Below are 141,949 nucleotides of genomic sequence, written 5' to 3' on the forward strand. Positions count from 1 at the left end.
AAACTCCAGTGAATACAGAGGAGTGAGGAAAGTAAGCGTGCAGGTACAGCAGGCAGTGAAGAAAGCCAATGGCATGTTGGCCTTCATAACGAGGGGATTTGAGTACAGGAGCAAAGAGGTCCTTTTGCAGTTGCACAGGGCCCTGGTGAGACCACATCTGGAGTATTGTGTGCAGTTTTGGTCTCCTAATTTGAGGAAGGACGTCCTTGGTATTGAGGCAGTGCAGCGTAGGTTCACCAGGTTAATCCCTGGAATGGCGGGACGGTTATATGAGGAAAGATTGGAAAGACTGGGCTTGTATTCACTGGAAACGATCGTCCAGTCTGCGTTTGGTCTCGTTGATGTATAAGAGTCCACATCTTGAACAACGGATACAGTAGATGAGGTTGGAGGAGGTGCAGGTGAACCTCTGCCTCACCTGAAAGGACTGTCGGGGTCCCTGGACAGAGACGAGGGGGGGAGGTAAACGGACAGGTGTTGCATCTTCTGCGGTTGAAGGGGAAGGTACCTGGGGAGGGGGTGGTTTGGGTGGGAAGGGGTGAGTTGACCAGGGAGTTGAGGAGGGAACGGTCTCTGCGGAAGGTGGAAATGGGTGGAGATGGGAAGATGTGACTAATGGTGGGATCCCGTTGGAGGTGGGGGACATTTTGGAGGATTATGTGTTGTTTACGACGGCTAATGGGGTGGAGGGTGTGGAGCAGGGGGACTCTATCTTTAGTTGTGTATATGTGGGGGGTGGGGGAAACCTTTAAAAATCTCTTCCTCAACGGAGATGCGACCCTTTCCGAGTCGTATCTCCGTTTGCGCTAAAAAAAAAAAAAATTTAAACGCGGGGCCTTCCATCGCCCGCGGGGCCTTCCATCGCCCGGTGCGGCTCGGCCGCTGGACTTAACAGTGCCCGGTGCGGCTCGGCCGCTGGGCCTTCCATCGCCTGGTGCGGCTCGGCCGCTGGACTTAACTGTGCCCGGTGCGGCTCGGCCGCGGGGCCTTCCATCGCCCGTGGGGCCTTCCATCGCCTGGTGCGGCTCGGCCGCTGGACTTAACAGTGCCCGGTGCGGCTCGGCCGCGGGGCCTTCCATCGCCCGGTACGGCCGCGGGACGGTTCAGCGCCAGGTCCGGCTCGGCCGCGGGGCCTTCCATCGCCCGGCGCGGCCGCGGGACTTTACATCACTGGTGCGGCTCGGCCGCGGGACCTTCCATCGCCCGGCGCGGCTCGGCCTCGGGACTTTACATCACTGGTGCGGCTCAGCCGCGGGACTTTACATCACTGGTGCGGCTCGGCCGCGGGACCTAACATCGCCCGGTGCGGCTCGGCCGCTGGACTTAACAGTGCCCGGTGCGGCTCGGCCGCGGGGCCTTCCATTGCCCGGTGCGGCTCGGCCGCGGGGCCTTCCATCGCCCGGCGAGGCAGAGAGGAAAGCTCTTCAGTGGGTAGTCCATAGAGGTCAGAGGACCATCGGAACACAGCTACCAGCCTTGGAGGGCATCTACAACACACGATGCCTCAGGAAAGCCACCAGCATTCACAAAGACTCTTCACACCCCTGCAACAGTCTGTTCGAACTTCTACCATCGGGCAGACGATACAAGGCCTTCTACGCCCGCACCTCCAGACTCAGGAACAGCTTCATCCCCAGGGCCATAGCTGCTATGAACCGGTCCTGCTGAGCCGGATGGCCACAACGCACAGTGAACCGGCACAGATCTACTTGCACTTTATTCTGTTTTAAAACTGTTTCTAATTTTGTTTCACTGGGTTGTATAAATTTATACTGATTAGCTAATTAATTTATTGCATCGTATGGGAGGCGCATTCCCAATCTCGATGTACAATGACAATAAAGATATATTGTATTGTATTGTATTGTTGTGACTAGGGGGAGGGGGAGCAAGGGGGGAGCAAGGGGTACCGAGGAGACACGAGTGAGGGCCTCATCTATGATGGTTTGGTCAGTTCCTCAATAGGAACCAAGAATCAGTCACTTCTCAATCTTAACCTACTTTTTAAATTTTGACCTAATGTAATTCAGATGAAATTTTCTCTGGAGAGCTTTTGGTTCAGGAAGAAAATACTTCATTGCCAAATCTAGAAGCTGCCACCGAAGGCAGTGGAGGCCAATTCACTGGATGCTTTCAATAGACAATAGACAATAGGTGCAGGAGGAGGCCATTCGGCCCTTCAAGCCAGCACCGCTATTCAACATGATCATGGCTGATCATCCACAATCAGTACCCCGTTCCTGCTTTCTCCCCATATCCCTTGATTCCGTTAGCCCAAAGAGATATATCTAACTTTCTCTTCGAAACGTATAAGATTATTAAGGGGTTGGACACGTTAGAGGCAGGAAACATGTTCCCAATGTTGGGGGAGTCCAGAACAAGGGGCCACAGTTTAATAATAAGGGGTAGGCCATTGAGAAGTGAGATGAGGAAAAACATTTTCAGTCAGAGAGTTGTGAATCTGTGGAATTCTCTGCCTCAGAAGGCAGTGGAGGCCAATTCTCTGAATGCATTCAAGAGAGAGCTAGATAGAGCTCTTAAGGATAGCGGAGTCAGGGGGTATGGGGAGAAGGCAGGAACGGGGTACTAATTGAGAATGATCAGCCATGATCACAATGAATGGTGGTGCTGGCACGAGGGGCCGAATGGCCTATTCCTGCACCTATTGTCTACGTTTCTTTTCTATTCCTTCCTTGCATTCTGGCACAGTTATGCTGTATCCTGGGCTTTGATACGTTACAGGCAGAAACATACCTCTGCAACATCAACTCCAAACAATGGGAGCTGAGGAGAAACGAGATACCTGAACACCTGCCCCCGGTAAACCTGATCCCCCCCTGCCTTCCAGAACCTTCTCTCAGCCGCGGAGGAAGGCCATCAATAATGTAGAAGGTGGTGCTGGAGAGGAAGCAGGAAGCGCGGTTACAACCGGGCAGTTGCTGGCTCCGGCAAAGGTAGGAATGGGAACGTGCAGCCTGCCTGATCTCCCCCTTGCTAAACACTTCAACTCCCCCTCCCACTCCCAGTCTGACCTTTCTGTCCTGGGCCTCCTCCATTGTCAGAGTGAGGCCCAGCGCAAATTGGAGGAACAGCACCTCATATTTCGCTTGGGTAGTTTACACCCCTGCGGTACGAACATTGGCTTCTCTAACTTCAGATAGTCCCTGCTTTCCCTCTCTCTCCATCCCGTCCCCTTCCCAGTTCTCCCACCAGTCTTCCTCTCTCTCCATCCCGTCCCCTTCCCAGTTCTCCCACCAGTCTTCCTGTCTCCGACTACATTCTATCTCTGTCCCGCCCCCTCCCCTGACATCAGTCTGAAGAAGGGTCTCAACCTGAAACGTCGCCCATTCCTTCTCTCCTGAGATGCTGCCTGACCCGCTGAGTTACTCCAGCACTTTGTGTCCACCTTCGGTATGAATATTGATTTCTCTCGCTTCAGGTAGCCCCGGCATTCCCTCTCTCTCCATCCACCCCCCCCCCCCCCCCACCCAAGTCGCACCAGCTTCTCGTTATCACCTAACAAACACCTGACAACGGCCTGTTTCCTTTATCATCGTTACTTGTTTGCATATCATTAATTCATTGTTGTTTAACTCTCCACATCACCGTCTATATCTCTCGTTTCCCTTTCCCCTGACTTTCAGTCTGAAGAAGGGTCTCGACCTGAAACGTCACCCATCCCTTCTCTCCAGAGATGCTGCCTGTCCCGCTGAGTTACTCCAGCTTTTTGTGTCTAAACCTGCATCTGCTGTTCCTCCCTACACATCCTTTACAAGTAGTCTGGGACATCCCGTATTTTGTGCTAAATTTCTCCTGTACGGGACCGCCTTTGTCCCATATTAGAAGGGTTAGACAATAGACAATAGACAATAGGTGCAGGAGGAGGCCATTCGGCCCTTCGAGCCAGCATCACCATTCAATGTGATCATGGCTGATCATTCTCATTCAGTACCCCGTTCCTGCCTTCTCCCCATACCCCCTGACTCCGCTATCCTTAAGAGCTCTATCTAGCTTTCTCTTGAATGCATTCAGAGAATTGGCCTCCACTGCCTTCTGAGGCAGAGAATTCCACAGGTTTACAACTCTCTGACTGAAAAAGTTTTTCTTCATCTCCGTTCTAAATACCCTACCCCTTATTCTTAAACTGTGGCCCCTGGTTCTGGACTCCCCCAACATTGGGAACATGTTTCCTGCCTCTAACGTGTCCAACCCCTTAATAATCTTATACGTTTCGATAAGATCTCCTCTCATCCTTCTAAATTCCAGTGTATACAAGCCTAGCCGCTCCAATCTTTCAACACATGACAGTCCTGACATTCCGGGAATTAACCTAGTAAACCTACGCTGCACGCCCTCAATAGCAAGAATATCCTTCCTCAAATTTGGAGACCAAAACTGCACACAGTACTCCAGGTGCGGTCTCACTAGGGCCCTGTACAACTGCAGAAGGACCTCTTTGCTCCTATACTCAACTCCCCTTGTTATGAAGGCCAACATGCCATTGGCTTTCTCACTGCCAACTTCCTCACTCCCATATATGGGACAAAGGGTGACGTCACCTCCCCGCGCCCCATGTGACCTCACCCAGCCATCGGCCACGTGCTCCCGCTCCACCAATGGTGGCTGCCCGGGCCGGGAGGCGGGTTGCTACGCAACCTCCGTTAGGCGGCGCCTGGGCCTCCGGGCCTAGACTGTCCGGAGCTAAAATGTCGGAAAACTAGAGTGTGAGGGCCTACAGCGTCCGCCCCCCCTCCCCCCCGACGCTGTAGGTCCCGACAGTTTAAGTCCCGACACTCTAGGTTTCCGACATTTTAGCTCCAGACAGTCTAGGCCCTGAGGCCCAGGCGCCGCCTAACGGAGGTTGCGTAGCAACCCGCCTCCAGGCCCGGGGCGGTGACATCGCCCTTTGTCCCGTGAGGAAGTTGGCACCCCCTACCTCCCGCCAATGCAATTCCACATCACTTTGCACAGTCAGCAAGTTGGTAAAATGTGGACACCAGGGAACTGCAGATGCTGCTTTACCAAACAATGACACAAAGTGCTGGAGTAACTCAGCGGGTCAGGCAGCCTTGCATTGCAGGGGAAAAAGAAAAGGTGACATTTTTGGTCGGGACCCTTCTTCAGACTGAGAGTCAAAGGGAGTCTAGAGATATGGACGGGTAAGGTGTGAAAATGCTGGGGCATCTCTGGAGAAAAGGAATAGGTGACGTTTCGGGTCGAGACGCCAGAGAGAGTTAGATATCGCTCTTGGGGTTATATTTGAATTATGAATTGTAATTCCACATGACTTTGCACAGTCAGCAAGACGCTAAAATGTGGACACAAGGAACTGCAGGTGCTGGTTTACAATTAAAAAAAGACACAAAGTGCTGGAGTAACTCAGCGCAGCATTGCTGGAGAAAATGAATAGGTGACACTTTTGGTCGTTGTGAATCTCTGGAATTCTCTGCCACAGAAGGCAGTGGAGGCCAATTCACTGGATGTTTTCAAGAGAGAGTTAGGTTCAGCTCTTAGGGCTAACGGAATCAAGGGATATGGGGAGAAAGCAGGAACGGGGTACTGATTGTGGATGATCAGCCATGATCCTAGACTCATAGAGTCATAGATTGATAGTGTGGAAACAGGCCCTTCAGCCCAACTCGCCCACACTGACCAACAATGTCCCAGCTACCCTAGTCCCACCTGCCTGCGCTTGGTCCATAACCCTCCAAACCTGACCTATCCATGTACCTGTTCAACTGTTTCTTAAACGATGGGATAGTCCCAGCCTCAACTACCTCCTCTGGCAGCTTGTTCCATACACCCACCACCCTCTGTGCGGATAAATTACCCCTCGGATTCCTATTAAATCTTTTTCCCTTCACCTTGAACCTATGTCCTCTGGTCCTCGATTCCCCTACTCTGGGCAAGAGAATCTGTGCATCTACCCGATCTATTCCTCTCATGATTTTGTACAAAAGGGACGGGTTGCATCTTAACAGCAGGGGGACAAACATTCTGGCAGGCAGGTTTGCTAGTGTGACACCTGTGGCTTTAAACTAAGTAGTGGGGGGGAGGGGTTAACAAATTGTGAATATGAAGATGAGGTAAAAGGGAATACAGGAGATATTGCAAAAGATTCTCGGAAGAATGGGAACAGAAGTTCTAGAGGGGAAAAGAAATTAAGGGCAGGGCCAATTGTGAACGATGTGAGAGGGGAGGTAAATACAGAAGTTAAAATGTTGTACTTAAATGCGCATAGTATAAAAAATAAAGTGGATGAACTTGAGGCTCAGTTAGTCATGGGCAAGTATGATGTTGTAAGGATCACTGAGACATGGCTACAAGAGGACCAGGGCTGGGAACTGAATATTCAGGGGTACACAACGTATAGAAAAGACAGACAGGTGGGCAGAGGGGGTGGGGTTGCTCTGATGGTAAGGAATGATATTCATTCCCTTGCAAGGGGTGACATAGAATCAGGAGATGTTGAATCAGTATGGATAGAAATGAGAAATTGTAAGGGTAAAAAGACCCTAATGGGAGTTATCTATAGGCCCCCAAACAGTAGCCTCGACATAGGGTGCAAGTTGAATCAGGAGATAAAATTGGCGTGTCAAAAATGTAATGCTACGGTGGTTATGGGAGATTTCAACATGCAGGTAGACTGGGAAAATCAGGTTGGAAATGGACCCCAGGAAAGAGAGTTTGTAGAGTGCCTTCGAGATGGATTCTTAGAACAGCTTGTACTGGAGCCTACCGGGGAGAAGGCAATTCTGGATTTAGTGTTGTGTAATGATCCTGATCTGATAAGGGGACTAGAGGTAAAAGAGCCATTAGGAGGCAGTGATCACAACATGATAAGTTTTACTCTGCAAATGGAAAGGCAGAAGGGAAAATCGGAAGTGTCGGTATTACAGTATAGCAAAGGGGATTACAGAGGCATGAGGCAGGAGCTGGCCAAAATTGACTGGAAGGAGGCCCTAGCAGGGAAGACGGTAGAACAGCAATGGCAGGTATTCCTGGGAATAATGCAGAGGTTGCAGGATCAATTTATTCCAAAGAGGTGGAAAGACTCTAAGGGGAGTAAGAGACACCTGTGGCTGACAAGGGAAGTCAGGGACAGCATAAAAATTAAGGAGAGGAAGTATAACATAGCAAAGAAGAGTGGGAAGACAGAGGATTGGGACTCTTTTAAAGAGCAACAAAAGTTAACTAAAATGGCAATACGGGGAGAAAAGATGAGGTACGAGGGTAAACTAGCCAATAATATAAAGGAGGATAGCAAAAGTTTTTTTAGGTACGTGAAGAGGAAAAAAATAGTCAAGGCAAATGTGGGTCCCTTGAAGACAGAAGCAGGGGAATTTATTATGGGGAACAAAGAAATGGCAGACGAGTTAAACCGTTACTTTGGATCTGTCTTCACTGAGGAAGATACACACAATCTCCCAAATGTTCTAGGGGCCGGAGAACCTAGGGTGATGGAGGAACTGAAGGAAATCCACATTAGGCAGGAAATGGTTTTGGGTAGACTGATGGGACTGAAGGCTGATAAATCCCCAGGGCCTGATGGTCTGCATCCCAGGGTACTTAAGGAGGTGGCTCTAGAAATAGTGGAAGCATTGGAGATCATTTTTCAATGTTCTATAGATTCAGGATCAGTTCCTGTGGATTGGAGGATAGCAAATGTTATCCCACTTTTTAAGAAAGGAGGGAGAGAGAAAACGGGTAATTATAGACCAGTTAGTCTGACATCAGTGGTGGGGAAGATGCTGGAGTCAATTATAAAAGACGAAATTGCTGAGCATTTGGATAGCAGTAACGGGATCATTCCGAGTCAGCATGGATTTACGAAGGGGAAATCATGCTTGACAAATCTACTGGAATTTGTTGAGGATGTAACTAGGAAAATTGACAAGGGAGAGTCGGTGGATGTGGTGTACCTCAACTTTCAGAAAGCCTTCGACAAGGTCCCACATAGGAGATTAGTGGGCAAAATTAGGGCACATGGTATTGGGGGTAGGGTACTGACATGGATAGAAAATTGGTTGTCAGACAGAAAGCAAAGAGTGGGGATAAATGGGTCCCTTTCGGAATGGCAGGCAGTGACCAGTGGGGTACCGCAAGGTTCGGTGCTGGGACCCCAGCTATTTACGATATACATTAATGACTTAGACGAAGGGATTAAAAGTACCATTAGCAAATTTGCAGATGATACTAAGTTGGGGGTTAGTGTGAATTGTGAGAAAGATGCAATAAGGCTGCAGGGTGACTTGGACAGGTTGTGTGAGTGGGCGGATACATGGCAGATGCAGTTTAATGTAGATAAGTGTGAGGTTATTCACTTTGGAAGTAAGAATAGAAAGGCAGATTATTATCTGAATGGTGTCAAGTTAGGAGGAGGGGGAGTTCAACGAGATCTGGGTGTCCTAGTGCATCAGTCAATGAAAGGAAGCATGCAGGTACAGCAGGCAGTGAAGAAAGCCAATGGAATGTTGGCCTTCGTAACAAGAGGAGTTGAGTATAGGAGCAAAGAGGTCCTTCTACAGTTGTACCGGGCCCCGGTGAGACCGCACCTGGAGTACTGTGTGCAGTTTTGGTCTCCAAATTTGAGGAAGGGTATTCTTGCTATGGAGGGCGTGCAGCGTAGGTTCACTAGGTTAATTCCCGGAATGGCGTATGTTGAAAGGCTGGAGCGATTGGGCTTGTATACACTGGAATTTAGAAGGATGAGGGGGGATCTTATTGAAACATAAAAGATAATTAGGGGATTGGACACATTAGAGGCAGATAACATGTTCCCAATGTTGGGGGAGTCCAGAACAAGGGGCCACAGTTTAAGAATAAGGGGTAGGCCATTTAGAACGGAGATGAGGAAGAACTTTTTCAGTCAGAGGGTGGTGAAGGTGTGGAATTCTCTGCCTCAGAAGGCAGTGGAGGCCAGTTCGTTGGATGCTTTCAAGAGAGAGCTGGATAGAGCTCTTAAGGATAGCGGAGTGAGGGGATATGGGGAGAAGGCAGGAACAGGGTACTGATTGAGAGTGATCAGCCATGATCGCATTGAATGGCGGTGCTGGCTCGAAGGGCTGAATAGCCTACTCCTGCACCTATTGTCTATTGTCTATTGTGAATAGCGGTGCTGGCTCGAAGGGCTGAAGGGCCGAATGGCCTCCTCCTGCACCTATTTTCTATGTGACCCTTCTTTGATTGTGGCTTGGCCTTAGGGTTACCAACTGTCCCATATTAGCCGGGACATCCTGTGTATTGGGCTAAATTGGTTTGTCCTGTACGGGACAGCCCTTGTCCCGTATTAGGCCCGGGGAGTGCTATAGGCCCAGACACTGTAGGTCTGGAGACTGTAGGTCCGGACACTGTAGTTCCGGACACTGTAGGCCCGGAGTGTGTAGGCCCGGACTGTGTAGGCCCGCACAGTGTAGGCCCGGACACTGTAGGCCCAGACAGTATAGGTGCGGACTGTGTAGGCCTGGACAGTGTAGGCCTGAACAGTGTAGGCCCGGACACTGTAGGCCCGGACAGTGTAGGCCCGGACAGTGTAGGCCCGGACAGTGTAGGTCTGGACAGTGTAAGACTGGACACTGTAGGCCCGGATAATGTAGGCCCAGACACTGTAGGCCCGGACAGTGTAGGTCCGGACAGTGTAAGACTGGACACTGTAGGCCCGGATAATGTAGGTCCGGACACTGTAGGTTCGGACAGTGTAGGTCTGGACAGTGTAAGACCGGACACTGTAGGCCCAGACAATGTAGGCCCGGACTGTGTAGGTTCGGACAGTGTAGGTCCGGAGGCATACGCACCGCATGACGGAGGTTGTGTAGCAACCCGCCTCCCGGCACAGGCGGCCGCCATTGGTGGAGCGGGAGCACGTGGCCGCTGGCTGGGTGAGGTCACTTGGGGCGCGGGGCGGTGACGTCACCTTGTCCCTTATTTGGGAGTGAGATAGTTGGCAACCCTTACTTGGCCCCTTGCTCTTCCCCCTCAGATGGTGTCCCCCGCCATTGCCTTGGCCTTCATCCCCTTCCTGATGACGCTCCTCATCCGCTACCGCTACTACTTCGTGCTGTTCTGGCGCGCCGTGGTCCTGCGCAAGTTCCACGACTACCTGACCGGCCTGTCGAGGGAGGAGCGGGCCTTCAAGTACGTGCTGGCCAACTGTATCCCCGGAGACACTGACAACATCCTTGCCACCTTCGACCAGTGGTGCTTGCACTCGGAGTACCTCAGCAGCCTGGGCCCCGAGAAAGGTAAACGTCGCAGAGCCAGAGGGCCGTAGTCATTGAGTCAAAGAGCCATAAGGCGATACAGCGTGGAAACAGGCCCTTCGGCCTAACTTGCCCGCGCCGGCCAACAACGTCCCAGCTACAACAGTCCCACCTGCCTGCATATAGTTTAGTTTAGTTTAGAGATACAGCATGGAAACAGGCCCTTCGGCCCACCGGGTCCGCGCCGACCAGCGATCCCCGCACACTAACACTATCCCACACACAATAGGGACAATTTTTACATTTACCAAGCCAATTAACCTACAAACCTGCACGTCTTTGGAGTGTGGGAGGAAACCGAAGATCTCGGAGAAAACCCACGCAGGTCACGGGGAGAACGTACAAACTCTGTACAGACAGCACCCATAATCTGGATGGAACATGAGTCTCCGGTGCTGCATTCGCCCTTTGAGGCGGCAACTCTACCGCTGCGCTTGGTCCATATCCCTCCAAACCTGTCCTATCCATGTACCTCTCTAACTGTTTTTAAACATTGGGATAGTCCCAGCCTCAACTACCTCCTCTGGCAGCTTGTTCCATACACCCACCACCCTCTGTGTGAAAAAGTTATCCCTCGGATTCCTTTTAAGTCATGGAGCCCTAATCATAGAATCAGTCATAGAATCAGAGATTCGTAGAGTCGTAGTGTCATAGAGTGATACAGTGTGGAAACAGGCCCTTCGGCCCAACTCGCCCACACCGACCAACATGTCCCAGCTACACTAATCCCACCTGCCTGCGCTTGGCCCATATCTCTCCAAACCTGTCCTATCCATGTACCTGTCCAAATGTTTCTTAAACGATGGGATAGTCCCAGCCTCAACTACCTCCTCTGGCAGCTCGTTCCACCCTCTGTGTGAAAGTGTTCCCCTCAGGTTCCTATTAAATCTTCCCCCTCTCACCTTAAACCCATGTCCTCCAGTTCTTGGTTCACTAAGAGGCAGCAGGGTGGCTCAGCGGTAAAGCTACTACCTCACATTGCCAGCGACCTGGATTCAATCCCGACTACGGGCGCCGTCTGTACGGAGTTTGTACGTTCTCTCCGTGACCTGCGTGGGTTTTCTCCGAGATCTTCGGTTTCCTCCCACACTCCAAAGACGTGCAGGTTTGTAGGTTAATTGGCTTGGTGTAAATGTAAAATTGTCCCTAGTGTGTGTAGGCTTGTGTTGATGTGCGGGGATCGCTGGTCGGTGCGGACTCGGTGGGCTGAAGGGCCTGTTTCCGTGCTGTATCTCTAAAACTAAAAACTAAAACTAAACCTACTCTGGGCAAAAGACTCTGTACATCTGCCCGATTGAAAAAAGACAACGTTTCAGATCGGATCCCTTCTCCAAACTCGAGTAGTCGAGTGCTTTTGATGTAGCACTTGCGTTTGGCTGACATGTATTCATGTTTTAGTTTTTAGTTTTAGTTTTGGAGATACAGCACAGAAACAGGCCCTTCGGCCCACCGACCAGCGGTCACCCCGTGCACTAGCACTGTCCCATACACGAGGAACAGTTTACAGAAGCCAATCAACCTACAAACTCGCCCACACCGGCCAACAATGTCCCAGCTACCCTAGTCCCACTCGCCTGCGCTTGGTCCATAACCCTCCAAACCCGTCCTATCCATGTACCTGTCCAACTGTTTCTTAAACTATGGGATAGTCCCAGCCTCAACTACCTCCTCTGGCAGCTTGTTCCGTACACCCACCACCCTCTGTGTGAAAAAGTTACCCGTTGGATTCCTATTAAATCTTTTCCCCTTCACCTTGAACCTATGTCCTCTGGTCCTCGATTCCCCTACTCTGGGTAAATGACTCTGTGCATCTACCCGATCTATTCCTCTCATGATTTTGTACACCTCTATAAGATCTCCCCTCATCCTCCTGCGCTCCATGGAATAGAGACCCAGCCTGCTCAACCTCTCCCTGTAGCTCACACCCTCTAGTCCTGGCAACATCCTCGTGAATCTTCTCTGAACCCTTTCAAGCTTGACAATATCTTTCCTATAACATGGTGCCCAGAACTGAACACAATAGTTTAAATGCGGTCCCACCAACGTCTTATACAACTGCACCATGACCTCCCAACTTCTATACTCAATACTCTGACTGATGAAGGCCAAAGTGCCAAAAGCCTTTTTGACCACTTTGTCTACCAACATGTTGGGCCGAAGGGCCTGTTTCTGTGCTGTATGACTCTGCGGCTCGAAATTGAAGATGGCGCATTTTAGGAGTACTAATGAGACTACGAAATACACCATGAACGGTGGAATCTTCTAGATCATCGAGGAATAGAGACACATTGGAGTACTTGTCCATCGATCCCTGAAGGTGGCAGCACAGGTCCTGATCCCAGGAATGAGTGGGTTAACCTATGATGGCCGTTTGTACTTGCCGGTACTCGGTGGAGTTTAGAAGGATGAGGGGGGACCTCATTGAAACGTACAGAATAATGAAAGGCCTGGATAGAGTGGATGTGGAGAGGATGTTTCCATTAGTGGGAGAGTCTAGGACCAGAGGGCACAGCCTCAGAATAAAAGGACGCTCCTTTAGAAAGGAGACGAGAAGGAATGTCTTAGCTCAGTTTATTGTTTCGTGCAGTGAAAAGCTTTTGTTGCGCGCCATCCAGTCAGCGGAAAGACAATACACAATTACAATCCAGCCATTTACAGTGTACAGGTGCATGATAAGGGAATAACGTTTAGTGCAAGGTAAAGCCAGCAAAAGTCCGATCAAGGATAGTCCGAGGGTCACCAATGAGGTAGATAGTAGTTCAGCACTGCTCTCTGGTTGTGGTGGGATGGTTCAGTTGCCTGATAACAGCTGGGAAGAAACTGTCCCTGAACCTGGAGGTGTGCGTTTTCACACTTACAGATTTATGGTGTTGAATCTGTGGAATTCATTGCCACAGACGGCTGTGGGGGCCAAGACAATGGATATTTTTAATAATAATAATAATAATGCATTACATTTATATAGCGCTTTTCATATACTCAAAGACGCTTTACAGGGATTTAGAGAACATAGGGAAATGAATAAATAGATAAATAAGTAAATAAGTAAACGAACAGAGAAAGGAGACAGAAGGTGAGGTGACCTTCAGTGGTTGAAGGCAGTGCTGAACAGGTGAGACTTCAGCGATGTTTTGAATGTGGTGAGTGTGGAGGAGTCTCTAACGGTTTGGGGTAGTGAGTTCCATAGGGTGGGAGCAGCGATGGAGAAAGCCCTGTCCCCCAGGACCTGAGTTTGGTCCGGATGTGGGGGGATAGGAGATTGGCAGCAGCAGAGCGGAGGGTGCAGGTGGGAGTGTGCCTGTGGAGGAGGTCGTTCAGGTAGGATGGGGCCAGGTTATGGAGGGCTTTGTAGGTTATGAGGAGGATTTTGTACTGGATTCTCTGGGGGATGGGGAGCCAGTAGAGTTTGTAAAGGACGGGGGTGATATGGTCACGGATCGGGGTGTGGGTGAGTAGACGGGCAGCGGAGTTTTGAATGTATTGAAGTTTACTGATGATTTTTGAGGGTGCGCCATAGAGGAGGCTGTTGCAGTAGTCCAGACGGGAGGTGATGAAGGCGTGGATGAGGGTTTCTGCAGCTGTGGAGGAGAGGGATGGACGGAGACGGGCAATGTTTTTGAGGTGGAAGAAGGCTGTCTTTGTGATGTGTTTGATGTGTTTGTCGAAGGAGAGGGTTTGATCAAAGATGATTCCAAGATTCCGGATGTGAGGTGAGGTGGATACTGGGAGACCATCAATGTTGAGGATGAAGTTTTGGGTGGATTTGGTGAGCGTTTTTGGACCAATGATGATGATTTCAGATTTGTTACAATTGAGTTTGAGGAAATTTGATTGAAGCCAAGATTTTATTTCAGTGATGCAGTTTGTCAGTGTAGAGTGTGTGGTGGGGGAAATTGACTTGGTGGAGATGAGGAGCTGGATATCATCGGCGAAGCCGTGGAAGTTGAGACCATGACGGCGGATTAATTGACCAAGGGGGAACAGGTAGAGGATGAAGAGGAGGGGGCCAAGGACTGAGCCTTGGGGGACACCTTGGGGGAGGGGAGCGGTGGGGGATTTACAGTTGTTAATGGAGATGAACTGGTGTCTGTCAGAGAGGTAAGATTTGAACCAGGATAGGGCTGTGCCGGTGATGTTAAAGGAGGTTTCAAGTCGGGTGAGGAGAATGGAGTGATTTATGGTGTCAAAGGCGGCGCTGAGGTCAAATAGGATGAGGATGTTGAGGTTGCCAGCGTCGGAGGAGAGGAGAATGTCGTTTGTGATTTTGAGGAGCGCAGTTTCAGCGCAGAGATTGATAGATTCTTGATTAGTACGGGTGTCAGGGGTTATGGGGAGAAGGTAGGAGAATGGGGTTAGGAGGGAGAGATAGATCAGCCATGATTGAATGGCGGTGCAGTCTAGATGGGCCGAATGGCCTAATTCTGCTCCTGGAACTTATGAAGTTGTGAAATTGTGAAGTTATAAAGTTATAAAGTTGTGAAGTTACAAAGTTATACAGTTATAAAGTTATGAAGTTATGAAGTTATAAAGTTATAAAGTTATAAAGTTATACAGTTATGAAGTTATAAAGTTATGAAGTTATAAAGTTATGAAGTTATGAAGTTATAAAGTTATAAAGTTATACAGTTATGAAGTTATAAAGTTATGAAGTTATAAAGTTATGAAGTTATAAAGTTATGAAGTTATAAAGTTATGAAGTTATAAAGTTGTGAAGTTATGAAGTTATGTTGTAAAGTTATGAAGTTATAAAGTTATGAAGTTATAAAGTTATAAAGTTATACAGTTATGAAGTTATAAAGTTATGAAGTTATAAAGTTATGAAGTTATAAAGTTATGAAGTTATGAAGTTATAAAGTTATAAAGTTATACAGTTATGAAGTTATACAGTTATGAAGTTATAAAGTTATAAAGTTATGAAGTTATAAAGTTGTGAAGTTATAAAGTTATAAAGTTATAAAGTTATGAAGTTATGAAGTTATAAAGTTATAAAGTTGTGAAGTTGTAAAGTTGTAAAGTTATGAAGTTATGTTGTAAAGTTATGAAGTTATGTTGTAAAGTTATGAAGTTATGTTGTGAAGTTATGAAGCTATGTTGTGAAGTTATGAAGTTGTGAAGTTATACAATTATAAAGCTATAAAGTTATAAAGTTATGAAGTTGTGAAGTTATAGTTGTGAAGTCATGGAGTTGTAACGTTGTGAGTTTGTGAGTTTGTGAGTTTGTGAAGTTGTGAGTTTGTGAGTTTGTGACGTCTCGCTGCCAGGCCGGATCCTGGAGCGGCTGCTGTACGAGACCGCTCCGCGCACGGTGCTGGAGTTGGGCACCTACTGCGGGTACGCAACCCTCCGCATCGCCCGCTCCCTCACAGACGGTGCCCGCCTCTACACCGTGGACATGGACGCCAGCAACGCCGCCATTGCCGAGAAGGTCATCCGCATAGCCGGCTTTGACGAGGACACGGTGAGCAGAGAGGGAGGGAGGGAGGGAGGGAGGGAGAGAGGGAGAGAGGGGGAGAGGGAGGGAGGGAGGGAGGGAGGGAGGGAGAGAGGAAGGGAGGGAGGGAGGGAGGGAGGGAGGGAGGGAGGGAGGGAGGAAGGGAGGGAGGGAGGGAGGGAGGGAGGGAGGGAGGGAGGGAGAGAGGAAGGGAGGGAGGGAGGGAGGGAGGGAGGGAGGGAGGGAGGGAGGGAGGGAGGGAGGGAGAGAGGAAGGGAGGGAGGGAGGGAGGGAGGGAGGGAGGGAGGGAGGGAGGGAGGGAGGGAGGGAGGGAGGGAGGGAGGGAGGGAGGGAGGGAGGGAGAGAGGGAGGGAGGGAGGGAGGGAGGGAGGGAGGGAGGGAGGGAGGGAGGGAGGGAGGGAGGGAGGGAGGGAGGGAGGGAGGGAGGGAGGGAGGGAGGGAGGGAGGGAGGGAGGGAGGGAGGAAGGGAGGGAGGCAGAGAAAGACAGAGAGAGAGGGAGAGAGAGAGAGAGAGAGAGAGAGAGAGAGAGAGAGAGAGAGAGAGAGAGAGAGAGAGAGAGAGAGAGAGAGAGAGAGAGAGAGAGAGAGAGACAGTGAAAGATAGATACAGATGGAAAGAGAGTCAGAGATGGATAGAGAGAGACAGAGACAAGACAGAGAGACGAGAGGGAGAGAGAGAAAGAGAGAGAGAGAGAGAGAGAGAGAGAGTGATATAGAAAGATAGAGACGGTGAGAGGGAGAGATCATGCAATACTCCTACAGATTCATCCCTGGCTGTGTCCGGGCTGCTGTGCTCTGTGCTCATTGCTGGTGCTTCCATCACCTGCGGTGTGTCACAGAGTCACAGAGTCATAGAGTGATACAGTGCGGAAACAGGCCCTTCGGCCCAACTCGCCCACAGCGGCCAACAATGTCCCAGCTATACTAGTCCCACTTGCCTGCGCTTGGTCCATAACCCTCCAAACCTGTCCTATCCATGTACCTGTCCAACTGTTTCTTAAACGACGGGATAGTCCCAGCCTCAACTACCTCCTCTGGCAGCTCATTCCATACACCCACCACCCTCTGTGTGAAAAAGTTACCCCTCGGATTCCTATTACAATACAATACAAAACAATACAATATATCTTTATTGTCATTGTACCCAGGGGTACAACGAGATTGGGAATGCGCCTCCCATACGATGCAATAATTTAGGTAATTTAGACAGCAGCAACCCAACGAAACGAACAGTTGTAACAGTTTTGGACAGGGTAAAGTGCAAGTTGATCTATGCGTTGTGGCCATCCGGCTCAGCAGGACCGGTTCATAGCAGCTATGGCCCTGGGGATGAAGCTGTTCCTGAGTCTGGAGGTGCGGGCATAGAAGGCCTTGTATCGTCTGCCCGATGGAAGGAGTTCGAACAGACTGTTGCAGGGGTGTGAAGAGTCTTTGTGGATGCTGGTGGCTTTTCTGAGGCATCGTGTGTTGTAGATGCCCTCCAAGGCTGGTAGCTGTGTTCCGATGGCCCTCTGAGCTCTATGGACTACCCGCTGTAGAGCTTTCCTTTCTGCCTCCGTGCAGCTGAGGTACCACACAGGGATTCCATGCGTTAGGATGCTCTCTATGGTGCAGCGGTAGAAGGTCGTCAGCAGCTGTTGGGGTAGACCAGACTTTTTCAGTGTTCTTAAGTAGAACAGTCTTTGTTGTGCCTTCTTGACCAGCGCAGCAGTGTTATTGGACCATGTTAGGTCCTCCGAAATGTGAGTGCCCAGAAACTTGAAGCTGGACACTCTCTCCACACTGACCCCATTGATAGAGATCGGGGCATATTCCCCGTTATGTGACCTACGGAAGTTGATGATCAGCTCCTTGGTCTTGGTGGTATTTAGGGACAGGTTGTTATCCGAGCACCAGTCCGCCAGGTTCTGCACCTCCGCTCTATAGTTTGTTTCATCCCCGTTGGTGATAAGCCCGATCACCGTTGTGTCGTCTGCAAACTTGACAATGGTGTTGGTGTCGAATGCAGGAACACAGTCGTGTGTGAAGAGGGAGTAGAGCATGGGGCTCAGAACACAGCCCTGTGGTGTGCCGGTACTCAGGGTGATAGTGGAGGACAGGTGCGGGCCCATTCTCACTGCCTGCGGTCGTTCCAGCAGGAAGTCCAGGATCCAGTCACATAATGACGAGCTAAGGCCTAGCTGGTGGAGTTTGGTGATGAGCTTGGTGGGGATGACCGTGTTGAAGGCGGAGCTATAGTCTATGAATAGCATCCTCACGTACGTGCCCTGTCTCTCTAGGTGAGTCAGGACAGTGTGAAGAGCCAGAGAGATGGCGTCCTCTGTGGATCTATTTGCCCTGTATGCAAATTGATGTGGGTCCAGTGAGTCAGGGATGCTGGATTTGATGTGTGAGAGGACCAGCCTCTCAAAGCACTTCATGACTATCGGCGTTAGGGCAACCGGGCGGTAGTCGTTCAGGTTGGAGATCTTTGCTTTTTTCGGCACCGGAACTATGATAGCCGACTTCAGGCACTTGGGGACCGTAGCCAGAGATAATGACAGGTTAAAGATCCTGGTGAATACCTCAGCCAGCTGTTCAGCACAGTCCTTCAGTACCCTTCCTTGAACACCATCCGGTCCTGCAGCCTTGCGTGGGTTGACCCTTTGCAGAGCGCGTTGTACCTCCTGTGTGCTCAGTTGCAAGACCTGTCCCACCGCCTCGGCTGGGGTTCTTTCACTCAAGGTGGTTTTGCCAGTTTCAAAGCGGGCAAAGAAGGTGTTAAGCTCGTTGGTCAATGCCATATCGCTGTGGGGGCAGGCAGGGCTGCTCTTGTAGCCAGTGATGTCCCTGACACCCTGCCACATGCTTCTGGTGTCCGTGGTGTTGAAGTGGTCTTCCACCCGTTGCCTATGGGTGTCTTTGGCCCTTTTAATACCTTTGCTTAGGTGTGATCTGGCAACACTGTATGCTGAAGTGTCACCAGATTTAAAGGCATTGTTGCGTGCCCTCAGCAGGTTCTGTACCTCCTTGTTCATCCAGGGTTTCCGGTTTGGGAACATCTTTATCACCTTGTCCTCCGTGACATTCTCCACACAGCAGTTGATGTAGGAGAGCACAGTGGATGCGTATTCCTCCAAGTCTACCTCTATCTCTGAACCGTAGGTGGCCTGTTGTGCAAACAGGTCCCAGTCGGTGCGATCAAAGCAGTCCTGGAGTTGTAGGGTGGCATTCTCGGGCCATATTTTGACCGTCTTTATTGTGGGTTTGGTCTTGCGGATGAGGGGTTTGTATGCGGGCAGTAGAAACAGTGAGAGGTGATCGGATTGTCCCAGGGGTGGGCAGGGGAGAGCTCTGTAGGCGTCCTTTACATTGGTGTACACCTTGTCCAGTGTGTTTGAGCCCCTGGTAGGGCACTGCACATGCTGATGGAATTTGTGGAGCGAGGCTCGTAGGTCGACCTGATTGAAGTCCCCTGCAACAATGAAGGCACCGTTGGGGTGGGCATCCTGCTGCTTACTGATGGCCGAGTGCAGCTGTGCTAATGCTAGGTTAGCATTAGCCTGTGGGGGAATGTATACGGCCATGATGATGACCACCGTAAACTCCCGCGGCAGATAGAATGGCCTACATTTGAGCAGTAAGTACTCCAGGTCTGGGGAGCAGTAGCTCTCTATTGCAGTGTGGTTGGTGCACCAGTCATTGTTAATGTAGATGCAGAGCCCACCGCCCTTGCTCTTACCGGAGTCCTTTGTTCTATCAGCAAGATGTAGTGAGCGGTTTGTTAGCTCCACAGCCCCGTCGGGGACCAGTGCGTTGAGCCACGTCTCCGTGAAGATCAGCGCGCAGCAGTTTTTCAGGGATCGCTGGGTGTTGATCCACAGCCTTACCTTATCCAGCTTGTTGGAGAGTGACCGGACATTGGCGAGAAAGATGCTTGGTAAGGATGGTCTTAAATCTTTCCCCTTCACCTTGAACCTATGTCCTCTGGTCCTCGATTCCCCTACTCTGGGCAAGAGACTCTGTGCATCTACCCGATCTATTCCTCTCATGATTTTGTACACCTCTATAAGATCTCCCCGCATCCTCCTGCGCTCCATGGAATAGAGACCCAGCCTGCTCAACCTCTCCCTGTAGCTCACACCCTCTAGTCCTGGCAACATCCTGTGCAAAGATACTAGAGGATCAAGATGGACCGCTCTGTTGAAATCGCCTATACTGAAGTGTAGCACACAAAGACGCCATTTTAGTAAGCAAAACCCACCGTTCGCTCTGCCTCTCGCTATGTAATCAGTGTTTTGGGGAACAGTATGTGTGATGATACCATTAAAATGCAGAATATACCTCATCTATCAATTCACAGCCTTTTGTTATTTTTTCTTTTTAAATATCTCTGCAAGTTTTTGCCTACTAAAATGGCACCGTAGACAATAGGCAATAGGTGCAGGAGGAGGCCATTCAGCCCTTCGAGCCAGCACAACCATTCAATGTGATCATGGCTGATCATTCTCAATCAGTACCCCGTTCCTGCCTTCTCCCCATACCCCCTGACTCCGCTATCCTTAAGAGCTCTATCTAGCTCTCTCTTGAAAGCATCCAGAGAATTGGCCTCCACTGCCTTCTGAGGCAGAGAATTCCACAGATTTACAACTCTCTGACTGAAAAAGTTTTTCCTCATCTACGTTCTAAATGGCCCTTATTCTTAAACTGTGGCCCCTGCCGTGACATACTACGGTTTTGAGGGTCGAGTGGTCCAACTTGCTCCTCTATTATCTTTGGTGTTTAGGGTCGAGTGGTCCATCTTGCTCCTCTAGTACCTTTGGTGTTTTGGGTCGAGTGGTCCATCTTGCTCCTCTAGTATCTTGGTGTTTAGGGTCGAGTGGTCTATCTTGCTCCTCTAGTATCTTTGATGCCGCGTGTGTGCCCTGGAGCGTGGGCTGCGGTCCGCTCTGCGACGCGCCGCGCCGTGACCTGCGTCCTTTCCCTCCCGCCAGGTGCAGCAGGTGGTGCTGCCGTCCGACGAGGTGATCCCCCAGCTGCGGGAGAAGTTTGCCGTGACGACGGTGGACTTTGTCTTCATGAACCACTGGAAGCGCAGCTACCTGCGTGACCTGCATCTGCTGGAGGAGCAGGGCTTGCTGCGCCCGGGCAGCGTGGTGCTGGCGGACAACATCATCTTTACCGGCGCCCCGCACTTCATGCAGTACGCCAAGGGCAGCGGCTCCTACACCTGGAAGCTGCACCGCACGCACCTGGACTACTTCCGTCACATCCGAGACGGCATGGCCGAACTCACCTACACCGGCCTCAAGTAGCCACCTGCACCTCAGCTGACAAACCCAAAGTCAGTCTGAAGAAGGGATTCCACCCGAAACGTCACCCATTCCCTCTCTCCTTAGAAGGACGAGAGGAGATCTTATCGAAACGTATCAGATTATTAAGGGGTTGGACATGTTAGAGGCAGGAAACATGTTCCCAATGTTGGGGGAGTCCAGAACCAGGGGCCACAGTTTAAGAATAAGGGGTCGGCCATTTAGAATGGAGATGAGGAAAATCTTTTTCAGTCAGAGAGTTGTGAATCTGTGGAATTCTCTGCCTCAGAAGGCAGTGGAGGCCAATTCTCTGAATGCATTCAAGAGAGAGCTAGATAGAGCTCTTAAGGATAGCGGAGTCAGGGGGTATGGGGAGAAGGCAGGAACGGGGTACTGATTGAGAATGATCAGCCATGATCACATTGAATGGCGGTGCTGGCTCGAAGGGCCGAATAGCCTCCTCCTGCACCTATTGTCTATTGTCTATTGTCCTAGATGCTGCCTGACCTGCTGAGTTACTCCAGCATTTCGTGATACCTTCAGCTCAGGTGAGCTGAGTTGAGTTTAGGAAAAAACACTGCATATGCTGGAGAAAATCGAAGGTAACATAGAAACATAGAAAATAGGTGCAGGAGGAGGCCATTTGGCCCTTCGAGCCAGCACCGCCATTAATTGTGATCATGGCTGATCGTCCACAATCAGTAGCCCGTGCCTGCCTTCTCCCCATATCCCTTGATTCCACTAGCCCCTAGAGCTATCTAACTCTCTCTTAAATCCATCCAGTGATTTGGCCTCCACTGCCCTCTGTGGCAGAGAATTCCACAAATTCACAACTCTCTGGGTGAAAAAGTTCCTTCTCACCTCAGTTTTAAATGGCCTCCCCTTTATTCTGGACTCGCCCAACATTGGGAACCTATATCCCTCCTTTGTCCCGCCCCCCCTGACATCAGTCTGAAGAAGGGTCTCGACCCGAAACGTCACCCGTTCCTTCTCTCCCGAGATGCTACCTGACCTGCTGAGTTACTCCAGCATTTTGTGAATATATTGGGAACATTTTTCCTGCATCTAGCTTGTCCAGTCCTTTTATAATTTTACACGTCTCTATAAGATCCCCTCTCATCCTTCTAAACTCCAGTGAATACAAGCCTCCAGTGAAGTAGCCACCTTCAGCTGGGCTGAGATGAGTTGAGTTTAGGAAAAAACTGCAGATGCTGGTGAAAATCGAAGGTAGACACAAAATGCAGGATTAACTCAGCAGGCCAAGCAGCATCTCGAAGGAGAAGGAATGGGTGACGTTTCGGGTCAAGACCCTTCTTTAGGCTCAACGATCGTTTCGCTCAACACCTCCGCTCAGTCCATCTCAACCTACCTGATCTCCCAGTGGCTCAGCACTTCAACTCCCCCTCCCATTCCCAATCTGACCTTTCTGTCCTGGGCCTCCTTCATTGTCAGAGTGAGGCCCAGCGCAAATTGGAGGAACAGCACCTCATATTTCGTTTGGGTAGTTTACACCCCAGCGATATGAACATTGACTTCTCTAACTTCAGATAGTCCCTGCTTTCCCTCTCTATCCCCTCCCCCTCCCCTTCCCAGTTCTTCCACCAGTCTTCCTGTCTCCGACTACATCCTTTCTTTGTCCCGCCCCCTCCCCTGACATCAGTCTGAAGAAGGGTCTCGACCCGAAACATCACCCATTCCTTCTCGCCAGAGTTGCTGCATTTTGAGTTTACTTTAGTTGAGATTACTTTTGTGGCGTTTTCTTTAGTTGAGTTGAGTTTAGTTCAGTTTACTTTAGTTCAGTTGAGTTGAGTCTGAGTCTGTTGAAGAAGGGTCTTGACCCAAAATGTCACCCATTCCTCCTCTCCACAGATGCTGCCTGTCCCGCTGAGTTACTCCAGCACTCTGTGAAACGTCACCTATCCATGTTCTCCAGAGATGCTGCCTGTCCCGCTGAGTTACTCCAGCACTCTGTGAAACGTCACCTATCCATGTTCTCCAGAGATGCTGCCTGACCCCCTGAGTTACTCCAGCACTCCGTACAGACAGCACCCGTAGTCAGGATCGAACCCGGGTCTCCGGCGCTGCATTCGCTGTAAGGCAACAACTCTACCGCTGCACCACCGTGACCGCCCTTGACTGGCATGTCTATGTATTTCTGATTTGATTGCAGTGTCTAACCTTATTAATAGTTTGATTTTTTACTGTATTTCGGTATATGGGACAACATGCTAAGGAACTGTCCGATTCACCTCTACCCCAGTGTGGACATTGGACTTTGTCTGTGGAACTGATGCGCTACAATGCTGAGATCTATATTCTGCACTCTGTATCTTCCCCTTTGCTCTGCCTGTTGTACTTGAGTTTGACTTGATTGTATCCATGCATAGTATTATCTGATCTGTTTGGATAGTATGCAGAACAAAGCTTTTTACTGTACATCGGTGCACGTGACAATAAATCTAACTTAAACCATCGTGTCTGGAGAATTACTGCCATACTGCCACTTTATCACACAAAGGGTGGTGGGTGTATGGAACAAGCTGCTGGAGGAGGTAGTTGAAGCTCGGACTATCACAACATTTAAAAGACACTTGGGACAGGTACATGGTTTAGTGGGATATGGGCCAAACTTGGGCAGGTGAATGGGGTTGAGAGCGAAAGATAGATCAGCCATGATCGAATGGTGGAGTAGCCTAATTCTGCTCCTATGGTGTGAATGTGTGAGTTGGGACGTGTGCAGATGGGGTATCTCGGTCGGCATGGACAAGTTGGGCTGAAGGGACCTTTTCTATGCTCCATGAACTCAGAGATTGACAGGTTCTTGATTAGTACGGGTGTCAGGGGTTATAGGGAGAAGGGGTTGAGAGAATGGGGTTGAGAGGGAGAGATAGTTCAGCCACGATTGAATGGCAGAGTAAACTTGATGGGCTGAATCTCCAAGTTTGCGGATGACACAAAGCTGGGGGGGAGGGGGAGGGGCAGGGGGAGGGGGAGGGGCAGGGCAGGGGGAGGGGCAGGGCAGTGGCAGGGGAGGGGAGGGGGGAGGGGGGAGGGGGAGGGGCAGGGGAGGGGAGGGGAAGGGGGAGGGGCAGGGGAGGGGGAGGGGAGGGACAAGGGAGGGGGAGGGGAGGGACAAGGGAGGGGGAGGGGGGAGGGGGAGGGGCAGGGGAGGGGCTGGGGCAGGGGAGGGGCAGAGGCAGGGGGAAGGGAAGGGAAGGGGAGGGGGAGAGGGATAGGGGGGGCGGAACCTTGGTGAAGCACCTACGGCGGCGGGGACCGGCGGGCAGCGGACCCACTTCCTGCGCGGGCGACAGGGCGGCTCCGTCCCCTCCAAAGAGGACGCGAGAGAGAGAAACGGTGAGAGAAAAACGGTGAGAGAGAGAGAGAGAAACGGTGAGAGAGGGGGGAGAGAGAGAGAGAGGGGGGAGAGGGAGAGAGAGGGGGGGAGAGGGAGAGAGAGGGGGGGGAGAGAGAGAGAGAAAGAGGGGGGGGAGAGAGGGGGGGAGAGAGGGGGAGAGGGAGAGAAAAAAAGAAGAGAGAGAGCAGGGGGAGAGAGTGTGAGTGTGAGTGAGAGAGAGAGAGAGACAGACAGGGAGTGGGAGAGAGAGAGAGAGGTTCACCAAGGTCCCCCCCTCCCCTCCCTCCCTCCCTCCTCTCCTGGGGACCACAGTCTGTTTATTCACCTTCCTCCCCGTGTTGTCCCCTCTCCCCATCCCGTCTTCTCTCTCTCCCCTCATCCCTCTCCCAGTCCCCTCCCTACACACCCCCCCCCCCCCCCCCATCCCCTCTCTCTTCGTCTCCCCCGTCCCCAACCTTCCCACCGCCCTCCGATTCCCCTCCACTTTCCGCCCCTGGGTTACTGATTGAGAATGATCAGCCATGATCACATTGAATGGTGGTGTGGGCTCAAAGGGCCGAATGGCCTCCTCCTGCACCTGTTGTCTTTGCCCCCCCCCCCCCCCCCCCCCCCCATCAACACTTGATTAGTGCGGGTGTCAGGGGTTATGGGGAGAAGGCAGGAGAATGGGGAGAGATAGATTATCTACGATTGAATGGCGGAGTAGACTTGATGGGCAGAATGGCCTAATTCTACTCCTAGAACTTCTGAACTCTCCCCATGCCCCCCCCCCCCATCCCTCTCCCCATCCCGGTGGAAACCCACACGATCGTAGAGAGAGAACGTACAAACTCCACACAGACAGCGCCCGTGGTCAGGATCGTCCCAGGGGTCTGGCGCTGTCAGGCAGCAGCTCTACCGGCTGCGCCGCCGTGCCGTGCCGCCCATGGTTGGAACGGATCTCGCTGCCGGTGAGGAGGGTGGAAGCAGAGGCTCCCGTTCAATAAGCTCTAGACGGGTCCCCGTTGTGACAGCAGTGAAAGGGGAGAGGGAGCCACCCACCCCAGCCCCGGGCGGCCATCGGGGCGGCCAGCAGTAGGGGAGCGGCCGCAAGGCGCTGATCCACGCTCGTCCTGCCGGCGGCCATCTTCTTTGACCCTCTGTCTGCCGCCGCGCTGCACCACGGGAGGAAGGTCAGGCGCGGGGCACGCTGGGACGGGCGCCGGTCCTCCCGGTGCTGCTGTGCCGATGCCGGGCCCGGCAACCCTCCCCTGTTGTGATGCCATATTAGAGCTCTTAAGGATAGCTAGATAGAGCTCTTAAGGATAGTGGAGTCATGGGGTATGGGGAGAAGACAGGAACGGGGTACTGATTGAGAATGATCAGCCATGATTACATTGAATGGCGGTGCTGGCTCGTAGGGCCGAATGGCCTCCTCCTGCACCTATTGTTTATTAGATCAAAATGGCGATCTCATACATGACCCGTTGGGTTCCCATTGTGACGCCGAACACGGAAGTATTGGATCAAAATAGCGATCTCATCTTGTATATATATATATATATATATATATATATATATATTATATGTGTATATATGTATGTTCTCGAAATACAGACAAAAATGTACACGATAGCGCAACAACGTGAACAAAACTTTATACTGCACACCGTAGGCGAATGGTGAGTAAGGTGGGCCTAATATTGCTGCTCTATCGTGTACCGTTTTGGCTGTATTTCGGGAACGTACATACAAGATGGGAGTTTTAGTAATATATACGAGACCAAGTGTACCCATTGGGCCCGTTCCTCGTAGAGGGGTGACAGGGAAGGGGAGAGGGGGGCACTCACTTCAGCCCCGTGGCGCCAGCGCTGCGGCCAGAGCGAGCCGTCGACCCAAGGCCTGTAGTGATGTAGGACCCTCAACCCCCCTCCACTCTATACACCTTATCCGCCCCCCTCCTCCCCCCCCACTCATCCACTCCATCTCCCCCTACCCCACCTCCAATTCCACCGCCCCTCAGACAATGCCTTGACACTCGTTGGCACGGAGAAATACTGGAAAATGGGATGTTTCGATGGGCCGAAGGGTTTGTTTCCCTATAAAAAGTACACAAATTCCCTTTTTAACTCAGCGGGTCAGGCAGCATCTGTGGAGAACATGGACAGGTGACGTTTCGCGGAGTGCTGGAGTAACTCAGCGGGTCAGGCAGCATCTGTGGAAAACATGGATAGGTAACGTTTCACAGTGCTGGAGTAACTCAGCGGATCAGGCAGCATCTCGAGAACATGGATAGGTGACGTTTCACAGAGTGCTGGAGTAACTCAGCCGGTCAGGCAGCATCTCGAGAACATGGATAGGTGACGTTTCACAGAGTGCTGGAGTAACTCAGCGGGTCAGGCAGCATCTCCGGAGAACATGGATAGGTGACGTTTCACAGAGTGCTGGAGTAACTCTGTTAATGCAGCATTTGTACTTTCAGAGAGTTGAGTTTATTGTCCCGTGTACCGAGGTGCAGTGAAAAGCTTTTGTTGCGTGCTAACCAGTCAGCAGAAAGACTAGACATGATTACAATCGAACCATTCACAGTGTACAGATACATGGTAAGGGAATAATGGTTGGTGCAAGGTAAAGTCCGATTAAAGATAGTTTGAGAGTCTCCAAATGCCAAATGAGATTGATTGTAGTTCAGCACTGCTTTCTGGTCGGTGATAGATGGTTCAGTTGACTGATAACAGCTGGGAACGAACTGTTAAAAGAGATGGGCTTGGAGAGAGCGGATGTGGAGAGGATGTTTCCACTAGTGGGAGAGTCTAGGACCAGAGGTCACAGCCTCAGAATTAAAGGACGTTCCTTTAGGAAGGAGATGAGGAGGAATTTCTTTAGTCAGAGGGTGGTAAATCTGTGGAATTCGTTGCCACAGACGGCTGTTGAGGCCACAAGTCAGTGGATATTTTAAAGGCAGAGATAGATAGATTCTTGATTAGTGCGGGTGTCAGGGGTTATGGGGAGAAGGCAGGAGAATGGGGTTGGGAGGCAGAGATAGATCAGCCGCGATCGAATGGCGGAGTAGACTCGATGGGCTGAATGGACTAATTCTGCTCCTGTCGCTCGTGAGCACAAATCTGGGCTCTCGGCAGGTTTGTGGGTGGTGTTCAATATTTTGTCTTGTGTCCAGGATGTCGATGCTGTTTCCCTCCCTCTTCCCCCGAGTGACGGAATCGCTATGGTTTAACCTGGACCGGCCATGCGTGGATGAAAGTGACCTTCAGCAGCAGGAAAATCAGCACCAGGCCTGGGTCAGTGCCTCCGTCCGCTGGGCAATGGGCAATGGACAATGGGCAATGGACAACGGGCAATGGGCAATGGACAACAGACAATGGGCAATGGACAATAGACGATGGACAATAGGTGCAGGAGTAGGGAATCAAGGGATATGGGGAGGAAAGGTTGAAAGGGACCCGAGGGACATTTTTCCACATAGGGTGGTGGAGTATGTGGAACGAGCTGCCGAGAAAGTGGTACTTTTGGTACTTGGTACTTTATTTGGATGCTTTCAAGAGAGCTAGATAGAGCTCTTAAAGATAGCGGAGTCAGGGGGTATGGGGAGAAGGCAGGAACGGGGTACTGATTGTGGATGATCAGCCATGATCACATTGAATGGTGGTGCTGGCTCAAAGGGCCGAATGGCCTACTCCTGCACTATTGTCTACTGTCTATTTGCCAAATGTAACGAGGTACAGTGAAATTCATGTTTGTACACAGTTCAGTACAAGTATCACTACATAAACAATTAGATACCTCTTAGATTAGCATCTCAGGTACCGTACTGATTAGCAGTAGTACACTGAGACAGCATACACAGTCAGACACGAGAAGCTGGAGTAACTCAGCGGGACAGGCGGCATCTCTGGAGAGAAGGAATGGGTGGTGTTTTGGGTCGAGACCCGACTCGTCATGGGAAAGAGAAACGAGAGATAGAGACGGTGATGTGGAGAGATAAAGAACAATGAATGAAAGATATGCAAAAAAGTAACGATGATAAAGGCAGGCCGTTGTCGGCTGTTTTGTTGGGTGAGAACGAGAAGCTGGTGCGACTTGGGTGGGGGAGGGTGGAGAGAGAGGGAATGCCGGGGCTACCTGAAGTGAGAAATATCAATATTCATACCACTGGGGTGTCCTTCCTACAGTGTACAGAGTCGCCAGTTTGGTGCCATTTTCAAGTCTCAGTTGTTGTAACTGCAGGGATCTTGATCTGACCATGAAGGCTATGAGAGAGACAGGTACAAATACGTATGAAATACATTACATTGTTTGATGGACAAGAAAGGTTCAGCAGCATCTGTGGAGAACATGGATAGGTCACGTTTCACAGAATGCTGGAGTAACTCAGCGGGTCAGGCTGCATCTGTGGAGAACATGGATAGGTGACGTTTCACAAAGTGCTGGAGTAACTCAGCGGGTCAGGCAGCATCTCTGGAGAACATGGATAGGTGACGTTTTGGGTAAAGATTCTTCTTCAGACCAGCCACCAACATCTGCAGATTGAAAGTTCAGAGGGAAATGGGCCAAATGCAGGCAAATGGGATCAGCTTCGATGGGACATTTTAGTCAGCGTGGACAGGTTGGGCTGAAGGGCCTGTTTTCATGGTGAGACCGCACCTGGAGTACTGTGTGCAGTTTTGGTCTCCTCATTTGAGGAAGGACATTATTGCTATTGAGGGAGTGCAGTGTAGGTTCACCAGGTTAATTCCCGGGATGGTGGGACTGACATATGATGAAAGACGTATAGAAAAGACAGACAGGTGGGCAGAGGGGGTGGGGTTGCTCTGCTGGTAATGAATGATATTCATTCCCTTGCAAGGGGTGACATAGAATCAGGAGATGTTGAATCAGTATGGATAGAAATGAGGAATTGTAAGGGTAAAAAGACCCTAATGGGAGTTATCTATAGGCCCCCAAACAGTAGCCTCGACATAGGGTGCAAGTTGAATCAGGAGATAAAATTGGCGTGTCACAAATGTAATGCTACGGTGGTTATGGGAGATTTCAACATGCAGGTAGACTGGGAAAATCAGGTTGGAAATGGACCCCAGGAAAGAGAGTTTGTAGAGTGCCTTCGAGATGGATTCTTAGAACAGCTTGTACTGGAGCCTACCAGGGAGAAGGCAATTCTGGATTTAGTGTTGTGTAATGATCCTGATCTGATAAGGGGACTAGAGGTAAAAGAGCCATTAGGAGGCAGTGATCACAACATGATAAGTTTTACTCTGCAAATGGAAAGGCAGAAGGGAAAATCGGAAGTGTCGGTATTACAGTATAGCAAAGGGGATTACAGAGGCATGAGGCGGGAGCTGGCCAAAATTGACTGGAAGGAGGCCCTAGCAGGGAAGACGGTAGAACAGCAATGGCAGGTATTCCTGGGAATAATGCAGAGGTTGCAGGATCAATTTATCCCAAAGAGGCGGAAAGACTCTAAGGGGAATAAGAGACACCTGTGGCTGACAAGGGAAGTCAAGGACAGCATAAAAATTAAGGAGAGGAAGTATAACATAGCAAAGAAGAGTGGGAAGACAGAGGATTGGGACTCTTTTAAAGAGCAACAAAAGTTAACTAAAAAGGCAATACGGGGAGAAAAGATGAGGTACGAGGGTAAACTAGCCAATAATATAAAGGAGGATAGCAAAAGTTTTTTTAGGTACGTGAAGAGGAAAAAAATAGTCAAGGCAAATGTGGGTCCCTTGAAGACAGAAGCAGGGGAATTTATTATGGGGAACAAAGAAATGGCAGACGAGTTAAACCGTTACTTTGGATCTGTGTTTACTGAGGAGGATACACACAATCTCCCAAATGTTCTAGGGGCCGGAGAACCTAGGGTGATGGAGGAACTGAAGGAAATCCACATTAGGCAGGAAATGGTTTTGGGTAGACTGATGGGACTGAAGGCTGATAAATCCCCAGGGCCTGATGGTCTCCATCCCAGGGTACTTAAGGAGGTGGCTCTAGAAATAGTGGAAGCATTGGAGATCATTTTTCAATGTTCTATAGATTCAGGATCAGTTCCTGTGGATTGGAGGATAGCAAATGTTATCCCACTTTTTAAGAAAGGAGGGAGAGAGAAAACGGGTAATTATAGACCAGTTAGTCTGACATCAGTGGTGGGGAAGATGCTGGAGTCAATTATAAAAGACGAAATTGCTGAGCATTTGGATAGCAGTAACAGGATCATTCCGAGTCAGCATGGATTTACGAAGGGGAAATCATGCTTGACAAATCTACTGGAATTTTTTGAGGATGTAACTAGGAAAATTGACAGGGGAGAGTCAGTGGATGTGGTGTACCTCGACTTTCAGAAAGCCTTCGACAAGGTCCTACATAGGAGATTAGTGGGCAAAATTAGAGCACATTGTATTGGGGGTAGGGTACTGACATGGATAGAAAATTGGTTGACAGACAGAAAGCAAAGAGTGGTTATAAATGGGTCCCTTTCGGAATGGCAGGCAGTGACCAGTGGGGTACCGCAAGGTTCGGTGCTGGGACCCCAGCTATTTACGATATACATTAATGACTTAGATGAAGGGATTAAAAGTACCATTAGCAAATTTGCAGATGATACTAAGCTGGGGGGTAATGTGAATTGTGAGGAAGATGCAATAAGGCTGCAGGGTGACTTGGACAGGTTGTGTGAGTGGGCGGATACATGGCAGATGCAGTTTAATGTAGATAAGTGTGAGGTTATTCACTTTGGAAGTAAGAATAGAAAGGCAGATTATTATCTGAATGGTGTCAAGTTAGGAAGAGGGGATGTTCAACGAGATCTGGGTGTCCTAGTGCATCAGTCACTGAAAGGAAGCATGCAGGTACAGCAGGCAATGAAGAAAGCCAATGGAATGTTGGCCTTCGTAACAAGAGGAGTTGAGTATAGGAGCAAAGAGGTCCTTCTACAGTTGTACCGGGCCCTGGTGAGACCGCACCTGGAGTACTGTGTGCAGTTTTGGTCTCCAAATTTGAGGAAGGATATTCTTGCTATTGAGGGCGTGCAGCGTAGGTTCACTAAGTTGATTCCCGGAATGGCGGGACTGTCGTATGTTGAAAGGCTGGAGCAATTAGGCTTGTATACACTGGAATTTAGAAGGATGAGGAGGGATCTTATTGAAACGTATAAGATAATTAGGGGATTGGACACATTAGAGGCAGGAAACATGTTCCCAATGTTGGGGGAGACCAGAACAAGGGGCCACAGTTTAAGAATAAGGGGTAGGCCATTTAGAACGGAGATGAGGAAGAACTTTTTCAGTCAGAGAGTGGTGAAGGTGTGGAATTCTCTGCCTCAGAAGGCAGTGGAGGCCAGTTCGTTGGATGCTTTCAAGAGAGATCTGGATAGAGCTCTTAAGGATAGCGGAGTGAGGGGGTATGGGGAGAAGGCAGGAACGGGGTACTGATTGAGAGTGATCAGCCATGATCGCATTGAATGGCGGTGCTGGCTCGAAGGGCTGAATGGCCTACTCCTGCACCTATTGTCTATTGTCTATTGACTGGGTCGACTGGGCTTGTATTCACTGGAATTTAGAAAAATGAGAGGGGATCTTATAGAAACATATAAAATTCTTAAAGGATTGGACAGGCTAGATGCAGGAAAAAATGTTCCCCATGTTGGGAGAGTCCAGAACCAGGGGTCACAGTTTAAGAATAAGGGGTAGGCCATTTAGGACTGAGGTGAGGAAAAATTTCTTCACCCAGAGAGTTGTGAATCTGTGGAATTCTCTGCCACAGAAGGCAGTGGAGGCCAATTTACTGGATGTTTTCAACAGAGAGTTAGGTTTAGCTCTTAGGGCTAACTGAATCAAGGGATATGGGGAGAAAGCAGGAAAGGGGTACTGATTTTAGATGATCAGCCATGATCATATTGATTGGCGGTGCTGGCTCGAAGGGCCGAATGGGCTATTCCTGCACCTAGTTTTCTCTGTATGCAGTATGACTCCATGACTCAGCCTCCTGAATTTTTCTTTCTCTCTACCGTTGCCTTCCAGTTGCAGAGTATTGCTGAAAAGAACACCTCCTTGGTGCCCATTGGGAAGCCGGCGTCTGAGGTGAGTGAGTGTCTGACTGGATCCTTCCACTACACTTCCACTGGGGTTGCCAACTTCCTCACTCCCAAATACGGGACAAGGTGACGTCACTGCCCCGCGTGACCTCATCTAGCCAGTGGCCACGTGCTTCCGGGCCCACACTGTCCGGGCCCACACTGTCCGGGCCCACACTGTCCGGGCCCACACTGTCCGGGCCCACACTGTCCGGGCCCACACTGTCCGGGCCCACACTGTCCGGGCCCACACTGTCCAGGCCCACAGTGTCCGGGCCCACAGGTCTAATACAGGACAAGGGCGGTCCTGTACGGGACAAATCAATTTAGCCCAAACCACGGGATGTCCCGGCTAATACGGGACAGTTGGCAACCCCAACTTCCACCCATTTCCCTCCCTCCGGCTTTATATTTCACTCCTCTCCTTATTTGAAAACAACCCAAGTCTGTCCAACCTCTTCCTGTAGCTAACACCCTGTAATCCAGGCAGCGTTCTGGTTAACCTCCTCTGCCCCCTTTACAAAGCCTCCACACCCTTCCTGTAATGGGGGCGACCAGAACTGAACGCAATGCTCCTAATGCTGCCCGACCAAAGGCTTTAGGTTTAGAGATACAGAGATACAGCGCGGAAACAGGCCCTTCGGCCCACCGGGTCCACGCCGACCAGCGATCCCCGCACATTAACACTATCCTGCACCCACTAGGGACAATTTTTAAAAAACATTTACCTAGTCAATTAACCTACAAACCTGCACGTCTTTGGAGTGTGGGAGGAAACCGAAGATCTCGGAGAAAACCCACGCAGGTCACGGGGAGAACGTGCAAACTCCATGCAGACAGCACCCGTAGTCGGGATTGAACCCCGGGTCTCCGGCGTTGCATTCACTGTAAGGCGGCAACTCTACCGCTGCACCACCGTGATTTTCTCTGTACCTTTCCAAAGCCTCCACATCCTGTGATGGGGGCGACCAGAACTGCACGCAATACTCCAAATGCTGCCTGACCAAAGTCCTATAAAGCTACATCATGACTCCCTGACGCTTCCACAAGGCCCCGGTGAATGAAGAAGGCAAGTGTATCCTATGCCTTCTTGACCACTCTATCTACTTGTGCTGCCATTTTCACAGAGATATAGACTTGCCCCTGTACATTAAGAGTGATAAAGGTCATAGAGTGATATTTCAAAGAAACAGGCCCTTTGGCCCAGCTTATCCATGCTGACCAAGACGTCCCTTTTGCCCACGTTTGGCCCATATCCCTCCAAACCTGTCCTATCCATGTATCTAAGTTTCTTAAACGATCAGATAGTCCCAGCCTCAACTACCTCCTCTGGAAGCTCGTTCCATTCACCCACCTCCCTCTGTGTGAAAAAATTACTCCTCTGATTCCTATTAAATCTTTTCCCCTTCACCTTGAACCTACGTCCTCTGGTCCTCGATTCCCCTACTCTGGGTAAGAGACTCTGTGCGTCTACCCGATCTATTCCTCTCTTGATTTTGTACATCTCTATAAGATCTCCCCTCATCCTCCTACGCTCCATGGAATAGAGACCCAGCCTGCTCAACCTCTCCCTGTAGCTCACACCCTCTAGTCCTGGCAACATCCTTGTCAATCTTTCCTGAACCCTTTCAAGCTTGACAATATCTTTCCTGCAACACGGAGCCCAGAACTGAACACAATACAGATGCTCCTCGGCTTACGATGCTTTGACTTACGATATTTCGGCTTTACGTAGTTGCAAAAGCGATGCACGTTCAGTAGAAACCGCACTTCGAAGTTTGAATGTTGATCTATTGCCGGGCTTTTCCCGGACTCGCACACCTGTCCGCTGCTCAGAATGTCCGCGTCTCACGCGGTACGATACTCTCCCGTGATGCTGGGCAACAGCAGCCAGCCACAGCTCCCAGGCAGCCACGATTTTGGGAACTGCCAAGGCTGTGATGTTGGGTAGGTTAGGTGGCTGTGATGTTGGGTAGTTTAGGTGGCTATGATGTTGGGTAGGTTAGGTGTATTAAATGCATTTTTGACTTACGACATTTTCGATTTACGATGGGTTTATTGGGACGTAACCCCATCGTAAGTTGAGGAACATCTGTATTCTAATTGTTTTCTGGTCACGGTGGCGCGGCGGTAGAGTTGCTGCCTTACAGCGAATGCAGCGCCGGAGACCCGGGTTCCATCCCGACTATGGGCGCTGTCTGTACGAAGTTTGCACGTTCTCTCCGTGACCTGTGTGTGTTTTCTCCGAGATCTTCAGTTTCCTCCCACACTCCAAAGACGTGCAGGTTTGTAGGTTAATTGGCTTGGTAAATGTAAAACATTGTCCCTAGTGGGTGTAGGATAGTGTTAGTGTGCGGGGATCGCTGGGCGGCGCGGACCCGGTGGGCTGAAAGGGCCTGTTTCCGCGCTGTATCTCTAAACTAAAACTAAACTAGACCGCTCCTCTGCGCTGCGGTCTAACGGTGTGTCGGTCTTGCCCACAGCAGAATTACGACGACGAGGAGGAGGAGGATGATGAGGACGATGAAGACAGTGAGGAGGACTCAGAGGAGGATGAGGACATGCAGGACATGGACGAGATGAACGACTACAACGAGTCCCCGGACGATGGAGAGATAAACGAGGTGGGTGGAGGAACGAGGCCCACACTGGGTCGGTGGAGACCCGCACCACCTGCCCCCCCCACGCTGGCAATCTAGATACTCTCGTTTGTTTGTTTGTTTGTTTGTTCCTGAACTACAGCCAAAACGGTGCACGATAGCGCGACAATGTCAGGCCCACCTTACTCACCGTCGTCCCTTTGGTGCCAATGGAAGAAGTTTCATTGAAATCGGTGTTATATTTTTTAAGTTATTCACATTTTAAAGTTTAAATGTATCTCCTGGGGAGGGAGGGGGGAGGAGGGAGGATAAGGGGAGTTGAGGAGGGGGGAGGGGAGGGGGTGGAGGGAGGGGGAGGGAGGAGTGGAAGAGGGGAAGAGGGGAGGGGGGAGATGAGGGGAGGGGGAGAGGCGAAGGGGAGGGGGAGAGGCGAAGGGGAGGGGGGAAAGAAGAGGGGGAGGGGGAGGGGGGTGGGGAGGGTATTGCGCCAATGCAGGAGAGATTTGGGCCCCTATGGGTCCACTTGGTCTAGTCTCATATAAGAGTCAATAGACAATAGGTGCAGGAGGAGGCCATTCGGCCCTTCGAGCCAGCACCGCCATTCACTGTGATCATTGGCTGATCATTCTCAATCAGTAACCCATTCCTGCCTTCTCCCCATACCCCCTGACTCCGCTATCTTTAAGAGCCCTTTCTAACTCTCTCGAAAGCATCCATAGAATTGGCCTCCACTGCCTTCTGTGGCAGAGAATTCCACAGATTCACGACTCTCTGTGTGAGAAGGTTTTTCCTCATCTCCGTTCTAAATGGTCTTATTCTTAAACTGTGGCCCCTGGTTCTGGACTCCCCCAACATCGGGAACATGTTTCCTGCCTCTAGGTGTCCAATCCATTAATAATCTTATATGTTTCAATAAGATCCCCTCTCACCCATCTAACTTCCAGTGTATACAAGCCCAGTGTTTTATTGTCATATGTCCCGGATAGAACAATGAAATTCTTACTTGCTGCAGAACAACAGAATATGTAAACATAGTACACTGTAAATAATAATAATAATAATAATAACAGTCTATTGTAGTTCAGAGTTTATTTGAGGTTGTGGTGTTTAACAGCCTGATGGCTGTGGGGAAGAAGCTGTTCCTGAACCTGGACGATACAGTTTTCAAGCTCCTGTACCTTCTTCCCGATGGCAGGGTGGTGCGGGTCTCTGATGATGCCGGCTTCCTTTTTGAGGCACCGACTCCCTACGATGGTGGGGAGGTCAGAGCCGGTGATGGACCGGGCTGTGTTCAGAACTTTCTGCGGTCTTTTCCGCTCCTGGACGTTCAAGTTGCTGAACCAGGCCATGATGCTACCAGTCAATATGCTCTCAATGTGCCCTCTACTGTTCACCTGCCGAAGTTCAAGAGAATCCTCTTTGACGTACCGAATCTCTGTAATATTCTCAGGGAGTGGAGGCATTGATGGGCTTTGTTTATAATTGCATCAGTGCTCCCAAACTGCTGGGAAAAGGGCGGCACAGTGGAGCAGCGGTCGAGCTAGCGCCTTGCAGCCCCAGAGACTGCTTGTTTACAAGAATGATTCCAGGAATGAATGTAGGAGAATAACGGCAGATGCTGGTACAAATCGAAGGTATCACAAAATGCTGGAGTAACTCAGCGGGTCAGGCGGCATCTAGGAGAGAGGGATTGGGTGACGTTTCGGGTCGAGATCCTTCTTCAGACTGATGCTAGGATAGAGGGAGTTGGGGGAGTCCAAAATCAGGGGCCACAGTTTAAGAATAAGGGGTAGGCCATTTAGAACAGAGATGAGAAAAAACTTTTTCAGTCAGAGAGTTGTGAATCTGTGGAATTCTCTGCCTCAGAAGAACATTTCGGGTCGAGCCCCTTCTTCAGACTGATGAACAATAGACAATAGGTGCAGGAGGAGGCCATTCGGCCCTTCGAGCCAGCACCACCATTCAATGTGATCATGGCTGATCATTCTCAATCAGTACCCCATTCCTGCCTTCTCCCCATACACCCTGACTCCGCTATCCTTAAGAGCTCTATCTATCTCTCTCTTGAATGCATTCAGAGAATTGGCCTCCACTGCCTTCTGAGGCAGAGAATTCCACAGATTCACAACTCTCTGACTGAAAAAGGTTTTCCTCATCTCCATTCTAAATGGCCTGCCCCTTATTCTTAAACTGTGGCTCCGGTTCTGGACTCCCCCAACTCCCTCTATCCTAGCATCAGTCTGAAGAAGGGTCTCGACCCGAAACGTCACCCATTCCCTCTCTCCTAGATGCTGCCTGACCTGCTGTTACTCCAGCATTTTGTGATACCAGGAATAAGTGGCTTAGCAGATCATGGGCATTTGTCAGCACTGGGCCTGTACTCGCTGGAGTTTAGAAGGTTGAGGGGGAACCTCATTGAAACGTACAGAATAATGACCAGAGGACATAGGCTCAAGGTGAAGGGGAAAAGATTTAATAGGGAATCCGAGGGGTAATTTTTCCACACAGAGGGTGGTGGGTGTATGGAACGAGCTGCCAGAGGAGGTAGTTGAGGCTGGGACTATCCCATCGTTTAAGAAACAGTTGGACAGGTACATGGATAGGACAGGTTTGGAGGGTTATGGACCAAGCGCAGGCAAGTGGGACTAGTGTAGCTAGGACATTGTTGGCCGGTGTGGGCGAGTTGGGCCGAAGGGCCTGTTTCCACACTGTATCACTCTATGACACTAATGAAAGGCCTGGATAGATTGGATGTGGAGAGGATGTTTCCACTAGTGGGAGAGTCTAGGACCAGAGGTCACAGCCTCAGAATTAAAGGGCGCTCTTTTAGAAATGAGGTGAGGAGGAACGTCTTTAGTCAGAAGGTGGTGAATCTGTGGAACTCATTGCCACAGAGTGCTGTGGAGGCCAAGTCAGTGGATATTTTTAAGGCAGAGATAGACAAATTCTTGATTAGATAGACAAATTATTTTCTTTTTATCTTTAAAAAAATATATATATATGTTCTGTTTTAACCTTTTATCTATAATTACGTCGAGACTGGGAGGTCTATACCCTATATGTATTTTGAAACTGGATTTATATTAAGGCCACATTTGTTGTTAATGTAATCCTGATCCCTATGTATCAATATCACTGTTATGCTTATCATTTTTTGAAATTTAATTAAAAGATTTGAAAAGAAAGAAAGAACAATTAAGAATAAAGCATAAAACATTAAAACATTAAGAATACAGCATTACAGTTTAAACATGGAGGGACTGTCATATGAGGAAAGATTGGAAAGACTGGGCTTGTATTCACTGGAGTTTAGAAGGATGAGAGGGGATCTTGTAGAGACGTATAAAATTGTAAATGTACTAGACAAGCTAGATGCAGGACAAATGTTCCCAATGTTGGGGGAGTCCAGAACCAGGGGCCACAGTCTTAAGAATAAAGGGGAGGCCATTTAAAACTGAGGTGAGAAGAAAAATTTTCACCCAGAGAGTTGTGAATTTGTGGAATTCTAGAAACATAGAAAATAGGTGCAGGAGGAGGCCATTCGGCCCTTCGAGCCAGCACCACCATTCATTGTGATCATGGCTGATCATCTACAATCAGTAACCCGTGCCTGCCTTCTCCCCATATCCCTGCCATATCCCAGAATTCTCTGCCACAGAGGGCAGTGGAGGCCAATTCAGTGGATGAATTTAAAAGAGAGTTAGATAGAGCTCTAGTGGCTAGTGGAATCAAGGGATATGGGGAGAAGGCAGGCACGGGTTAGTGATTGTGGATGATCAGCCATGATCACAATGAATGGCGGTGCTTGCTCGAAGGGCAGAATGGCCTCCTCCTGCACCTATTTTCTATGTTTCTATGTGAGCAAAATAAACCAGAGCAAAAAGAGGCTACGGACTTTTGGTTGTTGAGTAGAGCTACTACTCGTGGAAAAAAAGTAGTTTTTATGTGCGGCTGTGGCAGCTTTGGGTCGAGACCCTTCCCTGCGTGTCTACCATTGACCCATTGTTGTATAAGAAAATAAACTGCAGATGCTGGTACAAATCGAAGGTATTTATTCACAAAATGCTGGAGTAACTCAGCAGGTCAGGCAGCATCTCGGGAGAGAAGGAATGGGTGACGTTTCGGGTCGAGACCCTTCTTCAGACTGATGTCAGGGGGGGCGGGACAAAGGAAGGATATAGGTGGAGACAGGAAGATAGAGGGAGATCTGGGAAGGAGGAGGGGAAGAGAGGGACAGAGGAACTATCTAAAGTTGGAGAAGTCGATGTTCACACCACTGGGCTGCAAGCTGCCCAGGCGAAATATGAGGTGCTGTTCCTCCAATTTGCGGTGGGCCTCACTATGGCACTGGAGGAGGCCCATGACAGAAAGGTCAGACTGGGAATGGGAGGTTGAGTTGAAGTGCTCGGCCACCGGGAGATCAGGTTGGCCAACGCGGACCGAGCGCAGGTGTTGAGCGAAGCGATCGCCGAGCCTGCTTTTGGTTTCGCCGATGTAAATAAGTTGACATCTGGAGCAGCGGATGCAATAGATGAGGTTGGAGGTGGTGCAGGTGAACCTCTGTCTCACCTGGAAAGACTGTTCACCTGTTGACCCATTGGTGCTCGCAGATCGACATGGAGGGTGCGGAACAAGACCAGGACCAGTGGATGATCTGACCGACCCCTAGATCGTGGCGGCGGCAGCTGCAAGCAACGTGAAGGACCCCGATCTCAGCGCGGGCTCTCCCCCCCTCCCTCCCCCCCCCCCCACCTCGGATAACGGTGAGGACGTCCGCGCGTCGGGTTCAACGCTCCCCCCCCTTCTCCAACGCCGCTCTTCGTCGAGGCGACCGAACGCTGAGCGCGTTCACCCGACGACATTCCTTGTCACGGGACGGTGGAGGGGGGGTGGCTCGGCCCCTCACCAGCATTGCCGCGGGCAGGAACAGACCCCCTCTGGCCCAGAGCACCCGTTCCAATAAAGAATCTTTCAACTTCACTTGTGGTCTTGTTGAATCGACGTTAAAGGTCCGTCCGCGCGTTCAAGGCCACAACCCGCATTAGCCGCCTTCAGAATGAAACAATATCTTGTCACTCACCCAGGCGGGACTGGGGGAGCAACCCTGAGTGTGGCCATATGCTCGCTGTCCCTCGTGGCCCCACACAAAGGTCCGATCCAAAGCCCTGCTTATTTATACTGGGGGTGGTGGTGGTGGTGGTGGGTGGGGGTGGGGTCACATACCACTTTCATCATCAGCACCCTGGAAACAAAGCCCCTGATGTCAGGACATGCTCGGACCACCCCTACGTGCCCCACTGCATTTACGCTCTTAAATCTTTCAGCGCTGAAATTCTTTGCATATCTTTCATTCATTGTTCTTTATCTCTCCACATCACCGTCATTTCCCTCATCCCTAACCATGGGCGGTCACGGTGGTGCAGCGGTAGAGTTGCCGCCTTACAGTTTTCGCTGCAGTGCCGGAGACCCAGGTTCCATCCCGACCATGGGCGCTGTCTGTACGGAGTTTGTACGTTCTCCCCGTGACCTGCGTGGGTTTTCTCCGAGATCTTCGGTTTCCTCCACACTCCAAAGACGTGCAGGTTTGTAGGTTAATTGGCCTGGGTTTGTATACTCGGTATAAGTGTAAAATGTCCCTAGTGTGTGTAGGATAGTGTTAGTGTGCGGGGATTGCTGGTCGGCGCGGACTCGGTGGGTCGAAAGGCCTGTTTCCGCGTTGTATCTCTAAACAAAACTAAACAGTCTGAAGAAGGGTCTCAACCTGATACATTACCCATTCCTTCTCTCCAGAGATGCTGCCCGTCCCGCTTAGTTACTCAAGGTTTTTGTGTCTACCTTAGATAGAGTAGTAAACTCGGTATACGATATGCCTGCCTTCACCCGTCTGGTCACTATGCAGTCAAAAGAGAGAGCTTAGAGAGTTTTAATGTCGTATAGAAAAACAGAAACATAGAAAATATGTGCAGGAGGAGGCCATTCGGCCCTTCGAGCCAGCACCGCCATTCATTGTGATCATGGCTGATCATTCACAATCAGTAACCCGTGCCTGCCTTCTCCCCATATCCCTTGATTCCACTAGCCCCTAGAGCTCTATCTAACTCTCTTTTAAATTCATCCAGTGAATTGGCCTCCACTGCCTTCTGTGGCAGAGAATTCCACAAATTTACAACTCTCCGGTTGAAAAAGTTTTTTCTCACCTCAGTTTTAAATGACCTTCCCTTTATTCTTAGACTGTGTGTGGCTCCTGGTTCTGGACTCCCCCAACATTGGGAACATTTTTCCTGCATCTAGCTTGTCCAGTCCTTTCATAATTTTATACGTCTCTATAAGATCCCCTCTCATCCTTCTAAACTCCAGTGAATGCAAGCCCAGACTTTCCAATCTCTCCTCATATGACAGTCCCGCCATCCCGGGGATTAACCTGGTAAACCTACGCTGCACTGCCTCAATAGCAAGGATGCCCTTCCTCAAATTAGGAGACCAAAACTGCACACAATACTCCAAGATGTGGTCTCATCAGGGCCCTGTACAACTGCATGTACCGAAATGTACATTGTTGAGACGGGAAGTCACACTGCAGCTTTACAGGACTTTGGTCGGGCACCATTTGGAGCATTGCGTGCAGTTCTGGTCGCCCCCATTACAGGAAGGATGTGGAGAAGGTGCAGAGGAGGTTTGCCAGAACGATGTGCAGATCAGAGAGTCGTAGCTACAATGAGAGGTTGACATAAAGCTACGTTTAAAGCTACAATGAGAGGTTGACATAAAGTTCATGAAATTAGGGGAGGCATAGAGAAGGATATGATGGTGAAAACCTTTTCTCCAGGGTGTCAATGTCAAAGACTACATCATCGTCTGGACTCCCCCAACATTGGGAACATTTTTTCTGGACAAGCTAGATGCAGGACAAATGTTCCCAATGTTGGGCGAGTCCAGAACCAGGGGCCACAGTCTACGAAAAAAGGGGAGGCCATTTAAAACTGAGGTGAGAAAAAACTTTTTCACCCAGAGAGTTGTGAATTTGTGGAATTCTCTGCCACAGAGGGCAGTGGAGGCCGATACACATGATGGATTTAAAAGAGAGTTAGATAGAACTCTTGAAGCTAGTGGAATCAAGGGATTTGGGGAGAAGGCAGGCACAGGTTACTGATTGTGGATGATCAGCCATGATCACAATAAATGGCGGTGCTGGCTCGAAGGGCCAAATAGCCTCATCCTGCACCTATTTTCTTTGTCTATGTCAAAGACTAGAGGGCACAGCTTTAAGGTGAGAGGGGCAAAGTTTAAAGGAGATGTGAGGGGCAAGTGTTTCACACAGAGCGGGGTGGGGGCCTGGAACGCGCTGCTAGGGGTGGGGGTGGAGGCAGATACGATTGTGGTGTTTAAGAGGCTTTTGGACAGGGGCGTGGATACGCAGGGAACAGAGGGATATGGGTCACGTGCAGGGCACAGTTGATTACAGCAGGGGTCACTGTTTAACAATAAGGGGTAGGCCATTTAGGACTGGGATGAGGAAAAACATTTTTACCCAGTGTTGTGAATCTGTGGAATTCTCTGCCACAGAAGGCAGTGGAGGCCAATTCACTGGATGTTTTCTGCTTCCTAATCACATTTTCCTGCCTTCTCCCTATAACCCTTGACACCCGTTCTAATTGAGAATTTGTCTCTCTCTGCCTTAAAAATATCCACTGACTTGGCCTCCACAGCCCTCTGTGGCAATGATTTCCACACATTAACTACCCTCTGACTAAACAAATTCCTCCTCACCTCCTCTCTAAAAGAGTGCCCTTTAATTCTGAGGCTGTGCCCTCTGGTTCTACACTCTCCCACCAGTGGAAACATCCTCTCCGCATCCACTCTATCCAGGCCTTTCACTATTCTGTACGTTTCAATGAGGTCCCCCCTCATCCTTCTAAACTCCAGCGAGTACAAGCCCGGTGCAGTTTACGGATACGGCGTAGACACAGGCCCTCAGGCCCACCGAGTCCGCATTGACCGGCGATCCCTAAACATTAACACCATCCTACACACACTGGGGACAATTTTTAAATGAATACCAGGCCAATTAACCTACAAAGCTGTACGTCTTTGGAGTGCGGGAGGAAACCGAAGTTGTCTGAGAAAACTTGTGCAGGTCACTGAAAGAACGTACAAACTCTGCACAGACAGCGCCTGTAGCCAAGATCGAACCTGGGTCTCTGGCGCTGTAAGGCAGCAGTTCTACCACCGTGCCACCGAATTCCTCCAGTACTTTGTGTTTTGGCTAAGATTCCAGCACCTCCAGTTCCTGGTGGTAGAGTTGCTCCCATTGCAGAATCAAGGGATATGGAACGGGGTACTGATTTGGGATGATCAGCCATGATCGTATTGAACGGCGGTGCTGGCTCGAAGGGCTGAATAGCCTCCTCCTGCAACTATTTTCTATGTTTCTATTAGTCGGGGTCCTCTGTTTCAAGTCAGTAAGAACGTTTAGGGAAAGTCCAGAATACATCCCATCCAAAATAATCAACATTTAGTTCCACATTGGGTGGAAACTGAGTCAGATATTGGGCAATGTTGGCGCCCAGTTGGGTCACTGCACTTTCTAAAGTGAACAGATTTCCTCAGACAAGCCGTGCAATCAGAGCAGAGACAGGAAGTCAGACTGAATCACAAGATCATAAGAGATAGGAGCAGAATTAGGCCATTCGGCCCATCGAGTCCACTCCGCCATTCAATCATGGCTGATCTATCTCTCCCTCCTAACCCCATTCTCCTGCCTTCTCCCCATAACCTCTGTCACCCGCACTAATGAAGAATCTATCTATCTCTGCCTTAAATATATCCACTTGAGAATCTATGCTATTAGCTGGTATAGTCAATTAGAGATATTATATTTTGTTGTAGTAAAGATGGTTTCTTTTGTTGTTTTAGCTAATATAAAATGGATGCTTATTTTAGTGGAAAGCAGTAAGATGGATGCTTGTGGCAGAAATGTTATCCTTGGGAACAGAATGTGTTTGTCCCTTTACGAGTGATAAGGAGTGTACAGAAGAGATGGGCTATTGTCCTCTCCCACTCTGTCTGACTGCGAGTACTGTGTATTGAAACAGTAAAGCAAGGTCATGCAGCTGCGAGATTGCTCATCTATAGAGATAAGAAAGTTTCTTTCTTAGTAGCAACTCCTTATTTGGGTGCGTGTGAAAGTAGGAAAAGTTTGAATCCACGCTAGGTAAATTGATGCGTTTCTCTAAAAACATGTGACTGATGTATGTAGGTTAAACAGGTATGTAGGTTAATTGGCTGGGTAAATGTAAAAATGTAAAAATTGTCCCTAGTGGGTGTAGGATAGTGTTAATGTACGGGGATCGTTGGGTGGCACGGACTTGGTGGGCCGAAAAGGCCTGTTTCCGGCTGTATATATATGATATGATATGATATGATTATATTAATGGTTTGGTTTTTGAGCATGTGACCTGTATCAATGATTTTGTCTTCTCTGTAACCATGGGAATTGTATTAGATGTGTAATTGGTCCTTGTATTAGATGTGTAATTGGTCCTTGTATTAGATGTGTAATTGGTCCTTGATTTCTTTTTGTCACACCTCTCTTTTTCTGTATAAAAAAGTAAACAATGGTGGAGAAGTTGTTCTTCCCCTCTCCTGACTTGAGCTCTCTTCAGACACTAGTGTTGTGTCTGGAGATCTTCTCGGGAAGAACCCCATGGTGGAATAAATCTGATGTGCTAATCCAGTATCACGTGTGATTATTCAGACTGAAGGTAAAGAATTTGATTTAACACACTGACTTGGCCTGCACAGCCACCTGTGGCAAAGAATTCCACAGATTCACCACCCTCTGACTGAAGAAATTCCTCCTCATCTCCTTCCTAAATGAGGCTAGGCTTGTATACACTGGAATTTAGAAGGATGAGAGGAGATCTTATCGAAACGTATAAGATTATTAATAAGATTATTATGAAGAAGGGTCTCGACCCGAAATGTCATCAGTCTGAAGAAGGGTCTCGACCCAAAACGTCACCCATTCCTTCTCTCCCGAGATGCTGCCCGACCTGCTGAGTTACTCCAGCATTTTGTGAATAAATACCTTTGATTTGTACCAGCATCTGCAGTTATTTTCTTATAGATTCTTAAGGGGTTGGACACGTTAGAGGCAGGAAACATGTTCCCAATGTTGGGGGAAGTCCAGAACAAGGGGCCACAGTTTAAGAATAAGGGGTCGGCCATTTAGGACTGAGATGAGGAAAAGCTTTTTCACCCAGAGAGTTGTGAATCTGAGGAATTCTCTGCCACAGATGGCAGTGGAGGCCAATTCACTGGATGTATTCAAGAGAGTTAGATTTAGCTCTTAAGGCTAATGTATATGGGAGAAAGCAGGAACGGGGGTACTGATTTTGGATGATCAGCCATGATCATATTGAATGGCGGTGCTGGCTCGAAGGGCCGAATGGCCCACTACTGCACCTATTTTTCTATGTTTATATGGAAACGCCCTGCAGAGAGTAGTGCGTTCGGCAGAACGCACCATGGGAACTACACTCGTCCCCCTGCAGGACCTATACATCAGGAGGTGCAGATCCAGAGCAAGCAAGATCATGAGGGACCCCTGCCACCCCAGTAACGGACTGTTCCAGATGCTACGGTCAGGCAAACGCCTCCGCTGTCACGCTGTGAAAACGGAGAGGATGAGACGGAGCTTCTTCCCACAGGCCATCAGGACTGTCAACTTTGATAACCCCAGAGACTAAATTTTTGTCGACACTTTTTGTGCTATGTTTAGTAACTTATTAACTTTATTTATATGCTGTAACTGTAATTATTTTTGTGCACAACCCGCAGGCATTGCCACTTTCATTTCACTGCACATCGAGTATGTGTATGTGACAAATAAATTTGACTTGACTTGACTTGAGGAGGAGGCTATTTGGCCCTTTGAGCCAGCACCGCCATTCATTGTGATCATGGCTGATCATCCAAAATCAGTAGTGTAAGAAAATAACTGCAGACGCTGGTACAAATCGAAGGTATTTATTTCACAAAATGCTGGAGTAACTCAGCGGGTCAGGCAGCATCTCGGGAGAGAAGGAATGGGCGACGTTTCGGGTCGAGACCCTTCTTCAGACTGAGACTGAAATCCAAAATCAGTACCTCGTTCCTGCTTTCTCCCCATATCCCTTAATTCCGTTAGCCCTGAGCTAAATCTAACTCTCTCTTAAATTCATCCAGTGAACATACGTTTCCATGTTTTTCTCCAGCGATGCTACCTGACCCGCTGAGTTTTGTGCCTATCCAGCATTTTGTGCCTATCTTCTGGTATCTTTCAAATGTCTTTGGTCGGTAGCAGCCTCAAGTAGTCTGCTCTGGCAATGATGGGCATGGCATGGGATGTGATCTGGTCTGGTCCCCTGCCCCATCCCCCCTTCCCCATCCCCCCTTCCCCCCTTCCCCCTTCCCCTTCCCCATCCCCCCTTCCCCTTCCCCATCCCCCCTTCCCCTCTCTTCTTCCCCTCCACCCCTTCCCCTCTTCCCCATCTCCCCCTCTTCTTCCCCTCCACCCTTCCCCTTCCGCAGAGGCTACCCGACCCAGTGGGCGGCTCCGCACATGGTTGACCTGTAGCAACTGGGCGCGCCTGCGCACTGCGCCCGCACTGTAGCGAGTGGGAGCCGGCGCGCAGGCGCAGTGCGGAGCGGCGGAACACGTGGAGCCGGCAGCGGCGTAAGTTCAGACGTAAGTGAGAAGGGGGCGGCGGGGGGAACGGCGTAAGTGGGCAGCGGGGGGGGCGGCGGCGTACCTGGGCGCACCTGGGCGCAGGTGAGGAGCGGGGGCTGGGCCGGTGGCAGCGCCAGGTGTGTGGGTCGGGGGTGCCGGCGTGTGAAGTGTCTCCGGGGGCGGGGGGAGTGGGGCGTCAGTACTTGTGACCCTGGGGGTGAGGGCACCCCGGGGTGCGTGTCTGACTGACTGTGTGTTTGAACTGATTGTGTGTGAGACTCTGACTGTGTGTGAGACTGTGTGAGACTGTGTGTGAGACTGTGTAAGACTGTGTGAGACTGTGTAAGACTGTGTGTGTGTGACTGTGTGTGTGTGAGACTGTGTGTGTGACTGTGTGTGTGTGACTGTGTGTGTGTGAGACTGTGTGTGTGTGTGTGAGACTGTGTGTGTGTGTGACTGTGTGTGTGTGACTGTGTGTGTGTGAGACTGTGTGTGTGTGTGACTGTGTGTGAGACTGTGTGTGTGTGTGAGACTGTGTGTGTGAGACTGTGTGTGAGACTGTGTGTGAGACTGTGAGACTGTGTGTGTGTGTGACTGTGTGTGACTGTGTGTGAGACTGTGTGTGTGTGTGAGACTGCGTGTGAGTGAGACTCTGCCTGTGTGTGTGAGACTCTGACTGTGTGTGTGAGTGACATTGTGTGTGACTGCACGTGTATGTGTGAGACTGCCTGTGTGTGTGCGTGACACTATGTGTGTGTGTGTGTGTCTGTTACTGGTAAATTGATGAGATTTAGTCAGAGGGTAGTGAATCTGTGGAATTCTTTGCTGCAGGAGGTTGTGGAGGCAAACTCAGTGGATACAGTATATTTAAGGCAGAGAGAGATAGATTGTTGATTAGTGTGGGTGTCAGGGGTTATGGGGAGAAGGCAGGAGAATGGGGTTAGGAGGGAGAGATAGATCAGCCATGATTGAATGGTGGAGTAGACTCGATGGGCCGAAAGGCCTAATTCTGCTCCTATCTGTTATGATCTTGTGATTCAGTCTGACTTCCCATCTCTGCTCTGATTGCACGGCTTGTCTGAGGAAATCTGTCCACTTTAGAAAGTGCAGTGACCATTATTATCTGAATGGTGTCAAGTTAGGAGGAGGGGGAGTTCAACGAGATCTGGGTGTCCTAGTGCATCAGTCAATGAAAGGAAGCATGCAGGTACAGCAGGCAGTGAAGAAAGCCAATGGAATGCTGGCCTTCATAACAAGAGGAGTTGAGTATAGGAGCAAAGAGGTCCTTCTACAGTTGTACCGGGCCCTGGTGAGACCGCACCTGGAGTACTGCGTGCAGTTTTGGTCTCCAAATTTGAGGAAGGATATTCTTGCTATGGAGGGCGTGCAGCGTAGGTTCACTAGGTTAATTCCCGGAATGGCGGGACTGTCGTATGTTGAAAGGCTGGAGCGATTGGGCTTGTATACACTGGAATTTAAAAGGATGAGGGGGGATCTTATTGAAACATATAAGATAATTAGGGGATTGGACACATTAGAGGCAGGAAACATGTTCCCAATGTTGGGGGAGTCCAGAACAAGGGGCCACAGTTTAAGAATAAGGGGTAGGCCATTTAGAACGGAGATGAGGAAGAACTTTTTCAGTCAGAGAGTGGTGAAGGTGTGGAATTCTCTGCCTCAGAAGGCAGTGGAGGCCAGTTCGTTGGATGCTTTCAAGAGAGAGCTGGATAGAGCTCTTAAGGATAGCGGAGTGAGGGGGTATGGGGAGAAGGCAGGAACGGGGTACTGATTGAGAGTGATCAGCCATGATCGCATTGAATGGCGGTGCTGGCTCGAAGGGCTGAATGGCCTACTCCTGTGTCTATTGTCTATTGACCCAACTGGGCGCCAACATTGCCCAATATCTGACTCAGTTTCCACCCAATGTGATACTAAATGTTGATTATTTTGGATGGGATGAATTCTGAAATTCCCCTAAACGTTCTTACTGACTTGAAACAGAGGACCCCGACTAATAGAAACATAGAAAATAGTTGCAGGAGGAGGCCATTCAGCCCCTCGAGCCAGCACCGCCGTTCAATACGATCATGGCTGATCATCCCAAATCAGTACCCTGTTCCTGCTCCCCCCCCATGTCCTTTGATTCCGTAATGGGAGACACCAGGAACTGAAGGTGCCGGAATCTTAGGCAAAACATAAAGTGCTGGAGAAATTAGGTGGCACGGTGGCGCAGCGGTAGAGTTGCTGCCTCACGGCGCCAGAGACCCGGGTTCCATCCCGACTACGGGCGCTGTCTGTACGGAGTTTGTACGTTCTCCTCGTGACCTGCGTGGGTTTTCTCCGAGATCTTCGGTTTCCTCCCACACTCCAAAATCATACAGGTTTGTAGGTTAATTGCCTTGGTAAATGTAAAAAAAATTGTCCCTAGTGTGTGTGTTGGATAGTGTTAATGTGCGGGGATCGCTGGTCGGCGCAGACCCGGTGGGCCGAAGGGCCTGTTTCCACACTGTATCTCTAAACCACACTGGGCCTGCACTCACTGGAGTTTAGAAGATTGAGGGGGAACCTCTGAAACTTATAGAGTAATGAAAGGCATGGATAGAGTGGATGTGGAGAGGATGTTTCCACTGGTGGGAGAGTCTAGGACCAGAGGGCACAGCCTCAGAATTAAAGGACGCTCTTTTAGAAAGGAGGTGAGGAGGAACTTCTTTAGTCAGAGGGTGGTGAATCTGTGGAACTCATTGCCACAGAGGGCTGTGGAGGCCAAGCCAGTGGATATTTTTAAGGCAGAGGTAGACAGATTTTTGATTAGTGCGGGTGTCAGGGGTTATGGGGAGAAGGCAGGAAAATGGGATTAGGAGGGAGAGATAGATCAGCCGTGATTGAATGGCGGAGTGGACTCGATGGGCCGAATTATCTAATTCTACTCCTTTCACTTGTGAACCAAAACTAACCTAAACTTAGCAGGTCAGGCAGCATCTGGGGAGAGTCTAGGCCCAAACTGTCACCTATTCAGGAATCTGAAGATGGGTCCCGAATTGAAAGGTTTCCGGTCCAATTCCTCTGTATAGTTTTCTCCACAATTTGGGCCTAGACCCTTCACAGATGCCGCCTGACCTGTTAAGTTCCTCCAGCACTTCACATTTTGCTGAAGATTCCGCTACATGCAATGAACTAGGGGCCACAGTTTAAGAATAAAGAGGAGGCCATTTAGAACGGAGACGAGGAAAAACTTTTTCAGAGTTGTGAATCTGTGGAATTCTCTGCCTCAGAAGGCGGCGGAATTCAATTCTCTGGATGCTTTCAAGAGAGAGCTAGATAGAGCTCTTAAAGATAGCGGAGTCAGGGGGTATGGGGGGAAGGCAGGAACGGGGTACTGATTGTGGATGATCAGCCATGATCACAGTGAATGGCGGCGCTGGCTCGTAGGGCCGAATGGCCTCCTCCTGCACCTATCGTCTAATGTTGTTTCGGATCAGGACCCGAGAATATGGGCGGCGCGGCGGTAGAGTTGCTGCCTCACAGTGCCAGAAACCCGGGTTCGATCCTGACTTATTCTGTAAGAATAAGGGGTAAGGCCATTTAGGACTGCGATGTGGAAAAACTTCTTCACCCAGAGAGTTGTGAATCTGTGGAATTCTCTGCCACAGAAGGCAGTGGAGGCCGATTCACCGGATGTTTTCAAGAGAGAGTTAGATTTAGCTCTTAGGGGTAAAGGAATCAAGGGATTTGAGGATAAATTTCCCCGGTGTGGGACGAATAAAGGAATATATTATTATTATTAGAGCAGGAACGGGGTACTGATTCTGGAAGGTAGACACAAAATGCTGGAGTAACTCAGCGGGACAGGCAGCATCTCGGGAGAGATGGAATGGGTGACGTTTCAGGTCAGTGTCTACCTTCCAAAAACTTACAAAATTCATAAGGGGTTGGACAGGCTAGATGCAGGAAGATTGTTCCCGATGTTGGGGAAGTCCAGAACAAGGGGTCACAGTTTAAGGATAAGGGGGAAGTCTTTTAGGACCGAGATGAGAACGTTTTTTTTCACACAGAGAGTGGTGAATCTGTGGAATTCTCTGCCACAGAAGGTAGTTGAGGCCAGTTCATTGGCTATATTTAAGAGGGAGTTAGATGTGGCCCTTGTGGCTAAAGGGATCAGGGGGTATGGAGAGAAGGCAGGTACAGGATACTGAGTTAGATGATCAGCCATGATCATATTGAATGGCGGTGCAGGCTCGAAGGGCCGAATGGCCTACTCCTGCACCTATTTTCTATGTTTCTATGCCTGAGCTCTGAGTTACTCCAGCATTTTGTGTCTAACTACGATTTTAACTAGCATCTGCAGTTTTTTTCCCACTGATTCTGGATAATCAGCCATGATCATATTGAATGGAGGTGCTGGCTCGAAGGGCCGAATGGCCTACTCCTGCACCTATTTTCTATGTACGGAGTTTGTACATTCTCGTGACCGCGTGGGTTTTCTCCGGGTGCTCCGGTTTCCTCCCACACTCCAAAGACGTGCAGGTTTCTAGGTCAATGGGCTTCGGTAAAATTGTAAACTGTCGAGACAGAGAGTGCGTTATCCTTGCTCAATGAGGCAATGGCACCTGTTCCCAGTATTCCAGGGCAGTCTCCCATCCAAGTACTGACATGGCCTGAGCCTCCTGACCTTCCGGGATCAGGAATTTTCAGGCTAGTGAGATACTGAAGTTGATGAAAGTGATTGTCTGATGTTTTGATGCAGAGTCTCTTGTCCAGAGTGTGGAATCGAGGACCAGAGGACATAGGTTCAAGGTGAAGGGGAAAAGATTTAATAGGAATCCGAGGGGGTTACTTTTTCACACAGAGGGTGGTGGGTGTATGGAACGAGCTGCCAGATGAGGTAGTTGAGGCTGGGACTATCCCATCGCTTAAGAAACAGTTGGACAGGTACATGGATAGGACAGGTTTGGAGGGTTATGGACCAAGTGAAGACAGGTGGGACTAGTGTAGCTGGGACATTGTAGGCCGGTGTGGGCGAGTTGGGCCGAAGGGCCTATTTCCACACTGTATCACTGTGACTCAGCTGCCAAACAACAGAGGGATTGTTGGATTAATTGGTCGTTTCCTTCCTCTCCCGCTGCATGCACCCGACCAATCGCCCCGCTGATCTCTCCCTCTCACCCCCCCCCCAGCTCCTGCCTCGCCCGGCCCTCGTCACGAGAGGGCAGCCTGCTTGGGGGCGAGAGGGGGGTAAACCAGTGACACGATCTATTTTTAGTTTCGTTTATTGTCACGTGTACCGAGGATTGTCGCGCGCTAACCAGTCAGCGGAAAGACAATACGTGACTACAATCGAGCCGTCCACAGTGTACAGATACAGGATAAGAGAATAACGTTTAGTGCAAGGTAAAGCCGGCAAAGTCCGATCAAGGATAGTCCGAGGGTCTCCAATGAGGTAGATAGTAGTTCAGCACTGCTTTCTGGTTGTGGTAGGATGGTTCAGTTGCCTGATAACAGCCGGGGCCTTTTGGGGTTTTTCTAACCTACGATGAGCGTTTGTCAGCACTGGGCCCGTACTTCCTGGAGTTTAGAAGGATGAGGGGGGACCTCATTGAAACTTACAGAATAGTGAAAGGCCCGGATAGAGTGGATGTAGAGAGTGTAAGAAAATAACTGCAGATGCTGGTACAAATCAAAGGTATTTATTTCACAAAATGCTGGAGTAACTCAGCAGGTCAGGCAGCATCTCGGGAGAGAAGGAATGGGTGACGTTTCGGGTCGAGGCCCTTCTTCAGACTGATGTCAGGGGGGCAGGGCAAGGGAAGGATATAGGTGGAGACAGGAAGATAGAGGGAGATCTGGGAAGGGGGCACTGGAGGAGGCCCATGACAGAAAGGTCAGACTGGGAGCGGGAGGGGGAGTTCAAGTGCTCAGCCACCGGGAGCTCAGGTTGGTTAAGGCGGACTGAGCGAAAGTGTTGAGGTATTACGCAGGCTCGGCGATCATTTCGCTCAACACCTTCGCTCAGTCCGCCTTAACCAACCTGATGCTGCCTGACATGCTGAGTTACTCCAGCATTTTGTGGATGCAGAGAGGATGTTTCCACCAGTGGGAGAGTCTAGGACCAGAGGGCACAGCCTCAGAATTAAAGGACGTTCCTTTAGGAAGGAGATGAGGAGGAATCAGAGGGTGGTGAATCTGTGGAATTCATTGCCACAGACGGCTGTGGAGGCCACAAATCAGTGGATATTTTTAAGGCAGAGATAGATAGATTCTTGATTAGTGCGGGTGTCGGGGGATACGGGGAGAAGGCAGGAGAATGGGGTTAGGAGGGAGAGATAGATCAGCCGTAATTGAATGGCGGAGTAGACTTGATGGGCCAAATGGCCTAATTCTGCACCTCGTGCACACTCCCCCAGCTCAGCTGCTGCCCCAGAGTCACTGAGAGAGGCTGCACAGAATCTGGCCCTTCAGCCCATTGCGTCCATGCTGGCCATTAAGCACCCAGCCTGAAGAAGGGTCTCAACCCGAAAACATCGCCTATTCCCCCTCTCCACAGATGCTGCCTGTCCCGCTGAGTTACTCCAGCATTTTGTATTTATCTTCGGCGTAAACCAGCATCTGCAGTTCTTTCCCCCACTATCACTCCTCGTCTCATAGAAACATAGAAAATAGGTGCAGGAGGAGGCCATTCGGCCCTCCGAGCCAGCACCGCCATTCAATGTAATCACGGCTGATCATCCACAATCAGTAACCCGTGCCTGCCTTCTCCCCATATCCCTTGATTCCACTAGCCCCTAGAACTCTATCTAACTCTTTTCATCCAGTGAATTAGCCTCCACTGCCCTCTGTGGCAGAGAATTCCACAAATTCACAACTCTCTGGGTGAAAAAGTTTCTTCTCACCTCAGTTTTAAATGGCCCCCCCTTTATTCTTTGACTGTGGCCCCTGGTTCTGGACTCCCCCAACATTGGGAATATTTTTCCTGCATCGAGCTTGTCCGGTCCTTTTATAATTTTATACGTCTCTGTAAGATCCCCTCTCATCCTTCTAAACTCCAGTGAATACAAGCCCCAGTCTTTCCATTCTTTCCTCATACGACAGTCCCGCCATCCCGGGGATTAACCTGGTGAACCTACGCTGCACTGCCTCAATAGCAAGAATGTCCTTCCTCAAATTAGGAGACCAAATTTCCAAATTATGGCAGTCTCCTCGTCCCCAATCCCCGAACCCATTTAAACTTATCCTTGCGCTTATTCTTTTGACGTCCATTAAATTCCCCAAATTCTACCCGTCACGCCCACACCGGGAGCATTTTACAGATATCCATTAACCCACACACCTTGCACGTCTTTGGGATGTGGGAGGAAACCGGAGCACCAGGAGGAAACCCACGCGGTCACATGGAGAACGGGCAAACTCCACACAGACAGCGCCCGAGGTCAGGATCGAACCCGGGCCTCCGGTGGTGTGTGCTTTATCCCTGGATGGTGTAGGATAGTGTCTGTGTGCGGGGATCGCTGGTCGGCGTGGAGGGCAGGTTTCTGCGCTGTATCTCGAAACTATACTAAACCCGGAGGTAGACACAAGATGCTGGAATAACTCAGCGGGTCAGGCAGCATCTCTGGAGAGAAGGAATGGGTGACGTTTCGGGTCGAGACCGTTCTTTAGGCTCTTCTGCCCTGACCTCGGGTGCTGTCCGTGCCCACACCGACCAACGTGCCCCATCTACATCTATGGGCGGTCACGGTGGCGCAGCGGTAGAGTTGCTGCCTTGCAGCGCCGGAGACCCGGGGTCCATCCCGACTACGGGCGCTGTCTGTAGGGAGTTTGTACGTTCTCCCCGGGACCTGCGTGGGTTTTCTTCGAGATCTTCGGTTTCCTCCCACACTCCAAAGACGTGCAGGTTTGTAGGTTAATTGGCTTGGTGTAAATGTAAACATTGTCCCTAGTGGGTGTAGGATAGTGTTAGTGTGCGAGGATCGCTGGGCGGCGCGGACCCGGAGGGGTGAAAGGGCCTGTTTCCGCGCTGTATCTCTGAACTATCTACACTACACTAGTCCCACCTGCCTGCGTTTGGCCCATTTCCCTCTAAACCTGTGGTTTCTATTTAGCTGCCCTGGTGTGGGAGGGTGGGACAGGCTGGACGGGCTGAATGGCCTGCCGGCTCTGGTTTTGACTTAGACTGTGTGTGCCTGTGTTCAGGAAGATGCTGGGCCTGCTGCTGCTGATGACCCTGCCCATCGTACGGGCCGCGGAGAGGGACGTTCTCAACATCTGCATGGATGCCAAACACCACAAGACCAAGCCCGGAGCTGAGGGCCGCCTGTACAAGCAGGTAAACGCCACACCGCGGGGCCACCACGCCATTCATCAGTCCGAAGATCAGAATTAGGCCATTCGGCCCATCGGGTCTACTCCGCCATTCAATCACGGCTGATCTATCTCTCCCTCCTAACCCCATTCTCCTGCCTTCTCCCCATAACCCCTGACACCCGCACTAATCAAGATTCTGTCTATCTCGGCCTTAACAGTATCCACTGACTTGTGGCCTCCACAGCCCTCTGTGGCAACGAGTTCCACAGATTCACCACCCTCTGACTAAAGAAGTTCCCCCTCACCTCCTTTCTAAAAGAGTGCCCTTTAATTCTCAGTTTCTCACCAGAAACTGAGGTGTCTCTGGTCCTAGACTCTCCCACTAGTGGAAACATCCTCTCCACATCCACTCTATCCAGCCCGCTCACTATTCTGTACGTTTCAATGAGGTCTTCCCTCAACCTTCTAAACTCCAGCGAGTTCATAAGTTCATGGGAACATTCGGCCCATCAATCCTCTCCGCCATTCAAACACGGCTGATCTATCTCTCCCTCTCAACCCCATTCTCCCGCCTTCTCCCCGTTACCCCTGACACCCGTACTAATCAAGAATCTATCTATCTCTGGCTTAAAAATATCCACTGCTTTGCCTCCACAGGCAAAGAATTCCACAAATTCCGTACAGACAGCACCCGTAGTCAGAATCCAGCCGGGGTCTCTGGCGCTGTGAGGCAGCAACTCTACTGCTACGCCACCTAATATATACACTGGACACTTAAAAAAATATTTTATTTACAGTGTTTAAATATTCTGTTGTACTGCAGCAAGTAAGAATTTTATTGCTCATAAATTCATAGGAGCAGTATTAGGCCATTCGGCCCATCAAGTCTAATCCGCCATTCAATCGTGGCTGATCTATCTCTCCCTCCTAACCCCATTCTCCCGCCTTCTCCCCATTACCCCTGACACCCGCACTAATCAAGAATCAGTCAATCTCTGCCTCAGAAATATCGATTGACTTGGCCTCCAATTCCACAGATTCACTGTGGCACAGCGGTAGAGTTGCCGCCTTACAGCGAATGCAGCGCCGGAGACCCGGGTTCCATCCCGACTACGGGCGCCGTCTGTACGGAGTTTGCACGTTCTCCCCGTGACCTGCGCGGGTTTTCTCCGAGATCTTCAGTTTCCTCCCACACTCCAAAGACGTGCAGGTTTGTAGGTTAATTGGCTTGGTGTAAATGTAAAAATTGTCCCTAATGTGTGTAGGATAGTGTTAGTGTGCGGGGATAGCTGGTCGGCGCGGACCCGGTGGGCCGAAGGGCCTGTTTCTGCGCTGTATCTCTAAACTAAACTAAACTAAACCTCCCTCTGGGGTAAAGAGTGTTTTATTGTCATATGTCCTAAAACAGAACAATAAAATTCTTTCTTACAGCAGCACAACCGATATATAAATGGTACTCAGTGGTGGCGCAGCGGGTAGAGCTGCTGCCTCACAGCACCAGGGACCCTGGTTCAATCCCGACTACGGGTGCTGCCTGTACCAAGTTTGTACGTTCTCCCCGTGACCTGCGTGGGTTTCCTCTGGGTGCTCCGGTTTCCTCCCACGTCCCAAAGACAAAGCTTTTCACTGTACCTCGGTACACGTGACCACAACCCAAAACTAAACTCAACGTGCGGGTTTGTAGGCCAAGTGGGCCTCTGTAAATTGCCGCTAGTCTGTAGAGAGTGGATGAGAATGTGGGGTAACATTAGAACTAGACTGAAGACGTGATCGCTGGTTGGTACGGACTCGGTGGGCTGAAGGGCCTGTTTCCACGCTGTATCTCGAAATGATTGGAAAGCCTGGGCTTGTATTCACTGGAGTTTAGAAGGATGAGAGGGGATCTTATAGAGACGTATAAAACTATAAAAGGACTGGATAAGCTAGATGCAGGAAAATTGTTCCCAATGTTGGGGGAGTCCAGAACCAGGGGCCACACAGTCTAAGAATAAAGGGGAGGCCATTTAAAACTGAGGTGAGAAAAAACTTTTTCACCGAGAGAGTTGTACATTTGTGGAATTCTCTGCCACAGAGGGCAGTGGAGGCCAATTCACTGGATGGATTTAAGAGAGAGTTAGATAGAGCTCTAGGGGCTGGTGGAATCAAGGGATATGGGGAGAAGGCAGGCACGGGTTACTGATTGTGGATGATCAGCCAAGATCACAATGAATGCCGGTGCTGGCTCGAAGGGCCGAATGGCCTCCTCCTGCACCTATTGTCTATGTTTCTCTGAACCTGAAGGTCACAGTTTTCAGGCTCCTTGTACATCTTCCTGAGGGTTGTGACTTATTTAATGCGCCGTTTTTTCCCCCCGTTAAATTCTTTGGAAGAATTAACGTTAAATTTGCATACAGTTTGTTTTCTGTGTGTTATTTGGTTTAGTTCAGAGACACAGCATGGAAACAGGCCCTGCGGCCCACCGAGTCCACACCGGCCAGCCATTACCCCGTACACACACTTTGTCATTTCCCGCACACTAGGAGACAATTTACAGAAGCCAATTAACCTACAACGGGGTGGAAGCAATTAATTCCCTGTATAATCCATGTGCCGAACTCAAAGCCTCTTAAACCCCACTATCGTATCTGCCTCTACCATCGGGTTGCCAACTGTCCCGTATTAGCCGGGACATCCCGTATTTTGGGCTAAATTGGTTTGTCCCGTACGGGACCGCCCTTGTCCCGTATTAGGCCCGGGGGGGCGGGGGCTGTGTAGGCCCGGAGGCCCTGGCGCCGCCTAATGGAGGTTGCGTAGCAACCCGCCTCCCGGCCCGGGCGGCCGCCATTGGTGGAGCAGGAGCACGTGGCCGCTGGCTGGGTGAGGTCACGTGGGGCGCGGGGCAATGACGTCACCTTGTCCCTTATTTGGGAGTGAGATAGTTGGCACCCCTAGGGGAGAGGGACATGTATATTTGTCCTCCTGCTCCTCTCTTCCGGCTTTCTCCCCCCCCCCCCCTTTCTTACTACAGTCAGGCAAAAGAAGAGCCATAAAGCTAATACTAAATAAACCTAAACCTCTGTACGTCACTGTGCATGAACCTTGTGCTCATGGCCACTCCTCCCTCACCCCCCCTGCCCCACTCTATTGTCTATTGAAGGCAGGAACGGGGTACTGATTGAGAATGATCAGCCATGATCACATTGAATGGCAGTGCTGGCTCGAAGGGCCGAATGGCCTCCTCCTGCACCTATTGTCAATTGTCACACCCCCCCCACTTTATTGTAAACTTGGCCCCCGCCTCCTGCAACAAAACTACTGATTAGATATCTGCCGATACTTCATTGCTTGACGTCACGTTTAATCTCGGAGACCTTGAAATCCCGAGTTCCTGCCAAGTCAGCGTGTTTCTCCTTTACGAAGGGAGACACAAAAAGCTGGAGTATCTCAGCGGGTCGGACACAGCATCTCTGGAGAGAAGGAATGGGTGCCATCGTGGCTCGAGACCCATGGGCTCTTCAGACGTGTTTAGTTTATTGTCATGTGTACCGAGGTACAGTGAAAAGCCTTTGTTGCGTGCTAACCAGTCAGCGGAAAGACAATACATGATTACAATTGAGCCATTTACACTGTACAGATACATAGAAACAGAAAATAGGTGCAGGAGGAGGCCATTTGGCCCTTCGAGCCAGCACCGCCATTCATTGTGATCATGGCTGATCATGCACAATCAGTAACCCGTGTCTGCCTTCTCCCCATATCCCTTGATTCCGCTAGCCCCTAAAGCTCTATCTAACTCTCTTTTAAATCCATCCAAGAATCGGCAAAGCAACCAACGTCATCAGAGACCACTCACACCCTGGTCATTCCCTCTTATCCCCTCTTCACAGCAGGCAGTGAAGAAAGCAAATGGCATGTTGGCCTTCATTGCGAGGGGATTTGAGTATAGGAGCAAGGAGGTCCTACTGCAGTTGTACAGGACCCTGGTGAGACCGCACCTTGAGTACTGTGTGCAGTTTTGGTCTCCTAATTCGAGGAAGGCCATTCTTGCTATTGAGGGAGTGCAGCGTAGGTTCACCAGGTTAATTCCCGGGATGGTGGGACTGACATATGATGAAAGAATGGGTCGTCTGGGCTTGTGTTCACTGGAATTTAGAAGGATGAGAGGGGATTTTATAGAAACTTATAAAATTCTAAGGATTAGGCAGGCTAGATGCAGGAAAAATGTTCCCGATGCTGGTGGAGTCCAGAACCAGGGGTCACAGTTTAAGGGATCGGCCGTTTAGGACTGAGAGGAAAAACATTTTCACCCAAAAAGTGGCCAATCTGTGGAATTCTCTGCCACAGAAGGCAGTGGAGGCCAATTCACTGGATGTTTTCAAGAGAGAGTTAGAGTTAGCTCTTCGGGCTAACAGAATCAAGGGATACGGGGAGAAAGCAGGAACGGGGTACTGATTCTGGATGATCAGCCGTGATCATATTGAATAACGTTGCTGGCTTGAAGGGCTGAATGGTCGACCCTGCACCTATTTTTCTATGTTTCTATGTTTTCTATGTCTTTTATTTCGGAGTTGAAACATGGAACTGCAGATGCTCGTTTACCAAAAAAAAAGCACAAAACACTGGAGTAACTCAGCGGGTCAGGCAGCATTCCCTGGAGAACACGAATAGGTGATGTTTTGGGTTAAGCCCTTTCTTCAGACTGCGTGTCATCCTGATCTTCCAACCTACCTCATTGTGGACCTTGCACTTTTTCCCCTGCACTTCCTCTGTAACACTAACACTGTAAGATTATATTCTGCATTCTGGTATTTTTCCCTTTGCACTACCTTTAGCTTAGTTTGAGAGACACAGCGCGGAAACAGGCCCTTTTGGCCCACCGGGTCCGCGCCGACCAGCGATCCCCACACACTAACACTATCCTACACCCACTAGGGACAATTTTTATATTTACCAAGCCAATTAACCTACAAACCTGCACGTCTTTGGAGTGTGGGAGTAAAACTGAAGATCTCGGAGAAAACCCACGCAGGTCACGGGGAGAACGTACAGACGGCGCCCGTGGTCGGGATTGAACCCGGGTCTTCGGCGCTGCACTCGCTGTAAGGCGGCAACTCTACCACTGCGCCACCGTGCCGCCCTGTTGCACTTGTGCATGGCTTGATATTTCTTGTGTATGGCATGATTTGACTAGACAGCACGCAAAACAAAGTATTGTGGTACACGTGAGAATGATAAACAGACCAATATCCAGTGCCCTCTCTCTCTCTCTCTCTCTGTGCAGTGTGAGCCGTGGAGAGACAATGCTTGCTGTACGGCCAACACCAGCGTGCAAGTACACTATGACCAGTCGCACCTCTACAACTTCAACTGGAATCACTGCGGCATCATGACGGAGAGATGTAAGAGGCACTTCATCCAGGACAATTGTTTCTACGAGTGTTCCCCCAACCTGGGCCCCTGGATTCAACAGGTGAGCTCAGCACCTGTGTGACGGGACGGGTCAAGGGAGCTTCACTCCGTCAAAAGCTTTCCACTGTACCTCGGTACATGTGACAATAAACCACACTGAGCTGTGTGTCTGACCCTGGGAGTGTGTGTGTGTGTCTGTATGTGTCGGTGTGCGTGTGTGTCTGTTGGTGTGTGTGTGTGTATATCTGCTGGTGTGTGTGTCTGTGTGTGTATGTGTGCATGCATGTGTATCTGTGCGTGCGACGGTGCGTCTCCCTCTAGTGTCCCCCATGGGACAGTGTGCGTCTCTCTCCAGTTTCCCCCATGGGACGGTGCGTCTCCCTCTGGTGTCCCCCATGGGACAGTGTGCGTCTCTCTAGTTCCCCCCATGGGACGGTGCGTCTCTCTAGTTCCCCCCATGGGACGGTGCGTCTCTCTAGTCTCCCCCCATGGGACAGTGTGCGTCTCTCTAGTTCCCCCCATGGGACGGTGCGTCTCTCTAGTTCCCCCCATGGGACGGTGCGTCTCTCTAGTCTCCCCCCATGGGACGGTGCGTCTCTCTAGTTCCCCCCAGGGACGGTGCGTGTCACTCTCGGTCTCTGCCGCAGGTGGACCAGTCGTGGCGTAAGGAGCGTATCATCAACGTGCCGATCTGCAAGACGGACTGTGACGAGTGGTGGGAGGATTGTCGGCACGACCACACCTGCAAATCCAACTGGGCCAAGGGCTGGAACTGGACCTCTGGTGAGTGTCTCTGCTCAGATCGCCAACTGTCCCGTATTGGCCGGGACTTCCCGAAGTTTGGGGGAAATTGGTTTGTCCCGTATGTGACCACCCTTGTCCCGTGTTAGGCCCGGAGGGCGCTGTAGGCCCGGACACTGTAGGCCCGGACGCTGTAGGCCTGGGGGGGCGTTGTAGGCCCGGACAGTCTAGGCCCCGGACAGTGTAGGCCCGGACGCTGTAGGCTCGGGGGTCGTTGTAGGCCCGGACAATGTAGGCCCCGGACAGTGTAGGCCCGGGGGGAGTTGTAGGCTCCGGACAGTGTAGGCCCGGGGGGAGTTGTAGGCTCCGGACAGTGTAGCCCCCGGACAGTGTAGCCCCCAGACAGTGTAGGCTCGGGGGGAGTTGTAGGCTCCGGACAATGTAGCCCCCGGACAGTGTAGGCCCCGGACAGTGTAGGCCCGGGGGGAGTTGTAGGCTCCGGACAGTGTAGGCCCCAGACAGTGTAGGCCCGGGGGGAGTTGTAGGCTCCGGACAGTGTAGCCCCCGGACAGTATAGCCCCCGGACAGTGTAGCCCCCGGACATTGTAGCCCCCGGACAATGTAGCCCCCGGACAGTGTAGGCCCGGGGGGAGTTGTAGGCTCCCGGACAGTGTAGCCCCCGGACAGTGTAGGCCCCGGACAGTGTAGGCCCCGGACGCTGTAGGCCCCGGACGCTGTAGGCCCCGGACGCTGTAGGCCCCGGACGCTGTAGGCCCCGGACGCTGTAGGCCCCGGACGCTGTAGGCCCCGGAAGCTGTAGGCCCCGGACAGTGTAGGCCCGGGGGGCGTTGTAGGCCCTGGACAGTGTAGGCCTGGACGCCGCCTAACGGTGGTTGCGTAGCAATCCGACTCCCACCCCAGAATGGTTGGCATTGGCAAGATGTGCCGAAGGGCCTGTTTTGCTGCTGTACAGAAATGTGACCCCGTTACTGCTTTAATAATAATAATAATAATACATTTTATTTATATAGCGCTTTTCATATACTCAAAGACGCTTTACAGAGATTTTGAGAACATAGGGAAATGAATAAATAGATAAATAAGTAAATAAATAAATGAACAGAGAAAGGAGACAGAAGGTGAGGTGACCTTCAGTGGTTGAAGGCAGTGCTGAACAGGTGAGACTTCAGCGATGTTTTGAATGTGGTGAGTGTGGGGGAGTCTAACGGTTTGGGGTAGTGAGTTCCATAGGGTGGGAGCAGCGATGGAGAAAGCCCTGTCCCCCCAGGATCTGAGTTGTGGGGGGATAGGAGATTGGCAGCGGCAGAGCGGAGGGTGCAGGTGGGAGTGTGCCTGTGGAGGAGGTCGGTCAGGTAGGATGGGGCCAGGTTATGGAGGGCTTTGTAGGTTATGAGGAGGATTTTGTACTGGATTCTCTGGGGGATGGGGAGCCAGTGGAGTTTATAAAGGACGGGGGTGATATGGTCACGGATCGAGATGTGTGTGAGTAGACGGGCAGCGGAGTTTTGAATGTATTGAAGTTTATTGATGATTTTTGAGGGTGCGCCATAGAGGAGGCTGTTGCAGTAGTCCAGACGGGAGGTGATGAAGGCGTGGATGAGGGTTTCTGCAGCTGTGGAGGAGAGGGATGGACGGAGACGGGCAATGTTTTTGAGGTGGAAGAAGGCTGTCTTTGTGATGTGTTTGATGTGTTTGTCGAAGGAGAGGGTTTGATCAAGGATGATTCCAAGATTCCGGATGTGAGGTGAGGTGGATACTGGGAGACAATCAATGTTGAGGATGAAGTTTTGGGTGGATTTGGTGAGCATTTTTGGACCAATGATGATGATTTCAGATTTGTTGCAATTGAGTTTGAGGAAGTTTGATTGAAGCCAAGATTTTATTTCAGTAATGCAGTTTGTCAGTGTAGAGTGTGTGGTGGGGGAGATTGACTTGGTGGAGATGAGGAGCTGGATATCATCGGCGAAGCAGTGGAAGTTGAGACCATGACGGCGGATTAATTGACCAAGGGGGAACAGGTAGAGGATGAAGAGGAGGGGGCCAAGGACTGAGCCTTGAGGGACACCTTGGGGGAGGGGAGCGGTGGGGGATTTACAGTTGTTAATGGAGATGAACTGGTGTCTGTCAGAGAGGTAAGATTTGAACCAGGATAGGGCTGTGCCGGTGATGTTAAGGGAGGTTTCAAGTCGGGTGAGGAGAATGGAGTGATTTATGGTGTCAAAGTCGGCGCTGAGGTCAAGTAGGATAAGGATGTTGAGGTTGCCAGCGTCGGAGGAGAGGAGAATGTCGTTTGTGACTTTACATTGGGTTCTAATGGATGGGTGACATTTCTGGTCAGAACCCTTCTTCAAACTGAAGAAAGCTTTTGATCTGAAACGTCTGTGTGTGTGTGTGTGTGTGTCTGTGTCTGTCTGTATCTGTCTCTGTGTGTGTGCGTGTGTCTATGTCTCTTTGTCTGTGCCTGTATGTATCTGTGTGTGTGTGTGTGTGTGTCTGTCTGTGTCTGTCTGTGCCTGTATGTATCTCTGTGTGTGTGTGTGTGTGTCTGTCTGTGTCTGTCTGTGCCTGTATGTATCTCTGTGTGTGTGTGTGTGTGTGTGTGTGTGTGTGTCTGTCTGTGCCTGTATGTATCTGTGTGTGTGTGTGTGTGCCTGCCTGTCTCTCCTTGTGTCTCTCTTTGTGTCTGTGTCTCAGTTTGTGTCTCTCTGCCTCTTTGTGTTCTGTGTCTTTCTGTCTATCTCTCTTTGTGTGTGTGTCTCTGTCTCTGTGTGCGTCTCTCTCTGTGTCTGTTTCTATGTGTGTGTGTGCATGCCTCTCTCTGTCTCTGTGTCTCTATCTCTGTCTCCCCCTGACGTGTCTCCCCTGTGCTTCTCTCCCCAGGCACCAACCGCTGTCCATGGGACAAGAAGTGCCAGCTGTTTGGCGACGTGTTCCCCACCGCTGCCGACCTGTGCGAGAAAGTGTGGAGCCACTCGTTCATCTCCACACCTCACCCGCGGGGCAGTGGTCTCTGTATGGAGCTCTGGTTCAAGGCCGGCCTCACACCCAACCCCAACCAGGCCGTGGCACACCACTACGCCCTGCAGAAGGGGCTCATCTCCTGCAGCAGCCCTGCCTGGCCCAGCCCCCTGCTGCTAGGCCTGAGCCTGCTGCTAGGCCTGAGCCTGCTCCTCTCCCCCTCCCTCTCCCTCTCCCCCTCCCTCTCCTAGCCCACACTCCCCCCTCTCCCTTCCTCTCTCCCTCTCCAAGCCCACACCCTCCCCTCTCCTCCCCCTCCCCCTTCCTCCCCCTCTCCTCGCTCCCCCTCTCTTTCCCCCTCCCTCTCCTAGCCCCTACTGCAGCCTGAGGGGAGGGGGTGGGGGGGAGGGAGGGAGGGGGTCTCTGGCCCAGCCCCCCCTCCCCCCCCACCCTCACTGCTGCCATAGACTCTTCCTCTCGGTGTACCCGATGAGCGCACACTCCACCTGCCGCGGTGGGCGGTGAAACGGCAGAGCTGCTAATGACACAAATCTATATTTTTGGGGGTCATGGGTTTTGTACAGGAATGGGGTGGAAACGCCCCTCCCCTCCCTGTCACACGGGACGTCCCGGGACTCTTGGACGAGCGGTCACGGGGAAACGCAACGCCCCCGCCTCTGCATCCCAGGAACGGACGCGACCACAATGTGTGGGGGGGGGAGAGAGGCGTACAGCACGGAAGCAGGCCCTTCGGCCCATCCCCACCATGCCAACCCGTCTGAAGAACGGTCTCGTCGATCTCCGCCACATAATTACTCACTGACTCGGCCTCCACCGCCGTCTGCGGCAACGAATCCCGCAGATTCACCACCCTCCGGCTCAAGGAATTCCTCCTGGTCTCCTTCCAGAAGCAACGACCTTTAATTCTGAGGCCGTGCCCTCTGGTCCTAGACTCTCCCACTAGTGGAAGCATCCACTCTATCCAGGCGGCTCACTATTCGTCTCAATGGAGTCGCCCACTCGTCCTTCTAACCTCCAGCGCGTACAGGCCCAGTGCTCATCATACGTTAGTTAACCCACTCATATGTTCTCTCTCTGTCCAAGAGCGTTTAATTGGCACATGTAATGGAGACGGAACAATGAAACGCTTACTTGCTGCAAGACTGCTGGATCGTTGATCACCGTGATCGCGATGAATGGCGGTGCTGGCTTGAAGGGCCAAATGGCCTCCTCCTGCACCTATTTTCTATGTTGTCGCAGAAATCGCAACCAATAAGTATACAATCATCTGTAATTATAACAAACCAATAATCAGTAATAGCCGCAAGACGCTGGGGTAACTCAGCGGGTCAGGCAGCCTCCTTGGAGGAGAAGGAGCGGGTGACGATTCGGGTCGAGACCCTTCTTCAGACTGAGATTCAGGGGAGGGGGGAGGCACGGAGATAAGGAAGTGCAAGGTGTGAAAATAGGACAAAGGGAATGGAGAACAGGAAAAGGCGCACAGCGAGAGAGGGTATGGCCTGGTCTCATATCATATCATATCATATCATATACATACAGCCGGAAACAGGCCTTTTCGGCCCTCCAAGTCCGTGCCGCCCAGTGATCCCCGTACATTAACACTATCCTACACCCACTAGGGACAATATTTACATTTACCCAGCCAATTAACCTACATACCTGCACGTCTTTGGAGTGTGGGAGGAAACCGAAGATCTCGGAGAAAACCCACGCAGGTCACGGGGAGAACGTGCAAACTCCTTACAGTGCAGCACCCGTAGTCAGGATCGAACCTGAGTCTCGTCAGAGAGGGGAGGGGAACCTCTTCAAAGTAGACACACCTAGAGGAGATTTCGCAGTGGACCGGACAAAACGTGTGGGAGGGAACTTGTGGAGGGTCTCGACCCGAAACGCCACCCGTTCCTTCTCTCCAAGAGACGCTGCCTGTCCCGCTGAGTTACTCCAGCACTCTGTCTCCATCTTCTGTATAAGTAATCAGTAACGCTGGGTAACCAGACCATAACAATGCAATGAAAAGGACATGTGTATCGGCGCCCAAAGAAAGTGTAAGGTGAAGCCTCAGTGTCCACAGCCCTTTGGGACTGGCGCCCACTGTGATGGAGACACGAGGAACTGCAGGTGCTGGAATCGAGAAAAGCTCAGAGTGCTGGAGTAACTCAGCAGATTAGGCCGAGACCCACCCGGGTTCGATCCTGACTCTGGGTGCTGTCTGTACGGAGTTTATATTCCCTCTAAACCCTTCCTATCCGTACATCTATCCAAATGTCTTCTGAAAAGATAGAGTTGCTGTCTCCCGGCACCTCCAGCGCCAGAGACCCGTGTTCGATCCCGACTACGGGCGCTGTCTGTACAGAGTTTCCCGTACGTTCTCCCCGTGACCTGCGTGGGTTTTCCCCCGAGATCTCCGGTTTCCTCCCACACTCCAAAGATGTACAGGTTTGTCGCTTAATTGCCTCGATATAAATGTAAATTGTCCCTACCGTGTGTGCAGGGCAGTGATAATGTGCGGGGATCGCTGGTCGGTCTAGACTTGGTGGGCCGAAGGGCCTGCTTCCGCGCTGCATCTCAACTGAAGAAGGTTTCGAGTCAGGACCCTTCTGAGACCCGAAACGTCACCTATCCACGTCTTGCAGACATGTTGCCTGACCCACTGAGTTACGCCAGCACCTTGTGTTTTTGAAGTATTTTGGGAGGTTTGTTACAGCCAATGCTTATAATGTAATGCTACGTACGGCACACTGCTTCTCTACAGAGTTTAACTACGAGTGCGATGTGCGGCTAGGGGTTGCCAACTTTCTCACTCCCAAATAAGGGACAAGAGGTGATGTCACCGCCCCACGTGACCTCACCCAGCCAGCAGCCACGTGCTCCCGCTCCACCAATGGCGGCCGCTCGGGCCGGGGGGGGGGTTGCTACGCAACCTCTGCTAGGCATCGCCCGGGCCTACACAGTCCGGGCCTACTGCGGCCCCCAGGCCTACACTGTCTGGGCCTACTGCGGCCCCTGGGCCTACAGTGTCTGGGCCTTCAACGGCCACCAGGCCTACAGTGTCCGGGTCTACTGCGGCCCCCAGGCCTACAGTGTCTGGGCCTACTGCGGCTCCCAGGCCTACACTGTCTGGGCCTACTGCAGCCCCTGGGCCTACAGTGTCCGGGCCTACTGCGGCCCCCAGGCCTACACTGCCTGAGCCTACTGCGGCCACCAGGCCTACAGTGCCGGGCCTACTGCGGCCCCCAGGCCTACACTGTCTGGGCGTATTGCGGCCCCCGGGCCTACTGCGGCCCCCGGGCCTACAGTGTCCAGGCCTACTGCGTCCGCTGGGCCTAATACGGGACAAACCAATTTAGCTCAAAATACGGGATGTCCCGGCAAATACGAGACAGTTGGCAACCCTATGTGCAGCAGGCAATAGCCGAACGTGAACTGTTACAGGCTACCAGCATAATTTTAACTACAAAAAAACCCACTGATTATAATGCATATCGACTCCTGTTTGAATTCAGTTTATTGTCACGTGTACTGAGGTACAGCGAAAAGGTTTTTGTTACGTGCTATCCAGTTAGCGGAAAGACAATACATGATTACAATCGAGTCGTACATTGTACACTGATAATGGGGAAAAAGCAAATATCATTTAGTGCAAGATAAAGCCAGTAAGGTTCGCTTAATGATAGTCCGAGAATATCCAATGAGGTAGTTGGGAGGTCAGGAGTTCAGTTGAGTTTAGCTTATTGTCACGTGTAAAGAGGTACAGTGAAAAGCTTTTGTTGTGTGTTATCCAGTCAGTGGAAAGTCTATACATGATTACAATTGAGCCATTCACAGTATAGATCCATGATACATATAAAGTTATTAAGGGATTGGACAAGCTAGATGTAGGAAACATGTTCCCAATGTTGGGGGAGTCCAGAACCAGGGGCCACACAGTCTAAGAATAAAGGGGAGGCCATTTAAAACTGAGGTGAGAAGAAACCTTTTCACCCAGAGAGTTGTGAATTTGTGGAATTCTCTGCCACAGAAGGCAGTGGAGGCCGATTCACTGGATGAATTTAAAAGAGAGTTAGATAGAGCTCTAGGGGCTAGTGGAATCAAGGGATACGGGGAGAAGGCAGGCACGGGTTACTGATTGTGGATGATCACAATGAATGGCGGTGCTGGCTCGAAGGGCCGAATGGCCTCCTCCTGCACCCATTTTCTATGTTTCTCCCTGCATGCATTTCACGCGTGGGAAACCAGCGAGGATTTAACTCTGGGCGCGCGAGCGGGAGGAGGGAGAGTGCGGAAGAAGGGTGAGTTAGGGGTCAGGGAGCCTGAAGTCAGGGGTCGGTGGTCCTGGGTGCAGGGGTCAGGAAGCCCAGGCACTGAGGTCAAGGGTCAGTGGTCCTGGGTACAGAGGGCAGGGAACCTGGGTGCTGAAGTCTTAGATTTAGCTCTTGGGGCTATTGGAATCAAGGGATATGGGGGGGGGGGGGGGGGAGAAGCAGGAATGGGGTACTGATTTAGATGATCAGTCATGATCATGAGTAACATAGAAAAATAGGTGCAGGAGGCGGCCAAGAGTTGGAGTTGCCCTCGGTGACCAGCCCTGGTACTTTGGCACTTTCCCCTCATCGGTTTAATAAGGGGTCGGCCATTTAGGACTGAGATGAGGAAAAACGTTTTCACCCAGAAAGTTGTGAATCTGTGGAATTCTCTGCCACAGAAGGCAGTGGAGGCCAATTCACTGGATGTATTCAAAGAGAGAGCTAGATTTACCTCTTCGGGCTAACGGAATCAAGGGATATGGGGAGAAAGCAGGAACGGGGTACTGATTGTGGATGATCAGCCATGATCATATTGAATGGCGGTGCTGGCTCTAAGGGCCGAATGGCCTACTACTGCACCTATTTTTCTATGTTATTCATGTACAGAATGATTTTGAATTCCATTAGAATATAAGATGTAGAAGCTTGAAAGCGAGCACCACCAGATTCAGGAACAGCTTTCCCGCTGTTATCAGTCTACTGAATCCTGTCCCACAAGCTAAGCGTTAGTCTCAATCTTCCAACCTACCACAATGTGTACCCTGCACTTTTTCACTGAGACTGTATAATCTGCACTCTGGTATTTTTCTCTCTGCATGACCTGTTGTGCCTGTGTGTGGCTGAATTGTTCTCATGTTAGGTGTGATCCCAGTGATAGAGTGATTGAATCTGAAGAAGGGTCTCGACCCGAAATGGCACCTTATTCCTTCTCTCCAGAGATACTGCCTGACCCGCTGAGTTACTCCAGCGTTTTGTATCTTATCTTTGGTGTATCTGCAGTTCCTTCCTTGTGGGCGGTCACAGTGGCGCGGCGGTAGAGTTGCCGCCTTACAGCGAATGCAGCACCGGAGACCCGGGATCCATGCCGACTGCGGGCGCTGTAGTGCTGTATCTCTAAACTAAACTAAAATAATTGAGGTACAGGTGAAATAGTTAGTGTGGTGTCCACTCAAATCAGATGTGAAAAGTTCAGTTTAGTTTAAAGATACAGTGCGGCAACAGGCTCTTCGGCCCACCGGGTTGGCGCCGACCAGCGATCCCCGCACACTAACACTGTCCTACACCCACTAGGGACATTTTTTACATTTACACCAAGCCAATTAACCCTCAAACCTGCACGTCTTTGGAGTGTGGGAGGAAACCGAAGATCTCGGAGAAAACCCACGCAGGTCACGGGGAGAACGTGCAAACTCCGTACAGACAGCGCCCGTAGTCGTGATCGAACCCGGGTCTCCGGCGCTGTGAGGCAGCAACTCTACCGCTGCGCCACCGTGCCGCCCCTGACACTAACTTGACAATGATGCACCAATACCATTAGCATCCTTCGACATGATTCACTTGTAGTTCTGATCTTCCAACTTTCTCCATTGCAGCTCCTGCACATTTCTATCAACACTTTCTCTGCAGGTGTAACACTATAAATTGCACGCTGGTGTTTCAGTCAATGCACCAGGTGTGGAATTCATTGCCATGGACGCCGGTGGAGGCCAAGCCAGTGGGTATTTTAGAAATGGACATGTTCTTGGTTAGTGCGGGTGTCGGGGGTTATGGGGGGAAGGCAGGAGAATGGGGGTAGGACGGAGAGATAGATCAACCATGATTGAATGGCGGAGTAGACTTGATGGGCCGAATGGCCTAATTCTGCTCATGCCTTCTCCCCATATCCCTTGACTCCACTATCTTTAAGAGCTCTATCTGACTCTCTAGAAAGCGTCCAGAGAATTGGCCTCCACTGCCTTCTGAGGCAGAGAATTCCACAGATTCCCAACTCTGAGTGAAAAGGTTTTTCCTCATCTCCGTTCTAAATGGCCGACCCCTTATTAGACCGATTTGGGGAAGATGCCAAAGCAACAGGGCTGGTCATTGAAGGCAACTCTAACTCTAACTCTCTCACCTCCCCAGTGTTGACTGGGACCCAGTTGAAAGGCTTAGACGTAGCCGAGATTGAGGTGCAACTCTGCTTGTATTCACCAGTTTATAAGGATGAGAGGGGATCTTATAGAAACGTATAAAATTCTTCAGGGATTGGACAGGCTAGATACAGGAAAAATGTTCCCCGTGTTGGGGGAGTCCAGAACCAGGGGGTCACAGACACAAACCATACACATGTCAGAGTTTGGCCCAGCGCTAATTGGTGGAACAGCACCTCATATTTCACCCATGGGCAGCTTACACCCCAGCGGTATGAACATTGACTTCTCTAAAACTTCAAATAGCCCTTGCGTCCCCTCTCTCTCCCTCCTTCACCCAAGTTGTTGTACAGGTTTCAAAGTGGTCCTGTTGAGTCTCATTGTAACTCGTTTTCACCTAGCCCACAGCTGACAATGGCCTGTTCCCTTTATCATCATTACATTTTTGCATATCTTCATTTCCCTCTGTAACTCCCCGATCCACTCATCCCGTCCCACCCAAACCAGCCCCTCCCCAGGTACTTTCCCCTGCAACCACAGGAGATGCAACACCTGTCCCTTTACCTCCCCCCTCGACTCCATCCAAGGACCCAAACAGTCTTTCCAGGTGAGGCAGAGGTTCACCTGCACCTCCTCCAACCTCATCCGCTGCTCCAGGTGTCAACTTCTCTATATCGGCGATCGTTTCGCTCAACACCTTCGCTCAGTCCGTCTTAACCAACCTGATCTCCCGGTGGCTCAGCATTTCAACTCCCTTTCTGTCCTGGGCCTCCTCCATTGTCAGAGTGAGGCCCAGCGCAAATTGCAGGAACAGCACCTCATATTTCACTTGGGCAGCTCACACCCCAGCAGTATGAACATTGACTTCTCTAACTTCAGATAGTCCCAGCTTTCCCTCTCTATCCCCTCCCCCTTCCCAGTTCTCCCACTAGTCTTCCTGTCTCCGACTACATCCTATCTCTGTCCCGCCCCCCTCCCCTGACATCAGTCTGAAGAAGGGTCTCGACCCAAAACGTCACCCATTCCTTCTCTCCCGAGATGCTGCCTGACCCGCTGAGTTACTCCAGCATTTTGTGTCCACCTTTCATTTGCCTCCCCCCCTGAGTGAAAAATAGTAGAGAAATCAAAATTCAAACCGCTGGGCTGTAAGCTGCCCAAGGAAATATGAGGTGCTGTCCTCTAATTTGGGAATGTGAGGGGCCATTAAAGTGTTTGGCAACCGGGAGATCAGGTAGGTCCAGGCAGACTGAGCGAAGGTGTTCAGCGAAACGACCGCCCAGTCTACCTTTGGTCTTGCAGATGTTTAGTTTAGAGATACAGCGCAGAAACAGGCCCTTCGGCCCACCGGGTCCGCGCCGACCAGCGATCCCCGCACACTAACACTATCTTACACACACTAGGGACAAATTTTACATTTACCAAGCCAATTAACTTACAGACCTGTACGTCTGGAGTGTGGGAGGAAACCGAAGATGTCGGAGAAAACCCACACAGGTCACGGCGAGAACGTACAAACTCCGTACAGACAGCGCCCATGGATGGAACCCGTGTCTCCGGCGCTGCATTCGCTGTAAGGCAGTAACTCTACCGCTGCGCCACCGTGATTGATGTATAAGTGTCCACGCCTTGAACATTGGATACAGTAGATGAGGTTGGAGAAGGTGCAGGCGAACTTCTGCCTCACCTGGAAAGGCTCGGTCCTTAGACAATAGACAATAGGGTGTAGGAGGAGGCCATTTGGCCCTTCGAGCCAGCACCGCCATTCAATGTGATCATGGCTGATCATTCTCAATCAGTACCCCGTTCCTGCCTTCTCCCCATACCCCCTGACTCCGCTATCCTTAAGAGCTCTATCTAGCTCTCTCTTGAATGTATTCAGAGAATTGGCCTCCACTGCCCTCTGAGGCAGAGAATTCCACAGATTCACAACTCTGACTAAAAAAGTTTTTCCTCATCTCCGTTCTAAATGGCCTACCCCTTATTCTTAAACTGTGGCCCCTGGTTGTGGACTCCCACAACATTGGGAACATGTTTCCTGCCTCTAGCGTGTCCAATTCCTTAATACGTTTCCATGAGATCATCCGTCTAAATTCCAGAGTATACAAGGGGTACTTGAAGTTGGAGAAGTCGATGTTCATACCGCTGTGGATTCGGGTTTGACAATGAAGGGGTTAATGAATGTGAGTGAGCCTGTGCTGTGTCTTGCCCTTTGGATTAGAGCGAGCCGTTGGAGAGACTTTGAGGTGGATCGCTGCCAAGAAGCACTGATGCGCGGGGAGGGAGAGAGGGGGGGGGGGGGGATGAGCTGGAGGAGGAGCAGAGGTGAACTTCGTTCCTAGGAGTTCAGCATTCCCATCGCACCGTCGCTGCCGGCTGCACGAGGACTGGAGACTCAGACAGGTCTGTTCATTCCATCTCTCACCTTCTAGTCCCATCGAGAGCGCGCAAGCAGGCCCTTCAGCCCACACTGCCCTGCATGCCCCATCTACACTCGCCACAGCTGCCTGCGTTTGGCCCATATCCGTCCAAACCCGTCCTATCCATGTACCTGTCCAAATGTTTTCTTGATGTGTCGGAAGGGAACTGCAGATGCTGGGAGACTCAAAGTACTGGAGTAACTCAGCGGGTCAGGCAGCATCTGTGGAGAGAGGGAATGGGTGACGTTTCACAGAGTGGTGGAGTAACTCAGCGGGTCGGGCGGCATCTCTGGAGAGAGGGAATGGGTGACGTTTCGGGTCATTTCAGACTGAAGAAGGGTCTCGACCCGAAACGTCACCCATTCCTTCTCTCCACAGATGCTGCCTGACCCGCTGAGTTACTCCAGCATTTTGTGTGTGTCTTGTATCCAGCTCGTGGTCTCGCTGCCTGCCCTGTGAGACTGTCTGTACAGTGTGGAGATGGTTTCATCCACGCTCTGCTGTACTTTGGACTGAAGATTGTACTTTCCATTCACTGATAACAGCCACCTTGAACACACTTATCCCACTGGGACAAACGTGTGGGAGAGGCAGCGTAGGAGAACACCGAGATATCGGCGAGGCCAAGCGCAGACTCGCCCATCGTTTCGTCTCAAGACCTCCGCTCAGTCCGCCTAAACCGACCCGATCTCCCGCTGGCTCAGCACTTCAACTCCCCCTCCCACTCCCACACTGACCTCTCTGTCCTGGGCCTCCTCCACTGTCAGAGTGAGGCCCAGCGCAAATTGATAATAGACAATAGGTGCAGGAGGAGGCCATTCAGCCCTTCAAGCCAGCACCACCATTCAATGTGATCATGGCTGATCGTCCACGATCAGTACCCCGTTCCTGCCTTCTCCCCATACCCCCTGACTCTGCTGTCATTAAGAGCTCTGTCTAGCTCTATCTTGAAAGCATCCAGAGAATTGGCCTCCACGGCCTTCGGAAGCAGAGAATTCCACAGATTCTGAATGAAAAAGTGAACAAATTGGAGGAACAGCACCTTATATTTCGCTTGGGCGGCTTACAACTGATTGATTTGTCTAACTTCAAGTATCCCTTGCAACCCCTCTCCCTCCGTCCCTCCCCCACCCTCGTCCTCTTGCTAATGTCACCGTTTGTATCCCCTCGTTGTTACCTCGTCCCCAGCCAACAATGGACCATTGTGGGCTCCACCTTTCCTGAGTCTTTGGTGCCGGCTCTGCTTTGTTCTGCACCTCTTCACACCACGAGCATCCCTCTCTCCTGACTCTCAGTCTGAAGAAGGGTCTCCCGTCACCCGTCCATGTTCTCAATAGACAACAGGTGCAGGAAGAGGCCATTCGGCCCCTTGAGCCAGCACCGCCATTCAATGTGATCATGGCTGAACATTCTCAATCAGTACCCCGTTCCTGCCTTCTCCCCATACCCCCTGACTCCGCTATCCTTAAGAGCTCTATCCAGCTCTCTCTTGAATGCATTCAGAGAATTGGCCTCCACTGCCTTCTGAAGCAGAGAATTCCACAGATTCACAACTCTCTGACTGAAAACGTTTTTCCTCATCTCCGTTCTAAATGGCCTACCCCTTATTCTTAAACTGTGGCCCCTTGTTCTGGACTCCCCCAACATTGGGAACATGTTTCCTGCCTCTAACGTGTCCAACCCCTTAATAATCTTATATGTTTCGATAAGATCTCCTCTCATCCTTCTAAATTCCAGACCCGGGAGACCCGGGATTGATCCCGACTACGGGTGCTGTCTGTACAGAGTTTGTACGTTCTCCACAGATGCTGCCTGACCAGTTGCACCACCGTGCCGCTCCAATCAGCCTGCGTTTGGCCCATGGCTCTCTAAGCCTGGCTCTGCTGCCCTGGTGTGGGAGGGTGGGGCAGGTTGGATAGAGTCACAGAGTGATGCAGTGTGGAAACAGACCCTTCGGCCCAACTCGTCCACACCGGCCAACAATGTCCCAGCTACCCTAGTCTCACCTGCCTGCGCTTGGTCCATATCCCTCCAAACCTGTCCTATCCATGTACCAACTGTTCCAGCCTCAACTATCTCCTCTGGCAGCTCGTTCCATACACCCACCACCCTCTGTGTGGAAAAGTTACCCCTCAGATTCCTATTAAATCTTTTCCCCTTCACCTTGAACCTATGGTCCTCGATTCCCCTCCTCTGGGCAAGAGACTGTGCATCTACCCGATCTATTCCTCTCGTGATTTTATGTACTGATGGTCTAAATGGCGAGCCGGCTCTGGTGCTGACTTACACTGTGTGTGTGTGTGTGTGTGTGTGCGTGTGTGCGTGCCTGTGTGTGTGTGTACGTGCGTATCTGTGTGTGTGTCTGTGTCTGTCTGCTTGTGTGTGTGTGTGTCTGTGTGTGTGTCTGCTTATGTGTGCGTGTCTGTGTGTGTGTCTGTGTCTGCCTGCTTTGTGTGTGTGTGTGTGCGCGTCTGTCTGCTTGTGTGTGTGTGTGTGTGTGTGTGTGTGTGTGTGTGTGTGTGTGCGTGTACGTGTGTTCAGGAAGATGCTGGGCCTGCTGCTGATGACCCTGCCCCTCGCTCTGGCTGTGGAGAAGGAAGTTCTCAACATCTGCATGGATGCCAAACACCACAAGACCAAGCCCGGTCCCGAGGACCTGCTCTACAAGCAGGTAAACGCCTACACCACGGGGGTCACCACGGGGGTCATGGCCCACCAGTGTTTTTAGTTTAGAGACACAGTGCGGAAACAGGCCCTTTCAGCTAGGGGTTGCCAACTATCTCACTCCCAAATACGGGACAAGGTGACGTCACCGCCCCGGGAGGTGGGTTGCTATGCAACCTCTGTTAGGCGAATGCACTCGGCCCTGCTCCCCGAACACACTCCGTCAGCCTACAGTGTCCGGGCCTACGCTGTCCCGGCCGACAGCGACCCCCGGGCCTAATACGGGACAAGGGCAGTCCCGTACGGGACAAACCAATTTAGCCCAAAATACGGGATGATGGCAACCCTACTTTCGGCCCACCGTGTCCGCGCCGACCAGCGATCCCCGCACACTAACACTATCTGACACACACTAGGGACAAATTTTACATTTGCCAAGCCAATTAACTTACAAACCTGCACGTCTTTGGAGTGTGGGAGGAAACCGGAGTACCCGGAGAAAACGCACGCAGGTCACGGGGAGAACGTGCAAACTCCACACAGACAGCACCCGTGGTCAGGATTGGAACCCGGGCATTTGCTGTAAGGCGGCAACTCTACCTCTGCGCCACCGTGCTGCACTTTATTGCGTGGAACCCGCTGCCAGGGATGCTGGTGGAGGCAGACATCATTGTGGCCTCGAAGAGCTGTTTAGATGGGATCATGGACATAGAGGAATATGGATCACATACAGTGGAATATGGATACAGTGTGGAAACAGGCCCTTCGGCCCAACCTGCCCACACCGGTCAACAATGTCCCAGCTATACTAGTCCCATTTGCCTGCGTTTGGTCCATATCCTTCCAAAGCTGTCCTTTCATAGAAACATAGAAACTAGGTGCAGGAGTAGGCCATTCGGCCCTTCGAGCCAGCACCGCCATTGAATGTGATCATGGTTGATCATCCACAATCAGTAACCTGTACCTGCCTTCTCTCCATACCCCCTGATCCCTTTAGCCACAAGGGCCACATCTAACTCCCTCTTAAATATAGCCAATGAACTGGCCTCAACTACCTTCTGTGGCAGAGAATTCCACAGATTCACCACTCTCTGTGTGAAAAAAAACTTTCTCATCTCGGTCCTAAAAGACTTCCCCCTTATCCTTAAACTGTGACCCCTGGTCCATGTACTTGGAGAACATGGATAGGTGACGTTTCACAGAGTGCTGGAGTAACTCAGCGGGACAGGCAGCATCTCTGGAGAGAAGGAATGGGTGACGTTTCGGGTCGAGACCCTTCTTCGGACTGATGTCAGGGGAGGGGGCGTTACGTAGTTAAGGAGGCGTAAGGTGTAAAAACAGGCCAAAGGGCATGGAGATCAAGGAAAATGTAGAATAGATCGTTATTAGCTGGCGGAAGGTAACAACAAAGCAAAGAGAGATTAAATGTAGTCGGATAAAAGACTGGTGGGAGAACTGGGAAGGTGGAGGGGATGGAGAGAGAGGGAAAGCAGGGGGGTTACTGGAGCAGTCAATGTTCATGCCGCTGGGGTATAAACTGCTCAAGCGAAATATGAGGCTATCTGGGAGCACCTTATTGTGATGTATTAAGGGCGGTCACGGTGGCGCGGCGGTAAAGTTGCCGCCTCACAGCGAATGCAGCGCCGGAGTCCAGGGTTCGATCCCGACTACGGGTGCTGTCTGTACAGAGTTTGTACGTTCTTTCCGTGACCTGCGTGGGTTTTCTCCGAGATAGAGCTCTTAAGGATAGCGGAGTCAGGGGGTATGGGGAGAAGGCAGGAACGGGGTACTGATTGAGAATGATCGGCCATGAACACACTGAATGGTGGTGTTGGCTCGAAGGGCTGAATGACCTCCTCCTGCACCTATTATCTATTGTCTATCTTCGGTTTCCTCCCACACTCCAAAGACGTGCAGGTTTGTAGGTTGATTGGCTTGGTATAAATGTAAACGTCGTCCCTAGTGTGTGTGTAGGATAGTGTTAGTGTGCGGGGATCGCTGGTCGGCGCGGACCCGGTGGGCCGAAGGGCCTGTTTCCGCGCTGTATCTCTAAATGATTGCTTTAAGAATTGGTAAAAACCGCGTTCTTACCGAGTCAGCATGTTTCTCCTTAATGGCGGGTTAATGTTAAACTTGAAGAGGTCACAGTTTCTGTCCCTCTAATATCTTTATTACCTCCAGGTGCTTCTAAGAACCTCGACCGTGTCAAGTATCAAGTATCAAGGACGTTCCTTTAGGAAGGAGATAAGGAGGAATTTCGTTAGTCAGAGGGCGGTGAATCTGCAAAACATATTGTCACAGACGGCTGTGGAGGCCAAGTCAGTGGATATTTGTGAGGCAGAGAGAGATAGATTATTGTGTAGGAAGGAACTGCAGGTGCCGGTTTAATCCGAAGATAGACACAAAAATGCTGGAGTAACTCACCGGGTCAGGCAGCATCTCTGGAGAGAAACATAGAAAAATAGGTGCAGGAGGAGGCCATTCGACCTTCGAGCCAGCACCGCCACTCAATGTGATCATGGCTGATCATCCACAATCAGTACCCCGTTCCTGCCTTCTCCCCATCAGTCTACTCCGCCATTCAATCACGGCTGATCTATCTCTCCCTCCTAACCCCATTCTCCTGCCTTCTCCCCGTAACCCCTGACACCCGCACTAATCAAGAATCTATCTATCTCTGCCGTAAAAATATCCACTGACTTGTGGCCTCCACAGCCGTCTGTGCAAAGAATTCCACAGATTCACCACCCTCTGTCTAAAGAAATTCCTCCTCATCTCCTTCCTAAAGGAACGTCCTTTAATTCTGAGGCTGTGCCCTCTGGTCCTAGACTCTCCCACTAGTGGAAACATCCTCTCCACACATCCACTCTATCCAGGCTGCTCACTGTTCTGCAAGTTTCAATGAGGTCCCCCCTCATCTTCTAAACTCCAGTGAGTACAGGCCCAGTGCTGACAAACGCTCATCGTACGTTAACCCACTCATTCTGGATCGTTCTTGTAAACCTCCTCTGGACCCTCTCCAGAGCCAGCACATCCTTCCTCAGATATGGACCCAAACTTGCTCTCAGTGCTGCCTGACCAGCACCTCGTAGAGCCTCAGCATTACATCCCTGTTTTTGTATACAAGCCCTCTTGAAATAAATGCGTTTGCTTTCCTTACTACCGATTCGACTTGCAGATGAACTCTTTGGGAATTCTGCACTAGCACTCCCAAGTCCCTCTGCATCCTGTCATCCTGTTCTATGACACCTAATCCATATGTCAACTGAGAAACATAGACAATAGGTGCAGGAGGAGGCCATTCTGCCCTTCGTGCCAGCACCGCCCACTCAATGTGATCATGGCTGATCATCCACAATCAGTACCCGTTCCTGCTTTCTCCCCATATCTCTTGATTCCGTTAGCCCTAAGAGCTCTATCTAACTCTCTCTTGAAAACATCCAGTGAATTGGCCTCCACTGCCTTCTGAGGCAGAGAATCCCACAGATTCACAACTCTCTGGGTGAAGTAGTTTTTCCTCATCTCAGTTTTAAATTTTAAATGGCCGACCCCTTATTCTTAAACTGTGGCCCCTGGTTCTGGGCTCTCCCAACATCGGGAACATTTTTTCTGTGTCTAGCCTGTCTAATCCTTTAAGAAGTTTATATGTTTCTATAAGATCCCCTCTGATCCTTCTAAACCTCTCTCTCTCTCTCTCTCTCTCTCTCTCTCTCTCTCTCTCTCTCTCTCTCTCTCTCTCTCTCTCTCTCTCTCTCTGTCTCTCTGTCTCTCTGTCTCTCTGTCTCTCTGTCTCTCTCTCTCTCTCTCTCTCTCTGTGCAGTGTGAGCCGTGGAGAGACAATGCTTGCTGTACGACCAACACCAGCCTGCACGCACACGATGACCAGTCGTACCTCTACAACTTCAACTGGAATCACTGCGGCATCATGACGGAGAGATGTAAGAGGCACTTCATCCAGGACACCTGTTTCTACGAGTGTTCCCCCAACCTGGGCCCCTGGATTCAACAGGTGAGCTCAGCACCTGTGTGACGGGACGGGACGGGACGGGGTTGAGCTTTCCACTGTACCTCGGTACATGTGACAATAAACCACACTGAGCTGTGCGTCTGACCCTGGGCGTGAGTGATGGGAGTGTGTGTGTGTCTGTATGTGTTTGTGTGTGTCTGTTGGTGTGTGTGTGTGTTTGTGTGTGTCTGTTGGTGTGTGTGTGTGTGTGTGTGTCTATATGTGTGTGTGCGCGTGTCTGTGTGTGCATATGTTTCTGCGTGTGTATGTGCATGTGTGCGTGTCTGTGCACGTGTCTGTGTGCACGAGTGGCTGTATGTGTGTGTCTGTGTGTCTGTGTCTGTGTGTCTGTGTGTGTGTGTGTCTGTGTGTGTGTCTGTGTGTCTGTGTCTGTGTGTGTGTCTGTGTGTGTGTCTGTGTGTGTGTCAGTATGTGTGTCTATATAATAATAATAATAATAATAATAATAATAATAATAATATATTTATTTTATATAGCGCCTTAACACATGCACAAAGCGCTTTACAAATACAATTAACATAGAAACAAACAGACAAACAGACAAACTATCCTGACGGAAAAGCGGCGAATACACAACGCCAGCGTCCTCTCACGTCAGGGTCCGGCAGTAGACATTAAAGAACACAAGACACACAGATACAATTTTTTACACAAAACAGCCATCACAGTGATTGCTCTAGGCATACCCTCACTGTGATGGAAGGCAAAGTCTTATCTCCTCCTCATTCTTCTCCCGTGGTGCCACGAGGCGATCGAGGCTCCCAACCCCTTGAAGCCCCCACCGGGCGATGTAAAGTGCTGCGGCCGAGCCACGCAGGCCGATGAAAGTCCTGAGCCCCCACCGGGCGATGTAAAGTGCTGCGGCCGAGCCACGCAGGGCGATGAGGGGCCTGCGAGCGGGTCGATCGTACCTCGCGCTTCGGGGCGGTCGAAGCTGCTACGGCTGGAGCTCCCAAAAACCGGTCGCCAGCCAGGGACCTGCGAACTCCCGATGTTGCGGTCTGCAGGGCCCACGGCCGAAGCCTCCGAGATGGTAAGTCCAGGCCCTGCGACCGGAGTCTTCGAGGTCGATCCCAGCTGGAGGCCGCCGACACCACGATGTTAGGCCGTTGCGCAAACGGAGATACGACACGGTAAAGGTCGCATCTCCGTTGAGGAGGAGATTTAAAAAAAGGTTTCCCCCAACCCCCCCACCACCCCCCTACATACACACAATTAAAAATAAAACAAAACGTACATTTAACAACGACAATGACAAAAAAACACAAAAAAAACGGAGAGACTGCCGGTGAGCCGCAGCTGCAGAACACAGCCACGCCCCTTATCTGTGTGTGTCTGTGTGTGTGTCTGTATGTGCGTGTGTGTCTGTATGTGCGTGTCTGTGTGTGTCTGTGTGTGTGTCTGTATGTGCTTGTGTGTGTGTGTGTCTATATGTGTGTGTCTGTCTGTATGTGTGTGTCTGTCTGCATGTGTGTGTGTTTGTGCGTGTGCGCGCGTGTGTATGCGCATGTGTGTGTGTGTTTGTGCGTGTGCATGCATGCGCGTGCGTGTGTGTGCATGCATGTGTGTGTGTAAGTGTGTGTCTGCATGTGTGTGTGTTTGTGCATCTGTGTGTGTGTGTGATACTTTATTGTCAGTGACGGTCACGGTGATTGATCTTGTTTTGTCCACCCAGGGTTTGCATGTGAAAGGCCGACGAAGTCACAGACTTCTCCATTTTACACAAACCATTTTTAGCCCCTTGCATTTGTGGCCGTCCTTCGTTCTCTCTCTCTCTCTCTCTTGGTGTGTCACTGTGTACCTGCACAGGTGTATCTGTGGTGATGAGTGTGCAGCTCTGTGTACCTGCACAGGTGTACCTGTGGTGAAGGTGTGCCGTTCTGTGTACCTGCACACGTGTACCTGTGGTGAAGGTGTGCCGTTCTGTGTACCTGCACAGGTGTGCCTGTGGTGAAGGTGTGCCGTTCTGTGTACCTGCACAGGTGTACCTGTGGTGAAGGTGTGCCGCTCTGTGTACCTGCACAGGTGTACCTGTGGTGACAGTGTGTGCCGCTCTGTGTACCTGCACAGGTGTACCTGTGGTGAAGGTGTGCCGTTCTGTGTACCTGCACAGCTGTACCTGTGGTGAAGGTGTGCCGTTCTGTGTACCTGCACAGGTGCACCTGTGGTGACAGTGTGTGCCACTCTGTGTACCTGCACAGGTGCACCTGTGGTGAAGGTGTGTCGCTCTGTGTACCTGCACAGGTGCACCTGTGGTGAAGGTGTGTCGCTCTGTGTACCTGCACAGGTGTATCTGTGGTGAAGGTGTGTCGCTCTGTGTACCTGCACAGGTGCACCTGTGGTGACAGTGTGTGCCATTCTGTTTATCTGCACAGGTGAGCCAGTCATGGCGTAAGGAGCGTATCCTGGAAGTGCCGATCTGTAAGACGGACTGTGACAACTGGTGGCGCGATTGTCAACAAGACTACACCTGTAAATCTGACTGGCACAAGGGCTGGGACTGGAGCACAGGTGAGTGTCCGCCCATCAATGCTGACCCCTCCCCACCGACACAGCCCAGACCAAAGATACTAGAGGAGCAAGATGGACCACTACGTTGAAATCGCCTATACTGAAGTGTAGTACGCAAAGGAGCGTAAAGGCCACCATGTTAGTAAGCAAAACCAACCGTTCGCTCTGCCTCTCGCAGTGTAATCAGTGTTTTGGAGGAACAGTATGTGTGGTGACACCATTAAAATGCAGAATATATCTCATCTATCAACTCACATATTTGTGTTATTTTTCTTTTTAAATGTTTCTGCAAGTTTCTGCCTACTAAAATGGCCGCCGTGACGTCCTACATTTTTTTGGGGTCGAGTGGTCTATCTTGTTCCTCTAGTATCTTTGGCCCAGACCATCGCACAAACCAGCCTCCCTTCCACTGACAGACACGGGCGGCACGGTGGCGCAGCGGTTGAGTTGCTGCCTTACAGCGAATACAGCGCCGGAGACTCGGGTTCGATCCTGACTACGGGCGCCGTCTGTACGGAGTTTGTACGCTCTCCCCGTGACCTGCGTGGGTTTTCTCCGAGAACTTCGGTTTCCTCCCACACTCCAAAGACGTACAGGTATGTAGGTTAATTGGCTGGGTAAATATAAAAATTGTCCCATTGGGAACATTTTTCGTGCATCTAGCTTGTCCAGTCCTTTTATACGTCTCTATAAGATCCCCTCTCATCCTTCTAAACTCCAGTGAATACAAGCCCAGTCTTTCCAATCTTTCCTCATATGACAGTCCCACCATCCTGGGGATTAACCTGGTGAACCTACGCTGCACTGCCTCAATAGCAAGGACGTCCTTCCTCAAATTAAAGTCAGGCAGCATCTCTGGAGAGAAGGAATGGGTGACTTTTCGGGGCAAAACCCTTCTTCAGACTGATCGGGGAGAGGGAAATGAGAGATATGGACTGATGTATAGAGATATATATCTATATATATCTCGAGAGTCGTCAAGTCAAGTCAAGTCAAATTTATTTGTCACATACACATACACGATGTGCAGTGAAATGAAAGTGGCAATGCCTGCGGATTGTGCACAAAAAGAATTACAGTTACAGCATATAAATAAAGTTAATAAGTTACTATTAGTGTCGACAAAAATTTAGTCTCTGGGGTTATAAAAGTTGAGAGTCCTGATGGCCTGTGGGAAGAAACTCCGTCTCATCCTCTCCGTTTTCACAGCGTGACAGCGGAGGCGTTTGCCTGATCGTAGCATCTGGAACAGTCCGTTGCTGGGGTGGCAGGGGTCCCTCATGATCTTGCTTGCTCTGGATCTGCACCTCCTGATGTATAGGTCCTGCAGGGGGACGAGTGTAGTTCCCATGGTGCGTTCTGCCGAACGCACTACTCTCTGCAGGGCCATCCTGTCCTGGGCAGAGCTGTTCCCAAACCAGACTGTAATGTTGCCGGACAGGATGCTCTCTACAGCCCCAGAGTAGAAGCAATGAAGGATCCTCAGAGACACTCTGAATTTCCTCAATTGTCTAAGGTGGTAAAGGCGCTGCTTAGCCTTACCCACCAGTGCGGCAATGTGCGTTGCCCACGTCAGATCCTCTGTGATGCGGACTCCCAAGTATTTAAAACTGCTCACCCTATCCACAGTAGACCCATCTATCTCCAGTGGCGTGTACGTCCCTGGATGTTTAGCCCTTCTGAAGTCCACAATCAGCTCCTTTGTTTTAGTGACATTCAAGAGGAGGCTATTGTCCTGACACCAGAGTGCCAGATCAGCCACCTCCTCCCGGTAGGCCTTCTCATCGTTGTTGGAGATCCGGCCCACCACCACAGTGTCATCAGCAAACTTGATGATGGAGTTTGAGCTGAACCTGGCCCCACAGTCATGTGTGTACAGGGAGTACAGTAGGGGGCTAAGGACGCAGCCCTGGGGGGATCCTATGTTCAGGGTGAGGGAGCTAGATGTGTGTTCCCCCATCCTGACCACTTGGGACCTGGCGGTGAGAAAGTCCAGGACCCAGGCACACAGAGGGGTGCTAATCCCCAGTTCCAGCAGCTTCTCAACCAGTCTGCTGGGGACTATTGTGTTGAATGCTGAACTAAAGTCAATTAACAGCATCCTCACATAGCCCCCCTGGCTGTCCAGATGAGAGAGAGCGGTGTGTAGAACCTGGGAGACCGCATCATCGGTGGACCTGTTCGGACGGTATGCGAACTGTAGTGGGTCCATGTCGCGAGGAAGGAGGGCACAGATGTGCTTCTTGATTAGTCTCTCGAAGCATTTCATGACAACCGAGGTGAGGGCCACCAGTCGGTAGTCATTTAAACACGCTGGAGAGGCATTCTTTGGCGCCGGTACAATGATGGATCTTTTGAAGCATGCAGGGACGTGGGAGCCATACCGGCATTAGCCAGCTGAGAAAGTGGTGGATTCTTGGCTGCAGTCTCAGTGTGGACAGTCCAGAACACAACGTTGGCGATATTTACTAGGAATTTTGATGTTTCTTTTGTGTGTGTGTGTGTGTGTGTGTGTGTGTCTGTGTGTGAGTGCGTATGTGTGTCTGTGTGTGTGTCTATGTGTGTGTGTCTGTGTGTGTGTGTGTCTGTGTGTGTGTCTATGTGTGTGTGTGTCTGTGTGTGTCTGTCTGTCTGTGTGTGTGAGTCTGTCTGTCTGTTTGCCTGTCTGTCTGTGTGTCGGTGTGTCTGTCTGTATGTGTGTCCATGTGTGTCTGTTTGTCTGTGTGTGTGTCTCTGTATGTGTGACCATATGAATCTGTTTGTGTGTGTTTCTCTATTTGTGTGTGTCTGTTAGGGTTGCCAACTATCTCACTCCCAAATAAGGGACAAGGTGACGTCACGCCCCACGTGACCTCACCCAGCCAGCGGCCACGTGCTCCCGCTCCACCAATGGCGGCCACTCGGGCCGGGAGGCGGGTTGCTACACAGTCTCTGTTAGGCGGCGCCCGGGCCTCCGGGCCTACACTGTCCGGGCCTACACTGTCCGGGCCTACACTGTCTGGGCCTACACTGTCCGGGCCTACAGCAGCCCCCGGTCCTACGGCGGCTCTGGCCTACAGTGTCCGGGCCTACAGTGTCCGGGCCAACACTCTCCGGGCCTACACTGTCTGGGCCTACTCTGTCCGGGCCTACACTGTCCGGGCCTACACTGTCCGGGCCTACACTGTCCGGGCCTACAGCAGCCCCCGGTCCTACGGCGGCTCTGGCCTACAGTGTCCGGGCCTACAGTGTCCGGGCCAACACTCTCCGGGCCTACACTGTCTGGGCCTACTCTGTCCGGGCCTACACTGTCCGGGCCTACACTGTCCGGGCCTACACTGTCCGGGCCTACAGCAGCCCCCGGTCCTACGGCGGCTCTGGCCTACAGTGTCCGGGCCTACAGTGTCCGGGCCAACACTCTCCGGGCCGACACTGTCTGGGCCTACAGCGGCCCCCGGGCCTACAGCGTCCGGGCCTACAGCGTCCGGGCCGACACTGGCCTACAGCGACCCCCGGGCCTACTGTCCGGGCCTACAGCGCCCCCTGGGCCTAATACGGGACAACGGCGGTCCCGTATGGTCAAACCAATTTAGCCCAAAATACGGGATGTCCCGGCTAATAAGGGACAGTTGGCAACCCTAGTGTGTGTGCATGTCTCTCTCTGTCTCTGTGTGTGTCTCTATCTCTGTCTCCCCCTGACGTGCCTCCCCTGTGCTTCTCTCCTCAGGCACCAACCTCTGCCCACGGGACACCAAGTGCCAGCCGTTTGGCGACGTGTTCCCCACCGCTGGGGACTTGTGCGAGAAAGTGTGGAGCCACTCGTACCTCTCCACACCTCACCTGCGGGGCAGTGGTCTCTGCATGGAGCTCTGGTTCGAGGCCGGCCTCACACCCAACCCCAACCAGGCCGTGGCACGCCACTACGCCCTGCAGAAGGGGCTCATCTCCTGCAGCAGCCCAGCCCGGCCCAGCCCCCTGCTGCTAGGCCTAAGCCTGCTGCTAGGCCTGAGCCTGCTCCTCTCCCCCTCCCCCTCCCTCTCCTAGCCCACACCCTCCCCCTCTCTCTCTTTCCCTCTCTCCCCCCCTCCTGCAATCAATCTGCCCACATTGTACAGATACAGAATAAAGTGAATCAGCTCAATTCAATTCAGTTTCAGTTTAGTTTATTGTCACCTGTACCGAGGGTTTCCAACTGTCCTGTATTAGCCGGGACATTCCCGTGTTTGTGGCTAAATTGGTTTGTCCCGTATGGGACCGCCCTTGTCCCGTATTAGGCCCGGACACTGTAGGCCCGGACACTGTAGGCCCGGACACTGTAGCCCGGGGTGCGCTGTAGGCCCGGACACTGTAGGCCTGGACAGTGTAGGCACGGACAGTGTAGGCCCGGACACTGTAGCCCGGGGTGCGCTGTAGGCCCGGACACTGTAGGCCTGGACAGTGTAGGCACGGACAGTGTAGGCCCGGACACTGTAGCCCGGGGTGCGCTGTAGGCCCGGACACTGTAGGCCTGGACAGTGTAGGCACGGACAGTGTAGGCCCGGGGGCCCGGACGCCGCCTGACGGAGGTTGCGTAGCAACCCGCCTCCCGGCCCGGGCGGCTGCCATTGGTGGAGCGGGAGCACGTGACCACTGGCTGGGTGAGGTCACGTGGGGCGCGGGGCGGTGACGACACCCTTTGTTCCTTATTTGGGAGTGAGGAATTTGGCGCTGCTCTGAATACCGAGGTGCAGTGAAAAGCTTTTGTTGCATGCTATCCGGTCAGCAGAAAGACAATACCTGATTACAATCGAACCGTATAGACAATAGGTGCAGGAGTAGTCTATTTGGGCCTTCGAGCCAGCGCCACCATTCAATGTGATCATGGCCGATTCAAGATAGACCGAGGGTCACCAATGAGGTGGATAGTAGTTCAGCACTGCTCTCTGGTTGTGGTAGGATGGTTCAGTTGCCTGATAACAGCCGGGAAGAAACTGTCCCTGAATCTGGAGGTGTTCGTTTTCACACTTCTGTACCTCTTGCCCTGATGGGAGAGGGGAGAAGAGGGAGTGACCGGGGTGAGACTGGTCCTTGATGATGCTGCTGGCCTTGCCGAGGCAGCGTGAGGTGTAGATGGAGTCAGTGGAAGGGAGGTTGGTTTGTGTGATGGTCTGGGCTGCGTTCACAACTCTCTGCGGTTTTTTCAATTGAGTTTCCTCCCACATCCCAAAGATGTGTGGGTTTGTAGGTGAAGTGGCTTCTGTAAATTGTTTCTACAATTGCCCCCCTGGAGGTAGAATCTGGGGGAGTGGCGGGGAGAGTGAGTTGCAGTGAAACCAAGTGGAGGATTAGTTTAGTTTAGAGATAGTGTGGGAAAAGGCCCTTCGGCCCACCGAGTCCACGCCAACCAGCTAACACTAATACTAATTAGCAGCTCAGGTAAATGTTAACTTATTTCTGAGAAATGCAGGCTGTGAACTGGCATAGACTCAATGGGTAGAATGGGCGGATGCATGGCAGATGCAGTTTAATGTGGATAAGTGTGAGGTTATCCACTTTGGTGGTAAGAATAAGAATGGTGTCAAGTTAGGAAAAGGGGACGTACAACGAGATCTGGGTGTCCTAGTGCATCAGTGTTGAAAGACTGGAGCGACTAGGCTTGTATACACTGGAATTTAGAAGGATGAGAGGGAATCTTATCGAAACATATAAGATTATTAAGGATTTATTCACAAAATGTTGGAGTAACTCAGCAGGTCAGGCAGCATCTCGGGAGAGAAGGAATGGGTGACGTTTCGGGTCGAGACCCTTCTTCAGATTATTAAGGGGTTTGGACACGTTAGAGGCAGGAAACATGTTCCCAATGTTGGGGGAGTCCAGAACCAGGGGCCACAGTTTAAGAATAAGGGGTAGGCCATTTAGAACGGAGATGAGGAAAAACTTTTTCAGTCAGAGAGTTGTAAATCTGTGGAATTCTCTGCCTCAGAAGGCAGTGGAGGCCAATTCTCTGAATGCATTCAAGAGAGAGCTGGATAGAGCTCTTAAGGATAGCGGAGTTAGGGGGTATCGGGAGAAGGCAGGAACGGGGTACTGATTGAGAATGATCAGCCATGATCACATTGAATGGCGGTGCGGGCTCGAAGGGCCGAATGGCCTCCTCCTGCACCTATTGTCTAATGGCCTCCTTCTACATCATAATCATAATAATACTTTATCAGCCAAGTGTGTTTTGCAACATACGAGGAATTTCATTTGCCGTACAGTCACAACAATAAATAGCAACAGGACACACACAATACATTTCAACATGAACACCCCCCACCGTGACTCCTCCACATTCCTCACTGTGATGGAAGGTGAATAGAAAGGCAGATTATTATCTGAATGGTGTCAAGTTAGGAGGAGGGGGAGTTCAACGAGATCTGGGTGTCCTAGTGCATCAGTCAATGAAAGGAAGCATGCAGGTACAGCAGGCAGTGAAGAAAGCCAATGGAATGTTGGCCTTCGTAACAAGAGGAGTTGAGTATAGGAGCAAAGAGGTCCTTCTACAGTTGTACCGGGCCCTGGTGAGACCGCACCTGGAGTACTGTGTGCAGTTTTGGTCTCCAAATTTGAGGAAGGATATTCTTGCTATGGAGGGCGTGCAGCGTAGGTTCACTAGGTTAATTCCCGGAATGGCGGGACTGTCGTATGTTGAAAGGCTGGAGCGATTGGGCTTGTATACACTGGAATTTAGAAGGATGAGGGGGGATCTTATTGAAACATAAGATAATTAGGGGATTGGACACATTAGAGGCAGGAAACATGTTCCCAATGTTGGGGGAGTCCAGAACCAGGGGCCACAGTTTAAGAATAAGGGGTAGGCCATTTAGAACGGAGATGAGGAAGAACTTTTTCAGTCAGAGAGTGGTGAAGGTGTGGAATTCTCTGCCTCAGAAGGCAGTGGAGGCCAGTTCGTTGGATGCTTTCAAGAGAGAGCTGGATAGAGCTCTTAAGGATAGCGGAGTGAGGGGGTATGGGGAGAAGGCAGGAACGGGGTACTGATTGAGAGTGATCAGCCATGATCGCATTGAATGGCTGTGCTGGCTCGAAGGGCTGAATGGCCTACTCCTGCACCTATTGTCTATTGTCTATTGTCTATTGTGAAAAAAAGTTCAATCTCTCCCCTTCTTTGTCCTCCAGCGGTCGGGGGCCTCGAACCTTCCGTTGACGGGACGATCTTGACTCCCGTAGCCGGCGGTCTGGCCTTCCTCGTCGGGGCGATCAAGCTCCTGCATCGGGGGAGGGGGGATCTCAGCTCCCCCACGCCGGGCGATCTACCCCGGGTCGGGGCTTGTCGAACCTTGTGCGGCATTTTGGAGCTTCCCGACGTGAGTCTCAACCCGAGACTGCGAGCTCCTCGATGGTGAAGTCCACAGGCCGCGGTTGGAGCGTCGATCCCAGGCGAGGGGTCGCAGGCTCCGACGGTAAGTCCACGCCCCGCGGTGGGGCTCAAAGTCACTCTCGAGCAAGGCCGCCAGCTCCACGATGTTAGGCCGCAGAGCGACCGGAGATACGATCCGGAAAACAATCGCATCTCTTGCAAGGATTGCAAGGATATTCGAGGGCCTGAGTAACATGGAGCTACAGGTCCTCGATCATGTTGGGAATAGCTGGGAAGAAACTGTCCCTGAATCTGGAGATTTCCTCTTATTCCCTGAACACTAGACTTCCGGAGGCAGTACGCAGCGTGTTGCCAACATGTCTCCTTCAAGTTTCAAAGTTATTCAGAGTACACAGGCTCATCTTGGCCGTAAAGGCCCGTTGCCATGGTGACGGCACCAGGCCGGAGTTGTAGTGGTTCAATGGTGCTTTAATACACATTTATACCAAGCCAAACAACCTACAAACCTGCACGTCTTTGGAGTGTGCGAGGAAACCAAAGATCTCGGAGAAAACCCACGCAGGTCACGGGGAGAACGTACAAACGCCGTACGGACTGCACCCGTAGTTGGGATCGTCCCGGGTCTCTGGCGCTGTGAGGCAGCAACTCTACCGCTGTGCCACCGTGGCCGCTCAATAAATGATTTTGTTTTATTAGCCAAGTTTGTATACAAGGAATTTGCCTCGGTGCTTTGTTCGCAAGGATAAAAACACGATATACAATAGACACATGCGGGCACAGCCATGTTTTGGCGCCATTAATCGATGTCGGGTCGGCACGCACATTTGATGTACTGGAGCAGTTCCCGTGAACCCATGTCTGTCTCCCTCCCCTCCCCTCCCCTCTCCTCCCCTCCCCTCCCCTCCTGTCCCCTCCCCTCCTCGCCTGGCCATCTTTGTGTCTTGGGGGCGCCTCTGTTAAAGTTCGGGGTAGGCCATTTAGAACAGAGATGAGGAAAAACTTTTTTAGTCAGAGAGTTGTGAATCTGTGGAATTCTCTGCCTCAGAAGGCAGTGGAGGACAATTCTCTGAATGCATTCAAAAGAGAGCTGGATAGAGCTCTTAAGGATAGTGGAGTCAGGGGGTATGGGGAGAAGGCAGGAACGGGGTACTGATTGAGAATGATCAGCCATGATCACACTGAATGGCGGTGCTGGCTCGAAGGGCCGAATGGCCTCCTCCTGCACCTATTGTCTATTGTCTAAAACAGACAACACAAACAGTTAAAGGCAATAGACAATAGACAATAGACAATAGACAATAGGTGCAGGAGTAGGCCAATCAGCCCTTCGAGCCAGCACCGCCATTCAATGCGATCATGGCTGATCACTCTCAATCAGTACCCCGTTCCTGCCTTCTCCCCATACCCCCTCACTCCGCTATCCTTAAGAGCTCTATCCAGCTCTCTCTTGAAAGCATCCAACGAACTGGCCTCCACTGCCTTCTGAGGCAGAGAATTCCACACCTTCACCACTCTCTGACTGAAAAAGTTCTTCCTCATCTCCGTTCTAAATGGCCTACCCCTTATTCTTAAACTGTGGCCCCTTGTTCTGGACTCCCCCAACATTGGGAACAGGTTTCCTGCCTCTAATGTGTCCAATCCCCTAATTATCTTATATGTTTCAATAAGATCCCCCCTCATCCTTCTAAATTCCAGTGTATACAAGCCCAATCGCTCCAGCCTTTCAACATACGACAGTCCCGCCATTCCGGGAATTAACCTAGTGAACCTACGCTGCACGCCCTCCATAGCAAGAATATCCTTCCTCAAATTTGGAGACCAAAACTGCACACAGTACTCCAGGTGCGGTCTCACCAGGGCCCGGTACAACTGTAGAAGGACCTCTTTGCTCCAATACTCAACTCCTCTTGTTACGAAGGCCAACATTCCATTGGCTTTCTTCACTGCCTGCTGTACCTGCATGCTTCCTTTCATTGACTGATGCACTAGGACACCCAGATCTCGTTGAACTCCCCCTCCTCCTAACTTGACACCATTCAGATAATAATCTGCCTTTCTATTCTTACTTCCAAAGTGAATAACCTCACACTTATCTACATTAAACTGCATCTGCCATGTATCCGCCCACTCACACAACCTGTCCAAGTCACCCTGCAGCCTTATTGCATCTTCCTCACAATTCACACTACCCCCCAGCTTAGTATCATCTGCAAATTTGCTAATGGTACTTTTAATCCCTTCGTCTAAGTCATTAATGTATATCGTAACTAGCTGGAGTCCCAGCACCGAACCTTGCGGTACCCCACTAGTCACTGCCTGCCATTCCGAAAGGGACCCATTTATCCCCACTCTTTGCTTTCTGTCTGTCAACCAATTTTCTATCCATGTCAGTACCCTACCCCCAATACCATGTGCCCTAATTTTGCCCACTAATCTCCTATGTGGGACCTTGTCGAAGGCTTTCTGAAAGTCGAGGTACACCACATCCACTGACTCTCCCCTGTCAATTTTCCTAGTTACATCCTCAAAAAATTCCAGTAGATTTGTCAAGCATGATTTCCCCTTCGTAAATCCATGCTGACTCGGAATGATCCTGTTACTGCTATCCAAATGCTCAGCAATTTCGTCTTTTATAATTGACTCCAGCATCTTCCCCACCACTGATGTCAGACTAACTGGTCTATAATTACCCGTTTTCTCTCTCCCTCCTTTCTTAAAAAGTGGGATAACATTTGCTATCCTCCAATCCACAGGAACTGATCCTGAATCTGTAGAACATTGAAAAATGATCTCCAATGCTTCCACTATTTCTAGAGCCACCTCCTTAAGTACCCTGGGATGCAGACCATCAGGCCCTGGGGATTTATCAGCCTTCAGTCCCATCAGTCTACCCAAAACCATTTCCTGCCTAATGTGGATTTCCTTCAGTTCCTCCATCACCCTAGGTTCTCCGGCCCCTAGAACATTTGGGAGATTGTGTGTATCTTCCTCAGTGAAGACAGATCCAAAGTAACGGTTTAACTCGTCTGCCATTTCTTTGTTCCCCATAATAAATTCCCCTGCTTCTGTCTTCAAGGGACCCACATTTGCCTTGACTATTTTTTTCCTCTTCACGTACCTAAAAAAACTTTTGCTATCCTCCTTTATATTATTGGCTAGTTTACCCTCGTACCTCATCTTTTCTCCCCGTATTGCCTTTTTAGTTAACTTTTGTTGCTCTTTAAAAGAGTCCCAATCCTCTGTCTTCCCACTCTTCTTTGCTATGTTATACTTCCTCTCCTTAATTTTTATGCTGTCCCTGACTTCCCTTGTCAGCCACAGGTGTCTCTTACTCCCCTTAGAGTCTTTCCACCTCTTTGGAATAAATTGATCCTGCAACCTCTGCATTATTCCCAGGAATACCTGCCATTGCTGTTCTACCGTCTTCCCTGCTAGGGCCTCCTTCCAGTCAATTTTGGCCAGCTCCTGCCTCATGCCTCTGTAATCCCCTTTGCTATACTGTAATACCGACACTTCCGATTTTCCCTTCTGCCTTTCCATTTGCAGAGTAAAACTTATCATGTTGTGATCACTGCCTCCTAATGGCTCTTTTACCTCTAGTCCCCTTATCAGATCAGGATCATTACACAACACTAAATCCAGAATTGCCTTCTCCCTGGTAGGCTCCAGTACAAGCTGTTCTAAGAATCCATCTCGAAGGCACTCTACAAACTCTCTTCAGATGGGAGTGGGGGGTCCAGTGCTAAGGGTGTGTGACCACACTCACCACTCCCTGTGCTTCCACTCAAAGATACAGCATTTACGCAGCATTTTTATACAGAACTTGCAGCAAGAATGTTTAACACAACATTTCCTTCAAATCAATCACAAACTGTATCGAACACAATATACTTGACACGCTTCAGTCATAAAATATTGCACACAAGAAGTCATTAGTCGAAGGTCAGGACCCCTATCATCCCACAGAAGGTCTTGTTTACACACTCCCACAAGCAGTCAACAGTTAACCACATCCTAATCTTAGCGAGAGCATTGTCCATCGTCTTTCCCAGACGTTCTTCCCAGGGATATCAGGATATACTGTCGAACAAGCTTTCGGAATCACATGGTCATATCGTGCCTGGTGCAATTTTGCAAACATCAGCTATTCAGGACCCAAAGTTCAGGCTCATCCTGTTCATTCATTCGACCATTTTATTATTTCTGTGGTTTCCAGGGATTGTAAGTTTCAGCTACCAGACAGATCCTTATGAGCAATTAACATTCCTCCGCATTCAACAATATAGAAGCTCCGCAAACATACAAACAGGTTTGCAGACAATGGCCAAGTATCCCATCATGCAAAGTCAATAGCCATTAACTCTTTCACCTCGTGCGGCCGACCTTAAAGCCTGCAGCTGGAGGCATTACCCCGGTACACCCTCCTACCGACCCTTGCTCCTCACGTCCCACACCTCCAGCTGCCCCCCCCCCCCCGTTTACATCGACCGACCGACGAGCCTTCGAGCGGATTGCCGGTCCCACCGTCAAAGCCTCGGAATTAAAGGGCGCTCTTTCAGGAAGGAGGTGAGGAGGAATTTCTTTAGTCAGAGGGTGGTGAATCTGTGGAACTCGTTGCCACAGACGGCTGTGGAGGCCACAAGTCAGTGGATATTGTTAAGGCAGAGATAGACAGATTCTTGATTAGAACGGGTGTCAGGGGTTACGGGGAGAAGGCAGGAGAATGGGGTTAGGAGGGAGAGATAGATCAGCCGTGATTGAATGGCGGAGTGGACTCGATGGGCTGAATGGCCTAATTCTACTCCTATAACTTATGAACTTGTGAACTGACCGACACACCTTTGGGCTGGCAGTGTGGCTGTGGCACCTGGGCCTGGCTAGGCGATGTCGGTGTCCGATCCACACGCTCGGCCTCTTGTAGCGGCCCCCCCGATCTACTCAAGCCCCAGGCTGCAGCAGGGCCTAACTAATTGTTTTGATAACAGACAATGGACAATGGATGCAGGAGTAGGCCATTCGGCCCTTCGAGCCAACACCACCATTCAATGTGATCATGGCTGATCATTCTCAATCAGTACCCCGTTCCTGCCTTCTCCCCATACCCCCTGACTCCGCTATCCTTAAGAGCTCTATCTAACTCTCTCTTGAAAGCATCCAGAGAATTGGCCTCCACTGCCTTCTGAGGCAGAGAATTCCACAGATTCACAACTCTCTGACTGAAAAAGTTTTTCCTCATCTCCGTTCTAAATGGCCTACCCCTTATTCTTAAACTGTGGCCCCTGGTTCTGGACTCCCCCAACATTGGGAACATGTTTCCTGCCTCTAACGTGTCCAACCCCTTAATAATCTTATATGACACAGGTGGCGCGGCGGTAGAGTTGCTGCCTCACAGCGAATGCAGCGCCGGAGACCCGGGTTCCATCCCGACTACGGGCGCTGTCTGTACGGAGTTTGTATGTTCTTTCCGTGACCTGCGTGGGTTTTCTCCGGGCGCTCCGGTTTCCTCCCACACTCCAAAGACGTGCAGATTTGCAGGTTAATTGGCTCGGTAAATGTTTAAAAAAAATCCCCAGGTGGGTGTAGGACAGTGTTAATGCTGGTCGTTGTGGACTTGGTGTGCTAAAGGGCCTGTTTCTGTGCTGTATCTCTAAACTAAACTAAACTACTCGAGCCCCAGGCTGTTGCAGGGCCTGACTAATTGTTTTACATTTGCTTTAAGTGATACAGAAGGCAGTGGAGGCCAATTCACTGGATGTTTCCAAGAGAGAGTTAGATTTAGCTCTTAGGGCTAACGGAATCAAGGGGTACGGGGAGAAAGCAGGAACATGGTACTGATTGTGGATGATCAGCCATGATCACATTGAATGGTGGTGCTGGCTCGAAGGGCCGAATGGCCTATTCCTGCACCTATTGTCTATGTTTCTGTTTCTAAGTGAAAGTCCTTTAGATTTGTTCCTTGTCCATTGGTTACCTGCCTCTTTCCCGCTTGATGTCTTGTCATTTGTCAGCATGTTCCACATAGGTTTAATGGAACATGGAACAGCACAGCACAGGAACAGGCCCTTCGGCCCACAATGACCGTGCCGTGCAAGATGCCAAGTTAAACAACTCTCCTCTGCCAGCACGTGATCCATATCCCTCCGTTCCCTGTCCAAAAGCCTCTTAAACACCACTATTGTATCTGCCTCCACCCCCACCCCTGGCAGTGCGTTCCAGGCCCCCACCCCCCTCTGTGTAAAACACTTGCTCCCCACATCTCCTTTAAACTTTGCCCCACTCACCTTAAAGCTGTGCCCTCTAGTCTGTGAAGGTTGAGAAAGATTAAGTTCAATAATGTTCCTGTTTATCAGTTAATTGGTGCCCTGACCTTCACAGTCTGAAAGTGTAAATGTTTTTACTCTCATTCAGCACTTTCCTAAGTAACCTTGTTCTTTAAACCTTATACTGTGTCATTCTCCCCCCCCCCCCCTCCCCTCCCCTCCCCTCCTCTCCCCTCCCTCCCTCCCTCCCTCCCTAGTGTTTGTGTCTGGATGTTGCTAGCAAAAAGGTCAGGGTTTTATTGTGTAGGAAGGAACTGCAGATACTGGTTTACACCGAAGATAGACACAAAATGCTGGAGTAACTCAGCGGGTCAGGCAGCATCTGTGGAGAGAAGGAATGGGTTACGTTTCACAGAGTGCTGGAGTAACTCAGTGGGACAGGCAGCATCTCTGGAGAGAAGGAATGGGTTACGTTTCACAGAGTGCTGGAGTAACTCAGTGGGCATCTCTGGAGAGAAGGAATGGGTTACGTTTCACAGAGTGCTGGAGTAACTCAGCAGGTCAGGCAGCATCTGTGGAGAAAAGGAATGGGTGCCTCTTTCCCTCTCTCTCCATTTCTCCCCCATCCTAGTTCTCCGACTAGTTTCACTGCCCTCCTGATTAAATGTTAGTGGTCGTTGTCACATTCCCTTCAGTTAATAACGATCTATTCTACATTTTCCTTGAACTTATAAGGTCACATGTGATCGGAGCAGAATTGGGCCATTCGGCCCATCGAGTCTACTCCACCATTCAATCATGGCTGATCTATCTCTCCCTCCTAACCCCATTCTCCTGCCATCTCCCCATAACCTCTGACACCCATACTAATCAAGAATCTATCTATCTCTGCCTTAAAAATATCCATTGGCTTGGCCTCCACAGCCTTCTGTGGCAAAGAATTCCACAGATTCACCACCCTCTGACTAAAGAAATTCCGCCTCAACTCCTTCCTAAAGGAACGTCCTTTAATTCTGAGGCTGTGCCCTCTGGTCCTAGACTCTCCCACTAGTGGAAACATCCTCTCCACATCCACTCTATCCAGGCCTTTCACTATTCGCTGAGTGTTGGATGAAACGCTTGCCGAGTCTATGCTTGGTCTCGCTGATGTACAGCAGGCGACACTAACATCATCGAGTGTAAAGAGTGTTTAACAGCCATAAGCACCAGGGACACAATTCTTGCTATTGAGGGAGTGCAGCGTAGGTTCACCAGGTTAATTCCCGGGATGGCGGGACTGACATATGATGAAAGAATGTATAAGAAAATAACTGCAGATGCCGGTACAAATCGAAGGTATTTATTCACAAAATGCTGGAGTAACTCAGCAGGTCAGGCAGCATCTCAGGAGAGAAGGAATGGGTGACGTTTCGGGTCGAGACCCTCCTTGACAGCTTGCAGCCCAGTGGTATGAACATCGACTTCTCCAACTTTAGATAGATCCTCCGTCCCTCTCTTCCCCTCTATCTTCCTGTCTCCACCTATATCCTTCCTTTGTCCCGCCCCCCTGACATCAGTCTGAAGAAGGGTCTCGACCTGAAACGTCACCCATTCCTTCTCTCCTGAGATGCTGCCTGACCCGCTGAGTTACTCCAGCATTTTGTGAATAAATATGATGAAAGAATGGGTCGACTGGGCTTGTATTCACTGGAATTTGGAAGGATGAGAGGGGATCTTCTAAAAACATACAAAATTCTTAAAGGATTGGACAGGCTAGATGCAGGAAAATGAATGAATGAATGAATGAATGAATGAATGAATGTTTATTGGCCAAGTATGTGCAGATACAAGGAATGTGCCTCGATGCTCCGCTCACAAATGACAACACAAACATACAGTTAACAGTTAACAATTAAGAATAAAGCATAACCACATCAAAACAATAAGGATACAACATTACGGTCTAAACATGTGGGTGAAAATAAACCAGAGCAAAAAAGAGACTACAGACTTTGGTTGTTGAGTAGAACGATCACTCGTGGAAAAAAGCTGTTTTTATGTCCGGCTGTGGCTGCTTTGACAGTCCGGAGTCGCCTTCCAGAGGGAAGTGCTTCAAAGAGTTTGTGGCCAGGGTGAGAGGGGACAGAGATGATCTTGCCCGCTCGCTTCCTGGCCCTTGCAGTGTACAGTTCGTCAATGGGGGGGGGGGAACGGGGTACTGATTTTAGATGATCAGCCGTGATCATATTGAATGGTGGTGGTGGCTCGAAGGGCCGAGTGGCCTACTCCCGCACCTATGTTTCTATGCGCTTGGTTCATTGGCTCCTGATGTGTTGAAGTGCAACGTCGGCAGCCTGCCCTTCAGGGAATGGCCAGCAGAGAGCGCCGTCGCTCCATTACCCGCTCTATTCTAATCCCACCCCATTCTCCTGCCTTCTCCCCGTAATTTTACAGAATACAGAATAGCTTTTATTGTCATTCATTTTACCGAACGAAATTAATTTGCCAGCAGTACAAAAAAACACAAGACACACAACTGTAGTTTAGAGATACAACGCGCAAACACCGGGTCCATGCTGCCCAGCGATCCCCACACACTAACACTATCCTACACCAACTAGGGACAATTTTTACATTTACCAAGCCAATTAACCTACAAACATGTACGTCTTTGGAGTGTGGGAGGAAACCGAAGATCTCGGAGAAAACCCACGCAGGTCACGGGGAGGACGTGCAAACTCCCCACAGACAGCACACGTAGTCGGGATCGAACCCTGGTCACCGGCGCTGCATTCGCTGTAAGGCGGCAACTCTACCGCTGCGCCACCGTGACCGCCCATGACACTCCTGACACCAAGAGTACTAACCAAGAATCTATCCATCTCTGCCTTAAAAATACCCGATGACTTGGCCTCCACAGCCGTCTGTGGCAATGAATTCCACAGATTCACCACCCTGCTAAAGAAATTCCTCCTCATCTCCTTTCTAAAGGAACATCCTTTAATTCTGAGGCTGTGCCCTCTGGTCCTAGACTCTCCCACTGGTGGAAACATCCTCTCCACATCCACTCTATCCAGGATAGAAACAGGCCAAAGATAGGCACAAAGTGCTGGAGTAACTCAGCGGGTCAGGCATCATCTCTGGAGAGAAGGAGCAGGTAATATATATGAAGAAGGGTTCCGATCAGAAAAGTCACCCATTCCTTCTCTCCAGCGATGCTGCCTGTCCCGTTGAGTTACTCCAGCATTTTGTGTCTATCTTCGATGTAAACCAGCATTTGCTGTTACTTTCTAAACAATATATCTCATGGAGTCATACAGCGTAAAAACAGACCCTTCAGCTCAATTTGAGCACACAGGCTAACATGTCTTATCTACACTATTCCTGTCTGCCCGCGTTTGGCTGATATCCCTCTGGACCTGTTCAATTCATGTACCTGTCTAAAGGTTTCTTAAACGTTGCCTCAACTACCTCCTCCAGCAGCTCGTTCCATACACCCACCACCCTTTGTGTAAAAAAAGTTGTCACTCAGATTCCTATTAAATCTTTCCACCCTCACCTTAAACCTATGTCCTCTGGTTTTCGATTCCCCTACTCTGGGCAAGAGACTCTGTGCGTCTACTATATTCTACTATATTCATAGAATTTAGAAGGATATCTTGCGGAAACATAAAATTATTAAAGGATTGGACAGGCGAGATGCAGGAAAAATGTTCCCCATGTTGGGGGAGTCCAGAACCATGGGTCACAGTTTAAGAATAAGGGGTTGGCCATTTAGGACTGAGAGGAGGAAAATCTTTTTCACCCAGAGAGTTGTGAATCTGTGGAATTCTCTGCCTCAGAAGGCAGTGGAGGCCAATTCATTGGTTGTTTTCAAAAGAGAGTTAGATTTAGCTCTTGGGGCTAAAGGAATCAAGGGATATGGGGAGAAAGCAGGAACGGGGTACAGATTTTGGATGATCAGCCATGATCGTATTGAATGGCGGTGCTGACTCGAAGGGCCGAGTGGCCTACTCCTGCACCTATTTTCGATGTTTCTGTGCACTTGGTTCGTGGGCTCCTGATGTGTTGAAGAGCAAGGTCAGCAGCCTGCCCTTCAGGGAATGCCCAGCAGAGAGCGCCATCGCCCCATTTCCCGATCTCAAGTCATGTCAAGTCAATTTTATTTGTATAGCACATTTAAAAACAACCCACGTTGACCAAAGTGCTGCACATCTGATTAGGAAAAAGAAAAAAGAAAGTGGCAGGCAACCAAACACAACGGTGCGGCCATCTTGAACAAAATGTTTAACTAAAGCAGAATGGTGTCACAGTACAGTTTATGTTTCACTGTTGCGCTGAGTGGCAAAGTCAGTAGCAAAGCAGAAAGTCAGATTTACTGGAATCTAGACCTCCAGCTCCTCTCTGTCTTCTACTTTTTGATGTGCACACACCAAAAGTCATCAGTGAGGGGACACTGATTTCCTGCTGGATTCCGGGTCAAAATCAGTTTGTTCAAGTCCAAGTTTGCTGATACTAAAGATGAAGGGAAATTAGGTTATAAAGTAGGGCATAAATTGGTATGAGACTGGGACAAAGAACAGTAGATCGAATATAAAAGGGAAATGTGAGGTCATCCACTTTGGCAGGAAATAGGGAAAATTAGGATGTTACTTATTTGAAAAGCTAAAATATACGGTTTCTGGAAATGCTGCAGTTGCAGTTGTTCTACTCTTTATCTTTTATCTGTAGACTGGCCAGCTGGATTGTGTTCATGTATCATCTTTTTTTTGACTGGAGAGCACACAAACAAAAGCTCGTACACGTGACAATAATAAACTAAGCAAAACCAAATTAAGAAATGAAAATGGAACATGCTACTCAACAGGTCAATTATCTACTGTGGGTAAAGACACATTGCAATGACTTTTAAACAGCCATTATTTAACATACATGATAAATGTCAGTGTCCAGGGAGATCTGAGTAACGTCATGCAAAAAAACAGGGGATGTTAAAATGAAGGTACAGCAAATACAGTTTGTTATCTGTGCATTGTTAATTATTGACTTGAGGTTAAAGGGCTTGTAGTTCTGGAACAGAGATGACAAAGGTGGAACAGTTTCCAATTCATCTTATTGATTAACTTCACACCAGTGTAATACTTGTACAAGTCAAGTCAAGTCAAGTGTATTTGTCATACATATACAAGATGTGCAGTGAAATGAAAGTGGCAACGCCTGCGGATTGTGCTAAACTACAAAACACAATAGAAAAAAAAATTTAATACAAAAAATAAATTAATACAGTAAATTAAATTAGTCCCTGGTGATACGAGAGTTAACAGTCCTGATGGCCTGTGGGAAGAAACTCCCTCTCATCCTCTCTGTTTTCACAGCGTGACAGCGGAGGCGTTTGCCTCTAATACCGCCCCATTCTCCTGCCTTCTCCCCGTAATTTTAGTTTAGAGGTACAGTGCGCAAACAGGCCCTTCGGCCCACCGAGTCCGCGCCGACCAGCGATCCCCGCACATTAACACTATCCCACACACACTAGGGAAAGTTTTTACATTTACCAAGCCAATTAACTTACACACCTGCACGTCTTTGGAGTGTGGGAGGAAACCGAAGATCTCTGAAAAACCCCACGCGGGTCACAGGGAGAACGTACAAACTCCACAGACAGCACCCGTAGTCGGGATCGAACCTGGGTCACCTATTTTCTATGTTTCTACCCGATCTATTCCTCTCATGATTTTGTACACCTCTATAAGATCACCCCTCATCCTCCTGCGCTCCATGGAATAGAGTCCCAGTCTACTCAACCTCTCCCTGTAGCTCACACCCTCTAGTCCTACCAACATCGTCGCAAATCTTCTCTGCGCCCTTTCCAGATGATATAATACAATAAGTACAGATATGTATAATTATATATTATAAAATGTCTTGTTTATCACTTCACGTCATATTATTTATGCATAGACTAAATATATTACAATAAACATATCTAGTTATATCTGGTATAAGAAAATAACTGCAGATGCTGGTACAAATCGATTTATTCACACAATGCTGGAGTAACTCAGCGGGTCAGGCAGCATCTCGGGAGAGAAGGAATGGGTGACGTTTCAGGTCGAGATATCTGTGTGTGGATTATATATTATTCTAGACCAAGTGGACCCGTTGGGCCTAAACAATAGACAATAGGTGCAGGAGGAGGCCATTCGGCCCTTCGAGCCAGCACCGCCATTCAATGTGATCACCTCTCCTGCATTGGTGCAGCACCCTCTCCTCCAACCGTCCCTTCTCTCCCCCCTCCCTTCCCCCTCCGAACCCCTCCCCCTCCCCTCCCCCTTCCCCTCCCCCCCACTCCATCCCCCTCAACCCCCTTATCCTCCCTCCTCCCCCTCCCTCCCCTGGAGATAGATTTAAACGTTAAAATGTGAATAACTTCAAAAATATAACACCGATTTCAATGAAACTTCCCCCATTAGCACCAAAGGGACGACGGTGAGTAAGTTGGGCCTGAAATTGTCGCCCTATCGTGTACCGTTTTGGCTGTAGTTCAGGAACAAACAAACAAACAAATGAGAGTTTTAGTATATAGGTATATATATATATATAATATCCAACAAACTGTATATATATATATATATATCTATACCTATATATCTATCTATCTATATCTATATATATAACATAATATATATTATTTCATAATATAAACATAGCACAAAAAGTAAGGACATTTGTGTTTGGTAGATTATTTCTTTGTTGTAACAATGCTTCTTGGCAATAAATCTTATACCGTTGGAAAGCCTGTTTATTTCCCTTTTAAATGGTGCCACATTTGTAAGGAACATGCATTTGTGGGATGAGCAGCAGAGCTGAGTATATGGGTTGCGCCCATGAAAAAATTGCCAAATCTTCTCTGCCAATGCCAAACAGCTTATTCTGCCATTGACTCTTGTTCGGTGTTGTTTGGTGGATTGGATGATTGAAGTCTGAAGAAACAAGACATATTGGCAATTTAACAATTTATTCATTTAATAAACAGGAGCCACAGTAGCGTGTGGAAGAACCATACACAGCCACAACAGCCTGGCACCTCCTCCTCATGCTGGTCACCAGCCTGGTCACACACTGTTGTGGGATGGCATCCCATTCTTGTCAGCACCTGGGGGTACCAGAAGCTCAAAACAAGAGTCAATAGCAACAGCAGAATAAGCTGTTTGACATTGGCAGAGAAGATTTGGCAAATTTTTCATGGGCGCAACCCATATACTCAGCTCTGCTGCTCATCCCACAAATGCATGTTCCTTACAAATGTGGCACCATTTAAAAAGGAAATAAACAGGCTTTCCAACGGTATAAGATTTATTGCCAAGAAGCATTGTTACAACAAAGAAATAATCTACCAAACACAAATTTCCTTACTTTTTGTGCTATGTTTATAATATTGTAGCGACCATAGAGAATGGTCCAGGTCGTCGAACCCTCGGATTGGCCAGCGAGGTCACGTGGGAACGCGACCATGGGGATTGGTCCAGGGAACGACATCGCTGATTGGCCAGCGATGTCATGTGCGCTTTTGGCGCCCGATTTAGTCAGTTCGGCGAAGTCTTCAAGGAAGACAGTGAGTTTGTATTGGTTGTCCTGTACCTTGTTGTTTAACTTTGTATTCGTGTATTGCGGCTGCAATAAACTTCGTCTACAACCAACAAGTTTCGGACTCGCCATATTGGTGACCCCGACGTGATCTGGACGATCACCGACTGAGCAGGAACCCGACGCCTCGTTGACGATGACCGAGCAGGGCACACCGGAGTCAAGCGCGGCAGGCGTTCATCTTCCGTTATTTTGGACGTACGCACCGCAAGCTTGGTTTATCCACGCCGAGGCTCAATTCCATATAAAGAAGGTGTCGGACGAATCCACGAAGTACTTCTACCTCGTCAGCGCTCTATCGCCGGACACAACCAAGCGCGTGATGCGGTTCATTGTAAATTCACCTGCGGAAGACAAGTACGAGGCCATGAAGAAGGTATTACTGCGAACCTTCGGGTTGAATAAGCATGGTGGTGCGGCAAAACTTCTGCACCTACCGGATCTTGGAGACCAACTGCCTTCCGTCCTCATGGCCGAAATGATGATGCTAGCCGGTGAGCATACGGATTGCCCGATGTTTGAACAGGCATTCCGCGAGAAACTTCCCGAGGATGTCCGACTGCTGCTTACGGATTGTTCTTTTAAGGACCCCGAAGCATATGCAGCGAAAGCGGACGCGCTCATAGCGGCAAAAAACAAGGCAAGTGGTTCAATCAACAAAGTCTCGACATCGGTGACCACGCCACAGCGACGGCAAGATGGCGCCACAGCGACGGCAAGATGGCGCCACGTCTCCCGCCAATTCTCCGAAAGCCCGCCAAAAGATCCGCACAAGCGCGGCTGGTGCTATTATCACCTATGATGGGGTAACGAATCCCGCAACTGTCGTTTGCCTTGTACCTTCGCGGGAAATGCCTCGGCCGATCGTACATAGGGGCAGTTACGATTGGCCAGAACCGGCGCCTCTATGTCCATGATCGATTCACGGACACAGAATTTTTGGTAGACACGGGAGCCATCGTCAGCATAGTGCCGCCGACCGACCTCGAAACCAGATCGGGTAAGACAGGTCCCACCCTCATCGCGGTTAATGGCAGCCCAATTCGCACTTTCGGTACACGGAAAATGTCCCTTGTGTTAGGCCTCCGCACGTACGAATGGCCATTCATCATAGCCGACGTCAAACAAGCGATCCTGGGCGCAGATTTTCTCTGGGCTTTTTCACTGGTTCCTGATGTCCGCGGTAACGACCTCCGACCCTCCGCCGAAGATGAGCACGTCGCTCCGACAATCGCCTCCTCGCCCAGCCCTACTGTCCAGGCCGTCGTCGCGGCCCCCGACTCGTATGCTGCGATTCTGGCAGAGTTCCCAGAGCTGCTCGTCCAACGTTTTGACGCACCTTCGGCTAAGCACGGTGTGGTCCATCACATCCGCACCGAAGGCCCTCCCGTTTTCGCTCGGGCCAGGAGACTACCGCCAGACAAACTGGTGGTGGCAAGGGCGGAGTTCAGGAAGATGGAGGAAATGGGAATTGTCCGTCAGTCTGACAGCCCGTGGGCCTGCGCCGTTACACATGGTCTCCAAGGCATCTGGCGGGTGGAGGCCATGTGGCGATTATCGGCGTCTCAATGCTGTCACCAAGGCTGATCGCTAGCCCATACCGCACCTACAGGACTTTTCATCTGGGCTGGAAGGAGCGGTGGTGTTTTCCAAAATCGATTTGGTGCGAGGATACCATCAGATTCCGGTGCGACCGGAGGACATACAAAAAACTGCAACTATTACTCCGTTCGGGTTGTTTGAATGGTTGCGTATGCCTTTCGGTTTAAAGAACGCGGCACAGGCTTTCCAGCGACTGATGGACCGTGTGGGCCGGGGTTTACCCTTTTTGTTTATTTATTTAGACGACATCCTGGTAGCCAGCCCCTCAGTGCAGGAACACCAGGCCCATTTGCGGACCGTGTTCCAGCGGCTCCAAGACCACGGGCTCATTATCCAACCCTCCAAATGTCAATTCGGCCTGCCTGCCCTCGATTTTCTAGGGCACAGAATTACTCCTGCCGGCGCCGCCCCTTTGCCCGAGAAGGTGGAAGCTATCAGGGCTTTTCCCAGGCCCACCACAGTAAAAGGGCTGCAGGAGTTCGTAGGCATGGTTAATTTCTACCATAGATTCGTTCCGGCAGCGGCGCGAGTCCTGCGCCCGCTTTTCCAATGCCTTGCAGGGAATCCGGTAGAGTTGTTGTGGTCCCCGACCGCAGAGTCGGCTTTTACGGCAGCTAAGGCAGCCTTGGCAGACGCCACCATGTTGGTCCATCCGAGCCCCTCCGCCCCCACGGCCCTGACGGTTGACGCCTCTGACGTGGCGGTGGGTGGGGTTCTGGAGCAGCAGGTCGATGGCCGTTGGCAGCCTTTAGCGTTTTTCAGCCGGCAACTAAATTCGGCCGAGCTGAAATATAGCGCATTTGACCGAGAGCTTCTAGCTCTCTATTTAGCTGTCCGTCATTTCAGGTATTTCCTCGAGGGCCGCCCATTCGTGGCATTTACGGACCACAAGCCATTAACATCTGCTTTTTTGAAATTGTCTGACCCATGGTCGGCCCGCCAGCAGCGGCACCTGACTGCTATCTCCGAATTTACCACAGATGTCCGTCATATCGCGGGTAAGCTTAATGCCGTTGCTGACGCCCTGTCTAGACCTGCTTTTCCCCCTATTTCGGCGGTGGACTGCGAAGTGGATCCCCAGGAGCTCGCGGAGGCACAGCTCCTAGCGGATACCGTTTCGGCTTACCAGTCCACCACTTCGGGATTGAAGTTGGCCCAGGTAGCTTGTGGGTCGGAGGGCACGAACGTCTGGTGCGATGTTTCTCTTCCTCGTCCCAGGCCGGTAGTACCGCCCTCCCTTCAGCGCCGGGTTTTCGATGCCATTCATGGGCTGGCGCACCCGTCCATCCGCTCCACCTCTGCCTTGGTAGCAGCGAGGTTTGTCTGGCATGGCCTGCGGAAACAGGTAGCGGGGTGGGCACGTTCCTGCGTGCCCTGTCAGACCGCTAAAGTCCAGCGCCACGTCCAGCCCCCCGTACAGGATTTCGAGGTCCCGGCTGTTCGTTTTTTCCACATCCACGTGGATTTGGTCGGGCCTTTGCCTTCCTCCCGGGGCTACACCCACCTCCTCACGGTGGTGGATCGGTTCACCCGGTGGCCAGAGGCTTTCCCATTGTTTGATATCTCGTCAGCGTCTTGTGCTAGGACTTTGGCCCTTCATTGGGTAGCTCGTTTCGGGGTCCCGGCAGTTATTACAACTGACAGAGGGCCACAGTTCACTTCGTCCCTCTGGGCCGCGCTGGCGGAACTGTACGGGTCCAAGTTACAACCCACAACTGCATATCACCCCCAGGCAAATGGACTCGTAGAAAGGTTCCACCGCCAACTTAAGGCGTCCCTCAGTGCAAGGCTTGAAGGCCCGGACTGGGTAGACCAACTCCCTTGGGTTCTTTTGGGCATCCGGACTGCTCCTAAGCCAGATCTCGGTGCGTCGTCCGCAGAGCTAGTATATGGCTCGACACTTCGAGTACCCGGAGATCTGTTTCCGGACCCTTCAGCCCTGCTCCCTACAGTCCCATCAGCGTTAGCATCTCTCCGGGAACGGGTGGGCTCCCTGGCTCCAGTGCCGACTTCACGTCATGGGTGTCCCATGGTACATGAACCGTCTTCCCTGAAGGACTGTGAGTTTGTTTTTCTGCGTAAAGATGCCCATCGCGCCCCGTTGCAGAGGGTCTATCAAGGGCCGTTCCGGGTTTTACGTAAGGGAACGGCTACTTTCACCTTAGACATGGGCGGCAAGAGTGAACTCGTCTCGGTGTCCCGGCTCAAACCTGCCCATTTGGACCCGGATCAACCAGTCCTGGTCGGTCAAACCCCTAGGCGAGGCCGACCTCCGTTAGTTCCGCCCAGTCCAGAAACCCCCGTTCCGACAGTTCCTCCAGGACCCCCCGTTTCGGCAGTTCCTCCAGGACCCCCCGTGCCAGTAGTTCCTCCAGAACCTCTCGTTCCGGCTGTTCCACCAAGTCCGGAACCTCCGGCTCCTGTGGTTCAGGCTGTCACTCTCCGTACTCGTTATGGTCGCGAAATCCGGCTCCCAGCTAGGTTCCGCACCTCGGGTTCTGGGGGGGGTCATGTAGCGACCATAGAGAATGGTCCAGGTCGTCGAACCCTCGGATTGGCCAGCGAGGTCACGTGGGAACGCGACCATGGGGATTGGTCCAGGGAACGACATCGCTGATTGGCCAGCGATGTCATGTGCGCTTTTGGCGCCCGATTCAGTCAGTTCGGCGAAGTCTTCAAGGAAGACAGTGAGTTTGTATTGGTTGTCCTGTACCTTGTTGTTTAACTTTGTATTCGTGTATTGCGGCTGCAATAAACTTCGTCTACAACCAACAAGTTTCGGACTCGCCATAATATAACATTACCTTCCCCTCTGGTCCTCCAGCCCCTCCCTCTCCCCTCCCTTCAGTCCCCAGTCCCTCCCCCTCCCTTCAGTCCTCCAGCCCCTCCCCCTTCAGTCCTCCAGGCCCTCCCCCTTCCTTCAGTCCTCCAGACCCTCCCCCTCTGGTTCTCCAGCCCTTCCCCCTCTACGTCCAGCCGCTCCTCTCAGTCCTCCAGCCGCTCCTCTCAGTCCTCCAGCCGCTCCTCTGTCCTCCAGCCGCTCCCCCTCCCTCTCCCTTCAGTTCTCCAGCCCCTCCCCCTCTAGGTCCAGCCGCTCCTCAGTCCAGCCCCGCCCCCTCTGGTCTTCCAACCCCTCCCCCTCTGTTCCAGCCCCTCCTTTCAGTCCTCCAGCCCCTCCCCCTCTGGTTCTCCAGCCCCTCCCCCTCTAGGTCCAGCCGCTCCTCTCAGTCCAGCCCCTCCCCCTCTGGTCTTCCAGCCCCTCCCCCTCTGGTCTTCCAGCCCCTCCCCCTCTGGTCCAACCCCTCCTCTCAGTCCTCCAACTGCTCCCCCTCTGGTCCAATCCGTCCCCTTCAGTCCTCCAGCCCCTCCCCCTCTGGTCTTCCAGCCCCTCCGCCTCTGGTCCTGGTCCAGCCCCTCCCCCTCCCCCTCCCCCTCTCTTCAGTCCTCCAGCCCCTCCGCCTCTGGCCCAGCCCCTCCTCTCAGTCCTCCAGCCCCGCGCCCTCCCCATCCCTCAGCACCACCCAGGAGGACGCCGACGCCGTGCCCGCGCACGCACGCAGGGGGCGGAGGCGGAGGCGGAGGAGGCGGAGGCGGGAAGCGCGCGGCCGCGGGCGCGGGCACGGGCACGGACGGTGCGAGCACCGAGAGAGAGAGAGAGGGAGAGAGGGAGAGTGTCCCGGCGCCGAGTGTCGCCTCGTCTCCTCCCCGCCCGGCGATGGCGGGCCCCGGCCCCGGCCCCAGCCCCGGCCTCTGGTACCACCGCGACCTGAGCCGGGCGGCGGCCGAGGAGCTGCTGGCGAGGGCCGGCCGGGACGGCAGCTTCTTGGTGCGGGACAGCGAGAGTGTGAACGGGGCCTACGCGCTGTGTGTGCTGTGAGTAACTTGGGGGGGTTGGGTGGGATAGGAGGGCAGGGAAGGGCCGAACTGCCCCCCCCCCCCCCCCCCCCCCCCGGGGAGGACAGGCTCCGGGACCTTCAAACAAGTAGCCAGGAGACGTTTGCTGCACCCACCGCTCCAGGTCACATCATGCAGTCAAACTTTAAAAGACCTGGTGAAAGTTGCAGCAATAAACTAGTTCAGTGCATGTAACATGCCTTAAATGATCTGTAAAAGTTCCAACAATAAACTAGTTCAGTTCATGCAATATACCTTAAATGATCTGGAAAAGTTGCAGCAATAAACTAGTTCAGTTCATGCAACATACTTTAAATGATCTGGAAAAGTTGCAGCAATAAACTAGTTCAGCTTCATGCAGTTATGCCTGAAATGATCTGGTAAAATCTGCAGGATTAAACTAATTCAGATCCACGAATTATACTTTGAAAGACCTGGTAAAAGTTGCAGCAATAAACTAGTTCAGTTCATTCAACATACCTTAAATGATCTGGTAAAAGTTTCAGCAATAAACTAGTTCAGTTCATGCAGTTGTGCCTGAAATAATCTGTATAAATTGCAGGATTAAACCAGTTCAAATCCACGAATTATACTTTGAAAGACCTGGTAAAAGTTTCGACAATGAACTTGTTCAGTTTCATGCAACATACTTTAAATAATCTGGTAAACGTTACAACATTAAACTGGTTTGAATTACTGGAATTATTCTTTAAATGGTCTGGTAAAAAGTCGCAGCATTAAACTAGTTATGATCCACGAATTATACTTTGAAGGCTCTGGTAAAAGTTGCAGTACTATAATAATAATAATAATAATAATAATAATATAATAATATTCATTTATTGTCATCGCAACGAGTACAACGAAATTAAAAAATAGCCAATCCTGACGGTGCGTAAAAACATATATGCAATATAACAAATAAATACAATTATATTAAGTACAAAAGATTTTTTAACAGTGTTGCCTAGTGCAGAAGGTTGTGTTCAGTTCTCGTATGGCCCTGGGGTAAAAACTGTTCTTAAGTCTGTTTGTTCGGGATTTGATCGACCTGAAACGTCGACCAGAGGGCAGATGAACAAACAGACGGTGGCCGGGGTGGGATGGATCTTTTATTATTTTGCCGGCTCTACTGAGGCAGCGTAGGCTGAACAGGTGCTCCAGGGAGGGCAGTGAGCAGCCGATGATCTTCTGGGCCGTCGTGATGACCCTCTGAAGGGCCTTCCTGTCCTTTTCTGAGCAGCTGGCATACCATGTGGTTATACAGTATGCCAGCACACTCTCGATGGAGCAGCGATAGAAGGACATCATGAGCTTCTCCTGCAGGTTGGTTTTCCTGAGGATCCTCAGGAAGTGGAGTCTCTGCTGTGCCTTCTTCACTGTGGTGATGGTGTTGGTAGACCAGGGAAGATCCTCTGCGATGTGCGTACCCAGGAACCTGAAAGCGGGTACCCTTTCCACACAGACCCCATTGATGTAGAGTGGGTCGTATTCTACACTGGTTTTCCTAAAGTCAATTATAAGTTCCTTTGTTTTGGAGGAGTTCAGGACAAGATTGTTCACTGAACACCATGCTGCCAGCCTTTGGATTTCGTCCCTGTAGGCTGTCTCATCTCCTCCTGAGATGAGTCCAACCACAGTCGTGTCATCCGCGAACTTGATGATGGTGTTGGTGGGATGGGTGGGGGCGCAGTCGTGAGTGTAGAGGGAGTAAAGGATGGGGCTCAAAACACAGCCCTGTGGTGAGCCGGTGCTCAGTGTAATGGTGGAGGAGAGGTGAGGGCCTATTTTGACGGTCTGGGGGCGGTTGGTCAGGAAGTCCTTGATCCATTGGCAGATGGTTTGGGAAAATCCAAGGTCAGAAAGTTTGGTGACCAGTCTGCTCGGGATGACCGTGTTAAAGGCAGAGCTGAAGTCGAAGAAGAGCATCCTCACATAGCTCCCCTGGTGTTCAAGGTGGGTCAGTGCAGTGTGAAGAGCAGTGTCGATGGCATCCCCGTAGACCTATTTGCTCTGTAGGCAAACTGGTATGGGTCGAAGGTGGGTGGGAGGCTGGCTTTGATGTGCTGCAGGACCAGTCTCTCGAAGCACTTTGTGATGACCGGTGTGAGTGCTACCGGACGGTAGTCGTTAAGGCCGCTGATGACAGACTTTTTCGGCAGTGGGATGATTGTGGCGGACTTCAGGCAGGGAGGGATGGTGGATTTTAAAAGGGACAGGTTGAAGATTTTTGTGAAGACCTCAGATAATTGGTCTGCACATTCCCTCAGCACTCTGCCCGTCACACCATCGGGGCCTGCAGCTTTCCTGGGATTCACTGCTCTGAGCACGCGCTTAACATCATACTCCTGCACAGTGAAGGTGTTGCTGTCAGGTGCTGGAGAGGGTGTTATGTCTGCCACTGCAGCTTTCACCTCGAAACGAGCAAAGAAACAGTTAAGTTCCTCTGCCAGCGAGGCGTCGCAGTCGGCAGTCGTGCGGTTGCTGGTCTTGTAGTTGGTGATGTGCTGGATGCCTTGCCATACCCGCCGTGGGTCATTGTTGGTAAAGTGGTCCTCAATCTTCCTCTTGTAGGACGCTTTGGCATCCTTGATGCCTCTCTTCAGGTTGGTTCTAGCAGCACTGTATAGAGCTCTATCACTAAACCTGAAGGCGGTGTTACGGTCCTTGAGGAGAGACCTGACATCCTTTGTCATCCAGGGCTTCTGATTGGGATACAACCGGATACGTTTGTCGACGGTGACATTGTCAACACAGTTTTGGATGTAGCAGAGTACAGTTGATGTATACTCCTCCAAGTCCTGATCCTCAAAAATATCCCAGTTGGTCCTTTCGAAGCAATCCTGCAGCTGCGAGGAAGCTCCTTCAGGCCATGTCTTAACAGTCTTTATGGTGACTGGAGCTTTCCTCCTGAGTGGGGTGTATGCTGGAGTTAAGACTATGGACAGGTGATCTGACTGCCCCAGGTGTGGTAGTGGTGCTGACCTGAAACCCTTCTTAACTAATTCAGATCAACGAAGTACTGTATACTTTTTTAAGATCGGGTAAAAATTCAGGGAATTATACTTTGAAGGCTCTGGTAAAAGATGCAGCATGAAACTAGTTTAGATCAAAGAATTGTACTTTGTAAAGGTCTGGTAAAAGTTTCCACATGAAACTACCACAGATTAGGGAATTGTATACTCAAGGATCTGGTAAAAGATGCAGCATTAAACTAGCTTAGATCAGTGAATTTTACTTTGAAGAATCTTTCAAAAACATTGCAGTATTAAACCAGCACAGGGCATGCAATCGTACGTTGAAGGATCTGGTAAAAGTTGCATTAAACTAGTTCAGATCAACAATTATATTTGGTAGGATCTAGTAGAAGTTGCAGAATTAAATCCATTCAGATCAGGGCATTATGCTTTGTAGTTAGTGTCTGTCAAAAGTTTTAGTGTAAAACTAGCATGATCACGGAGTTGTTCTTTAGGATCTATTAAAAAGTTGCGGCTTTTAAATAGTAACGGAGATAATTGCGAAAAGATTTGCAAGAAAGTAGGGTTTAAGTTATAAGCAGAGGCTGGGGCTTTTTATCCCTGGTGTGTAGGAGGCTGAGCGGTAAATTTAGAGAGGTTTATAATGTATCGAAGGATGTAGGTAGGGATGGTGACAGTATTTTTTCCACGATCAGGGTGTCTTAAAAACTAGAGGGGATAGGTGTAAAGTGAGAGAGGAACAATTTAAATGGGACCTGAGGGGCAAGTATATGGAACAGGCTTCAAGAGAGTGTGGTTGGGGTGGCAGGGGGGTAAAATGTGTAAATGATATTTGGGTGGATACAGGGATTGAACATGGGGACAAACACAGGCACAGGGCACTAGCTGAGCGAAGCAACTTGGTCGGCATAGACAGACCGGGCTGAAGGGCCTCTCTCCATGCTGTATGACTCTCACACTGTGCGCAGGAGATCAGAACATTGAACTGTACCGAACATCAAAAACTATCTGCTTAAAAACAATGGTGAGTTGTAAAATAATATTCAGATCTGGCACCAATCTAGTTAAACCATTTGCTCTAACCTGTTCAATAAATCCCTGGTAAAACTTGCAGCGTTGAACTTAAATGTATAATATCTCAGAAATTAAGCATCAAACTTTAATATCTGGTTTTAAAAAGTATTAATATTTTACAAACAGAAGTTAAAATGAATTAACATTTAAAGGGATGAATTTATATAGCACTAAGCTTAATGATTCTTGAACCTAAAGTTTTTGTAACTTCTGTATTGCTTAAAAAGATAACTTTTATTGTGAAATATTACCTAATTGCAATTGTAAATTGTCATTCATTTATGTGCTAGTGTGTTCATAACTTTAAAGTGTTTTTAGATGTTACTTTAAGTTGCTCTGCAGTGCTGGAAATTATTTTTGAGCATCGCTTCTTGGAGTGTAAACAATCGGACGGGGTGTCTCGGAGTTCTGTGATGTTGCCTAGTGTTTGATGAATGAGCTGGGATGAGAGCAGTCTTTGTTCAGAGTTTGACGATTGCTTTGAGAGGGGGAAGAGTTGATTGATGTGGGCTATGCTACAGGAACTTTTTAATCCAATTAAAGATTGACTTTCCAAACTCGAGAACTTGAGCAATTGACGCGCCAGGGCAATTTTTTTTAGAGTCAAAAGCCGTCTTATTTGAAAATATTTTGCGTTCCCACCATGTCGATTGTATTTATAGCCTTCTGAAGAGTTCTGTTCCCAACTTTTGGGGATTTCCGTTCTAATGTTTGTTCCGTTCTCGAATGGAATCCGAAGATCTTGTTGTGCCATGCCTGAAATGTTGTGGTTCAGATCCACCTCTTTCTTCCCCCCCCCCTCCCATTTCATTCGTTCCAGTACTTTAATTACAGGAAATTCCAGTTATTTCTGAACACAGCTTCACTCTTTTGCAAAGTGAATGTTTGCCAGTGTAACCGAGTGCACATGTGTGGCTATGTTGGGAATGGTACATCTGTGGAGGGAGATAGTTTAGTTTGCTTTGGTCTTTCTAAAAAGCACAGAAGTGCCAGGTTTTGTAGACTGTGTGCAGTTCTGGTCTCCCAGCTACAGGAAGGATGTTAAGTCAAGTCAGAAATGGCACAGAAGAGATTCACCAGGATGTTATGTGGCGAAGGCAGGAGAAAGGCGATAGGAGTGAGAGATAGATCAGCCATGATTGAATGGCGGAGTACACTTGATGGGTCGAATGGCCTAATTTGCTCCTATCACTTATGGGCATGAACCTGGGCTTGTGGGCTTGAGTTATCGGGAGAAGTTGGATAGACTGAGACATTTTCCTTTGCAGTGTAGGAAGCTGATGGAGTTTTTAGTTTCGTTTTAATTCATGTGAACCGATGCATGGTGAAAATCTTTTTGTTGCGTGCTAACCAATTAGCACAATAAGGTGTAGGAAAGAACTGCAGATGCTGGTTTAAATCGAAGGTAGACACAAAATGCTGGAGTAACTCCGCGGTCACGGTGGCGCAGCGGTACAGTTGCTGCCCTACTGCGAATGCAACGCCGGAGACCCGGGTTCGATCCTGACTACGGGTGGTTTCTGTACGGAGTTTGTATGTTCTCCCCGTGACCTGCGTGGGTTTTCTCTGAGATCTTCGAGATGGGCCGAAGGGCCAGCTTCTGTGCTGAACAACCTTGTGATATTATGTGAGCTGTTACTTCTATTTTGATTAACGCCCTTTGAAATTGAGTCCTCTGTTGTACCATTGCTATGTGCTCTTTGGTCAGAGGAGAAATTTGGATCCAAGGTACTTTTATATATTAAATAGTTTACCTAATTCTGTTTGCCTGCTGTTTTTTAAATGGTTTCATTGATCTTAAATTTCTTAATGGATCTCTGTGCAGCGAGGAAAACATCTCACATAAATAAACATCATCCCACAGACTGTTGCATGAAGTTTGCAATATGGCTTTTTACATTTTTAATACCCTCGGATGACTTAATGGAGAGAGATTAAATTTGTAAGAGGAACTGCAGATGCTGGTTAAAACCGAAGATGGACACAAAAAGCTGGAGTAACTCAGCGGGACAAGCAGCATCTCTGGGGAGAAGGAATGGGTAAAGTTTCGGGTCGAGACCCTTCTCCTTCTTAATCTACTGTGAGATTAAATTTCACAGCTTTTTGTTTTCCCTCTTTGTGTGCACAACAAACCTGTGTTTGATGTTGGCTGGAGAAACCACGTGGTGACAGGAGAGAGCTCTGTCTCTGTCTGCATCGTGAGACCTGTACCCTCTGAGAGGTCTAGTTTAGTTTAGAGATACAGCGCGGAAAAGGGCCCTTCAGCCCACCGAGTCCGCACCGACCAGCGGTCCCCACACATTAATGCTATCCTCCACACTAGGGACTTTTACATTCATACCTAGTCAATTAGCCTATAAACCTGTACGTCTTTGGAGTGTGGGAGGAAACCGAAGATCTCAATAGACAATAGGTGCAGGAGTAAGCCATTCGGCCCTTCGAGCCAGCACCGCCATTCAATGTGATCATGGATGATCATTCTCAATCAGTACCCCGTTCCTGCCTTCCCCCCATACCCCCTGACTCCACTATCCTTAAGAGCTCTATCTAGCTCTCTCTTGAATGCATTCAGAGAATTGGCCTCCACTGCCTTCCGAGGCAGAGAATTCCACAGATTCACAACTCTCTGACTGAAAAAGTTTTTCCTCATCTCAGTTCTAAATGGCCTACCCCTTATTCTGAAACTGCAGCCCCTGGTTCTGGACTCCCCCAACATTGAGAACATGTTTCCTGCCTCCAACGTGTCCAACCCCTTAATAATCTTATACGTTTCGATAAGATCCCCTCTCATCCTTCTAAATTCCAGTGTATACAAGCCTAGTCGCTCCAGTCTTTCAACATATGACAGTCCCGCCATTCCGGGAATTAACCTAGTAAACCTACGCTGCACGCCCTCAATAGCAATCTCGGAGAAAACCCACGCAGGTGACGGGGAGAACGTAGTTTATTGGTGAATTGTGAGCTGTTGTGTTTGGGGTCTGCGGTAGGGGTTGACTTCACCACTGATAACCTTCGTGATCAAGTGAAACGTCACCTATTTCAGGTGGCCGGTCAATGAGCAGAAGACAACGATTTCAGAACTTTTACTCACCCGCTTCACATCCACAAAGAGAGGTGTAAACAATCAAACTATTGAGAATCAAAGGGAGGTTTGTGTTTCCTTCTGTTGTGATAACTCATCAACCACAACAACAGCATCAAAACCACCATTTACCACCATAAGTCAAAACCAAACTACCTGTCAAGATATGAAGGCAGCATTTTATTTTTAGAATGCACTTGCTGGGCATAAACTTTGAAGAAGTTCTCCTCCTCTCTCAAACGAGAATTCTGCATCATCCTCTGTCGCTGCTCCCTCTATGATTCTTCCCGCTCTCCAGTTCTACAGCCACCTTTTCTTTGATCTCCGTCCCCTTTGATTTCTCGTTTTCACACCTTACCCATCCACACCTCTAGTTTCCCTCTCCCCTGACTCTCAGTCTGAAGAAGGGTCTCGACCTGAAACGTCACCCATTCCTTCTCTCCGGAGATGCTGCCTGACCTGCTGAGTTACTCCAGCATTTTGTGTCTACTGAGGAGGTTCAGTTGCCTGATAACAGCTGGGAAGAAACTATTCCTAAATTTGAAGGTGTGCGTTTTTCCCTGTAGGGGCTGATTTGACGTCTGTAACCTTTGTGATCAAGTGAAACAGATTACAGATTGAGTGAAAGCCAAGGAACTGCAGATGCTGGGATCTTAAACAAAACACAAAGTGCTGGAGGAACTCGGTGGGTCAGGCAGCATCTGTGGAGGGAATGGACAGATGAGGTTTGGGATTGGGACCCTTCATCAGACTGAACCGGACCCAAACCAATTTCTTCTTGTAGGTCGTGGTTTTGTTTCTTAATTATTTATAGTCTCAATTTAATCAGTTGCTACCAGTTGCCTTGACCAATGAAAGAAATGATGCTGGGATTCTAGTCTCCTTTAGCTGCTATCTGCTATTTTTATTTCCATTATTGATGGTGGCAGCTCCTGATAACAGCAAGTAGTGACTACAACTCGCTTAAGGAAAAGGCAGATCTTGCCCGAACGTCGCCTGTCCATTCCCTCCACAGACGCTGCTCTGCACAGACGCGGAGTCCTGGTGAAATAGATATGGAAAACAGCACGAGATATTGCCAGGACTAGAGGGTCTGAGCAACAGGGAGAGGTTGAGTAGGCTGGGTCTCTATTCCTATCGTATCTATTCTATACAATAGAATTTTATTGGTCCCAGGAGGGGCATTGATCTGCCAACAGTTATAAAACACAAGACACATGAAACATGAAACTAAAGCGATGAGTAGAAAGGATTGGGGATGTGCAAAGATTTTTGTTTGGGGGGGGGAAGGGGAGTCAGTCTTCCTCATGACAGAGGAGAGGAGTTGCACAGTTTGTGCTGTAGGATCTCTTGTGGCGTTCTGTGCTGCATCTTGGTGGAACCAGCCTGTTGCTGGAGGTTCTCCTCAGGTTGACCAGTGTGTCATGGCGGGGGTGAGCTGTATTGTCCAGGATGCTCCGCAGTTTGAGTAGCATCCTCCCCTCCAAGACCACCTCCGTCCCTAGAACGGAGCCAGCCTTCCTGATGAGTTTGTTGATCCTATTGGCGTTCGCGGCCTTCGCCCTGCTGCCCCGGCACAAGGCAGTGAAGAAGATGGCACTGTCTACCAGCGATTGGTAGAACATCTCCAGCACTGTGTTTTGTTCCAGTTTCCCATATCTGCAGTCTTGTGCGTCTCCAGCCTAAATTCGGGGCTTCAGGCAATGTTCAGATTGGAGATAGACACAAAATGCTAGAGTAACTCAGCGGGACAGGCAGCATCTCTGGAGAGAAGGAATGGGTAACTTTTGGGTCGAGACCCTTCTTCAGACTAATGTTCAGATTGGGTTCAGCAGTAAAGAGGAACAGTTTAGTATCGTTTCGTTTATTGTCACCTGTATCAAGGTACAGTGAAAAGGTTTTTTTTCATGTTGCATGCTATCCAGTCAGCGGAAAGACTATACATGATGACAATCAAGCCGTCCAGAGTGTACAGATACAGGATAAAGGGAATAATGGATTGGTCCTTTGAAAAGAAGATTTGCACCTCTGCAGCACTTCTTGTAGCTTTTTAAGCATTTAAAATGTTTATAAATAATGCATTTCTTTTGAAGCGGAATCCTAGTGATATAGATATCGAAAACAGCACGAGATGTTGCCAGGACTAGAGGGTGTGAGCTGTAGGGAGAGATTGAGTAGGCTGGGTCTCTATTCCATGGAGCGCAGGATGATGAGGAGTGATCTTACAGACTTGTATAAAATCATCAGGGGACTAGATCGTGTAGATGCACAGAGTCTCTTGCCCTGAGTAGGGGAATCGAGGACCAGAGGACATAAGTTTAAGGTGAAGGAGAAAGGATTTGAGGGGTAACGTTTTTACACATAGGGTGGTGGGTTTATGGAACAAGCTGCCAGAGGGGGTAGTTGAGGCTGGGACTATGCCAACGTTTAAGAAACAGTTAGACACGTACATGGATAGGACAGGTTTGGAAAGATATATTTACCAAACGCGGGCAGGTGGGATTAGTGTAGCTAGGGCATGTGTGGGCAAGTTGGGCCGAAGGGCTTTTTTTCACTGTATCATTCTATGAATCTATGAAGCCTTACAGGCACATTAATGCAATAACACAACAAATTAATATGCAATAATCCAAGATGGTGTCGCAGCAAGGCTTCTCTCTCCCCGCTGGTCCCAGAGGTAGATCTGTGATCATTCATTAAATCTTTATTTCAATAGCAGTATTTCTTACTACCCTTGAACTATCTTTACTTGGTCTTGGGTAGACACAAAATGCTGGAGTAACTCAGCGGGACAGGCAGCATCTCTGGAGAGAAGTAATGGGTGACGTTTCGGGTCGAGACCCTTCTTCTCTACTGGACTTTATCGTGCACTAAACGCGCTCTGTTTATCCTGTATCCAGACACGGCGAACGGCTTGATCGCAATCATGTAAAGTCTTTGGTGGGAAGGGTGGTGCAGCGGTGGAGTTGCTGCCTCACAGCGCCAGAGACCCAGGTTCGATCCTGACTACGGGCGCTGTCTGTACGAAGTTTGTACGTTCTCCCCGTGACCTGCGTGGGTTTTCTCCGAGATCTTCGGTTTCCTCCCACACTCCAAAGACGTGCAGGTTGGTAAGTTAATTGGCTTTGGTAAAAATTGTAAATTGTCCCTAGTGTGTGCAGGATAGTGCTTGTGTACGGGGTGATCGCTGGTCGGTGCGGACTCGGTGGGCCGAAGGGCCTTTTTCCACTCTGTATCTCTAAACTAAACTAAAACTCAGACGAGGGCTTCTAACGAAGCAAAAAATAGTGCAAAGTAGAGGACAGACATGAAAGCGAAGCATTCTCACCGCTGAAATGTTATTGTTTGCAGGTGAATGTGAAGTATTTTGAACCTGAAGACAAGAGCCAAAGCCATGAATGTTTTTGTGATGAGGTTGTGTTTTGTATACTCTGTGTCAGGGACTGCTATCTCATGGATCAGGAGGTTATTTATAGGTTGTTTAGTTTTGATTTAATTGACTGCTAAACTGGGAGAAGTTGCTCTCTGGAGGTCAAAGTAATGTTGAGTAAAGTGAAGTCAGGAGAGCACATGCCAGTTTTCAGTGGTGAACTAATGGTGGGGAAAGTTAGCAGCGGAAGTTGCACGGTGCTGCCTTACTGTGCTAGAGATCCGGGATCAAAATCCTGACCACAGGTGCTGTCTGTACAGAGTTTGTTCTCCCTGTGACCGCGTGGGTTTTCTCCGGGTGCTCCAGTTTCCTCCCACATTCTAAAGACATGCAGGTTTGTAGGTTAATTTAGGGCAGCACGGTGGCGCAGCAGTAGAGTTGCTGCCTTACAGCGAATGCAGCGCCGGAGACTCGGGTTCGATCCTGACTGCAGGCGCCGTCTGTACGGAGTTTGTACGTTCTCCCCGTGACCTGCGTGGGTTTTCTCCGAGATCTTCGGTTTCCTCCCACACTCCAAAGACGCACAGGTATGTAGGTTAATTGGCTGGGCAAATGTAAAAATTGTCCCTAGTGTGTGTAGGATAGTGTTAGTGTGCGGGGATCGCTGGGCGTCGCGGACCCGGTGGGCTGAAGGGCCTGTTTCTGCGCTGTATCTCTAAATCTAAATCTAATTGGCTTCTGCAAATTGTCCCTAGTGTAAAGGATAGAGTTAGTGTACGGGTATTTATTCACAAAATGCTGGAGTAACTCAGCAGGTCAGGCAGCATCTCAGGAGAGAAGGAATGGGTGACGTTTCGGGTCGAGACCCTTCTTCAGACTGATGTCAGGTAAGGTGGCGGGACAAAGATAGGATGTAGTTGGAGACAGGAAGACAGTGGGAGAACTGGGAAGGGGGAGGGGAAAGAGAGGGACAGAAGAACTATCTGAAGTTAGAGAAATGAATGTTCATGCCACTGGGTATTTTAAAGTAGACATACCTTGAGGAGAAATGGCAGATGAGCTTGTTGATCCTTGTCATCAGGTTCTTGAACCGACCCCACAACCCGCGGCACGGTAGCGCAGCGGTAGAGTTGCTGCTTTACAGCGAATGCAGCGCCGGAGACTCAGGTTCGATCCTGACTACGGGTGCTGCACTGTAAGGAGTTTGTACGTTCTCCCCGTGACCTGCGTGGGTTTTCTCCGAGATCTTCGGTTTCCTCCCACACTCCAAAGACGTACAGGTATGTAGGTTAATTGGCTGGGTAAATGTAAATATTGTCCCTAGTGGGTGTAGGATAGTGTTAATGTACGGGGATCGCTGGGCGGCACGGACTTGGTGGGCCGAAAAGGCTGTATATATATGATATGATATGATAACCCCACTCCTACCTCGGCAACAGACCACTACGGGCAACTGCTTGCACTACCACCGATTTGTGTTTTTTCTAATTATGTTTTTGAACTGATGTCTTGTGTTTTTACATAGTTTAGAGATACAGCGCGGAAACAGGCCCCCTTCGGCCCACCGGGTTCGCGCCGACCAGCGATACCCGCACACTAACACTATCCTACACCCACTAGGGACAATCTTTACATTTACACCAAGCCAATTAACCTAGAAACCTGTACGTCTTTGGAGTGTGGGAGGAAACCGAAGATCTCGGAGAAAACCCACGCAGGTCACGGGGAGAACGTACAAACTCCGTACAGACGGCACCCGTGGAGTGCTGTCTTTTAGAAATGTTGATGGATGATTTATGAGTTGGATGATCAGCCATGATCATATTGAATGGCGGTGCAGGCTTGAAGGGCCGAATGGCCTACTCCTGCACCTATTTTCTATGTTTCTATGAATAGTTTGTCAGTGTGTTTGAGCTGCTTTTCTCTACCTCACTGTGCTTGTACAGATGACCTGTAGACTCAGCCTGACTACATTTCTTTCTCTTTTGTGAAAAGATGAGTAAACCTTGCAAAACACGTTCCACTGGCAAAAGACTTCGTTACCACAAAATAGAAATATAAGAAAAATGTCAGCATGCCAGATGTAAAATGCAAATATTTTTAAACAGTAAGTAAGATACGGTCCAAAATGGCGGCGCTGCCATAGCAGCTGCGGCTTACCTGCGGTCCATTTGTCCTTGTGTTTTTGTTGTTTTTTTGTCTTAATTGTAGTTGTGATGTGGTGTTTTTGTGTTTGTGTACTATGTGTGTATGTGGGGGGGAGGGGGGGAACTGTAAAATTGTAAATAGGTGTCCCTTCCGAACGGAGACCCGACCTTTGTTTTCTGGGTGTTGTCTCCGTTCCTGCTGCGGCCTATCTTCGGCCCAACTCCTCGAGCTGGCGGCCCCCAGGGCTCTGGTTCGCAGAGCCCGCGGATCGGACTTACCATCACCGGAGCCGGCAGTCCTCGGAGGCTGCGGAGCGGCTGTGACTCGCCTTAGGCTCGGGCCGCGTGGATGCCGACATCGGGAGCTCCGGCAGCAGCAGCGTGTTCGCCCGCCCCGGATCGCGGGGCTTGGGCCGCGGACATTTCACCGTCCGGCGCGGCCTAAGATATGCCGCGGGATATTTCTTTGCTGGGCGGGGGCTTCAATGTCGGGAGCCACGACCGCCCCGACGTGCAGCAACAGCGGCAGCAGCAGCGTGTTCGCCCGCCCCGGATCGGACTTATCATCGGCGGAGCCGGCCGTCTTCGGAGGCTGCGGGAGCGGCTGCGACTCGCCTTGGGCCGGCCCGCTGCGGACCGTCCGGCGCGGCCTGCAACAACAACAGCCTGACTGCGGGAGAACGACAGGAGAAGGGAAAATACATTATGGCCTTCCATCACAGTGAGGAGAGGACTGGAGGAGACTCACTGTGATGGATATTTTCTTGATGGATGTTTCTTCTTTTGTGTGTTTTGGGGGTTGTGTGATTTTAATGCCATTTTGATGCTTTTGTTGTTGGACTGTGGGTTACTGAATTTCGTCCAATTTGGATGACAATAAAGCTATCTTGAATCTTGAAGAACAGGAAATGTGTTGGCTCGAAGTTTGAATGAGAGATGAAAAGGAATGTTTTTTTGTAGAGCAGATTGATCTATGAGTACAGATACAAAGTTCCCTGAAAGTGATGTCACGGGTAGAAAGGATGGTACAGAAGATTTTTGGTACATTTAGCCCTCATCAGTCAGGGTATTGAGCACAGAAACAAAGAACTGCAGATGCTGGTTTACACAAAAGGACACTTCTGGGCGGTGTCGGTGGAGGCACGGTGGCGCGGCGGTAGATTCGCTGCCTTACAGCGAATGCAGTGCCGGAGACCCGGGTTCCATCCCGACTACGGGTGCTGTCTGTACGGAGTTTGCACGTTTTCCCCGTGACCTGCATGGGTTTTCTCCGAGATCTTCGGTTTCCTCCCACACTCCAAAGACGTGCAGGTTTGTAGGTTAATTGGACTGGTAAATATAAAAAATAGTCCATAGTGGATGTAGGATAGTTTTAATGTGCGGGGATTGCTGGTCGGCGCGGACCCGGTGGGCCGACTGGGACTGTTTTCGCTCTGTATCTCTAAAATTAAAACAAAATCTCTAAAACTAAAATTCAGCAGGCCAGGCAGCATCTTTGGAGAACGTAGGTAGGTTTTGGGTTGAGACCTTTCTTTCAGGTTGATTGCAGGGGAGACAAGCTGGGAGAGACAGGACAAAGTGTGGCAGGTAATAGGTCGACCCATGGGATGGTGGGGGGGGGGGGGGGGGTGATAGGCAGATCATAGTGATAGGAGAAGAATTAGGCCGTTCGGCCCGACGTGTGTACTCTGCCATGCAATCATGGCTGATCCATCTCTCCCTCCTAACCCCATTCTCTTGCCTTCTCCCCATAACCTCTGACACTCAGATGGTTGGAACAAAGGCCAGAGATAGGGAACAAAGATGTGAGATAGGTTTGACGAATTGCAGATTGTAAAGCCAGAGGGAGGAAAGTAGCGTGGAGGCTGGAGGAGAGAAATAGATGGAGTGCAGGGGAGTGAAGGGTGGAAGAGAAGGGGTGGGGTCGTCATTTGTGAGAGGACAGGAAAGGTTTTGGGGGATGTGGACCAAATGCAGGCAAAAGGAACTAGCTTACATGTTTTGGAAAGAACTGCAGATGCTGGTTTAAATCGAAGGTAGACACAAAATACTGGAGTAACTCAGCGGGTCAGGCAGCATCTCGGGAGAGAAGGAATGGGTGACGTTTCGGGTCGAGACTCTTCTTCAGACCCTGTTGTCTTCAGTCTGAAGAAGGGTCTCGACCCAAAAAGTCACCCATTCCTTCTCTCCCGAGATGCTGCCTGATCCGCTGAGTTACTCCAGCATTTTGTGTCTACCTTCGAGCTAGCTTAGATGGCGCATTTTGGTCGGCAAGGAAGTGTTGATCTGTTTCTGTGCTCTGCGACTCTATTTACAGGACGTAGAGTGGGATTAATCAGGGTGATGTGTTAATGCACTGGCACAGTCACGATGGGCTGAATGGCCTCCTTGCTGTAATATACCTCAGTCTGTATCAAAGATACCAGAGGAGCAAGATGAACCACTCCCTCGAAATCGCCTACACTGAAGTGTAGTACGCAAAGGAGCGTAACGTCCGCCATTTTAGTAAGCAAAACCCACCGTTCGCTATGCCTCTCGTAGTGTAATCAGTGTTTTGGGGGAACAGTATGTATGATGATACCATAAAAAGGCAGAATATATCTCATCTATCAATTCACAGATTTTTGTTATTTTTCTTTTAAAATGTTTCTGCAAGTTTCTGCCTACTAAAATGGCGCCATGACATACTAAGGTTTTTAGAGTCGAGTGGTCTATCTTGCTCTGCTCTATTATCTTCGGTCTGTATCCTTGGAGTAACCGCTCCCACGTCATACGAGTATTGTTTCCAAGACTACAAGGGAAATAGTGATTGATTTGTCCATGGATGTTTCCTGTGTGCCTTCGTGTTAAATAATGCTTAGCTTCCTTCCTGGTTCCAGTTGTTGATTCAGACAATGTAACGCACAAAAACATTTCAATGCTGTGCATTGTCAGCTGCTCCCGACTTGCAAGCCCCTTCCCAAGCCCCGGAGTATTTAAGGAAACGCAAATCAACAATGTAACAACCGACTGCATGTATCACAAAATGCTGGAGTAACTCAGCGGGTCAGGCGGCATCTCAGGAGAGAAGGAATGGGTGTCGTTTCGGGTCGAGACCCTTCTTCCGACTGATGTCAGGGGACGGGACGGTTGTACCACAAGCGTTGGTTTTGCACTATTGTAGTCTGGCTACTTAGTATTACAGACTTTAATTTATTATTTTGTTGATTATTGTGCATTTGCTCAGTATATGTGTAAATTGTCCCGAGTGTGTGTAGGATGGCGTTAATGTGCGGGGAACGCTGGTCGGTCGGGACTCGGTGGGCCGAAGGGCCTGTTTCCTTGCTGTATCCCTAAATTAAACAGACTGATGTTGGCCTGTGAGGGGAGGTGAAACGTCTCCCAATGCTGCTTCCAGCATGCCACCGGGAATTTGTGTTCTGTAGTGCTATTAACTTTCGAAGGTTCAGCAGAATTGGGCCCATCATCGACTCCACCATTCAATCATGAATAATTGATCTTTCCCTCTCAACCCCATTCGCCTGCCATCTCCCCATAACCCGTGACGCCCATACTAATCAAGAATCTGTCAATTTCCACCTTAAAAATACCCGATGACTTGGCCTCCACAGCCGTCTGTGGCAAAGAATTCCACAGATTCACCACCATCTGACTAAAGAAATTCCTCCCCATCTCTTTCCTAAAGGTACATCCTGTTATTCTGAGGCTGTGTTCTCTGGTCCTGAACTTTCCCACTAGTGGAAACATCCTCTCCACATCCGCTCTATCCAGGCCTTTCACTATTCAGTAACTTTCAGTTTCTTCCCAGCTGTTATCAGGCAACTGAACGATCCTCTTTTCAGCTGGAGTGTAGTCTGGACCTCCCACCTACCTCACTGGAGACATTGAACTTTTTTGAATCGGTCTTTATGGGACTTCAATGCACTAAATGTCGTACCTTTTACCATTTATCTTGACATTGTGGTTGGCTTGATTGTAATCATGTACAGTCCTTTTGACATCGTCGGCGGTCACTCGAAGCGAGTATGACTGTCTTCTCCATAGGGTCGGACGCCTGTGCGTGACTTTGTTTAACGTGCACAGACAGCCACCACACGGTCCTTGACAGATCTGGGTCAGGATCCAGTGGCACGGAGTCCAAGACGACCGGGGACCCTTTCCTGCTGCAGTCTTCATCCATCCGCCTTCCCAGCCGTTGTGACGCTCCACTAAAGTCAGCCATCATCCTCCCTCCGCCTGTTCCACCGTTGAGGTCTTGGTTGGATCGCTCTTTGTCAGGGACCTCCCCCTCGACCTTACCGCCATGGGTGACCCTACCAGGAGCATAGCTCCAGACGGCATCGCTCTCAGGATCTCAGGACCACACAAGCTTCTCCACCACGACAAAGTGACAATCCACGGAGAAGGGTATAAACCAAGATTTCTGCCTCTCTCACTCTTCCCCTTTCAGATTACACTGCTGGCTCTAATATCAAGTTCAGTGTCAAAATTTGTTGGAAAATACCAGTAGGGATGTTCTGCGACATTTCAGTAGCAATTTGAACAGGTTCCTGTTGAATGTGTTGGAGTTCGGAAGGGGGGGTGACAGCTCTGTTCAGTGTCCTATTAAAAGCAAATGTTCTGCTTTGGAATTTGATAAAAGGATTCAGTGTTGAGGGATGGATGTAGGCTACCGTTATCAGGCAACCGAACCACCCTGTCAACAACTAGAGAGTGGTCCTGACCTCCCATCTACCTCATTGGAGACCCGCAGAATATTTTTAATCTGAGACCCGGGTTTGATCCTGACTTGGACTGCTGACTGCGTGGAGTTTACACGTTCTCCTCGTGACCACAGGGGCTTCATCCGGATGCTCCAATTTCCTCCCACTTCCCAAAGACATAGGTTGATTGGCCTCCGTAAAATGTTCCCTAGTGTGTAGAGAGTGGATGAGAATGTGCGATAGAGCTTGTGTGTGCAATAGTCGGCGTGGGCCGAGGGGCCTGTTTCCGTGTTGTATCTTTCAATGTTGTATCTGGTGACCCTCGGACTATCTTTGATCGGACTATACTGGCTTTACCTTGCACTAAATGTTATTCCCTTATCGTGTACACCGATGAGCCAAAACATTATGAACACTGACAGGTGAAGTGAATTTATTATCTTGTAACAATGGGGTGGGATATATTAGGCAGCAAGTGAACAGTCAGTTCTTGAGGTTGATGTGTTGGATGCAGGAGAAATGGGCAGGAGTAAAGACCTGAGTGATTTTGACAAGGGCCAAATTGTTATGGCCAGACGACTGAAACGGCAAGGCTTGTGGGGTGCCGCTAAAGGATCTGCTGCTAATGTTTTGGTGCCAGATACCACAGGACACCTTCAGGGGTCTTGTAGAGTTCATGCCTCGGCGAGTCAGTGCTGTTTTGGCGACACATGGAAGACCAACAGCATTTTAGGCAGGTGGTCATAATGTTTTGGCTCATTGGTGGTATATATACACAGTAAATGGCTCATTTGTAATCCTGCAATGTCTTTCTGCTGACTGGACAGCATGCAACAAAAAAGCTTTTCACTGTACCTCAGTAAATGTGACACTAAACTAAACTAAGCCCACAGCCCCCCAATAAACTAAACTGAAGCTGAATGTTACTGTCTTGGCCATTCCTGAGACCAGCCTTCAATGTCGTCGCAATGTAAAATGTGCAAAGGGGCGAATGAGTTGGAAAGAATGATTTTATAGACACAGTGAGATGTGCAGGATAGAGCATTGGGGTTAACTAACCTCTGTCTGGGTTTAGTATGCGTGACCTTCAAGAGTTAGGCTTTCTGCTTTTCAAAGAGGAACAGAAATGCAAGCACAGCAGTAATGAGGAACAGGTGGTTGGCACTGTATTTTCACTACCATTTGTGTAAACCAGCCAGAGGTTGGAACGTAAACCAGGGGCCACAGTTCACAATCTCTCTGGATTAAAACGTTCTTCCTCATCTCCGTTCTAACAGAGATGACGAAGAACGTTTTAACCCAGAGAGTTGTGAATCTGTGGAATTCTCTGCCTCAGAAGGCAGTGGAGGCCAATTCTCTGGATGCTTTCAAGTGCGAGTTAGATAGTGCTCTTAAAGATAGCGGGGTCAAGGGATATGGGGAGAAGGCAGGAACGGGGTACTGATTGTGGATGATCAGCCATGATCACAGTGAATGGCGGTGCTGGCTCGAAGGGCCGAATGGCCTACTCCTGCACCTATTGTTTATTGTAAACCAAAGATGCACTTCTTGGCTTGGCTGCGAGATTCCCACAAATGGACTTGCCTTGTGGTGTACAGGCTGCCGGGTTTCTCATTAGTATAGTTTGGTTTAGAGATACAGCGCGGAAACAGGCCCTTCGGCTCACCGAGTCCGCGCCGACCAGCAATCCCCGCACACTAACACTATCCTACATACACTAGGGACTAGTGTAATTTCGTTCGGTACCTTGGTACCGAATGACAAATAAAGCTCTGTATTCTGTGTATACACAAAACGTCAAGCCAATTAGCCAAACCCACACGTTTTTGGAGTGTGGGAGGAAACCGAAGATCTCTGAGAAAACTCACGCAGGTCACGGGGAGAATGTACAAACTCCGTACAGATAGCACCCGTAGTCAGGATGGAACCCGGGTCTCCGGGTCTGTAAGGCAGCAACTCTACCGCTGCTCCACCGTGCCGCCCTAATTAAGTTGCAACTGACCCTCATTAGAACTTCAGTAAAGTTGAAACAAGCACAAAGTGTTGGTAACCCAGGAGGTCAGGCAGCATCTGTGGAAACGGAAAGAGTTGGTGGTTCAGACCCGTGACCCTTCATCAGGACTTCTGCTGATCCGAAACATTGATTGTTCCTCTTTCCACTGATATAACCGGGCTTGCAGAATCTTTCCAGCATTTTCTGTTTTGGTTTAAATGGTTCACAGTCCCCTGAGAGAAGAAATTGCTACTCATCCATCTTAAATGAATAACCCCTCATTCTGACGCTAAATTTCTGTAGTCAGAGGGTGGTGAATCTGTGGAATTCATTGCCACAGAAGGCTGTGGAGGCGAAGTCAATGGATATTTCTAAGGCAGAGACAGATTCTTGATTAATACAGGTGTTAGGGGTTACAAGGAGAAGGCAGGAGAATGGGGTTAGGAGGGAGAGATAGATCAGCCATGATATAATGGCGGAGTAAACTTGATGGGCTGAATGTCCTAATTCTGCTCCCACCACTTATGAACTTGTGAACTTAAACTCCACAGTTTTAGATACCTTCGCTTGAGCAGGTACCTTTTGTGATCTACCTTGTCAGAATAATCTATGTTCCAATTAGATCACCCCTCGTTCGTCAGCATCTGAGTATAGATCCAATCTGTTCAACCTTCCTTCGGCCCCTACATCCTCGTAACTCGTGAACCTTTCCTACACTACCTCCAAATCATAATCATACTTTAGTAGCCAAGTATGTTTGGCAACATACGAGGAATTTGATTTGCCACACCGTCATACCAATAAAAAGCAAGAAGACACACAAAATACATTTTAACATGAACATCCACCACAATGACTCCTCAGGACATTTGACAGGTAGATTGGAGGCGACAGTTTGACGGTCAGGTAAGCGTGGGAATTTCGTGATGTTTCCGAAAAAATCTAGGTGCTAGTTTCACAAAAAAAGTAACTTGTATCGACCTGACTCGGCTACGACTTTGATAGTCGCCGGCAGTCGCCTTAAAAATCGCGTAACTGGGACAGGCCATTAAAATTGCAGCACTTTTCACTTGTCTGAATTGAAAGCCATCAGCTATTCCTTCGCCCAGTCTATCTAGATTGTGTCATAATCTTCGATAACTGCCTTCACTATCTGCTAGTTTAGTTTAGTCACTTCGTTTAATTTAGTTTAGTTTAGAGATACAGCGCGGAAACAGACCCTTTGGCCCACCGGGTCCGACCCGACCAATGATACCCACATATTAACGCTATCCTACACACACTTTGGGCCAATTTTTACATTTACCAAGCCAATTTACCTACAAACCTGTACATCTTTGGAGTGTGGGAGGAAACTGAAGATTTTGGAGAAAACCCACGCGGTCACGGGGAGAACGTACAAACTCCGTACAAACAGCACTCATAGTCGGAATCAAACCCGGGTCTCTGGCGCTGTGAGGCAGCAACTCTCCCTCTGCACCGCCGTGCCGCCCCAAATTTTGTTATTTGTTATTTGCAAAGTTACCAACAATGTCACCGACATTCTCTTCCAAATCGCAAATGGCACATTACTGGTCACAGGCCTCCAATGCATGCCGCGAGAAACATAGAAACTAGGTGCAGGAGGAGGCCATTTGGTCCTTCGAGCCAGCACCGCCATTCATTGTGATCATGGCTGATCATTCACAATCAGTAACCCGTGCCTGCCTTCTCCCCATATCCCTTGATTCCGCTAGCCCCTAGAGCACTCTCTAACTCTATTTTAAATTCATCCAGTGAATTAACCTCCACTGCCTTCTGTGGCAAAGAATTCCACAAATTCACAACTCTCTGGGTGAAAAAGTTTTTTTCTCATCTCAGTTTTTAAACGGCCTCCCCTTTATTCATAGACTGTGGCCCCTGGTTCTGGCCTCCCCCAACATTGGGAACATTTTTCCTGCATCTAGCTCTTTTTATAATTTTATGCGTCTCTAGAACATCCCCTCTCATACTTCTAAACTCCAGTGAATACAAGCCCAGTCTTTCCAATCTTTCCTCATATGACAGTCCCGCCATCCCAGGGATTAACCTTGGATAAGCAGCCAACATAATCAAGGAACTCTTTCACCCTGGTCATTCTCTCTTCTCCCCCTCTGCCATTGGGCAGAAGGTTTAAAAACCTTAAACGTGGGCACTAGCAGATGCAGGAGCAGCTTCTTCCCTGCGCTCTTCTTTCAGACTTCCCGACTGTTATCAGCAGGTACCACAAAATAATTTGGATAGGTATTTGGATAGGACAGGCTTAGCGGGATAAGGGCCAAATACAGACAGCTGGGATTACAGTAGATGAAGCATCTTGGTCAGCATGGGCAGGTTGGGCCGAAGGGCCTGATTCCGCACTGTGGGACTCTATGACTCTACTAAATGGTCCTCCCATAAGCTAGGGTACAATTCTGATCTTCCAACCTACCTCATTGCACATCTTACAAATTTTTTGATCTGCACTTCCTCTGTAACTGTAGCACTATATTTTGTACTCTAGTATTTTCCTCTTTGCACTACCTCTTGTATTGTTTGTGGGTTGATTGTGCTCATGTATAGTATGATTTGGAGAAGGACCCTGAGCTGAAAGGAATGGTCAGTCTAGCCCCTGTACAGATGCTGCCTGACCCGCTGAGTTTAGTTTTAGTTTAGAGACACAGCGTTGAAACAGGCCCTTTTGGCCCACCAGATCTGCGCCGACCAGCGATCCCCACACACTAACACTATTCTACACCCACTATGGACAATTTTTACATTTACCAAGCCAATTAACCGACAAACCTGCAGTTCTTTGGAGTGTGGGAGGAAACCGAAGATCTCGGAGAAAACCTACGCAGGTCACGGGAAGAACGTATAAACTCCGTATAGACAGCAGCTGCAGTGGGGATCGAACCCGGGTGTCTGGCGCTGTGAGGCAGCAACTCTACCGCTGCGATACCGTGCCGCCCTAACAGTTACTCCAACACTTTGTGCTTAGCAAACCTTTTTCACTGTTTCTCAGTACAAGTCACAAGAACAAACCAATACCATTGGAAAAAAAACTGCAGATGCTGGTTTAAATCGAAGGTAGACACAAAATGCTGGAGTAACTCAGTGGGACAGGCAGCATCTCTGGAGAGAAGGAATGGGTGACGTTTCGGGTCGAGACCCTTCTTCAGACTGAAGAACTTCTATCTTCACCTTCTCTCCAGAGATGCTGCCTGACCCGCTGAGTTACTCCAGCATTTTGCGTCTATCATTGGGTGTGTTTGTGTGTCAGTGACATTGAACTGTAGTTGTGGTTAACGGGTTTGAGACAGATGTGGGGGTGGGCAGAGAATTATCGAGCCTGTCTCAGTTAGTTTAAACTAACGCAGCAATAATTGATTTCAAAGATTAAATGCCAGAGACTGCGTCATGGAGTCTTGTGATAGGAACTGAATGGCGTGTTACTGATGCACTTTCTCCAGGATTTGTGTTTAGTTTTAGGTTTAATCAAAAGATACTGAATTTATAAAACACTTGAATGAGTTCTGGCTGCCAGGGGAAATGGTAGAAGCAGAGGCATTTAGACAGGCTAGTGATCACGCACAGAAGGGAGGGATATTGATCGTGTGTAGACATGTGAGGTTAGTTTAAATTGCCATTGTGGTCGGTACAAACATTGTGGGCCGAAGGGCCTGTTCCTGCGCTTTGTTATTCCATGTTCAGGTCTGAAGAAAAGTCCTGACCCGAAACCTCACCTATCCTTTTTCTCCAGAGGTGCTGTCTGACCTGCTGAGTTACTCCAGCACTTTGTGTCTATCTTTGGTATAATCCAGCATCTGCAGTTCTTTGCTTTGATAATGAACTAGGTTGGGAGATCAGGTGTACATGTCAGCTACCGAGAGATCCGTTTAGTAGTCCGAAAACTGGGGAAGGAGCTGTTCCTAAATCTGATGGTAAATGTATGGATTTATGGTACATGGATAGGACAAGTTTGGAGGGATATGGACCAAGCGCAGGCAGGTGGGACTAGTGTAGCTGGGACATGTTGGCCGGTGTGGGCAAGTGGGCTAAAGGGCCTGTTTCCACACTGTATCACTCTATGACTGTATGTTCTCAAGCTTTTGTACCTTCTGGCAGATTGGGGAGGAGAGAAGAAGGAATAATCTAGGTGAAAGTGGTCCTTGATTATGTCAGCTGCTTTTCCGAGGCAGCCTGAAGTGTCGATGGAGCCCATGAGGTGGAGGCTGGACTGGGCCACATCCACAACTCTCTGAAATGTTTTTGGTCTGATTCAGAGATGACGTTTGTGCTGAGCTGCAATCTATTTCAGAACAAATCTTTGTCTCGTTATATGGATCAGTTTGCAAGCTTGAGTGATTGTCATCTTTGCATTTTTTAGTCTGCTGATAAACTCCCACACACAATTTTCAGTTTTTGTCTGATGTGGTGGATTCTCTTCCCTGACTGAATGATGAAATAGTCTGAAGAAGGGTCTCGACCCGAAACGTCACCCATTCCTTCTCTCCAGAGATGCTGCCTGTCTTGCTGAGTTACTCCAGCTTTTTGTGTCCACCTTCGATGAAATAGTAAATCCCTTCTGAGAAGGGAGTGAAAACCTTCAGACTTTGTGATAGGGTGGAAAAAGGCCCTTCAGCCCAACTTACCCATGCTAACCAAGTCGCCTAACTGAGCTAGACCACTTTGTCTGCGTTCAGCCCATCATGAAAGGCTTGGATAGAGTGGATGTGGAGAGGATGATTCCACTAGTGGGAGAGTCTAGGACCAGAGGTCATAACCTCAGAATTAAAAGACGTTCCTTTAGGAAGGACGACACAAAAAGCTGAAGTAACTCAGCGGGACAGGCAGCATCCCTGGAGAGAAGGAATGGGTGACGTTTCTGGTCGAGACAGTTCTTCTCCAGCATGTGCAGTTCCTTCCTGCACATTTTCATTAGGAAGGAGATGAGGAAGAACTTCTTTAGTCAGAGAGTGGTGAATCTGGGGACTTCTCTGTAAACAATATAATAAAAAATCTACTTACAGTATACATATCGGCATATACACATACCACTTACCACTTGCAACTGGTCATTCCTTCTTCTCCCCTCTCTCGTTGGTTAGAAGATATAAAAGCTTGAAAGCACCGACCACCAGATTCAGGAACCTTAAGATAGGGTTTAGTGCTGATCTTCCAACCTACTCATTTTTAGTGGACCGTCCAGTTTTTAAAAATCTGCACTTTCTCGGCAACTGTAACACTAAATTGTGCACTGGTATTTTTTCTTTGCACTACCAATGTACTCGTTGAACTTTTGTATAGCTTGATTGTACTCGTGTACAGTATGATTTGACTGAATCCTGGACTTACTCAGTGGGTCAGGCAGCATCTCTGGAGAAAAAAGGATGGGTGACGTTTCAGGTCGGGTCTGAAGAAGGGTCTCAACCCAAAACGACACCCATCCTTTTTTCCCCGAGATGCTGCCTGACCTGCTGAGTTACTCCAGCACTTTGTGTCTATCTTTGAGTATTTACAGACTTGCTCCAGTTGAGAATTTCACAGTTTTATGATTCTGCGAGGAATGAGATTTCCCCTCATCTTGGCATCCACTCGATCAAACTCAGAGCCCTGCAGTCCTTTTCCCGTTTCACAAGGCAGCTGCACTGATATCTGAAGATAGACATAAAATGCTGGAGTAACTCAGCAGGTCAGGCAGCATCTCTGGAGAACAAGGATAGGTGACGTTTCATACAGTGCTGGAGTAACTCAGCGGGTCAGGCAGCATATCTGGAGAGAACGAATGGGTGACGTTTCAGGTCGAGACCCTTCTTCAGACTGAGAGTCAGGGGAGAGGGAAACTAGAGGTGTGGAATGGTAAGGTGTGAAAACGAGAAATCAAAGGGGATGGAGATCAAAGAAAAGGTGGTTGTAGAAATGGAGAGCGGGAAGAATCATAGAGGGAGCAGCGACAGAGGGTGATGCAGAATTCTCGTTTGAGAGAGGAGGAGAACTTCTTCAAAGTTTATGCCCAGCAAGTGCATTCTACAAATAAAATGCTGCCTTCATATCTTGGCAGGTAGTTTGGGTTTGACTTATGGTGGTAAATGATGGCTTTGATGCTGTTGTTGTGGTTGATAAGTTATCACAACGGAAGGAAACACAAACCTTCCTTTGATTCTCAATGATTTGATTGTTTACACCTCTGTCCTCTCTTCGTGGATGTGAAGCGGGTGAATAAAAGTTCTGAAATCGTTGTCTTCTGCTCATTGACCGGCCACCTGCAAGCAGCGAAAATTGTGCTGTTTTTCCATTGAGAGTGATGAATAACAGGACAAACTGGCCCATGGGTCAATGGATGGTTTCTACGTACCTGATCTCCCGGTGGCTCAGCACTTAAACCCCCCCCCCCTCCCATTACCAATCTGACCTTTCTGTCCTGGGCCTCCTCCATTGTCAGAGTGAGGCCCAGCGCCAATTGGAGGAACAGCACCTCATGTTTCGCTGGGCAGTTTACACCCCAGCGGTATGAACATTGATAGTAGCAGCGAGATGAGAGCGTGGCCAGGGTGATGAGGGTCAGTGAGAGCGTGACCAGGGTGGTGTGGGTCAGTGAGAGTGTGGCCAGGGTGGTGTGGGTCAGTGAGAGTGTGGCCAGGGTGGTGTGGGTCAGTGAGAGTGTGGCCAGGGTGGTGTGGGTCAGTGAGAGCGTGACCAGGGTGGTGTGGGTCTCTGATGATGCTGGGTGTCATTTTGAGGCAGCGCCTCATGTAGATCCTTCGATGGTGGGAGGTCAGAACCCATGATGGAGTGGGCAGTGGCCACCACTCTCTGTGATCTCCTTCGCTTCTGGGCATTTCAGTTGCTGAACCAGGCCGTGATGCAACCAGTCAGTGTGTTCTCTCCCCTACGCCTATATGGACTCATTCCTAGGAAAACAACTGCAGATACTGGTTAAAATCGAAGGTAGACACAAAATGCTGGAGTAACTCAACGAGTCAGGCAGTATCTCTGGAGAGAAGGAATGGGTGACGTTTCGGATCAAGACCCATCCTCAGACCGATGTAATTTCAGATAGTCCCTGCTTTCTGCCTCAGAAGGCAGTGGAGGCCAATTCTCTGAATGATTTCAAGAGGAAGCTAGATAGAGCTCTTAAGGATAGCGGAGTCAGGGGATATGGGGAGAAGGCAGGAACGGGGTACTGATTGAGAATGATCAGTCATGATCACATTGAATGGCGGTGCTGGCTTGAAGGGCCGAATGGCCTCCTCCTGCACCTATTGTCTATTGTCTATTGAAATGGGGAGGCGTAAAGACCTGAGCGACTTTGACAAGGGCCAAATTGTTATGGCCAGATGACTGGGTCAGAGCATCTCTGAAACGATAAGGCTTGTGGGGTGCTCCCGGTCAGCAGTGGTGAGTACCTACCGACAGTGGTCCGAGGAGGGACAAACTACAAACCGGCGACAGACAGGGTGTTGGGCGCCCAAGGCTCATCGATGCGTGAGGGCAATGAAGGCTATCCCGTCTGGTCCGAACCGACAGAAGGTCGACTGTGGCACAGGTCACAGAAAAATGTAATGGTGGTCACGGGAGGAATGTGTCACAATACACAGTGCATCGCACCCTGCTGCGTATGGGGCTGCACACGGAGGACCAACAGCATATTAGGCAGGTGGGCATAATGTTTTGGATCATCAGGTCATGATGTTTTGGCTGATCGGTGTATAAACAACAGCTAAGAAGAGCACCTCATATTCCATACGGGCACCTTGCAACACAGCGGCACAATTATTGATTTCTCTAACTTCAAGTAACCCTTGCATTCCCTCTCCCACCCTGCCTCCACCACGTTGTCCTCATTCTAATGTCACTGTTTGTATTCCATCGTTATCTTGTCCCCAGCCAACAATGGAGCACATTGTGGGCTCCACCTTTCCTGAGTCATTTCCGCTGACTCTGCTTTGTTTTGTACCTTCCCTATACCTCCAGTGTATCCCTCCCCTGACTCTTAGTCTGATGAGTCTCGACCCGAAAAGAAACCTTTTCTCCAGAGATGCTGCCTGACTCGCTGAGTTACATCAGCTTTTTGTGTCTATCTTCTGTGTTTATAGACATCTCTTTGTATCCATCAAAAGCCTGTTATTGTCAAAGGAAATGGAAGTGTTTCAAAGGAGGGCCATGCTCTATTTGATGACTTGACAAGAGTTTTAACAGAATGTATTTATTGCTGGTCGAGAGAGAAAAGAAGTGAGTGTGGCTGGGCAGTGTGGTTCTTCAAAGAAGCTTTTTCCTGCCAATACATATGGGTTGTATAAATGTGGTAACACTCACTTTACCCATTAGCTTTTGCGTAGACAAGAAGGTGCCGGTAAGCATATCGTTCCTTGCTGTTGGTAACCATGGCAGAGCTGCTTAAGCTGTATCAGGGCCTGACTGTCTAATTTAATGCATACAATTTATTGTTACCCATTACAGGTAGGTTGTGGAGGTTTTGGAAGGGGTGCAGAGAAAGTTTAGTTTAGTTTTAGTTTAGAGATACAGCGCGGAAACAGGCCCTTCGGCCCACCGAGTCTGTACCGACTAGCGATCCCCGCACATTAACGCTATCCTACACACACACACACTAGGGACAATTTTACATTTATAACCAAGCCAATTAACCTACAACCCTGCACGCCTTTGGATTGTGGGAGGAAACCGAAGAACTCGGAGAAACCCCACATGGTCACAAACTCCGTACAGATAGCACCCATAGTTGGGATTGAACCCATGTTTCTGGCGCTGTAAGCGCTGTAAGGCAGCAACTCTACCACTGCGCCACCGAGCTGCGGTTCAGCAGGACGATAGACAGAAAATGCTGGAGTAACTCAGCGGGTCAGGCAGCATCTGTGGAGAACATGGAAAGGTGACGTTTCACAGAGTGCTGGAGTAACTCAGCGGGTCAGGCAGCATCTGTGGAGAACGTGGATAGGTGACGTTTCACAGAGTGCTGGGGTAACTCAGCGGGTCAGGCAGCATCTGTGGAGAAAAGGTACAAGTGACTTTTCGGGTCGAGAGAGTCAGGCGGAAGGGAAACTCGGTAGAATGACACATGAATTAGGAGGTCGTGACCACAGGGAGAGGTTGGACAGTCATGGGTTGTTCTCTGTAGAAACCCAGAAGCTGAGGGGAGATCTGAGGGAAATATATAAAATTGATACGGTAGACAACAGAACATTTTCCCCAGGTTGGAAATATTAAATACCAGAGGTACAGCTTTCAGGTGAACGGTCGAAGTTTAAAAAAGATGCGCAGCGTAAGTTTATTTTGTACACATAGGGTGATGTGCCTGGAACATGCTGATGTGGGTGGTGGTGGTGGTGGAGGCATATACAATACAGATGTTCCTCGATTTACGATGGGGTTACCTTCCAATAAACCCATCGTAAATCAAAATTATCGTAAGTCGAAAATGCATTTAATACACCTAACCTACCCAACATCATAACCACCGAACCTACCCAACATCATAGCCACCGAACCTACCCAACATCATAGCCACCGAACCTACCCAACATCATAGCCACCTAACTTACCCAACATTATAGCCACCTAACCTACCCAACATCATAGCCCCTGAATCTACCACATTAAGTCCAAAATGCATTTAATACACCTAACCTACCCAACATCATAACCACCGAACCTACCCAACATCATAGCCACCGAACCTACCCAACATCGTAGCCACCTAACCTACCGAACATCATAGCCACCTAACCCAATGAACATCATAACCACCTAACCTACTGAACATCATAGCCACCTAACCTCCGAACATCATAGCCTAGCCTAGCCTAACTTAAACGTGCTCAAAACACTTACATTATGTAAGTACACTGTCGAGTATCGGTTGTTTACACTCGTGATTGTGTGGCTGACTGACTTTCTACTGAATGGATCGCTTTTGCACCATCGCAAAGTCAAAATATCGTAAATCGGAGCATCATAAGTCGAGCAGCATCTGTAGTGGCGTTTAAGAAGCTTTTAGATAGGCACACGGAATGGAGGGATATGGATCATGTGCAGGCAAGTAAGAGTTGGTCTTGGCATCATGTTCGGGATGGACATTATAGACAATAGACAATAGGTGCAGGAGGAGGCCATTCGGCCCTTCGAGCCAGCACCGCCATTCAATGTGATCATGGCTTATCATTCTCAATCAGTACCCCGTTCCTGCCTTCTCCCCATACCCCCTGACTCCGCTATCCTTAAGAGCTCTATCTAGCTCTCTCTTGAATACATTCAGAGAACTGGCCTCCACTGCCTTCTGAGGCAGAGAATTCCACAGATTTACAACTCTCTGACTGAAAAAAAAATTCCTCATCTCCGTTCTAAATGGCCCACCCCTTATTCTCAAACTGTGGCCCCTGGTTCTGGACTCCCCCAACATTGGGAACATGTTTCCTGCCTCTAACGTGTCCAACCCCTTAATAATCTTATATGTTTTGATAAGATCCCCTCTCATCATTCTAAATTCCAGTGAATACAAGCCTAGTCGCTCCAGTCTTTCAACATATGACAGTCCCGCCATTCTGGGAATTAACCTAGTAAACCTACGCTGCACGCCCTCAATAGCAAGAATATCCTTCCTCAAATTTGGAGACCAAAACTGCACACAGTACTCCAGGTGCGGTCTCACTAGGGCCCTGTACAACTGCAGAAGGACCTCTTTGCTCCTATTGTGATGAAGGCCAACATTCCATTGGCTTTGTGGGCAGAAGGGCCTGTTCCTGTACAGTTGTTATCATTGTGTAATATTAAAAATTCTAAAAATTTGAGGTTCCAGATTTTAACTTTTTTGGGGTGCCTACACTATGTACCGGCACGTATTGATGAAAGTATAATAGGTAGTGTGAAACGAGAAAGGTAACTACAGAATATAATGTTACAGCTACTGAGAAAGTACAGCTCAAACAAATCGAAGGATTGTAAACAGGGAGATTAGAAGATTGGGATTAGAGTTAGGGTTAGTAATATTTTTAATAATATTTTAATAATATTTTTAAGGCAGAGATTGGTAGATTCTTGATTAGTACAGGTATCAGGGGTTATGGGGAGAAGGCAGAAGAATGGGGTTAGGAGGGAGAGATAGATCAGCCATGATTGAATGGCGGATGGTAGACTTGATGGGCCTAAGTCTGCTCCTGCCATTTCAGGAGTTCAGGAGTCTAAGATGGGGGAGAAGCTGTTCATGAATCTGGTGGAACATGCTTTCAAGCTTTTGTATCTTCTGACGTGTGAGGGGAGAAGTGGGAATGACCAGCCTGTGGTCGTCCTTGATTATGCTAACTGCTTTCCCAAGTCCGTGTGAAGTATAACTGGAATGAATGGTGGGGAGCCTGGTCTGTGTGATGGACTTTGCCACCTCGTATGAGGAAAGATTGGAAAGACTGGGCTTGTATTCACTGGAGTTTAGAAGGATGAGAGGGGATCTTGTAGAGACGCATAAAATTATAAAAGGACTGGTCAAGCTAGATGCAGGAAAAATGTTCCCAATGTTGAGGGAGTCCAGAACCAGGGGCCACACAGTCCAAGAATAAAGGGGAGGCCATTTAAAACTGAGGTGAGAAAAAAACTTTTTCACCCAGAGAGTTGAGAATTTGTGGAATTCTTTGCCACAGAGGGCAGTGGAGGCCAATTCACTGGATGAATTTAAAAGAGAGTTAGATAGAGCTCTGGGGGCTAGTGGAATCAAGGGATATGGGCAGAAGGCAGGCACGGGTTACTGATTGTGGATGATCAGCCTTCATCACGATGAATGGCGTTGCTGGCTCCAAGGGCCAATTGGCCTCCTCCTGTTTCGATGTTTCTACCTCCACAACTCTGCAATGTTGTGCAGTCTTGGGCAGAGCAGTTGTGAAACTCTGTAATGCAACCCCACAGGCAGAATGCTTTCTATAGAAGTTGCTGAACTTCCTCAGTCTCCTGAGGAAGTAGAGGCGTTGATGTGTTTTTTGGGCATAAAAGTCAATGTGGTTGGTCCAGGGGGTATGGGGAGAAGGCAGGAACGGGGTACTGATTGAGAATGATCAGCCATGATCACATTGAATGGCGGTGCTGGCTCGAAGAGCCGAATGGCCTCCTCCTTTGTCTATTGTCTAGAACAAATTATTGGTGATATTAACACCAAAGAAGCTGAATCTCTCAACCATTTCTCTTTGGCACCATTGATGCTGATTGGGACATGTACTCCACCATGCTTTCTGAAGTCAATAACTAGCTTGTTTGTTGTGCTCAATTTAGCTTAGTAGAGATACAGCGGGGAAACAGGCCATTCGGCCCACTGAGTCCACATCGACCAACGATCCCCGCAGTATTAACACTAACCTACACACATTTGGCACAATTTTACATTTATACCTAGCCAATTAACCTACAAACCTGTACGTCTTTGGAGTGTGGGAGGAAACCGAAGATCTTAGAGAAACCCCACACAGGTCACGGGGAGAACGTACAAACTCCGTACAGACAGCACCCGTGGTCAGGATCGAACCCTGGTCTCTGGTGCTGTGAGGCAGCAGCTCTACCTCTGCACCACTGTGCTGCAGCTGACATTAAGGGAGAGGTGATTGTCCTGGCACCATGTTACTAAGCTCTTTATCTCCTTCCTGTACTTCGTCTCATCATTATTTGAGCTCTGCCCTGGAGGTGAATATCACGAAAATCTGGGTATCGTGTGTCGGAAGGAACTGCAGATGCTGTTTGCACCGAAGATAGACACAAAATGCTGGAGTAACTCAGCGGGACAGGCAGCGTCTCTGGAGAAAGGGAATGGGTGAAGTTTCGGGTAGGACCCTTCTTCAGACTCCAGAGATGCTGTCTAACTCACTGAGTTACTCTAGCATTTTGAGTCTCATCTAAAGCTGGGTAACATGACAGCGTAGGGAATGGAAGGATCTATCTTGTTGGGATGAGCTGAAGAGGGGTGGGAGGAAACTGCTGTAGGGCTTAAACACTGTTGTGGACCTCCTGTGTTAAAGGCCTGTGCTATAAATAATCATTGAATACCATGGTCATTTCCTCTGCAGCCTCCCTGAAACTCAAGATTACAAAATTATGTAGCATTAGACAGCATTAGGGCGGTCACGGTGGCGCAGCGGTACAGTTGCCGCCTTACAGCGAATGCAGCGCCGGAGACCCGTGTTCCATCCCGACTACGGGTGCTGTCTGTACGGAGTTTGTACGTTCTCCCCGTGACCCACGTGGGTTTTCTCCGAGATCTTTGGTTCCTCCCACACTCCAAAGACGTGAAGGTTTGAAGGTTAATTGGCTTGGTAAATGTAAAAATTGTCCCTAGTGGGTGTGGGGTAGTGTTAATGTGCGGGGATCGCTGTATCTCTAAACTAAACTAAGCTAAATCAGTATCGACTTTCACAGTCTTAGAAGGAAACAACTGACATGTGAGTTTGATAATATAAATGGAAAGTGAAGTGGTCAACTGTATAATATATAGGCTAGGACAACGATGGGAAATTAGGCTGCTCTGCCAAGATGTTTATTTTCAAATCCAGACTTTCAGTTTAGTTTAGAGATACTACACGGAAACAGGTCCTTCGGCCCACCGAGTTCACACCGGCCATCAATCACCCATTCACACTCGTTCTATGTTATCCCGCTTTCTCATCCACTCCCTACACACGAGGGGC

At 49.8% G+C, this 141,949-nt stretch overlaps 5 protein-coding genes across 10 annotated transcripts in view; all 5 read left to right on the forward strand.

Annotated features, from left to right (window-relative positions):
• Positions 1 to 9,979: 9,979 nt before the first annotated feature.
• Positions 9,980 to 21,005, forward strand: tomt (transmembrane O-methyltransferase). Its single transcript, XM_078401966.1, has 3 exons — positions 9,980 to 10,241; positions 15,521 to 15,717; positions 20,685 to 21,005. The coding sequence occupies exons 1-3, from the start codon at positions 9,980 to 9,982 to the stop codon at positions 21,003 to 21,005; spliced, it is 780 nt and encodes a 259-aa protein (XP_078258092.1).
• Positions 21,006 to 24,249: 3,244 nt separating this feature from the next.
• On the forward strand, positions 24,250 to 40,217 carry anapc15 (anaphase promoting complex subunit 15). 4 transcript variants are annotated; one of them, XM_078401968.1, is made up of 5 exons: positions 24,250 to 24,359; positions 27,518 to 27,638; positions 32,370 to 32,429; positions 34,906 to 35,046; positions 39,633 to 40,217. In XM_078401968.1, exons 2-5 carry the CDS (start codon positions 27,519 to 27,521, stop codon positions 39,678 to 39,680), a joined length of 369 nt encoding a protein of 122 aa, XP_078258094.1. In that variant the 5' UTR covers positions 24,250 to 24,359; position 27,518; the 3' UTR covers positions 39,681 to 40,217. The 4 variants fall into 4 exon arrangements, with proteins under 4 accessions (XP_078258094.1, XP_078258093.1, XP_078258095.1 ...); XM_078401967.1 differs by having other exon boundaries at positions 24,257 to 24,373; XM_078401969.1 differs by having other exon boundaries at positions 24,257 to 24,373; positions 34,909 to 35,046.
• Positions 40,218 to 46,710: 6,493 nt separating this feature from the next.
• On the forward strand, positions 46,711 to 67,630 carry LOC144595027 (folate receptor gamma-like). 3 transcript variants are annotated; one of them, XM_078401961.1, is made up of 5 exons: positions 46,711 to 46,750; positions 54,920 to 55,052; positions 60,291 to 60,479; positions 61,066 to 61,201; positions 64,061 to 67,630. In XM_078401961.1, the coding sequence occupies exons 2-5, from the start codon at positions 54,924 to 54,926 to the stop codon at positions 64,387 to 64,389; spliced, it is 783 nt and encodes a 260-aa protein (XP_078258087.1). In that variant the 5' UTR covers positions 46,711 to 46,750; positions 54,920 to 54,923; the 3' UTR covers positions 64,390 to 67,630. The 3 variants fall into 3 exon arrangements, with proteins under 3 accessions (XP_078258087.1, XP_078258089.1, XP_078258088.1); XM_078401963.1 differs by lacking the exon at positions 46,711 to 46,750 and adding an exon at positions 46,824 to 46,869; XM_078401962.1 differs by lacking the exon at positions 46,711 to 46,750 and adding an exon at positions 52,063 to 52,120.
• A 5,289-nt stretch (positions 67,631 to 72,919) lies between these two features.
• Positions 72,920 to 86,242, forward strand: folr (folate receptor). Its single transcript, XM_078401964.1, has 5 exons — positions 72,920 to 72,992; positions 75,551 to 75,680; positions 79,494 to 79,682; positions 82,076 to 82,211; positions 85,918 to 86,242. Exons 2-5 carry the CDS (start codon positions 75,555 to 75,557, stop codon positions 86,232 to 86,234), a joined length of 768 nt encoding a protein of 255 aa, XP_078258090.1. The 5' UTR covers positions 72,920 to 72,992; positions 75,551 to 75,554; the 3' UTR covers positions 86,235 to 86,242.
• A 22,444-nt stretch (positions 86,243 to 108,686) lies between these two features.
• Positions 108,687 to 141,949, forward strand: part of inppl1a (inositol polyphosphate phosphatase-like 1a) — a 154,501-nt gene continuing 121,238 nt past the window's right edge. The window contains exon 1 of the mRNA XM_078401971.1: positions 108,687 to 108,908. Coding sequence (XP_078258097.1) covers positions 108,751 to 108,908 — 158 coding nt within the window. The 5' untranslated portion in view covers positions 108,687 to 108,750. The remainder of the gene's footprint in view (positions 108,909 to 141,949) is intronic.

This window comes from Rhinoraja longicauda, chromosome 7, assembly GCF_053455715.1.
Source record: "Rhinoraja longicauda isolate Sanriku21f chromosome 7, sRhiLon1.1, whole genome shotgun sequence".
Taxonomy (NCBI): domain Eukaryota; kingdom Metazoa; phylum Chordata; class Chondrichthyes; order Rajiformes; family Arhynchobatidae; genus Rhinoraja; species Rhinoraja longicauda.

Excerpts from the sequence above, each read along its gene's own strand:
- folr (XM_078401964.1), top strand. The coding sequence starts at position 75,555 with ATGCTGGGCCTGCTGCTGATGACCCTGCCCCTCGCTCTGGCTGTGGAG. Across the intron at positions 79,683-82,075 it reads TGGGCCCCTGGATTCAACAG|GTGAGCCAGTCATGGCGTAA; the intron begins GTGAGCTCAGCA and ends TTATCTGCACAG. Across the intron at positions 82,212-85,917 it reads GGGCTGGGACTGGAGCACAG|GCACCAACCTCTGCCCACGG; the intron begins GTGAGTGTCCGC and ends TTCTCTCCTCAG.
- tomt (XM_078401966.1), top strand. The coding sequence starts at position 9,980 with ATGGTGTCCCCCGCCATTGCCTTGGCCTTCATCCCCTTCCTGATGACG. Across the intron at positions 10,242-15,520 it reads CAGCCTGGGCCCCGAGAAAG|GCCGGATCCTGGAGCGGCTG; the intron begins GTAAACGTCGCA and ends TCTCGCTGCCAG. Across the intron at positions 15,718-20,684 it reads CCGGCTTTGACGAGGACACG|GTGCAGCAGGTGGTGCTGCC; the intron begins GTGAGCAGAGAG and ends CCCTCCCGCCAG.
- LOC144595027 (XM_078401961.1), top strand. The coding sequence starts at position 54,924 with ATGCTGGGCCTGCTGCTGCTGATGACCCTGCCCATCGTACGGGCCGCG. Across the intron at positions 60,480-61,065 it reads TGGGCCCCTGGATTCAACAG|GTGGACCAGTCGTGGCGTAA; the intron begins GTGAGCTCAGCA and ends TCTCTGCCGCAG. Across the intron at positions 61,202-64,060 it reads GGGCTGGAACTGGACCTCTG|GCACCAACCGCTGTCCATGG; the intron begins GTGAGTGTCTCT and ends TTCTCTCCCCAG.
- anapc15 (XM_078401968.1), top strand. The coding sequence starts at position 27,519 with ATGTCGATGCTGTTTCCCTCCCTCTTCCCCCGAGTGACGGAATCGCTA. Across the intron at positions 27,639-32,369 it reads AAAATCAGCACCAGGCCTGG|TTGCAGAGTATTGCTGAAAA; the intron begins GTCAGTGCCTCC and ends GTTGCCTTCCAG. Across the intron at positions 35,047-39,632 it reads ACGATGGAGAGATAAACGAG|ATCGACATGGAGGGTGCGGA; the intron begins GTGGGTGGAGGA and ends TGGTGCTCGCAG.